Source organism: Mirounga angustirostris, unplaced genomic scaffold (genome assembly GCF_029215605.1).
Source record: "Mirounga angustirostris isolate CCGP_5_RB_7025 unplaced genomic scaffold, mMirAng1.0.hap1 SCAF_2, whole genome shotgun sequence".
In the NCBI taxonomy this organism is placed as follows: Eukaryota; Metazoa; Chordata; class Mammalia; order Carnivora; family Phocidae; genus Mirounga; species Mirounga angustirostris.
The window spans coordinates 131,139,164-131,283,342 of record NW_026991710.1 but is presented as its reverse complement, the minus strand read 5'-3'; the positions used below and the strand labels follow the sequence as shown (position 1 = coordinate 131,283,342).

Sequence of the window (144,179 nt, the reverse complement as noted above, 5' to 3'; positions counted from 1 at the left end):
AACTAAATAGATGTAAATAAATGAAAAGATTTGTGGATAAACTTTTAAATAGCTCCCAGAATATTCGGTAATCTAAAACAAAGTTCTGTTAAGTTAAATGATGAGTCAAGTTAAATTTGTTGACTATCTAGGTCATTTCCAAATAAGATAAAATAATGAAGCATTAAGTACTAAACCTGGGTTTATCTACTTTTGTCTTATTACAGAAAAACTAAAGATAAATTTGGGTCTTTTCGTAAATATGCTTTATGCTTTATTGAAAAATTATACTGTGAAAAAGTTTCTAAAATTATGAAATATATTAACAGCTTTGCCAATCTAAAGAACTCTTGTGGGGCAGCTGGGTGGCTCAGTCGGTTAAGCGTCTGCCATCTGCTCAGGTCATGATCCAGAGTCCTGGGATAGAGTCCCATGGTAGGCTCCCTGCTCAGGGGGAGTCTGCTTCTCTGCACCTCCCCGGGCTCCTGCGCATTCAATCTCTCTCTCTCTCAAATGAATAAATAAAATGTTTTTTTAAAAAAAGAACTGTTGTGTAACAGACAGTTTACAATTGCTCATTACTCAGCTTTCACAAGAAATTAAGGTTTCTAACCATTACAAAATCTAATCAATATAATGAAGACTACTGGAAATGATAAGGGAAACAACTTTCCATGCAAGGAAAGTAAGATTTGTGATTTCAGTAAGAAAAAGTATAAAGAATAAGAATATGGTTCTGTTTGGGGGAAAAGAAAGTGGTTTTGTCCTAAAGTGAGGCTGGTTATTTGGGGAGGGAAGACTGAGGACAAAGTCTGAATGTAAACAGGTTGCAGGTTTGTGGAGAGGGAATCTTTAGAGAGGAGTTACATGTGTGATCAATGTTTGCTACGATTAAGATAAATTTAAGTAAGCAAATGAGTTCTAATACCAAAAGCACACTAGTGCAGGGCCCCCTGGGTGGCAGAGTCAGTTAAGCATCTAACTCTTGGCTTCAGCTCAGGTCATGATCTCAGTTTCCTGAGATGGAGCCCCACATGGGGCTGTGCTCAGCCCTGTATCTACTTGGGTTTCTCTCTCCCTCTCCCTCTGCTCCCCCACCTCTAAAATAAACAAGTAAATCTTAAAAAAAAAAAAGTACACTAGTGCAAAATATTTGTGTTCTCTTTATTAAAAGGACAAAGATTTCTTGAATATTGGTTTGCTCTTAATAAGAAAATATAAACGAAAGTTTTTCTTTACCTTTTAAGTTATTACCTAAGAAAAAAGAATTCCATGTTTTGCCAAAATAATTTGCTATGTTCATTATATATAATTTATTGTTATATGTTTGCCCTTGATTACATAGGAAAACTGAGTGTTGACATTGAAAGAGCTAAGTTTTGCTCACAACTATATAACCTACTGTATTTGCCTTTGATATCTTTTATTGTCACTTTGATTAAATGTATACTTCAGTATTGTTTCATAATGATTTCTGTTCATATTTAATCAAATATTCAAACCTTTGATATTTTTTGACATACTTCCCAAAATCAAATTCTAAAATAAAACAATCTAACTGAAATTTTCCAGCAGGCCCTTGAAACATTTCCAAACAATAACATTGTGAGAAATTAAACTAATTAGGCTTATTTCATATGTTAAACTACATGGGAAGAATAAGTGATATTAAACGCTCTTAGATTCTATTTCTAGAGATATGTTATTAAAATAAGTTTTCTAAAAATTGTACAAAACTCCTAGAAACTAATCATAATAATCAGGTATGTTTTTATCTTGAGGTGGTGTGTGGTGTGTGTTCAAAATAATCAGATTTCCTTATCAACTGCATTGTAATTAATTTGAATCAGCTCGTTAAGCATGGCCATTTTTAAGTCTTTTCTCATTTACAGAGTTACACTGTTACTCAGATGCTCTTGTAAGAGCTTCCTGAAGATGTGTTTCAACTTCAGTGAGACTCATGGAAAGAACTCTGAGTACAGGTTTCTGATAGCCTTAAGATCATAAAACTGAACTAGGTAAAAATTTCTGGTTTGACTAGAAAAACTGAATTCAAGCAGAGCGAGAATTAATATCATGGGACTTGAATAAACTAAGGAAGATAATTATAAATTTTACAACTTATTGTTTGTAACATTGCTGACTTTTAAAAAATGCTTTGTTTTTCTTGATTTAAGAAAACTTTTTATTTTAAACAAACTGACAGTGATTTGATAAAATATACCTTTGTGAATAAATTGAAACATTTATGTTGCTCCCTGCCTGAACCCTCTAGAACTCAAAAACTTTCAGGTAGTATTCTTAAATTTTTATGGCAAAATATTTATTTGCATAAGTTCAATAAGAATCCATATTTCTTATGACAGGAACACCTGAACTTATTGGTTATATTACTAAAGCTTTGACTGGAACGTGTTATTTGAGAGAGACATGCAGATACGACCAGCTTTGAGGAACTCAGGTTGGCTTTATGGAGTCAATAAAGCCCCTTGGAAATAAGAGCCTGGTACCTTGCTTACAGACTTCCCAGAGCCTTGCCAGGTAAGTAAAGAAGGTCATTCCTAGCAGGTACAGGAGACAATACTTTGAGGACCTCGAGAAGAAAGGAATTCACCCAAATCTATAGGTATTGTAGGCATAGTCTGATGACAAGTATTTGGCTTGGGTTCTGGCCTTCAGAGGCTGTTAAAAGTTCAGTCTAGAGATTCCTAATGAAAATTCCAGTAAAGTAGTTTTTAAAGAATCTATATGGTTATTGCAAGACTTATGAAAATCATCAGGCCAAGTTTTGTTTTTGTTTTTTGAAACTAGACTTATTTTGCAAATAGTGTTAATTTGGCTATCTTTGGTAGAAATGAGAGCGATTATAGAGAGAAAATTTGTTTCAGTAGTGCATTTTTGTAGATATTTGATTTGGATACTATTCATTATAAACTGGACTAAATCCTGGTTTATTCTAGTCCTCCAATGCCTGGTTACAACTCTCTAAACTAACATTTGATTGTTTTCCCCCATCTTTTGACTTAGAATCATTTGAGAGCTAATACTACCCTTTTTTCTAAATCCCTTCAAACTGAATATAAACAACTTGATGTAAACTGCAGAGAAATTACCACAATAGTTGATGTATAGATGATCTTTGTGTCTATTGCTCTGTGGGCCACTCAAAAAGATCCCCAGACATTTAAACTACAAACCAGGACAATCGATCAGATTGTCACTGCTTGCCCTCACTCTATCTGCAGATGCTTGGAGCCTGACATCTAGAAATCTTGACTGGCTACCTTTGAGAACTCAGAAACAAGTTTATAATTTGATCCAATCATTAACTGTTGTTTTTCTTTTGTTTCCATAGAAATACTTTTCATTTAATACCTGACTACTGGAACCATAAGCCTAACTTTTAGAACACAACTGCATCACTGCCTCATGAAATGAACTTAACTGAACTAACCTATTGTTGGGAGTAAGGGACTAGTTCAAGGACATGAAACAGTATACCAGGTCACCTTCCCTGAAGTTTCAGAGGAGGGAACTGTAAGGGCCAAGGGCAGGCTGCCCCCAGATGAGCCACGTGGCATGCAGACTATTTGAGCTGAAGGCAGTTGAGACCCTACAGTTTCCTGAGAAATTTTTCTCCTCCCTTAACTGCATGGAAGAATCTAAATTGGGGATTTTTTCCAGATTAAGGATTAATAGCAGACATAAATATTATCTGAGTGACCCATCTGTATGGCAGGGCAAACATCTAATTATGAAACATCTGCTCTTCTTATTATCCTGTGAATTGTATTCCTTTCCTCTCAAGTTCCAGACCAATACCCGCCCCCTCTTCTTAGTTCAGGATGACAAATATTCCTCATTTTCCTGACTGTTTTTGGAATTCCTATGTCTGTGTAGATTTCCTGTACATACTATTAAATTTGAATATCTCCTGTTAATCTGTCTCATGTCAATTTGACTCTTGGTCCAGCTATAAGGATTCTTGAAGGGGAAAGGAATTCTTGCTCCCTGATACCCTTTTCTCTGTATTCCCCATGCTGAAAAGAATTGGTTATGTAGGAATAGGAGGGGCTTAAGGAATTGCTTAGCCAGCCCTAAAGTTAACACTATTTGAAGATCAGTTCAATTCATGAAAAATAAATAAATAAGAAGGCAGTATGTGACTTTCAGAACTATCAGCTGAAATGACTGACAATAAGTTTAGTAAGTTAAATATTAAATGTATTTTAACCACTGTTTTCAAGGCTTCCAAAGATGTGAAAATAATAAATCTTAGGTTGGTGATAAAAAGAAACACATTTTTGGAGGATGTTCTCAGGTCTGTGCATGTGTTTTTCAAGTTTTGGTGTTTAGCCAGTTTTTCCTACCATGGAATCAGGGTTTCTATTTTGGATCATTTCATGGAGCAGTATGTTCTTTAATTTCAACAATTCTGATTTGATTTATATTTGTATGCTTCTTAATCTGCATGGTTCAGAGCCCAATTAATATTTCTTCGTGGAGCCTCTGGTACTTGAGCTACATGTATCCATTCCAAAACAGTTCACTATTCTTAAAAGCCTCTAGATATTTCTAGTCTATGTTCAGTTACATGACTGCGTATTACTGATACAAAAGGAAATAGGAGAGAATGAGCTACTAATTCATTTGTTTGAATACTTCTCTTTTTATCTTTTCTTTTTTTATTTTTTTTTTATTCTTATGTTAATCCCCATACATTACATCATTAGTTTTAGATGAAGTGTTCCATGATTCATTGTTTGTGCATAACACCCAGTGCTCCATGCAGAACGTGCCCTCCTCAATACCCACCACCAGGCTAACCCATCCTCCCACCCCCCTCCCCTCTAGAACCCTGTTTGTTTTTCAGAGTCCATCGTCTCTCATGGTTCGTCTACCCCTCCGATTTCCCCTGCTTCATTCTTCCCCTCCCGCTACCTTCTTCTTCTTCTTTTTTTTTTCCTTAACATATATTGCATTATTTGTTTCAGAGGTACAGATCTGAGATTCAACAGTTATCTTTTCTTTATTAAAAAAAAACAACAACGATCAAAGTCAACTCTGAGGACAATATGGTAAAGTAGTTAATTGCATAGATTCTTCAGTCACACTGCTTTTCTCCCCATGATTTATTAGTGGTGTAAGCATTGGACAAGTCACTTGAGTTCTTTGAATACAGTTTCATCACTTATAAAATTGGACAAGTAGTAGGTCAATACACTCCAGTGTTGAGAAGATTAAAAATAGTACCTACCTCACAGGTTTATTGTGAATAGCAAATTGTTAATACAAATGTGATGCTTAAAACAAGAGTGGCACCCATTATGCACTGAGAAATTATCAGCTAATATTATTTTTGAGGTTGTTGCTGTTATTGCTCTTTTTTTTGTTTTGTTTTTTTAATAAATGCTTAAAATTTTTAATACTTCTGTCATTTCACAAAACATCTTTTGTTGACATTCTACAAATGATACCATCCAATAATGTTCCAATACTTTCTTCTTTTGAACATAGTTTATGTATCTTTTTGACTTCTGTAATATTTGTTATGTCAGGAAGGTTTTTTAGAGAAACTTGATGACCTTCAACCTGAGATATTAGGTCTTCTTGATTTCTTTGTTTTTCTCCCTCTTCAGTGTAAACAATAAGAATTGAAGAATCATTTGCTGAGATACCAAATTTTTTCAAAGCTGAAATATTGTTATTTGGGGAAAGGTTGAAAATAATTTCAGTTGATAGAGTTCTTGTCTTCATTTTTCCTAGTTTGTAGAGATGAACTTCTTTGCTACCACAAGTATCTGAAATGGATCGACAATCACCTTAAGGTTTATTAATGAACCATCAATAGCACCTTCCATGGCCTTTTTTCTCAAGACTCCAGCATTTTTTACATCTTTCAATAACAGAAGGGTCACCCTGCATTCGGAAATAGGTCCAGCTGATATGTTAACTGCATTTCATAGACAAGTAGGATTCAGGGCGCCCAGGGCCCCGGGTCCAGGTTCCTCTAAGACGCGCTCCTCGGCCCTTTCACTACTTCAGGGAGCAGGCGCCTGACCCTGCCGCGCTGCGTTCCGGGGCTGGCCTTCCAGGCCTCGGCTGTTATTGCTGTTTTTACAATCAACCATTAACCTGACTAAACCCCTTGAGTACCCCCTACAGAAAGGTAGGGGGAGCCAGCCCTAAAGTTACCTGGCAACCACTGGCAACGAATGCATAGCGTAAAGAGCAAAAACACAGCAATTGGAAGATCTGGATCAGACTTGTCAGTTACTGCTTGGCAAGTTAACCTGAGTCCCAAATTCCCCATTTTACAATGGTGATAACATTGCCTGGCCCACTTTCCTAAACTAAGGTACTAGGAGAATCAAATGAGACATGTTTGAAGGCTTCTCTTAAACCTTAAAGAGCTACCCCACTCTGTTACTAATTGTATGGAATTAACAATGGAATAAATCAAAGACTCATGTAAGAAGCATTGAGTGACAAGTGACAACTATCTCTTGGCTGTGTAGGGGCCAAGGGCAGGCTGCCCCAAGGTGGGCCCCTTTGGTGTAAACATTGTTTTGAGTTACAAGCAAACACAACCCAGCAGATTCAGAAAAAGCTTTCTAAGCTCCCTCTCAACTGCCTGCAGGTACCAGGATGAGAGCTATTAACAGAGATTCCTCTTTATCCAAGAGACTTATTTGTATAATAGTATGCAAACTATTTGTTTTGTCTTCCAAACATCTCCATTCACCCTCCTCCTAATGGTCTTTCTCCTCTATATCCTCAGATTCTTACCCCTTTCCTTAGCTCATATAAGCCTCATGTTGCTTCACTGTCTTTGGAATTTCATGTCTATGTGGATTCCCTATGTGTATGAAATTCAATTTGATTTCCTCCTGTTAATCTCTCTCATGTCAATTTGATTCTTAGTCCAGCTAGAAGGATCTTGAGGGTATAGGAAATTCTTTCTTCCCAACAGCTGCATCTACCTTTGACATTCATATCGCTGTTCTTTTCTTTTTTGTTGAAAATAAAATCCAAATATAACTAAATGATACACTAATGTTATGCATTTTCTAACACCAGTAAAAAAAAAAGAAAAGGAAGTAAATTGTCCATTGATCCATTTGCATAGAGCATGAGGTTCTTTTTTTCTGAATGGGAACTTTATCAGCAACATAAAAAATTAAAATTAGCCCATGCCAATATGATAAAATAATACTCATTTCCAATGACATTTACAGCAAAACAATTTCATTGAATGTAATCATGAGTATGTTTACAAAACATAAGTATTTAATAAAATGTCATTTAGAATGCATTTTGAAGGATCTTTATGATTTCTGCTGTCTCTATATTATGGCTCCCCACATGGCAAAAAACATCAAACTGGCATGCAGAAACAAAAAGTCCTAAACTGGTTTAACCAGATTCAAAGAGCTGAGAAGCTCTTCACTTGAGAAGCATCAATACCCTATTGAAAAGATTAGAGTGTGAAACAACATTTGCTCTACTAGAATGATTTTAATGCTGTTCAGTTAAAAAAAAAATCTTGCCTCTAAATTTACCAAGTACTTTCATACACGTCATCCCCTTGTTTATGAGGGAGAGGGTTTTGCTTATTTTAGATGTGGGGACCCAAGGCTCAGAGGAGTGAGGGACTCATACAATGATAAGGGTCATTGCTCTACTCATTCACCCAGGAGCCCATCATTAGATTCCAAACCTATAGCTCCTTCCTTAAGACATCATTCTTTTCCTTTATGTGTCTGGAGAAATCAACAGTTGGTGTTTGTTTATTATAATGCATGATAGAATAAAAAGAAATCAAAATAGAAGTTATCTGTAATGAGTTATGTAAATTGGAGGGAATTGACATAATCTTCACTTTTCTTGTCTTTAAACCAAGGACATTATAGATAGTAACTTTTATACCTTCTGTAGGGTTTTGGTAAGGATCAAGTGAGTAGATACATATAAATGTATTTTATGTACAGTACAACTTAATGTACATTGGATTTGCTATCTTTATTATATGGTTTTCTGTCTGAATTATATGAATTGTGAACGTTCTTGTGAGAAAATACCACAAAGGAGATATGAGAGTGAACTACATAAGACTTTTGACCTTTGGCCCTACTATGACAAGCTACTGAACTGTCTAAACCTGTGAAAGTAAGGCAACTGTAAAGAAGAAATATGATAATTTATGTAAATGACATAGTACAGTGTTTGACACACAGTAAACACTCATCAAATGTGAATTTACAATCTATTTAAGAAATGTATTCATAAAAATGTAAATAGTCCACTTTAACATGAAGTAAGATAACACTTGAATCTTAAATGACATTATAGAGAATAGAAGCCATGGTTTCCTGATCCCTTCCTCTATCACTCCAGCCCCACAGATAGGAGCTAAAGTCAGCAGAATAAAGCAGCTCTAGATTCATTCCATTTTATTATCCTAAGGGAATGAAAATCAAACCACCCAGGGCTATGTTTTTATTTATCTGCCAAAATAATGTGCATTCATTTTATTGAACTCATCTCCCTTCCTTCTTTTCTTCCCTCTTCCCTCCTTTCTTTCTTTCTTTCTTTCTTTCTTTCTTTCTTTCTTTCTTTCTTTCTTTCTTTCTTTCTTTCTTTCTTTCTTTCTTTCTTTCTTTCTTTCTTTCTTTCTTTCTTTCTTTCTTTCTTTCTTTCTTCTTTCTTCTTTCCTTTCATTTTCACCTCTGCCAAGAGACCCATTAAAAAAAGACCATAAATAAATGGCCATAATTTCCAAGATTACTCAGACCTACTTTCTTGGCCTTCTTTGGAAATCTGTGGTTTCTCCAGTGTAACTTGGGTAAAGGTGATTTTAGTGAAGCCAATAGTTGTCCCATATGAAAAAAAAGTGGTACAGTAGTGTAGTGAGAACTATGAACTTAATAGGGAGTCCTGAACTGTGATGTGGCTGTTCTCACATATGTAACATTTGATATGTTGTGGTGGACAGAATCATACCCTCCCCTCCCCATCCTCTTCCTCTCCTTGAGATGTTTATGTCCTAATCCCCAGAGCCTGTGAATATGGCAAAAGGGACTTTGTACACATGATCAAGTTAAGGATATTGGTATGTGGACAGTATCTTGGATTTTCTGAATAGGCCTGATATAATCACAGAGGTTCTTATAAGAGAGAGACAAGAGTATCAAAGTCAGAGAAGATGTGGTGATAGAGGCAGAGGTGGGAGTGATTCAAGGAAGGAGCCATGATCCAAGGAATGCATGTGGCCTCTAAATACTGAAATAGGCAAGAGAATGGATTCTTCTCTAGAACTGCTAGGAGGAATGCAGCCCTGCTGACACCTTGATTTTAGGACTTCTGACCTTCAGAACTGTAAGGCAATAACCTTTTGTTTTAAGCCACTAAATTTTTGGTAATTTGTTATAGCAGCAATAAGATACCAATACAGTTTTCTCAGTATCCTTTCTTTTTAAATTCTGAGGTCTCTTGAAGATCTTGTTAAGGACTGAATATTTATGTCCCCTAAAATCCATATGTTGAAGCCTTTTCCAATTTCCAATGTGACAGTATCAGGGCCCTTGGTAGGTGATTAGGTTTAGGTGAAGTCATAAGGGTGGGTCCCTAAGAGGGGGTTAGTGTCCTTATAAGAAGAGGAAGAGGCCAGCCATGTGAGGATACAGTGAGAAAACAGACATCTATAAGCCAAGAAGAGGGCCCTCTTCAGGAACTGAATCTGTCACCACCTTAATCTTAGACTTTCTAGCCTTTAGAGCTGTGAGAACTAAATGTCTGATATTTAAGCCACCAGTCTATGGCATTTTGTTATAATGGCCCAAGCTAAGACAGACCTATAAGTTATATTTCTTTTTTTTCTTTTTAAATTCTTATTTAAATTCTAGCTAGTTAACATACAGTGCAATATTGGTTTCAGCAGTAGAATTCAGTGATTCATCACCTACATACAACACCCAGTGCTCATCATAACAAGTACCCTCCTTAATACCCATCACCCATCTAGCCCATCCCCCACTCACCTCCCTCCATCAACCCTCAGTTTGTCCTCTATTGTTAAGTCTCTTATGAATTTGTTTCCCTCTCTCTCTCTCTTTTTTATAAGTTATATTTCTATGCTAATCTTTCAGAGATGTCAGTAATAGTAGCAAATCTCCCACTCTATTCCTTGCATATCCTATTACTATATGTATCGATCTCTTCTCCTGTTGGCTCTGTTATGTTTCACTGAGAAAAGGATCACACTGATATAGCTTATAATTAATTTAGGATCACGGGCCCCCCTCCCATGGTTAGCCACAGCCTTCTTTGAAAGAATGATCTTTCCCCAGAAGTAATTGACACAGAAATTTTTGGTCTGTCCATCAGTCAAAGTTCTGCATTGCAAGCAACAGAAACTAGCTGTGGCTGACTTAAACACAAAAAGGAAACATATGAATACTGAGTAATTCACAGAATCACAAAGAAGACAGGAAAAATAGTGGGAAAAACATCAATTACATGTAATTCTATTTATTTCCTGCATGAGAAGTGATCCAAAAGCTATTGATTTGAGTCAGTTGTAAATATTACATAAGTATGTAGATTTGGGGAGTTTTCCTTTTTACAAGAAGATAGATGGCATTATTTTACAGTTTTTGACTTGGGGAACTAAAAAATTATCTTTGCTTTTTGTGCTGGTAGGTGCCTTACAGGGTCTGCAGGTTTTTCCTGCCAGTCTTCTCAGAGCTAGAAATCTTCCTTCCACCATTACCAAAATATTTGGTCTGTTTCCCAACACTAATTAATTTTTCTATTTTTTAAATTGCATTTCAACATCAGGAATACATAGAGGGATGTAGTTCATCCTGAGAATTGAGAATGAGGCTTGAGAAAAAGCCAGCAGTGAAATTAGAAGGCTGGGAAAAGAAAAGGGGAGCAACATATGAAACTAATCATCTTGGGGTAGGGAAAAATTCTGGAGATGAGTCACATTTCAGTGATGAGTGTGTGAATAAAAATCAAAAGGTTATTTATCATGGATTACACTAAAGATACTGATTATACATTTGAGAATAAATGCAGTGAAACCCCTATAAACCAATTGATTGGCTTTTATAGGTCTGAATTCTACCATTTTATCTTCTGGTTCATGGTTTCCTTGGCACAGATCCTTAGTAACTGTCATTTAGTCTTTGTCACAGATGTAACCCTGTGTATGGTGTATGGTCTGGCATTTTGGGGTCTCTTTTACTCTAGACTCAGTGTACTAGACCGTGCATATCATCTCCCTAACCTACTGAACCTTGGAGAGCTAGGAATAAGCAAGATGGAAAGAATCCAAGGAAGCTGCATGCTCCTTGCCTCGGTAAATCACTATGGTACAGGAAGTAGGGGACCTGTGGGTTGAAATGCTTACCAAGCAATCCATGTGGTTAGAAAAATATTAGTTGTTAGCACATCTTGCCACCCAGGGGTAAACCTTAACAGTTACCCCAACCCTTTGGGAAGAACTATAGTAGATCACTGGGATTGAAAATGCTGATAAAAATTTCTTGAGAATTTTGTGCAAAATGCAGATCCCTGGGCCCCAATCCTGCTATTCTAATTGTTAGGTCTGTGATTGTTTCCCTGGGATTCTGCAATTTTAACAAGCATCCCATTCCTCCAATGATTCTTTTTTTTTTTTTTTTTTTTTTTTTTTTTTTTTTTTTTTTTTTTTTTAAAGATTTTATTTATTTATTTGAGAGAGAGAGAATGAGAGACAGAGAGCATGAGAGGGAGGAGGGTCAGAGGGAGAAGCAGACTCCCTGCCAAGCAGGGAGCCTGATGCGGGACTCGATCCCGGGACTCCAAGATCATGACCTGAGCCGAAGGCAGTCGCCTAACCAACTGAGCCACCCAGGCGCCCCCCTCCAATGATTCTAAAGCAAGCAGTACACATTTAGAGGTCCACTGTCTGGCTCCCAGGTGAAGTCTAATGCATGGTACTCTTGGTCTCCTCTCACTTGGTATCAGGGTTTAAAAAGGAATGACACCTAATGCTCAGGGAACACCCTGTAAATAACTACAAGAGATTCTTATGCAGGTTGCTTCAGCTGCAAGAAAATTCTGTACAGACTCTTTCCAGCTCTGGCGGTGATGAGCTCCTATTAACAGATGTTCTGCAAGATTTCTGCTCTTAGTGCAAAACTTGTCCTGGAAAAAAATTGCGCTCAGTGTGCAATTGGTTGGGTGGGAAGCAGCCAGCATGCAAGATATGATTGGCCAGGGCATCTGATTAAAGGAGAATGAACCCCTCCAGCATTCCTTCATAACCCATACTGTAGCCAAAGAGTGGTGAAGCCCACTATCCACATAAGAAATCTATGGATCAGAGACATTTCCTTGCCTTTGCTAGGTTATAATAGGACTTATTATTTGGGTTTCTTTTTTAAGGTTCCTTACCTCCCTCACCTGGGAACCCCCCGGTTTATAATAGGGAGGGTGTTTTTTGCTCTTCACTCAGATGCATTTCATCTTTCCCTGGAGATAAAAGGTTCTGGGCCTTGGTCCAGTAGGTTCAGCAGATGATGGACAAAATCCAGAGAGTGTAATCAACGTTGTCCTGTTCTGAGAGAGGGAAGAGGGTACATCATGCTCTTCCCCTGGAGGCTTACATGCGTTGCCACATTAAGATTCTACCTTCATTGCAAATGGCAAGATTTCATTTTTTTTGATGGCTGCTATGGTGAGCGCTGTGAATTGTGTAAGACTGTTGAATCATAGACCTGTACCTCTGAAACAAATAATACATTATATGTTTTAAAAAAAAAAGATAGCAGGAATGGAAAAATGAGAGGGGGGAAATCGGAGGGGGAGACCAACCATGAGAGACTATGGACTCTGAGAAACAAACTGAGGGTTTTAGAGGGGAGGAGGGAGGGGGCATGGGTTAGCCTGGTGATGGGTATTAAAGAGGGCATGTACTAAATGGAGCACTGGGTGTTATACGCAAACAATGAATCATGGAACACTACATCAAAAACTAATGATGTAATGTATGGTGATTAACATAGCATAATAAAATAAAATTAAAGAAAAAAAAGATTCTACCTTCATTGTCACCTACTCTCAGTGCCACATTGCTTCCAGACCTGAAGATGGGCCTGATGAGGCCAAAAACATTCAATCTCCTGACCATGTGGGACTGCCAAATAACTGGTGGCACAAAGCGCAGAACACTGCCCAGGACTAAGTATGTCCTCAATGAATCTTTATGCCGGGAACTGCGCTGGTCACTCATGTGATCAATTTCTTCCCCTTCCTTGCAGTGAGGCTAGCCATGTCACTTAGTTGAAGCTAACAAAGTGTGAACAGAAAGGACACATGTCATCTCCAAGCCCGAACATAACAACCTGCCGTACAAACATTCCCATTTTCTTTCCCCTTCTGCCCAATGGGTATCTATGCTTAGGGTGTTGCTGAAGATGAGAGTTTTGTCTGTCCCGGCCCTGAATGACTAATGAAAAGTCACCCCGCCTCCCACCCCCCATTTTGTAAAAGATAAACAGCTCACGTGGGCTACTAACACTTTGGGTTTTGTTTATTTGAGGGTTAGCCTACCTTAAATAACACAGTACGAGCTGAGGGTTTGCAGATTGCATTGTTCGCGTTAGTAATACTTTTGCCTCCGGTACCATGAACCACCTTCGCAGGACAGGAAGCTGAGGACATTATTTGCCCTATACTCTGTCCATCCAAATGGGTGTGGGACTCTGGCTTGCCCTTGTGTTAAGAATCCAGTTTTCCGGGGCGCCTGGGTGCCTCAGATGGTTAAGCGGCTGCCTTCGGCTCAGGTCATGATCCCGGGGTCCTGGGATCGAGCCCCACATCGGGCTCCCTGCTCCGCGGGAAGCCTGCTTCTCCCTCTCCCTCTGCCTCTCCCACTGCTCATGCTCTCTCTCTCTCTCTCTCTGTATCTATGTGTCTCAAATAAATAAATAAAATCTTTAAAAAAAAAAAAAAAAGAATCCAGTTTTCCAGTTAAGAGGATTACTGTTTCTGTAAACAGGAAGCAAAGGTGTAATCTGGGACTTTATCTGGTCTCAAAATCATCAGGCAGAAAGTTTGTCATGAGTCATAATGTTCGAGTTATTGACACAACCACTCACTCTCTGGGGACTGAACCCACAACTATTAATGTCTGTACTACTGGGCCAGCTCCAGGATGCAAACCTACCACCCTGTGCCATCTATAATTTAAATAATGACACACAGCTATCTCATATCAGAAGTATGAGAGCAACAGTACTAATCTCACTTTATAGAAACTGTATTCTTGACAACTACATAACAGTTCTGAAGATCATAAATAAGATCACTTTTAGATGTATCAAGGGTAGATATTTAATGAAATCCTAATATGAGCTATGAGTTATAAAGGAAAGACTCTTTTGATACAGTGAACATTCCATTTTATCATAATTTTCATAAAACAGGTTTGCTCTCCTAGAGAAATATGGAAGAGCCACAATCTCTAAAGCCCACTGGGTTGGGTAGGTAATAGAAGAGTGATGAAACAGATTAGGTACATTAAAGACAAAAGGGAGTGTTGGGGAATGCAGTGAGCCAGTGAATATTTTTCCAGCCCAAATGAATATTTTTCCAGCCTTTTATCGAACCTGAGTCTTTTATCCCGGACTGCAGGTATGCCTTCCTTTGCTCCAGAGGGAGATACTATCTGTATCTCCCAAGGTAGCTTGCTATACAAACATCCTTGAAAAAGATAGTGTGGGAAAAAGGCAGTCAGAGACTCTAGTCGTAAGACATGCATAAATATGAGGTGTCCATGGAAAATTATTTCCCAACAATATTCATCACTAATTTCTACACCATCTTGGCTTCTGGTGAATTTTACAAGTATAGCACCCTGATTAATCTGATTGAAAGAACTGAGTCCAAATCTGTTCAATTTGGCTCATACAGCATTTAATTATAGCTAGTATCAACAGCACTCTGGGCAGCAGAATGAAGCCATGCTGAATACTGACCTCAACCTTGCCCCGGAATCCCAGACCCAAACAGCTGAACAAGCCCCAGAAAACACCAGTTTTAATTTCGAAGGCCAGGTGGCTTTCTCCTCAAGTTTCTGTAGTGACTTCTGCCCTTGGTCAGATTAGAGATTGCATAGACTCCACCTTGACCTGCAAGGGGAAAGTCTAGGGCAATTTTATCATCATTCATAATCACCCAGACCAGCAAACTGAGGCTGGGTGTGAAGCCTTCGAGGGCTTACATGGTGACTTTGACTTCAGCTAAAGTTGGGGGAAATTTTATTGCACCTTAGTCTAACTGTATGACTCCCATCACCAGGACATCTGCTTGCAGTGTATGCATAAATAATTAGTCAGTTATCCCTCCAGGAAGCTTCCCTGGGTAATCAAAGATGATCCCACTCTGGAGACATCTCTGTACTCCTCTGCAGGCGTCTACGCTTGGCACTGCATTAGACATTTGAAGGTGTCATATTCCTTCCTTATTACTCCATACCCTTACAGTACAAGTCACTGAGTTTTCAGAATGAAGGAAAATTAATGCTGTGCTTCCACACAAGGAGTATAGTCCCAGGTGGCATGTGGTGCCCCAGAAAGAAAATCGTTTTGTTTACCATTCTTGGGATCTCTCAAGTAGAACCTGCTTTAGTCAGGGGAAACAGGTTGATAATGCCTCCTCTGTTGCTTCCCAGAAAGCTAGTAGACAGTGGGGTTCCCGGTTCAATTTGTATACATGAGTCTATTCTTTGTTTGTGGAAGCACTGAGTACAGTTAGCCCAACCTGTCCTAAAGATCCATGCCATCAGCCAATGGTACTTATCAGGTCCACGGAATGACTGAGCAACAGCTATAGGAATGGGGTGGGAAAGATAGTTTGTGTAGGATATGCATGTGCTGGAGCCATCCCGTGTCTGATGGATTCAATAATGTTAAGGGAATGGTAATTAATTCATGTTCAGAGTTGTCTCATTGGAAATGGCAGGCCAGTAGTCAGCAAAATTTAAGGCATTTAATACAGTTTGGAACCAAACTAAAGCATCTTCTTTTATGAGGAAGGATCCAGGGATGATAAAGATATTAATACTCTCCCCTCTGCCACATTTCCTGGCGGTCAATATGTTTGCTCTCCAGGGGCCAGGGTTGTTGCTTCTCCTTCATCACCATGAATCTGTTTTAGTAGCTGTAACTTCACTTCTTTGTAAATTTTCCCCTATTTTCACCCAGACCATTCACCTACAAAGGCTAGATGGTGAAAGACAAGGGCATTTTTATTTAATTAAAAAAATTTTTTTTTAAAAAGATTTTATTTATTTGAGAGGGAGAGTGAGCGAGCAGAGGGAGGAGCAGAGGGAGAGGGAGATGTATACTCCCCACTGAGCAGGGAGCTGGATGCGGGGCTCGATCCCAGGACTCTGGGATCATGACCTGAGCCAAAGGCAGATGCTTAACCGACTGAGCCACCCAGGTGCCCTGACAAGGGCATTTTTAATTAAAATTCAGAAAAATTGATTGAATTCCTCCCTTTGGCCTATGTGGGGACTTGGTAAAATTATACTCAATCAGGAGATCATCTGATGATTTAGGACCGTGTTAACCCAACAAGGGAATCCAAGCGGCAAATTAAGTCTGCATTTTCTAGGTCCCATGGTATCTGGGCTGCCAACCCAGAGACTGGAAAGCCATGCTGGCCTGGGATTTCTGTTATGAACAGAAAGAAGATCATGCCCAGGAAAAGTCAGAGCAAAGTCCTGAAGTTTTAAATTAGGTCTATTTGGCAGCTCCTTATCCCTTTCATTCTGTTCATTACTCAAGAAGCAGCCTAGAAGAGATTATTCCTTTCTTGAGACAACTGCATTCAGTAATCAAACTTCTTTATTAAGGTGTGTAAACCAAGAGGAGGTGATGGGAGTAGAGTCAAAAAAATTTTAGTCAACTTTTGAGAAGTTCATTCTAGTGGTCCATGATCCAAGTACTTGAGGATGGTAGGAAGCATGGAGTTGAATAATTTGAGTATCAGCACATTGTTGAGTAGCTTTTGCAATTAAACGTACACCATTGTTAGACTGTAAATGTTCCAAGAAAGCTAAAACAATACAGAGTTTATTTCCGAGGGCTACAATAATGTAACAGCAATGAGCTAATCCAGCTGGAATGCAACACTGTGATCCAAAAACAGTGTCAACATTGGTGATGTACCACTGATAGCTTCACGAAGGGGTCAAAGGTCTGAACCAGATTGTTGTGCCTGGCCTGTGATGGTGAGTGTGTTGCTATGTTCACTACAATGATGGATCCAGGGTAGTGGTGGTGGAAATGTGAATGGGGCAATTTCATTCAGTCTCTGCATTCCATTCCATAGCTTTAGAGAATAGGTCCTTATCGCAGGCGTTTACATGAATCAGTCAGCAATTGTGATTTGTTCTGACTGTTCATGGCCCCAGAGAGGGGTATCTTTAGTTTGCTAATATGTAATTGTTCAAAGAGCTAGGACATTAGCAACAACCCAGGAATAAGTAAAACTATACCAGGGCACCACTGGGTTTTAGTTTGGCTGAACTGTCAGTGAGCCAGGCTTGGACATGTAGGAAACCTCTGTGGACCAAGGCTCCGCAGAGCCGGGAGCTGTGCTGTAAGCAGCAAAGTAGGGGATGAAGTTTCTCCACAGTGATAGCTGCCACTTTCCCATGGAAAGCTGAGATGCCACTGGGGTTAGGCTAGCTGCAAGCTTGAACATCCTGTTTCTATTTACCAAGTGAGACTTGTGAGCCATTCCCACCTTGTTAATCACCGAGTCTGAGTCAACCTACTCTGAAGTGGGAATATCAGGCTGGACGGTCTCAAGACCGTCATGGGTAAGGCATTCAGTCTGACAAGAGCCTAGTGGCAGACTAATAAAGGTTTGATAGTAGGAGTTGTTTAGTAGCTCTTTCAGGGAGGCAATAAGTCTAAACCTCAAAGAGGACTTCTGGGGAAGCCTGACTTCTCTTACCAGAGGCTGTAATCACTAAAACTATCAGAGGAAAGACTTGTAGCTCAAAGATGTGGCTAACGTTGCAGGGCACCAAAGTTACTAGCATTTACCTACATGCTGCTCTTACTGATCAGGAGAATTCCTTCTGGCATTTAGGGTACAGGGGAATATGAGCATATAACACATCAATTCCTAATATACATTCAGATACTGATGTGACAACAATGCACTGAATTAGCCTAAAAGGCCCTAAACACAAGGCACATTTGCTTCCCTTCTCCACTATGATTTCTGCCTAAATTCTATTAATTGAATTCACTGCCCCATTCCAACAAGGCCAGGTAGGATGGTGACTTGTGTACAACATAGGTATTACATTCTGATTTCCTTCCTTACCCCTCCCCAAAGGTCCCCACACCTCAAACATTTAGATAGGTGCTTATGACCTTTGATTCTCCATGGGTGCAGGGAGACCTTGGTGTCACTCGTAATTGTCTTTCTCCTTAAAGCTGCTGAGGTCAGAGTAGAGAAGAAAGGATGGGTAAAGGGGTAAAGAGAGCAAGAATGGCTCTAATCCACTAAGCAAGGAGCATTTGCTTTTAGTTTGTTGCACATAGCGGCATCTCATGGTTTAACAAAATGAGCTTCCGAAGTCTGACCTGCACAGCACTCTAGCAGGTGGGGATACCTTGACTCAGCAGACATAGCAACACTGTATTCCAACTGGGGGCATGGGGTTTGCTCACTTTAGCTGACAAGCGATTGACGTGGACAGCAGCAACTTCTTTTTAAGGAGATCACTTTAATCTGGAGGCAATTGTTGCACCATTACTAAGAAAATATCCTTAAATTCTTCCCTAATTTAAGTGCAAAGTCCAGAGGAGTTTTCTGGGGCTGCACGTCTGACTTCAATAATTCCTCTATGTCAGCCTCTCATTTTCCAGTGAGCCACTTTGGTCAACAATGTAAATCTAATTCAGGGTATTAAAGGTCCAAATATAGGTTAATGCCTATATTAGTTGCTAGGATTGTTGAAACAAGTATCTAGGTGGCTTAAACAGCAGAAACTTATTGTCTCCCAGTATAGAAGACTAGAAGTCCAAGATCAAGGTGTCAGCAGGGTTAGTTCCTTATGAGACTGTGAGGAAGAATCTGTCCCATGACCCTCACTTAGTTTCTAGTTTTTCTTGTCAATAACTTGTATACCTTGACCTGTAAAAGCATCACCTCTATTTCTGCCTTCATCTTCATATGGCATTTTCCCTGTCTGTATCCAAATTTCCCCTTTTTATAAGGATATCAGTCATATTGGATTAGGGGTCTATCTGCTCCAATAGGACCTCATTTTAACTAAGTATATCTGCTCTGACCTTTTTCCCAAATAAGGTCACATTCTGATGTACTGGGACTAGGACTTCAACAGATGAATTTAGGGTAACACATTCAACCTGTAACACTGTTTTCCTATGGTTTCCCATGAGAGTTTGTCTGTTTCAGGGAAATCCCCCCCAAAAGAACCAAGCTCCCCTATGGCAGCCAAGACTATTGGAAAGAGCTTCAAGAACTTTAACCGTCATCTCTGAGAAGATCTCAGGTTAGCATGAAAGCCTGTAGGAAGGGCTAAGTCTTAAGACTTCCCAGCAGCTGCCATTCTACCTTAACAAGCATTGTGCATCTAGCACACTCATCTCCCAAGTGAACTAACTGAAATTTTAATGATTCACCTGATTCATGCGCATAGGGCATGCAGATTTCTTTCCTTTGCTTTGAATGTAAATGTACACCTCTGTAACTATTGTCTAAAGAGGGTTGTAAATTTCCTTTAACCAGGACTGACCTTTGCATCAGTTTGGATAATGAGGTGGACTTGAGGCTGGCAGCCTGATTGGGAAAGTCTTCTCACTTGGAGGAGTACAAGCAGCAACTAAGCCACTGTTCAGGCAACTGGCTTTGAGCCTCCTTTCTGATACTTGACATGAAAAATTCCTCCCTAATTCTTCCTCACTAGCAAACAACAAAATGGAGGACCATTCATCACCCTGCTGAACGTATGATTTGGTCACCATGCTTGTCACCGATTCCCACAGACTCTTCGCTCAAATCCTGTTAATCAGCCCACAAGACCTTCATAATCCTTCTTCCAGGAAGCCATGTCTCTGTCAGCATCCCATTCTCATTGCCAAAACTGTCAATAGCTATGAGGAGTGAGATTTTACTTCAGTTGCAAATTAACAAGTTAAACTGCCACAATTTCATGGATGCTGGTAGAAGACACAAAATTCCTGGGTCAGAGACTAAAGACTTCATTTCTCACAACTATGATAGCAGACAGAGAGTATCAGCTTGATCTTGTACTGGTTCCCTGGGCCCCAATTTCTTTTTTTTTTTTTTTTTAAGATTTTATTTGAGAGAGAGAGCTTGAGAGAGAGAGCACAGAGGGAGAGGGAGAAGCAGACTCCCCACTGAACAGGGAGCCCAATGCAGGGCTCCATCCCAGGACCCTGAGATCATGACCCATGCCAAAGGCAGACACTTAACTGACTGAGCCACCCAGGCACCGCTGGGCCCCAATTGCTGCACGACAATGTGAAGAGAACCAAGTGACCCCTGCACATAAAATGGGTCTCATTATAGGAAAGAAGCCCTGAGTTTAGGAACACAGATTTTTATAACGGTCACTAAATATGCTTGCCTTTTTGCTCAAAGGAAATGTCATCTTGATTTTCTAAAGTGGTTTCCTATACAAACATCCTGAAAAGATAGTGTAGACCAAAGGCAGTCCATACTCCTGTTTCTCTACGAACTACAAAGGCAGTGATGGGAAATTGCTTTTTTAGTGGAATGTAGCTGAGACAGATTGTCCCCAGAGCTTGTACTACTAACCATTACACTTGGATAGGCAGAATACAGTTTTATTCTTGTTTAGGTTATTTTTAAAAATTTTGACTTTATGCGTGATTTGAAAACCTTGGATATGAGTTTTATTGAAAATAGGAGCTTTACATATCTAAAGAAATGTATTTTGGTTATGTTGGTGCCATATTTGACAGTAATTTTTGAAGAGGGATAACAGTTGTTGGTCCTGTTTTTCCACACTGTTGTGTTGGAGGTTTCTTATATCGGTAACAGCAAGACCTACATCAGGAGAAATGTGTTTGCATGACTTGGAACAACATTGCTTTTACTTGACTCGACAGTTCATTTTTTTCTTTTTAAACAGCACTCATTTTAAATTTTAAAAAGATTTTTATTAACACTTTTATTACAATATTTATGTGGCAGCAATATCTAACAAGCTTAGACACAGGATAACTTTTTGATAGATTTTGCAACTCTGCCAGAAGCAGAACTCAAAATAAATGTGTTATTTAAAGCAACTGTGACAGTAATAATAAAAGGAGTGTTGTTAGTATCAAGCAAGTTTTCAATGCAAGGTCCAATAGCTGATTCTATTTTACATAGAAGAAAAATGAAAAGAAATATTTACATTAGAAAAAAAATGAGATACCTGTAGCAATGCACATTTACCAAAAACTGGAGAAAAATAGGTTATATGTTAAAAATTTGCTGAAAAGAAAACTTTAGTTGCCTGTATGTGAAGCCCCATGAATCATTCCACAGAGTAGGACCAAATAAACTAATTCCCCTTATTCCTCAAAAATCAAAAATGGTTACACCTAAAGCAAAAGTTACTGATTTTTCCCAGTTATACACTTTGCATTTCAAATAGTATTTACATTTTTTCCTCTCTTGATAATAAGTTCTTAAGTTTGAGGGTTATGCTACCGCACTGTGGTGTTCTAGCACTAGAATCCAGGGAGCCTCCGAAACTCTGGAAATACAGATAAGTCTTAGGGTATAAGGTCATATGCACATTTTAGGATGGGTGATGCTTTGTACTTTCATCTTTTATCCAGTTTTTATAGTGATATGTGAAGTGAAAATGAAGACCCACTAGCTTATTGTAGCAGTTTCCAAAGTAGAATATAAAGATGATTCACTGGGGCTAAGTGAAGAAAACACTAGAATTTTTATTTATATTCGTGCTCATTTAAAAAATAAAATAAGTTTTACCACTATATCATCGTATATCAGATTGAGGGCAGCACATTTTATTTATCATAAATCTTAATAATATTTACATTTATGCTTATGTATTTATAATAGAGTGTCAGTGCATTAAAATATTTTACTAATGGTGTGCAGGAATCCAAAGATTGAAGAACACTGCTCTAGATGAGTGAATATCAAGTTGTCATAAGATTTTGCAAGCCATCTGTAATTAACATGTGGGAGGAGGTGAAGGAATAGTACATTCTCAAATACTAATATATTTTTATTCACTTCAACTTTCCAAGACACTATTTATTTGGGGAAGAAGGCAGCTAATTGTGATTGAACAGTGCCTAGATGCTGCATATCCCTGCTTCACTGGGCATCACTATTACTGAATGCATAGAATTCCGTGACCACTATCACTATAACTTTCCAGAAGGCTTCAGTTTTGCCTCGTTTATTCTTGCTGTGTGATACATCGGATTGTCCAGCTGCTGTAGCAACATTTTTGTTTCGCTTTGTTTTAATTTTCTGTGAGACTACCTCAGAGTTCTTTCTTCGATACAAATGGATTTGGCAACATTTCAGACTAAACAACCATCTTAGCAGATACTTTAAGATTTGGACATTATGCAAAGTCATTTCTTGCCAAGCAAATTTCTTCACAATCTGTAAGGTTTATTTGCAAGGTAATATTTTGACATTAAATACTAAAAAATTGAAAGGCAGCACCACCTTGCCCAAAATCTTCACCAGAATATCTGGGAAGTCCTAGACCTGCCATCTAAATTTTGTCCTGATTTTTATCCCAGTGTTTAAATCCAAAATATTAAACTGATAAGAACAGATACTACCTACACTTGATCTTAGCCAAAAGGCCGAAAAGTGATATTAACCTTTTCCTGAAACAAAGTTCATTATAGTGGAAAAAGAGTCTGCTCTGATGATAAAAGGAGCCTGGCTTTTAGAATATCACCTTTTCTCTCCATTTGCTTAGTTTATTTTTATTATTTTTTGAAATGAGAATCTATGCATTTATGATCCTATACTATTTTAAAAAAATAGTATTATTTATTTATTTTTGCAGGCACTGAATAGAATTGGGCATAGGTAAGAGAATAGCTTTGGATGAAAAAGAGTATAGATTGTGTGAGATATAGTCACAACAGATGCAGGTGTGACAGGTTAAGAGCAAAGCTGCTTCACAGGAAATCTATAGCTGGCACCACAATGTAAAATGTTTGAAGTGGATGAAAGTAAGAATACCAAATGAGTGCATATCATCAACATAATAAAAGGAGCACTTAAAAGGAAGCTGCACTTTGTCTAAAATCTGGAAGCAAACATACTAAGAGCAAAAGGAATCTGAGTGCAACAAAGACGATGAAGGACTAATTACTTCCATAAGCTTATGCTCTTCAGGACAGGAGTGATTCTTCTCTGTCTCACTAGAGAATGCGAAGATTTCCCAAGCTTTATGAAGAATCCTAACCACAAATGTACATTTTAACACTGTAAACTTTGATTAAAGTACATTTTGGTGTTCTCAGCTTAATAAAGCGAGCTGGCCCTGCTTTTAGCTTGTATTTAGACAAGGGGATTGCACTTCTCTATGGTCTCTGCAGCATTGTGTTCTTGCTTTGCAGAGGATGGTAAGTCCGTCAACATAGGAATTGTAACACCTCTGGCCTAGCTCCTTCCAGTGACTGCCCTCCCATCTCATACACCCATCATATCCCCCAATCCTTCTACCTTTCAAATCTGCCTTTATTTAACTTTCCAGGTCCAGCATCTAAAGAGTGAAGTAGCACCAAATTGCGCAGTCAGGCAAAACACACTTTATGCTTTATTATTCAGTAAAGGTTCATGATCCATCAAGGCACCCCAGTGAGGATGTGTGAGAGATTCCTTTTCACTTTTTAATAATGATTTATCCAGGTAAAATCCCTGCACTTAAAACTACTACAATAATTCATTAACCCATTCTTTTTGGGACTATCAACTGTTGCTTTAACAGCAATTTGAAAGTTACTTTAAAGCATTATATAGCCCCAGACTTCACTGGGGCTCTGCATGTAAAGCTCCAGTTGGGCACTTTCCCATTTGGGGAGTCTCAGGGAGTCATGTCTAACCCCCAGACCCACTATGTGGAGTAAACAGTCCCCTTTGTTCACCTCATTCACTTGCTAGACCTGCCATAGAACACCCTTCCCCATTCTATGACTGCTTCTGACTTAACCATAGGACATGCTTCGAAGGGTCTGCCTGGGCATGACTGGCAATATGAAGTATTTGGAGGAAAGGTTAGTAAAATGTTAAAGCAACTTTTCCTTCCTTCCCACCAAAGGATCTGAAGGACTAATGGCCTTTAGATAATATGAAATTCCAATACCAGACACGCCACCTTTATGTTCATATCTGTGTGTTCAAACTCAGGAAATAGCACAAATCATTTTCTTTTGAGATATAGAAGGAACAAGAAGCCATGGATGGAAACAATAAGACCAGAACAGAAGGAACAGTTCCTGGAATTCCGGGGAATTAGGAAAAACAGGCTGATTGGGAAGCACTCTTGGGACCCACATTACTTTTTCAAAAAGTTAACCTGGCAACAATATTCAGAACCCTCAGCCCCCAACCCTGTCATACACCCTCTCTGTCCATTCTTTCCTCCATCCTCAATTTCACTCCTAACTTCAGAGCTACTGGTTTGCTTACTTTCCTTGAAAACTTACCCTCTAGGCTCTCTGTCCCTGGCTACCATCAGTGGTCTGGATCTGAAAATGTCTCCATAATTGCTACCCTCCAAAGTGGATAAGCTAGAGAGAAAAAAGGGTTTCCTTAATTTTTTTAGCATCCACACTGTCAATTTTGAATACATTCTATCATGGAAATGTATGTTCATTGTAAGATCCCTAAAGTATTCCATAATTAATGAGCCTTTGTAGGCTGGCCTAGAGTATCTATCACAGAAGATTTAATTTCTCTGTGAAATTACATTTTTGGTAACTTTTATTTAGGTAAGATTTCAAACTTATGGAATAGTTACAGTAATAATACAAGGAGTTCCTATATACCTTTTAGTCACGTTTACATTTTCTTCCATTGGTTCTGTAGGTGTGTATACAGAGAAAATATTTTTTGAATCTTAATTAACTTACAAACTTAGAAGACAAATTATCATCAAACAGGGTCTGTTTAAAAATTTGATAAAGAGACATTGTGTTTTATGCTTTTTTTATTTTTTAAAGATTTTATTTATTTGAGAGAGAGAATGAGATAGAGAGAGCATGAGAAGGGGGGCGGTCAGAGGGAGAAGCAGGCTCCCCGCCGAGCAGGGAGCCCGATGCGGGCGATCCCAGGACTCCAGGATCATGACCTGAGCCGAAGGCAGTGGCTTAACCAACTGAGCCACCCAGGTGCCCTGTTTTATGCTTTTTAATTTCCTTTAATTCATATCATTTTTGCTGTAATAAGGGTTCAGTTCCAGAAAGAAAAATGTATTTAAGTCTTTATTTTTCTTTAAAATGTTTTTATTAACTTCATATAATTGTGAGACTATAACTCTATTTTCCCAAGGCCTATGGTACTTTCCAATGAGAGGATTGGTATTTAATAAGATACAATCAGTGCTTCAAGAGGTTGGGATATCATTCACTAAATTGTTGTATCTGTCGTAGTAAACTTGGGATACTAGAGGACAATCAGGAATCACTTTTTATTCCTGAGGTCACCAGGCTAGTGTATCTATGACTCTGCTAATACGGATTTAAAAATTATAATGTTCATCTTTCTCCTCTTTTGAAATGGAGCTCTTTTTAAAATCAGATCCTTTTTTTTTTTAAAGATTTTATTTATTTAACAGAGAGAGACACAGTGAGAGAGGGAACACAAGCAGGGGGAGTGGGAGAGGGAGAAGCAGGCTTCCCGCCGAGCAGGGAGCCTGATGCGGGGCTCGATCCCAGGACCCTGGGATCATGACCTGAGCCGAAGGCAGACGCTTAACAACTGAGCCACCCAGGCGCCCCTAAAATCAGATCCTTATCCCAAACCAAACTCTGTAGGTTATTTAGTTCTTCAGAGAGCTTACACTAATATCATTAAAAATAGAAGTTCCAGCTCCAGAAAAATGTTTGAGAATTTTCTTAATGAAATCATAGCATCATTTTCTTCATCAATACTAACATTCTCTTTAAAAAATATCATTGAGATCATTCAACTAGAATAAAAACATTCACAAATGTGTACTTAGAGAAAAAAACTTGATGATTCTTAAGACATATATACACACCAAAGTGTCCAACACAAATATTTAAAAATAAGCTATTAGCAAGAAGAACAAGTCTCAATTCCCACTTCTGAACTTAGATTTTCTTATTGGAACTTTATATGGCTCAGCATGGCAATGCAGGATGTCTGCTGAAATAGATCTAAATTGTGTGTGTGTGTTTAAATGTTTTACTTCTGGACATTATGGTATATCCCCTGGATTCTTACTTTACTCTCATGTTGCTTCTCTAAATTAAATTAGAATGATATTATTGCATTTTAATATAGACTGTAACCCTCTTTTATGCTGAATGTTATGATACAAAAATGAATTAATAGGAATTAAATTGTTAATATGAATTAAAATAGCTTTTACCAAAGTGCAGAATAGAAAAATGTCAAACAAAAGGCAGTATTTATTGATATGACACATTACGTTATGGCAGATATTTTTATAAAACAATCTTTGATATTTATAGAAGAACTACTTTATATTCATATTGCATCTAACCCATAATTGCTTATTTTCTTAAAAAAGAAGAAAATGTGCAACAGAAAAAATATTCAACCTATTTTGTTATATACACCAACAGTGAAATGAAGAAATGTAATAAAATGCAGAGCTGAAAGGTTCAAAGAGCTTATGGTATCAAAGACTCTAATTTCTATCTGGAAAGCTTTTTGGAGGTCACACTATCACAAATGCACTTTTACAACCATGGCATTCCACCATGACACAAGACTGTGGGTCATTCCATCAGGCTGTGCAGGTCAGGACACTGCAATTACCTGATAGATTTACATGTGCTGAATTGTGAGTACAGATAATAAGTGTAGTGGGTATAGTAACAGAAATAAACCCCAAATGCCATTTTTGAGGTTTCTTTCCTTTTTTTTTTCCCTCTAAAGACTTGAGTATCGAAGTAAATACATTTTTGTCATGTTAAGTGGAAGAAAAAGTAGATCGTGACTTAGCTCCTGAAATTTTAATACTGTTCTTAGTCATCTGCAATCGTAAAGTGCTTTTAGAGATTCCACCCATGCTCACAGGAGTCAAAACCCAAGGACTAATAATCAGATATATATTTTGCTAATCTATTCCTGAGGCTTTGCCTAAGAAATTGGCATTGCCATCTTCAACATCTTTCTTCTGGAACCATGGTTTTGAATTTGTTACTGGTTGATAAGCTTCCAGGAAATGACAGATTCCAGGAATTTCACTGGGGAAGTTTGGTGGAAGTTCTTCCCTTGATCGAGGGGTAAACACAAAACCAGGGCAGTCTTTGAGTAATCTGAAAAGATTAAAATAAAAATATTAATAAAGATTAAAATAAAAATATTAATATTAAAATTTAATACTGATATAACTGTCTATGCAAGAAAAAACAACCAACTAAATCAATATTCCTGAGAATACAGATCTTCCTTGACTTATGATGGGGTTACATATTAATAAGTTGAAAATACCATAAGTTGAAAATGCATTTAACACACCTAACCATGTAACCTACGGATCATCATAGCTTGACCTGGCCTGTCTTAATGTGCTCAGAACACTTAAAGTAGCCTTCAGTTGGGCAAAATCCTCTAACACACAGACTACTTTATAATAAAATGTTTAATATCTCATATAATTTATTCAATATTTTATTGAAAGTGAAAAACAGAATGGTTGTAAGTGTATTGGTTGTTTATTCCCCGATTGCGAATAAGAGTGTCATGTGGCATATAGCTAGTTAGGGAAAAGATCAAAAATTAGAATTCAAACTATGGTTTCTACTGAATGTATAGTTTTCCCACCATTGTGAAGTTGAAAAATCATTAAGTTAATCATCAAAAGCTGGGGAATCTCTGTATTAATAAACCAATCATTTTCAGTGTGTTTGACAGAACGATCATAATGATTTTTAAAAAAATCTTTACAGAAGAACAATGAAGAATCAATTCACAATACCAAAAAAAATTCTACCAAATAATATATTTCACTCATATTAGGAAAAAAATTTATAAAATATTTTTGTAAAGATATAACCAATAATTCATATAACAGTAAATTCACAATAGTGGGGAAAAAACCAAAATAATCCCAAACTCTAATAATAGCAAAAGACCCCCAAGCCCATGCATAAACATAGTTTTATAGAATAAGGCTTCCTAAGTTGAAAGAGAAAAGACATTGTCCATTTATTGATTCATTTATTTCATAAATATTATAGAAAAGTAGTCAAGGGCAAGGAGTTGTAAAAGAGGGGTGCCTGGGTGGCTCAGATGGTTAAGCGTCTGCCTTCGGCTCAGGTCATGATCCCAGGGTCCTGGATCGAGCCCCACATCAGGCTCCCTGCTCAGCAGGGAGTCTGCTTCTCTCCCTCCCTCTGCTTCTCCCCCTGCTCCTGCTCTCTCTCTCTCTCTGCATCTCTGTGTCTCGAATGAATAAATTAAAAAATCTATAAAAAAAAAGAAGTTGTAAAAGAGAAGTTCTATATAAGATATATAGATATAGGTATATATCGATAAGATATATATATATAATCAAAGAATAACATTTGAATCTCTCAATAGAATTTTTAAGAATTCTAGGTTAGTACGACTAAAAGGAGATTTAATTGTACAAACTGACACTCTTCTTACTATCTGGTATTTGAAATATTTCTTCTTAAATGTATCTGTTTACCGCATTTTATTATCTGCTACCAACTACATATCCATTATAGTAAACTCATTTTATTGTATTTGTTTTTAGTTTATTTTTAAAGTTTTTATTTATATCCCAGTTAGTTAACATACAGTGTGATATTAGGTTCAACATTTCCATCGGTGCTCATCACAAGTGCCCTCCTTAATCCCCTCCACCTATTTCACCCGTCCTCCACCCTCCTCCCGTCTGGTGACCATCAGTTTGTTCTCTGCGGTTAAGGGTCTATGTCTTGGTTTGCCTGTCTCTCTCTCTTTTTCCCCCTTTGCTCGTTTGTTTTGTTTCTTAAATTCCACATATGAGTTAAATTCATTTTAAGTTCCAATCCTACTGATGAAGTTACTGGCTCTTCTTTCTATTTGCTTCCCTAGCTTTTTGTCAAATGCAAACTTAAGAAGCATTTCTCTAACCTATTATTCAGGCATATGTATTCAGGATGGAAAATGTTGACAGTTCTGGGCCCTAAACCAGCTTCCCCAGAAAACCACTTATATCTGCCCAACCAGACCATGGCCTCCGACTCATCTGTTTGTGATGTCATGCCTAAATGTAATAGCATGATGGTGCTGCATTATATTTGGTACCGAGACACCTCTCTATGTACTGGAGAAACCAACAGAATAGAAATCCAGGTTTCAAAAATGACAGACCTCAAGTAGAAAAGAACAGGTGAATATTCAATTAACTAATTTTTAAAAACTCATCAGTAAATATGTAATCTGCAAAATAATTAATGAAATGATGCTTTAGTTATGATCCATAAATATCTGAGTGTCTGTTATTTATAAGGCATAATATTGGGTAAAATATAATGAGAAGTTACAGAATTCCATAGTATTAAAATGATAAGCTTCAAAGTCTGGTAGATCTAGGCTGGAATAGCAGCAAAGATGTCAGTTTTCTAGCTTTTAAGATGGAGTAGTAATAGTGCAGGTCTCTTAGGACAGCTGTGAAGATGAAGTAAATAGATTAAACATGATTGGTTAAGCATCAATTAATTATCAGTTAACACTCATCATCTTGGTAACATTTAGGGAATAGAAACCTTCATATACTGTTGGTGGGGTATAAATCGATAAGACCAATTTGTACAGCTAATTGATGCTTAGTAAAGCTAAACTGGATATTGCCTGTGATCTGGGAATACCATTTGTAGGTATCATAGATATACATGGCTTATTCATACTCTAGAATACATTTTATATCACATGCACATATAGTGAATGCTAGACCTGGCTCATACTGGCTTATGAGAGCCAACAGCTAAACATTCAGGAATTTTATGAGCCAGTTAACTCCATCTGTAGCTGAAACCTGCTGTGGTGGGAGTACATACACCATAGAAATCAGTAAATGCAAAAAATCAAAGATTCTCCACTTTACTCCCAATGCTGGTTTACCTGCATGCCGCTGCATTAGGAATAGTTTAAATAAATGAACTAGGTTTCCAATTCATCAAAAAAAAAAAAAAATCTCAAAAACATAATATGCAGCAGATTTAAGGCAAGTCGGCAAAGGATATGGATAGGTTGAATGGACATCTATTTTTCTCTGGTGGAACCTAAATGAGAGTTACACTCTTGGCTTCTCTCTGCCCCCTTTCTTTCCTGGTAGCAAGTTTGGGAGAAGCTGCTGAGCATGCTCTTCTCAGTGCCTTCCTGCCTCTCCTTGGGAGCCTGCCTGTCTGCGGGAAATGTATGTTCTCAGCTGCTCCTACAAACCCTAAGGGGCATAGAGTCCAACATGTCAGACAGTTGGGGGGGCTAGAATATTTTTTTTTTAATAAAATAGGGATCTGAAACAAAAATGGTAACATACTGACATTTATTAAATATTAGTATTGGCCACATGGGTGTCACATTTTCTTTGATTTTTTTTCTGTAGGTTTAAAATGTTTAAAAATTAATTATAAAAATGCATAAAACTATAAAGGTTTGATAAACAACAATAATAAAATTATAGGTAATTAAGATCTTTCTTTTTTCTGTCCACATCAACCCAGCATCTTCTATTGAATACGGTAATTACAATATTTTTTTTTCGGTAATTACAATATTAACCTTACATTTGAGTTTATATAAAATATTCAGCACTTAGAAGTGGCCTTAAAGTATACCATTTGAATTGAGGTGCCTTGCTCACGAAGGCACATCTGGAGAGCTGTGTTTAGCTGTACAGCATATCTTCTGAATACAAATTCTATGCTTTAAGAAACTTACAGATAAACACAATTAGAGTATCATGAAGTTAGAAATGTTCATTAAATCATCTTCAAGAAAAAATCAGATTTTTTAAAAAGATTTATTTATTTATTTGAGAGACAGAGAGCGTGCAGGGAGGAAGGGCAGAGGGAGAAAAGAATCTTAGGCAGACTCTTTGCTGAGTGGGAGCCCGACACGGGGCTCAATCTGACGACTCTGAGATCACCACCCTGAGATCACAACCCGAGCTGAAACTAAGAGTCGGATGCTTAACCGACTGTGCCACCCAGGTGTCCCAAAAAGATCAGAATTTTTAAGGAAAACAGGTTGGAAAAATAATACCATTTAGATGAAAGCCTGATGGAGGTCAGACCCAAGAAAAGCAACAGTCTCAGGGCAGATGTCCGCATACGGTGGGAGTTTTTCTTTACTCTCTCTCAATCCAATACCATTTTCCCCAAATTGTTGCATTAACTCTCCTTTTTTTCTGTCATCTCTCCAAATTCTCTTTCTTCTCTCTGTTCCTTCCCCTTATAGAATCCAAGTCCTGTTTCTCTGTTACTAGGTTCTCAGATGTTTCTTGCAAATAGGAGTTCCTGGGTCCACTTCCCCACCCACCCTGGGCAGTATCCATTTATATCCCCCACGAGCCATTTTTGTCTTTAATGATCCCTGGATCACCACATAAACCTGTCTTATTAATCCACTGACCTGGAACTTGGACAATACTTAGTCTCGTCTCCGTTTTCTGCACTGCAGTAAGATCAAACAAGAAGGCAGAACATTGTCCCCGAAAATAAAATTTCTCATGACATTTAGAATAAAGGAATGTATAACTGTCATGACACAGCAACATTCTAAATTACTGATTAGAATTGGAAGTGAAAGGCAAGGTTTGAAGTTAAGGATTTTTTGTGTGCGTGGGGTATGTATTCTGTGTCCTAAATTTACAAGTGTTTTGTAAGTATATCAGGGATGTTACGTTTGATATACTTTTATTTTTTGAGAAGTGTCACCCTAGGTTTCAATGTATTACTAGTAAAGTTCTCCAAAGAAATAATTAGGTTTTATACTTGTACAATTTCCAATAGAGTCTACTGTTTGTCCCAAACTTTGACAGAACTGGAATTGTGTCTCTATTTTACAATCCAGTTGTTAAATTTCATAAAGCATGGACTTTTGATTCAATTTAAATTATCTATTCTCTTTTAAATTTTCCTATTATTTGGAAAAAAAATAGTTTTTAAAAGAAAGCCTTTTAAAATGTGGTTAGACGTATTTCACATTAAATACTTATTTCTTGCCTAAATAAAGCATTTTAACTACCACTTGCCCTTTAGAGAAGACATAAGTATTTCCTATATGAGAGTAAGAGGTAAGTAAATTGAAAAAGGAAAAAACAAATAAACCATACCATATTTGTTTACAAAAGATAGAAATGAATTTAGCAAATGCATTGATGTTCAGCATCGATTAAATTTTCATTATCATTTACATATGTGCATAAAAACACATACTAAGAAATAATGAATAAAACACAAAAATGTGAATAGTTACTGTCTCTGGATCATGAGATTGAGTTATTTTTATTTCCTTCATAACTTTCGGATATTGTAAATTTTCTAAAATAAGCATATATTACTATTATAATCAAAAATAATTGATTAAAAAAAGGTGACATTATGTATGGTGTAAAATCCTGTACGTGCATGCTTAGTAACATTGTCTATATGTCATCATATTAATAAATCCTTAGAGGATATTATTTGTGGTGTCATAAAAAATAATAATAAATCTAAGGATTTGAGCTATGAGCCTTCTCCGGTTGCTGAAAATGTATATCAAAGTGTCATGATCCTCTGTTGGAAGACACGAGATCCTAAATAACATTTGGGGAGTAAAATGAGTAGCTGATATCAATGTCTCCTATCAAGATTTAAGACAACCAGACTTTGAGATATGAAACAAAGGAAAAATTTGGAAAAGTTTTGTCTTATACTGTCTGAAAACAATTAAAATAGAAGAAACAGAAAATACACTTTTTTTTATGCAAAGGTTTGGTTTTAAGGATAGATACGCAGCCAAGGACTCCTCATGGTGCTCATGCATATATATTATGTTATTGAACACGCAACAGCAATGAATGGATTAGCAAATACTCTTATTAATTATTACTCTCACATCCTCCAGATTATTACTCTCACATCCTCCAGAGAGCAGAGTCATATCCTCTAAGGATTTGAGTTCTTATCCCTGCCTGGCATATGTGGGAAGACTCCAGGGCTATTACCATTACAACAATCTCCAAGGACTTTTCCAATTCTCTTGCTGTCGTGACTCATTTTCAGATCAAAGAGTGGACTGTCAATCAATCAATCCTTATTGCTTTCCTACTGTGTTCCAGGCATTGATCCGGGAAGTGGGGCTATAAAACGTATATGCAGGAGGCTGACACTGTACAAGGGGAGGCAGGCAGCAAACACATAAAGAAAACACCGTTTCAGACACAGGTGTGAGCTAGGAAGATGAAAAAATAAAAATAACGTGAGGTGTGTGGGACAAAAGTTGTTCCTCTAGCTACGGCTGTTAACTGACTAGTGTGTCTTTGAAGAGGTGACATTTGACTTAAGGTCTAATTCTGAGAAAGAGGAAGACACAGGATGATCCAGGGACGAAGTGGAAAGCAGAGGAACAGCCAGTATCCTTGATTCGAGAGCGGGTTTAGCAAGTCTGACGAAAAAAAGGAAGGCCAGGGTGGCAGGGTATCAGCGAGCGAAGGAGAAAGTGGAAGAAAATAAAGTGACACAGGTTGTTGGCAGGACACTGATCAAAGAGGACATTTTAGTCTGTGGTGACATACTTAAATTTTATTCTGGCTGCAGTGGGAAGCCGTTGGAGGGATTTTAACGCAGGAGTGACGAGATCGGATCTATACTTTCGAGAGACAATCTGGCTACTGTGTGGGCGGATGGACGGTGGGGAGGAGGTGTACAAGAAAGCAAGCAGAAGGGTGAGGAGGATCCTGGGTTGGCTCCGGTGGGACAGAGGAGGGAGCCTTGCCTTGGGGTGCAGTCCTGAAGGAAGTGAAAAAAGATGTATTCAGGATATAATTTGTAGGTGGATGTGGTAAATTGTGGGGGGGGGAGAAAGCAATGATCACTCTGAGATTTAGAGTCGAAGGAACGCGGTAGATGGTGGTGCCATTTTAAGGAGATTGATAAAGCTAGTCTGGATGGGGGGAGTGGATATTTCATCAGGCTCTGGTATATGGGAAATCATTTGTTCTAAGATGATCATGTTAATTTTAATTTGTCACTTAGTCATCCGAATAGAAATATAGAATAAAATACACAAGTCTGTAGCTCAGTGGAGAATTGTGGGATGGGCTAGAGATTAAAAAAAAAAAAAAAAAGTGAGTGAATAAAGTCCAGACATAGAAGACAATGGGGACAGAGCTCTGGGCACTTTGAAGGTTTGGTAGGGAAAGAGTAACAACACAAAACACTGAGACGGTGAAGTCACGGGGTAATGAGAAAACCAGGTGAGGGTGGTGTCACAAAAGCCTAAGAAGAAAACATTCAACAGAGAGAGTGGTCAAGCTATTCAGTTACCATTGAGATGTTGAGGAAGATAAGGGGAGAGAACTGACCATGATTTTCGCAAGGGACACCGATGACCCTGATAAGAACCATTTCAATGGAGTGCAAGGGACACATGCCGATCGGTGTGAGTCAGAGAGCCAATGGGAGGTAAAAAAAAAAAAATAGAGACGGTGAGCATGAACTACTCTTGCAATGAGTTTTGCTGGAAAAAGGAATAGAAATATAGGGGGGTAGCTAAGATACACTTGGAAACAAGGAATATACTATTTTAAGAGGTCTGATAGTAAGATATGTCTGTATTCTGATGGGAATAATCGTTTCACCAGAGAAATTAATCGTAGAGGGAGAGCAGGTATTTTCAGGAGACAAGTTTTTGAGAAAGCGAGTGATGTGGCAGCACTAAGAGCAAACCTGGGTGGATCATCTGGAAAAGGAGCAGCACGGAGGGCGGCACTGTCACCCCAACAAGAGCCTAAGACCAGGGCCCCGGGGGAGCTAGGTTAATGGGGTCTGCCCTGGAGAAGGTGGTGATGTGCTTATCTGATGCATTTTTGTCTTCTCCTGTGAAATATGAAGTGAAGTTATCGACTTAGAGCCAGGGGTGGAAAGGAAAGGCTGGGGAGTTTTTTTTTTTTTCCCCAAAGATTTTTATTTATTTATTTGAGAGAGAGAGAGAGCATGAGAGGGGGGAGGGTCAGAGAGAGAAGCAGACCACCTGCTGAGCAGGGAGCCCGATGTGGGACTTGATCCCGGGACTCCAGGATCATGACCTGAGCTGAAGGCAGTTGTTTAACTAACTGAGCCACCCAGGCGCCCAAGGCTGTGGAGTTTTTTTTTTTTTTTTTTAAAGATTTTATTTATTTATTTGAGAGAGAATGAGAGACAGAGAGCACGAGAGGGAAGAGGGCAGAGGGAGAAGCAGACCCCCCGCTGAGCAGGGAGCCCGATGCGGGACTTGATCCCGGGACTCCAGGATCATGACCTGAGCCGAAGGCAGTCGCTTAACCAACTGAGCCACCCAGGCGCCCAAGGCTGTGGAGTTTTAAGAAGAAAGAAGATGCTATAAAATAGCTGTCTCTGAGAACAAGAACGATAACTTGCTTGGTACAGTTTGGTACGTTAGCTACCACACGTATCTTGAATAACGTTTTGTTATTCAAGCATTTCCGTTGTAACTGGATTCTTATCTTTTTTTAAAGATTTTATTTATTTATTTGACACAGAGAGACACAGCGAGAGAGAGAACACAAGCAGGGGGAGCGGGAGAGGGAAAAGCAAGCTTCCCGCTGAGCAGGGAGCCCGACCAAGGCTCAATGCCAGGACCCTGGGATCATGACCTGAGCCAAAGGCAGACGCTTAACGACTGAGCCACCCAGGCGCCCTATAACTGGATTCTTAAAATGAGATGAAATGTCTCCCTGTCTGGCACTTGAGCTAAGGGCATGTTGAGGACCATGCCCTATAACTTGTGGGGACTGGGTGGCTAGTGCCAGGATGGTTCTGCTGTCAGAATAACCATCAAAGTATGGAGAGCATTAATACGTGCTTTGAAAAGAATATTAGTGGGGGAAAATAGGATGTGTGTTAAGGGTTACACCTGGGCTACAAATATCTCAGAGTCGTTCTCATGATGCTGAGTAATTTTTAAAAAGGTGAGGATGATAAAATTATTGCTTTTCTCTTTCTTGTCAGATTATCTAAGCAAGAAAATGTTATGGACGATAATATAAACAGTGACAACTGTGTATAAATGAAAAGAAGAACGTACCTGTACGTTGTTGGGCTGACGTTGATTTTCCGTGGTACACTGCAGGACTCAAATTTGTTCGCCAAGGTGACATTGTTTCCAAAAAGACAGTAGCGAGGCATTTTAACGCCAACGACTCCAGCAAAAACTGACCCAGAGTGCAGTCCAATTCGCATCTGAAAGCCAAAAGTAACACAATGTCCTCGTCACTGGCAAAATACTTCGCGCTCGCTCGTCAGTACTGTATGAATGCCCTTTACAAGATTTTACCCTTCACTGTCACTACACCATTCCACCCTTCCACAAGACCTCCTGCCAACTTTCCTCTACTCGCATCCAATTAAAAATTACTAGTACAAAATCAGTCACACCTCTTAACTCTTCTCCACTATGCACTGAGGTCTGTTCCACAAAGCACCTTTGTTTCAGCTGCCTTCAGTGTCTGAAACACATTTCCATGCATCCCTATCATAGTCACCAGAGTGACAAGGCGAAGCGTCTGTGGGTTGTTTATACGTGAACCTGCTCTGTCCATCAAGGGAGACAGAATTCCTGGCCCCCAGGTTGCTTCCCAACGCACTGTCAGAGAAGGGCAGGAGAAGCCGGCTTTTAGAATATAAAGGATAAAAAGAACTTTATGACAGACACTTCCCCGCTCTTCAATGATGAATGTGAAAGGAGAAAGGAACTGTGATGTTCAAGTAGAACACATCACAGACAGAGGAAGCAGAGCTGGGGTTGCTTAGACCTACATCGCAATGACCACATAGACACTTTTGTTAAACCCACCCGAATGCAGGGAAAACCAGAGCGGTGCCATTATCTAGATATAAGGTGTGGTCTGGGATATGCTGGGGTAAAAGTTTAGGAATTCTGAAGGTTACCAGTGATTTGAAGAACAAAACAATATTTTAAACTGGCATCTTCTATAAGATCTGAATTCTTGATGATCTCAGGAGATGTACAAATTCTGAAATTGCTGCTAAGATACAGTAAGTTAAAGATACAGTAAGTTAAATTTAAAGTCACATATTTTATATGACAATCGGGCACTATGTTCATTCTTTTCAAGTCCTCTGTTCAGTTGACCATTTAAAAAAAGTTTCATTAGATATATGCATTTTAAACAAAGGCTAAGTACTCAATGATTTAATGTTGTTCAGAATTCAGAAGACTCCAGTTTAGCTTAGTTTTACAACTGATTTTAGGTATCTGCTAACAATGTTGCAGAATCATTTGCCTATAAGACGTCAAATCATGAATTTTGCACAATTTTCAAACAAAAGCACTATAGTATGATCAGGAGACCTGCCTTCGCAACCAAACTCTGTTAACAATGGATAGTCTGACTTTCTGTGAGTCTCTTTATGTCCCGTTCATTATTTCCTCATCTATAAAATACAGGATTGAATTAGTTTTAGAGTCCCTTCTTTGTCACATTTTCATTTTAATCAGCAAAGCTTAGTTATCCGTTATATCTGGCATTTTTTTCTTTAGGAAAATGTGGTTTTGCACATATTCCATCTGATCAATATGAGCAAAAGGCTATCTTCTCTGTATAAATATCAAACACAATTTTAGCACGTAAGTTAGATCAGGCTGCTCTCTTTGGGCACTCCCCTGGTTAAACCCGTTTCTCTCTCTGTACTTAGTTATTCTAGCTTTGTCTCTGATAAATTTATGATAAAATTTTTTCTATTTCATAATCAATCAATCAATCAATCCAAACAAGGCAGATAAAGTAAATGCCTCTTGGTTCCTCCCATGCTGCTCTCCCTCCCTCTCTTCTCTTTTCCAGTTCTGAATTTCGCTCTCAACTCCACAGCTTTCTAATCAGGGAACTTTTCAAATTCACCAGCAAATTCACAAATTTCGTTTCGAATTCATAAGAAAATGATCCAAAGTTTAAGATGCGCAGCACGCTCTGAATGGAAACCTGCTGGGGAAGTCTTCCATTTGGGGACCACGTCTGCCACAGCACGTGTCTCATCATAGACGCCTTGGGAATTTCAGGAAGGAGGGTAACAGAAGTCTGTTTCCGAGTTCAGTTTGCACTTACTGACTTTCCCTGCCACATTCAGCCCTCTGGTTTCTATCAACACTCCACCTGCAGCTTTTTAAGTCGGAGTGGGTGGATGCTAGCAAGGAAATCAGCAGTGATAGATGATTTATACATATGGCATGTTGGAGAAACACATAGAGCTTGAAAAAAGAGGAAATATTTCCTATTCTTTCACTTTGATGCTATTCCACTGGGTAGCAGGGTAAGAAGGAGAAAAAGGCTGGGCTCAACATATGGCTTCTATTATGAAGAGAGCCAAGGCTACGCTTCTAAGTATTATAGTTTTGTATTTTACATTTTTTTCTCTCATTTCTCTATTATTTTATAGCATGCCAGATAGGATTCTATATGACTTCAAAGTCCCATTTCTTTTTTTTTTTTTTTTTTAAGATTTTATTTATTTGAGAGAGAGTGAGAGAGAGAGCATGAGCAGGGGGGAGAGGAAGAAGTAGGCTTCCTGCTGAGCAAGGAGCCTGATGCGGGGCTCGATCCCAGGACCCTGGGAGCATGACCTGACCTGAAGGCAGACGTCCAACCGACTGAGCCACCCAGGTGCCCCTCAAAGTCCCATTTCTGAAGCTCATCAACTGAGAACTGTTCTATAAAAATTAAGTAGCAGATTCACTCAATTAGGACAAATAAAGGTAATCTTCTTGTATTCTATTAAACTATAATGCCTAGTAATTTTATCTTCTCATCTGTAATAAGACGTTATTCTTAGATAATCTAGAAATTTTAGAGTATTATGTGCTTTGGAAAATATTGGGGTGGATCAGCAGTCAATTTTCATTATAGTGTAATGTCCTCCCCTGCAGGGATTGGAAGACTAAAAATGACGTGTTCCAACTCCCTTGCATCTTCTAGGTGCATTTCGGTTTGGTGAATCAGATACACTTGCAAGAGGTTTGGAAGCCAGGCTTTCGGCTATGACTGCACCTCTGCGGCTTCCAAGAGCAAGCAGCACGGTGGCAGCCTCTGGGTTTTCTACGGCATGCTTAGCGGAGAGCCCCGTTTCCCGTCCCTCATCTTGTGAAGGTCACGATGAGGGATTTCCATGTTACTGATTCAAATTATAAGTGTGGTTTTGTTCAATAATAGAGGCAGCCAATAACAGAGGCAGCAGCTTTCTGAACATAGCAGTTTCCTGACTACAGCTGAGGTGGTAGAGTTCTGGAGCCAACTGCTTGATCTTGGAAAAAAACAAGGGCTCTGAAGAGCAGCTTTGGGAGCCATTTTTTGAAGGTTTCATTTATAGATGGCTTCGTTTGTCCTCTTGGTGATTCTGTGAGCCACTGGAGACCCAATCGTAAATGTTTCCCGGCTTCCACCACTTAAGAGATTTTGCTCTCTGCAACCAGACCCCGACTGATGCACTATTCGTTGGATAACTAATTAATAAGCGTGTACTCTCCATGACATTTGCTGGGCAGTATATGATCTGTCTTACCTTGATAGGTTCTCCGTGGGGAGACATAACTTCATCAGAGAGCTCCATCATCTTCAGGGCCATCAGTGCTATTTGAACAGCATGGGTGTCACTTTCTTTGTGTAATCCCCCAGCCACACAGTACGCGTCGCCAATGGTCTCCACCTGCACATAACAGATTCTCCGTATTACAAATACAAGTTCGGAAAGAAGGAGAGTGAAGGTCAGGCCTTCTGGAAAATCAGAGTAAATCAGACACTCTCAGAAATGGCTTTCTCTTTCATGAAATTCATCAAGTTTAGACGCCTTTACATCAGGCGCTGCTCTGGAGGACAGTGTGGTCCTGTGAGCAAACGTCAGGAGGTGGCTTCTACTCCCAGACTAGCTGCTGACTCAACACAGCATTTCACCTTTTTTGTTCCCCCCACCACGTAAAGTGGCTCTGTAGAGGCCAATGATGTAGTGTAAATGATATCTTGTGTTTATAACAAATTGCTTAAAGCTATCGGAATCACTTGCTGATTTTATATCCTCTTCGTGTGCAGTGTTTTAAATGGTCCCTGCTCAATCAATGTCATATGAAGTTAGCAAGAATGTGTGATATGAAACTAAGACATTATAGTTTTTCAAAAGGATTTGGGGATTCTCAGAGCAACTATAAGTAGGTCTCCATGAATATCAATCACGAAGTATAGAAATCAAGATGTCAAACAAGGGTGCTTGGAAGGCTATTGAAAATCAAGCTGTTCTACAAATTCCAAGTGTTATCATTGTCACTACATTGTTGTAACGGGATTTTTATCTATCCGTGATGCTGATGACAAAGCTGCTGGTTAATTTAAATCCACAAATAATCCACCAAATCTTCATCATTGCATTTTTCTTCTCCTCTAAATATTTATTTTAACTTATTAGATCATATCACTCTTCTTATCCAAACCTTCTAGTATGGAGGGAGATGAGAAAGGAAAAAAGAAAGGGAGACAAACCTTCAGTGATTCTCCATTTCACTCAGAATCAATGCTGAAACTCTTAAAATGCCCCCAAAGTTCTTCTGACCTTTCTGCTAATCTCTGATTTTATTTCTTCATCCTCTCTCTTGCTCACTTTGTCCCAGTGCCATTGGCCTCCTGTTATCCCTCAAACGTACCAAACATGTTCCCATTTGCTATTCCTTTGGCTGGAACAATCTCCTGCAGAGAGCTACTTGGCGTGTCCCTCATTTCTTCCAGTGCCTGCTAAAACATCCCCACGTGAGAAACGCCTCTCGCAACTGCCCTCTATAAAACAGCAATCACCCTTACCTTCTGCACTTCTCCTCCTCAGCTTTATCCAGAATAGCACACCAGTTGGAATGCTATAAATTTACTCATTGGTTCATGTTCCTTCTTTTCCCCAGTAGAATGTTAGCTCTCTCAGTTTGCCTGTTTTACTAAACTCCTCAATTACCAGTGCCCAGTATATTTGCTACCAAGTGAACCAGGTGGCAGTGCCTCTTATAAGATTTTCCTCAGCAACGAATACATAAGAAGTGCCTAAAATAATGGCTAACATATCTCATGTGCCCAATAAGTGTTACTTAATTAGAAGAAGTGGCGCCCTCACTCCTACTTGGTGTTAGATGCCCATTCTCTACGCTATCACAGAAGCCTGTGTTCTCAATCAGGCTTTCACCTTGTGGTATGGAAATCTGGCAGTGGTCAGCCCCTCCCTCCTCTACCCCCACATATGAGATCTTTCCATTCATGCTGGCCAACCCTGGCTGACAGTAAAAATGCGCCAAAACAATCAATAAATGAATACTGAATAAATTGAAAAATGAACAAAAGACCAAAAGACAACAAGAAAATGAAATTAAATAAAGTCCTGGTACAAACAGGTCCTGGGAGGAAAAAGAAGCTAGACTGTTCCTTGGAAGTCACCACACTCACAGGCGAGCAAATGATTACACATTCTGTGCATCTTACATTTATCTCCTGGTGAAGACCCTTCCTGATTTATTCATAGCTGTCTCCAGGTATTTTCATGCAAAATCAGAAGTGAAGAGAAGGTGGGAATAAGGACAGAGCAGATGATTCACTATCTAGCTTGGGTTGTGGACGGATTAACCACGGAACTGTGGCTACTATCCATGTGGTAAGGAGCACAGATTCTGAATACTTGTTGGAATAACTGAATTGTTTTAGTTTCAACAAGTAGAAATTTGTAGAAGAAGCCTACCGCCTCTGCTAGTAAGCACAGCAGCTGCAAGCGAGAGCGAGACTTTCTTCTTACAATTCCCAGAAGAGACAATGTCAAGATAGAAACTATCTACAAACAAATATAGTAAATTCCACAAGAGGCCATCAAGTTTAACCTAACGAAAGCCAATTATTTTATCAGTAATTATACAGGGACCTCTTTTTTTTTTTTTCCCCCAGGGGGATCATGGCTCTGTCTGGAATTTCCTGCTGGAAATTCTTAAAAGGAAGGTTTTATTTCGAGCAGCTAGATTGGAACAAAGCAGAGGCTTATGTATTCCCATAAATAATATTTGTCTTTTCCTCAATAATGTATTTATTTCATGTTGGGTGAATCTCTGAAACGCCAGATTGTATGCGACAAACTAAAAGGTGATTCAAGCCACACGAATGAGAAGGGTGCTTTATTCTTAATGCCAGTGGCGAGAATAATGTGAAAGACTTTAAATTAGTAAAAAATAGGCTTTAATTCTAGGAACACAGAACACAAAATCACTTCATTAGTTCTCTTATGGCTAATTGAGTTACATTTAAAAAAAAAAAAGGGCTAGTACTCGTTAGAGACAATTACTGAGCCTCCCTGTGCCTAGAATGATGCCCAGTACGTGGTAGACACTCAGTAAACCCTGCCACATCATGAATAACAGATATTATTTACCATCATCTTGGTAATAGGCCTGTTCATGAAACATAATGTATGTTATTCATGCATCTAAACTGTGTAGGTGGATATTACTTTCTGTTTCAGAAATGAGAAAGGCTATTCCACTTTCTCACCTTACAAAGCAAGTAGAGAACAAGATTTGAAGACAGGCCTCTCTGTCTCTGTCTCTGCCCTTGGCCTCTCTTCAATAATGCCTTAAGTCAGTGTTTTCTCCCTCTTAATCAGCCATACTAAGTATCACGTTAACTCCATATTGAGTTAACCTATTTGAAGATAGTTTGTATACTCCTCTATGAAAAGATAGTTTGTATAGTCCTACTATGAAAAGTAGTATTACTCCTCATGTTTCTTCTGTACTTTCACAGAGGATAACTTTTCCCCATGCAAGTCATACCTGGAATTATCTCATGCTTGATAATTCAACTCAGTTGCCACAGTCCAGTGTCACGTTCACTGACTTTTAAACTGTACCCGTTCACGGATCCTACACCCCATCCTCCACTCAGCCTATCACCCCTCCATTCTATGCTTATTCTTTGAGAAGACAATGGGGCAGTTCTTTCATGGAATAATTATCTCTGTTTCTGAGCAGATTCGGAGCTATTTCTGGCTAGAGCACACCCACATGGTTAACACACAATGCCTGCTCCCAGGACGTTGCTTTGCAGAGAAAGCCTTTCATCTGCACGGTAGCTCGGTAACTTGGGGGTCCTGGCTGCCGTGCTTTTCCTCAGTGTCTTCTGCCTGTCAAACGGGCCTTGCCCTCCTCCACCCCTACCTTGTAGACATCCAGCTCGCCGCACTGCTGGTCAAAGCGAGTGTAGAGTGCATTGAGCATGGTGATGACCTGCAGCGGGGAGCACTGGGAGCAGATGGCCGTGAACCCCACGATGTCTGAGAAAAGCATGGTGACGTCACTGAACCTCTTGGCTTGCACAACTTGCCCTTGCCACAGCTGCTGAGCAACCTCGCAGGGAAATATGGAGCACAGGAGATCCACCGTCTTCTTCTTCTCCTCCTCCAGGGCTTGGTGGGCTTGCTCAAGGGTGGCCTTCAACTTGCCCAACCTCTTCTTCAGGCCATCTTGCGCTCTGGCTTGCTCTCCTATCAAGACTACATCCCTCAGCGCATTGTGAATTGGGATGTCTGAGAGGTAGAGCCCTCGTCCCGTAAAATCTTCTAATCTGTCCACACAGGGTGACCCCAAGAACAAGATGGCACTGGATTCAACAATGTAGATCATTTGGCCTTTGAGGTCCATAACCTGGGAAGCAAAGGCAAACCAATTGTCATGGCTTATTTCAGTTTCCAACACCTTTTTGAGACAAAAGGAAAGGCAGAAGATACAGTTGTGATTCCTTTGTGTCTAAATGGTTTTTTTCTACCCGCTGAAAAGGAACAATATGCTTTCTTATAGTTCCAATGTACTGTGCATTCTAAAATGCACGTGGGCATTTGAAGAACGGACAGATTGGAAAAACTCTACATAGAGATCATGATTTTCAATAAACAATGCAAAAAATTTTTGCCTCAAGGCTTTCTCACTAGGGGGAATGCTGATGCTTCTGCTATTATATTCTTTTCATAGTAGCAGATAGCATAAAGGATTGTACCTAGGAAGCCTTGAGAGACGTGAGGCTGTAGGTGATCATCCTGGTTTAGTGTATGAGTGAGAACAAATACGTATAAGTGTGTTCCCTGCAGCAAAGAGTCAAAATCAACCCCAATGTCCTCAGGTAGGAGAGAAGCATACAATGGGATTCTAGACAGTCTTTGGAAAAAGGAAATAGGCCTATACCTCACGACAGGGAAGAATGCCCGAAATGTGTTGTTTAGTGAGAAAAAGGAAGTTGCAAGTAGTATTTTGTTTTGTTTCACACACACAAAAATGTATCTAACTAATGTCTTTGATTTTTTGGCTGCAGTGAACATCTTTAAGTATTACCTATTTTGAGCATTTAGCTACATTGCTTTTATGATAAAAAGTAGTAAAACTGTTTTCATTTTGGGAACAAACTGCACATCTCCTGGAATTATGCACGTTTAAAAGTTATATGCATATAAGCCTGAATATTAGCTTTGCTTGTACCATCAACTATGAGTTTGCAAACTCTTTCCTTGGACTAAATAATTACCCAAATTCTCTACCATAAGAACAACCCCCCACAACGTTCTCTAACAATTAAAAAAGTTATTGATTTTCCATGTCTGTTAAATATTGATTAAAAAGTCCATTTAGTTGTCTCCTCTAAGAAACAAGTAGTTTTTGTTTGTTTGTTGCAGAATAATGCCTCTTGTTACTCCAAACTGCCAGCTATTTGATGATGATCGAAAACATATTTTTATATAAATATTTATCTACTTCGGCTTATAAAATACTCTGAGAGGATTTTAAAAGGTAGACCGCATCCAATAAATATTTGTGAAGTAACGAATCAAGTAAGCAAGCAAATGAATGAAGAAAGGATTTTGTTGTAAATTATGTCAGCCTTAAAATTATATTAGAATTGTCTCAAACATACCGGTGTTTCATCAAAACATTTGAAGTGATGCCGATCTTCCTACCTTTTTGTTTCTAGTCCTTAAACAAGAAATGAAATCATTTCTCATATTCCAACTACTATGACATTTTCCTTACCCTTGAAGATTTCTTCACAGAGTTGTCCCACCTCCTCACTCGGATGACAAACTGCATGTTCAACATAGCCATGATTCCACTAAACGTTTGGTTGATTCTGGGAGTCAGAATCTCAAAGTACTCTTCAAAATTCGGCTTTCCTTGAAAGTCTCTCCTGTTCATCAGCCTTCGAATGCCATGGCCAAACTGCAGAATCGTCAAGTCCTTGTCAAACATGAAATGGAAAGGAAAGGTCTTACAGAAGAGGGAAGCGGGGATCACCAGCGAGGACTGGGGTTTGCCCGGGGACAGGGATGGTTTGGTGCTTTTGACATGAAGGGAATACAACAGATAGGGCTGATTGACGAACTCGCTGCAATCATTTCGGAAGCAGGGAGGCAGGAGAGACACTTCAACTTCGGTTTCGTACAACACGCGCGCAGCAGCCTTAATGATGCCAGGAAGAATCAGGGACGTGATTTTCTTAGGGAAAAAATAGTATACATTTAAGAAATCCTGATCTTTATCCAGGCACAGAATGGAAGCGTCCTCAAACCCGCCTCTCTTTTCTGCTCCTTGGTAGTGGCCGCTCTGTTTCAGAAGGGTGCTGAAGCTATTTAAAAAATCTTTGAGGGTTCCTCCAACCACACCCAGGATGTGTTCATCTTCCTCGTAACATATTTTGAAAAGCTCTTCCCCGAGAGATTCTTTGACGATTTCCACTGGAACTCCTGAAAGCAAAGAATACCTTTTCTGCCATATCAACTCTATCGTTCCTGGAAGAGCTGTAGTACAGTTAACTACTATTTTTAACACCATTTGATGGGATGATCTGGTCCCCTTTATGTCTGGTAACAAGAGTTTCCACCAAAATTAGCCATCTATATTCAGATTATCTATGTAGGTGAGTTTCTACAATTCTGGAAACGCCAAATAAAAATTCCCCATCAGTTAATTACAAAAGAATGATAAATTAAGTATACTATATGACTTTTAATCTCCCTGAAGAGACTGTTCTTACAAAAGAACAATCAGTATTACAGAATCAGGTTCATTTCAGAAAAAGCTCTCCCGTCATTCTGTTAATGACAAACACAGTACATCTTGGTGAAGGGGCACTGTCCCCACTTGGAGGGCCTCCAGCAGTAGGAATGTCAAACAGGAATGAATTTAAAGTCACCAGTTATGAAACTCAATTTTGTCATTTTTTTCTTTAGAGATGATATAAAGTCATTTTTAATTTTTTTTTTAAGCAAAACAGCATTCTTGTTGTTTAATGTTACCTGAATATTTGTTTGGAATTTACTTCCTGTAACTTCTCCTTCCCTAATCTCCTTTATTCTTTAAATTTTGTGTATCATTTTTTCTCTCATCTGTAATTTGGAAGAACAATAGTGCCCTTTCCATTGCACTGTTGTGATGTGGAGAGACTATGTTTAAAATAGTGCCCAGCTCCCAGGGAGGGCTCAGTATGTCAGCCATCACCATCATCATTAAATTCTTAGTATCTTGTATCTTCAGAAAGATTTAACCCATTGGTCCGTGTCCTCCAACTTTGAAAAGGACAGTACGACAAAGTTACTCATGTACTTGCTTCCCTCAAACTAATCATTAATATGAGAACCCTGCTAATCCTTTTTCCCAGGATTGCTTCCAACCTTCAAAAACATTCTTTATTTTACTTTGTTGAATAAAATTTTTCATGAATAAATGAAGAATACTTAGTTAAGTTCAAGGCCAAAGCATGTAAATGTCTATGAGTCAGCTTCCCATGCAGCCTTATCTATGTCTTAGCAAATAAACATTATAAAGAAGAGGAAATGTTTTTGGTCAAACAGAAATACACAGCATGAAAAAGAATTACTCTTTATGTTAACACAATACATAATACTGAATACTTCACACTGGAAGTCACCAAAAAATAAATATGAATATTTTAGGAGAAAATTTTAGTTCTACAGGTAAATATTTCTACTAATAGCAAATATTAGTTTATAGGTAAAATATTAGTTCTGTAAGAATAATTACTCCCTAATTACATATACTTAAACAATTCTATTACCTGCTGCAATTGCATGGTCTGTAATTATTTTTTCCAAGTCTTCTCTTTCCAAAGATATCCTGAAAATATGTCAACATCTTAAATTATAAACTGACAAATGAATGCTACAACTTCTGATTATAACATACAGACATGACGACAGAAAATAGTTTGAGCTGCCTTTTCTGTAGAGGCAAATCGTGACTATCAAGTTTACCAGAAAGGAGCAACGACATGTGCAACCCCAAAATATACCTGATTTGGAGTGTTTCCTCATTTTTTTGAAGCATATATACCTTGTAAGTTAACTTTACCTAGGCTAATACTAGAGAGGTTTACACTGGCAGGGAACCAGCGTATGAAATGGGCAAGTAAGGATGGTAATAAAGCCGCCCAGGGTTTTTCTGATAACACAACCAAGAAGAAAAATTTACATACTGATGGATTTCACTTTTTAAGTTCCACTATCTTTTTTCTTTTCTTTTTTTTTTTTTTAATTTTATTTATTTATTTGACAGAGAGAGTGAGAGAGAGAGAGAGAGAGGGCACAAGCAGGGAGAGCAGCAGGCAGAGGGAGAAGGAGACTCCCTGCTGAACAGAGAGTCCGACTCGGGGTTCCATTCCAGGACCCTGGGATCATGACCTGAGCTGAAGGCAGTCACTTAAGGGACTGAGCCACCCAGGTGCCCCCACTATCTTTTTTCAAAAACAAATACACATATTTGCGGGCACATATGCAGGTTTAGTCTCTTTTTTTAAAGGTCAAGACAGAGAACTTATTTTTATTTGCATTATGTGCTGTTTGCACTCAGTTTTGCTCACATCTCATATCATGGGTGCAGGGAATTGACAGAATTAGGGTTCTCTGAGCAGAAATGCTCTCATTCTTTAGGAAAACAAAGGTTTTCCTAAACCTGAGTTTAAGGTTCTATATATTTAACTCTCCAGCATTATTACATTGAGCTATGTGTATAAAAATTAGTAACTAAAGAAATCTATTCTTTATTCAATTACTGCATTGGTTTTTACAGCACAGAAGTTGATAATATAATAGCATACATTTTGATTGATAAAAAGTTTTGGTAATTTTGAGTAGATGACTTATTGATTCATGTTTGCCTATTTGTTTTTTGATGATTTCTGATAGTGATGACTTGTTATGACCAAATTACTAACACATGTTAAAAGACACCTAAGGTTCTATTTGTAGTTCAATTTACCATTAGATAAGCCAAGTTTACAAACAGGCAAAAATCTAAATTTTAAACAGGTTTCAATAAAACACAATACATGTAGAGAAGTTTCAAAACGAAATATTTTCAAGAAGGAAAACTACTCAGTCCACTACTTTATCACATAAAAGGTACATTGCTTATAACTGTTTAAAATGCTAGGTAGAGGGGCACCTGGGTGGCTCAGTCGTTAAGTGTCTGCCTTCAGCTCAGGTCATGATCCCAGTGTCCTGGGATCGAGCCCCGCTTCGGGCTCCCTGCTCTGCGGGAAGCCTGCTTCTCCCTCTCCCACTCCCCCTGCTTGTGTTCCCTCTCTCGCTGTGTCTCTCTCTGTCAAATAAATCTTAAAAAAAAAAAAAAAAATAAAAAAATAAATAAATAAAATAAATAAAATGCTAGGTAGAAATACTTCCTTATCTAAATTGGTTGCGGTTCACTATCTAATTTTATATTTAGTTTGAGTCTAGATATCCCCAAACTTCTTGTTATATATTATTTTATGTTAATCTTCTTCAGATTTGCTTATTTTTCTCATTTAAGCAATTCCTGTTTTGTTTTCCTAAAGAATGAGAGCATTTCTGCTCAGAGAACCCTAATTCTGTCAATTCCCTGCACCCATGATATGAGATGTGAGCAAAACTGAGTGCAAACAGCACATAATGCAAATAAAAATAAGTTCTCTGTCTTGACCTTTAAAAAAAGAGACTAAACCTGCATATGTGCCCGCAAATATGTGTGTGCTTGTACATACACACACATACACACACGTACACACACACTCACACACACATACCAGCCATGCACAGATATGCTGATGTGATCAGAAGATCCCAGGAAGGGGCGCCTGGGTGGCTCAGATGGTTAAGCGTCCGCCTTCAGTTTAGGTCATGATCCCAGGGTCCTGGAATCCAGCCCCGCATCCGGCTCCTGGCTCAGCGGGGAGCCTGCTTCTCCCTCTGCCTCTGCCTCTCCCCTCTCATGCTCTCTCTCTCTATCTCTGTGTCTCAAATGAATAAATAAAATCTTTAAAAAAAAAAAAAAAGAAGATTCCCAAGAAAAGAAACAAAGCAAAAGCTCTCTGTGAAACCAACCCAGAGAGATATCACAATGACTGTATTAAAATTCATTCACTTAAAAGGTGGGGGGCAGAGGGCTCCAGTCTTCATTTAGGGACAGTTTATTGTTTAATATATTGATTTTTTCTTTTCAAATCATATAAGATAATAAATAGTCCAAAAAAAGAGTTATGTTCAGTGGTTGGCAGGCTGAGAGCAGTAGAAATGGCAGCTGACTTTCCAAAATGAAGATGGGGGGAGAAAGGAAACAAAAAATATATCCAAGAACTAAAAAAAAGCAAAACAGAAGAAGCCATTTAGCCTATCAGCAGGCAGTCATGAGAGAAAAGGTTTGTCATCTTATTTCAACAACTGAATAATTATCATTAGCACAATTTAAAAGTATGATCAGCTCTTTAAGAAATCAAGGAAACGGTAAAAAAAAAGCTTTTCAGATTTCCAAATAAAATGATTTCTTTTTTTTAAGTTTTGAGGTATTTTTAAAGAGATACACCACTGGGAATACATCCTAACTGAACCCCTGCAGCCTCTGGCTTGGAACATTTCAGAACACAAAGCCCTGAGAATCAATTTTGAGGCAACTGGCTGCCAAGGACTTAAGCAGACAGACACAGTAGCTAGCTACAATGACTGGTGGCTATTTTCTCAGCTTGACTGAGAATTGAGGTCAGAGGCATTCTGGAATGCTTTTCCTATCACTTGTGTAAACAAAGCTTCTGTCAGACACAGAGATTCACACTCTCTCCTTCTGGACCCCTCCTGACCCATTCCTGGCTTGCCCGCTGTCTGCAGTCTGGGACCAGTTAGTCAACAGGGAAAATGAAGGACAGATAACCCACTCATGAGAAATAGGCAGATGAATGAATGTATAACATATTCCCGACAACGGTGTTGGTTTGCAAAGCTGCAATGTTCAATTCTGCAAATTTGAACCCAAGTATTTATTCTATTATTTACAAATGAAATAATCCTTGAGATTCCAAGGAATCAAAAACAAGGCCAATCAAATTCCCCACCAGCAGTAAATGTGCCAAGATGTATTTGAAAAAATTAACTCTAGAAAACGGCTTAAAAAAAAACAAAAACAAAAACAAAAAACAAACCATCTTATATATTAATCCTTTAAACCCTTTCTTTAAACAAATTTCAAAGACAGAGTTCAAGAAAAAAGTATAGATGGAATTGATACTCAGCCAGTGCCTACAAATATAACCAAAGGGGTTACAAAAATGTGGAAACACTTCCCTTAGGACTGATAAACAGCTGTTGCCTCAAGCCCCCTGAGTCAACCTCTCCCTTTCATTTATTTATTTTTAAAGATTTTATTTATTTATTTGACAGAGAGAGACACAGCGAGAGAGGAAACACAAGCAGGGGGAGTGGCAGAGGGAGAAGCAGGCTTCCCGCAGAGCAGGAAGCAGGGAGCCCGATGTGGGGCTCGATGCGGGGCTCGATGCGGGGCTCGATCCCAGGACCCTGGGACCATGACCTGAGCCGAAGGCAGACGCTTAACGACTGAGCCACCCAGGCGCCCCAACCTCTCCCTTTCAACCACTCTCCCAACTTTGATTCTTTTTCAATCTCCTCCTGCTGCAGCAGCTGAAAGTTTGACGTGTGCGGGAGGTGCCCCCCTGCCCCACTCCCCTGCACTGGGACCCTGCTCCACCTTTTGACAGGAGTCTGTACTGATCATCTGGGATCCCTGCCTTACCTGTGAAGTACTGACATTACCTCTAGTAGGAAAGAATAGGCTTTATAGCTTGTTAAAAGCAGCAGTATATGGCAACATAGTTAAAATCATGGGCTCCCGAAAAACTCAGGCTTGAAACTCAGTTCTACCTTTTCCTGAACAGCTGTAAAATCCTAAACATTTTATATAAATCTGAGCTCAGGGATGTATTCAATGTGAAAAATAAATGCACTTACTTTCAGATTAGTGGCAGTTAAAACACTTAGTCCAGTTTCTCGAATACCACAGTGATTCAAAAAATGTCGACGCATTCACTAAGTGGTGTCTATTTGCAGTGATTATCAGTTAAGTGTAATGGGAGGTTCACACAACCTAAAGTGGTTCAATTTACCTGCTTTCTTTTAGTTTGTGTTTCGCGAGTGTCCTCTGAAGTGCAAGGTTCAGCCGCTCCAACTAAAAATTGAGAAGAAAAGTTTTAAACGTTCCCTTCAATAATTTACTTGAAGATAGCTATTTTAAACATTTGTCCTGGAAGTTTTTCTATCAAGCAGAGACATGATTACTTTACTGATGAGTGCGGTGAATTTACGATTTGTAAACGGAGACTGATTTTCTATAAATTTCTCAACTCTGGGAAGAAACAACGAGCTTTGACTAACTTGAGTTTGGATGATGTGGGCTGTGGCTCCCAGGCTTCGCACTTTGTGGGTGGTCTCACGGACAGCCACAAAACAAGGTCAGCCTGAATCGGAATCCAAATAGAAGACTCCAGTTGGTAATGCCAGGTCTTCCACGAAGGAATTGTGAGCACCACTTCCGCTGGGTCAGGAAATCCTCTTGGATGTGCTGCCAACACTTCAATCTCAGCGTGGCTCGAGCCAAGCAAATTCCTGTTCTCTTCACAAACCCTACACCCGGCCCCCCTGCTGATTTTCTCAACTACAAATGCGAATTTATGTTTCATATTTCATTTACATGTTCTGGCCTAGAAAACTCTGGAGCTATCTCTGTCTTTCCCCTTTCTCTAATACCTTAAATCCAAGCTTTCACCAAGGTCAGTTGATCCCTGATTTGAAACAAATCTTGCATTTACCCAAACTTGTACTAATCTCCTTACTTTGAACTAATTATTTTCATCAAATACTGACACTTTTACTCTCTTTTATTGATTTCTGAGTATTTCATGAGTTTTTCCACATTTTAACTTATTTGTATATATTGCTTATATTTGTATATAAGCCTCCAAACTTCATAAATACTTGACGATCTATTAATCTCTGTTAACAGCTTATTTTCTCTAACTAGTTGGTAAGTAGGACTTAGAGCGTTGGTTAGCAGGGCTGCCAATGTTTTGCATTCCATATAAAAACCATATGTATCTATAAGTGTATATATAACTGTTGATTCTTTCTGTGGTTTGCCCAGAGGAAAGTAAAGAATTTTCTGGTTATGTTCCAAGTTGGGAAATTCCTTTTTCCCTAAGAACTATTTATATCCCTCTTACAGTTCCCACTGGTCAAATGAGGCAGTGGAGTTAAGCAAAATAGAGCAAGCTTCTGTTTTAATAAAATGAGTTATGGAAAGAATTTTTAGTTTTAAAGTGCATATAGAGCTTAGGGAAAAAATCTGGAATTTATTGGAAAAAACAGAAATGAAAAGTTTGCATTGGATGAGCAATAACACCTTTTCAGGCCCTTTTATTCCACTACTCTGGAATGACATCTCCCCACTCTAAATCTTCTAAGGATACTTGCCCCCTCCCCTGCCAAAAAAACCCCAAACAAACCCAAAACACCATGACTGCAGAGTTAAATCTAATTATCTAAAACAAGAACTATAATGCTGTCAAATGCCGTTCTGAGTCTCTCCTTTACGTTGCTGATAGAATTGAAACTAAACAGTAGGCTAAGCATTAAATCTGTCCACATAAAAAAGAATCAGTGAAAAAAAAAGTTGTATTTGATCAAAGACATGCTGATGTTTGGACAGTTGATGAAGTGATCTACACTCATCACTACATAGTCCAAACGCATCCGGCAAGTACTGTTATAAGGCAAATGGTCTCAGTTGTCAGAGTTCTAGTCATTAATGCCAAATGTACCCCTTTTACCCCCTAGAGTTCCTACAGCTTTGCCTTCCCTGCTACATGACGCTCTAGTCAAATTTTGATGTTTATTCCTATGAGTTCATGAACAATACAGATTATTCCAAATGAAGAAAAAGTAAAAAAGGTAAAATATCATTTAGAGTTGGTATTCAGAATGTTTTTAATATTTTTTTTAATTTTTTGAAGACTTTATTTATTTATTTGAGAGAGAGCACGCACAAGCAGGGGGAGCAGCAGGCAGAGGGAGAAGCAGGTTTCCCACTGAGCAGGGAGCCCGATGCGGGGCTCGATCCTGAGATCACGACCCGAGCCAAAGGCAGACGCCCAACTGACTGAGCCACCCAGGCGCCCCCAGAATGTTTTTAAAAGAGATTCTGACGTGTGTCTGACTTCAATGGCAGGAATTCAAAATTTATCCAACACAATAATGAAGCCAACATGGTAATGACAGGACCCAGGGAAGAGGCATGGGAGCCCTCCAGCTTTCCCATCCTCACCATCTGTTCATCTCTGTGTGTCTCACTCTGTTCTTGGAAATGAGAGTCCCAACCACTTCCCAGACGATGATGCCAACCAACTCCCTATGAAGTATGACGTCACCCATCCCAGCCAAAGCTGGCTGCCCAGTAACTGGGGTGGGGTGAGAATAATGAAATATTTCCATGTCAAAGGCCATTAACCAAAGTCCTATTGTGTTAAAACTGTATTTGAAGTAAGTTCCCTCAACTCTCTGTTGATTCTAATGTCTCCATCTTCAAGCTTCAGTGCTAGTCCCTTCTTTCTCAGTCACCCTAGCCATGCTGTTGACAGGAGTAATGCTCTGCCCTTCGGAAGATGTGTGACTTTAGTCAAGTTGTTTAACCTCCCTAAGTCCTTCCTGGAAATGAAACAAGATTACCTTTGAAGTTCCTTTAAGTTTTAAAAATCAGCAGTCTGTGGTTCTTCAGTGCTCCACACAAAGCAAAGGGTGGGTGTTGGGTGAATCAAAAATGTTCAGTGGATTATTATAGCTGGAGTCAGATTAGATCAATGTCCAATCTCTCAGATTAAGTGAGTTTATATAAAACTGTGAACACTGCCAGAGGGAAGAAGACATCATGAAGACTTGTCAGCTGCTCTTCCTGTTAGCCCTGCAGGGGGAGAGGAGCTCTCCACATATCCCTCTATTCCTAAGATATGTGACTTCATTAGGTACGTGCCCTGTCCCCAGGATTCTCTTATAGGTGGATTAACAGAAGGTGCTCCAGATCTCAAAGGGGCATGAGGCTACACAGCTCACAGAGCTAGATCAAGAAGTGTCCGAGCTAATGTGCAAGCATGGGGCCATGACTCTGACTCAAGGAAACAGGTCAAGCCTGGCTTGTGCAGAGACTTCAGACGCAGAGCCGGAGGAGGAAAAGGGAGATTTTCCCACCTCAACAAATGGCAGGGAACATACGATGCTCTTTGGAATTAGAAGAAAATGGGTAGAAGATAAGTTATTCTTCAAGGAATTTAATTTTAAGATAATAGCTAACAACTAACAGGCACTTACGGTATGGCAAGAGCCATGGATTAAATCCCTTCGTGCTCATTAAAACTCTAGGGAGTAGGTACTGTTATTACCACCATTTCACAGATAAGGAAGTTGAGGATAAGAGGGGCTAAGCGGTTGCTCAAAGTCAGAAAGCTCATCAGAGTGCAGGATCCTGTTGAAAAGAATTCACGATCTTAAACACTGATTAAGATTAAACATAATTTAAGAACATGATTGCTTTCAAGAAATGGTTTTATACGTTTCCAGGAAATAGTCCACATTTCTTAGAGCCTTGCAAGTGAGAAAGCAAGGGTTAACATTTTCCTTAAAAAATATTCTTTTACAATTTTCAAAATATCAGTAAAATCTCAAAAGGGCAAGCACTCACCTCGGGAAAAATCAGTTTACAAATACTCTCCGCCAACGTATGAAGATAAACTCGGCTCCTACTGGTCTTTCTTTGAGGAAGACTTCTTTGTACATTCTTTTCAGGGACATCCTGACAGACGGGCAGAGTTGCTTTGCCACTCTCTGAGCTTCCTGCTATCTCTTCCCCTGGCTCCTTGGGAACCTGCCCAGGTGCCAGTAAGGACAAAGGGCATTCCCCTGTGATCTTGAGATCCTTCAGCTTTGTGCAGAACATGGTGTTCGTAGCCTCTCACCCTGCTGTAGAGCACCTCTGGGTGAGCCGTTCTTCTTATGTGGGACTGACAGTCGAAGCCACTAGCAGATCAAGGATACTGGTGACTGGGGTGTCTATGGGTAGTAGAAAGTCAGAACAGAAAGACACGTGATTTTGTATACTTACAAAACCAGAAAAAGGCAGGTGTAAAAAAGCAAAGACCATACATTCATATGTCATTTTCAAGTAAGAAGAAAATTCTGGTGGACATGTCAGTTCCAAATTGGATGAACCATTTGGTAAAGGTCTTTATTTGCTATGTGTGCATTTTAGTATCCTAGTAAAATACTTGGTTTTAATATTTTTCGAATGGAGCATAATTTTCTCCCAAATGTCCCTACCACAAATGACTGATTTCCATTTTTATAGCCCATTCGGGCTAGTTTGATTCCACAAGAGTGGAACTTAATGGTTTTATGACAAAAGCCAACTATAAATCTATGTCTTAGGGCTAAGTACTACATTCTCATTATGCTCTCCCTTCTGAAAAATCAGAATAGCAGAAACCAGTGTCTCCCAATATTTAAAGGAAAAAAAAAGAAATATATATATATATATATGTGTGTGTGTGTAGTGATGCTCAAGTACATGTTTTTGGATCTGAAATACTGAGTTTCAGATGAAAAAAGATTAATTGAAATGATTACTGCAAAAGAAGATACTTGTTTCTATAAATAGCAAAATAATTTTAAAATATCATCAAAGTGAAAAACAAATAATTTTTTTTTTCGAAGAACTCCTCTAAGATCATGCCACTGGATTTGCAGGGGCCTCTGGATCTGAATCTAGATGACACTGGAGTAAACCAAGAAATTGCTGCTACTCTCTACTTAAAGTCCTCCCCCAAATCTGTGATCACATGTAATTTATGAATCTTCAAGAAGATACAAGGACGATCCTATCTATTCACGAGCAGAAGACATTTTCTGCCAGAATAGAATAGGGAGTTCTCTCAGCAGGCTACTGAGTGACCCAAAGGTAATTTGGTGATAGAAGGAATGGTTACTTGGAGTCCTAGAAATCCCAGGCTCTCAACCACATTTATTTTATGATTCAATTCTGAGAAAATAGATGTTACTCAGTCTTTAATGCATCTGAATGTAACTATTACTACTCACTAACTTCCATTCTCATACATGCTTTAGATCAGTGGACAGTAGACCTTTCTGTAAAAGGCCAGAGAGTAGATAATTTCAGCTTTGTGGGTTTCTATCAGTGACTTAACTCCTGCCATTGCAGCATGAATGCAACCACAGCTGGTATACAAAGGAATGGAATGGATGTGTTCCAATAAAACTTTATTTGCAAAAACAATTTGCTGTGGATTTGGCCCTCAGATTCACCCTATCGATTTGGATCAAGCCATAGCTTGCTGACCCCTGGTTATAGAAAGCTGAGCAGGTTAACCGAAGCATTTTAATCCAAACAGAATTCTGCCTGTAGGATCAGAGTTACTTCCTCATCTCCTCTACCCACCCCACCTCCAAAATATAGCAGCCTATGTGGATCCAGTTTTGTACAACTTGAAAGTAAAAAAAGGCAGCATAGTAGATAATATTAAATAACTATAAAAATTATAATAGCATTATTTTATATTAATCTTCAGGAAAAAGAGCTATATTAACTGAATGCCATGATTTCAGTTATATCAAAAGATAATTATAATAACTAGAAGAAGAGAGTACTCAAAAAAAAAAAAGGAAAGCAACAAAAAAAATAAATTTTAGATTGGATCTGATGAAGGTATAGAACTTTTCCTTAAAATAAGTTATTCTGGTAGTACATATTAGAATTTTAGTTTGGGACTTAGGGGTTCGACATAATACAGTTTATGATAAAGTCTCCCACTAAGTTTAACCTTCTCATTAATGTTGGATATCAACCCTTGTTCCCAAACCCAATATTTTGATTCTCAGCCTCCTATTCAATCTCGCTGCAAAAGAATAAAACCGACCAGTCAACCTTGAAATTCTTTCTTCTCCTATATTGCACAGCACTATAATTTCCAGAAAATGTGTCTAACACTGCTTTTTATTAAGTAAAAACAGCAACAGGAAACAAGTTGTGCTTACTTTAAGATCAGTTAAGTGTTTAGTATCATTAAATCACATATGTATAAACAAGCTAATTAGCATTCTTCATCTGCTCAACTGATGAAATTACATTATGAAACAGATGTACTCAGTGCTGATACCTTGGAAACCTATGTTTGTCTTGTGTTTGCCTGCTAGGAATACAGAATACGTTCTTCAACCAAACAAGTGATGATTTTCATGTGTAACATTAGCAGTGACTTTGGAAATGGTTTGGTCAGTGGCTGAACTCAGTACATAGATGGTTGTAGAAATGAGAGTAACCTGGTAGGGAAAAACAAATTAATTAAAGTAATAAACTTGGTGACAAGGCCCTGGCGAGCAGTGGGATATATGTTCTCAGAAACTCGGAGAAGTATTTGCCATCCCCAAGGTTGATGATTAAACAGCCTTCAAATGTATTGAATGCTCTCTCCCTTTTACTAGTAAGTGATTAACTCTGCTATGGTGAGAATAATGACCCAGCTATTGGCCTCATATTAATAACCAGGATGCGTGATTGTTCAGGTAAGGGGGCTGTCCATCATTTCAACTCTAGAGTAACACACAAAATCTTGTTTTCTACTTATACCAAGATCTGAGAGAAAATACCCCATAAGGACTTTGACACAGAAAACCTCTTTTACGACAGCAGGTCTTAAAGAGCAGATTTCAAATTAGAAATTGGGATGGTGGGAGGAGCCTAAGAACTAAGTCTCTATAGTAAAAGCAAATAGTTATAGCCAATGTCGAATTTCAGGCCTAGCACCTAGCCATGCCAAAATCTGTGGTTAAAGAGACGTGTTTTAAGATCAAATTCCAAAGTCGAAATTTTTAAGAGTAGCTGAAAGGAGACGAGAACTTAGAAATAAAAAGTGCCTTAGTGAGGATAAAGTTTGCATACAGCAGCACAGACTCATCACCATTTTCATAAATCGGTGTCAAGCTTAATTTTCAGGTAGACCAGAAATCTAAAAAGTCTTTCTTCTTCAAAAATAAAAAAAAGTAAATAAAACTCCATAAATCAGCCTTTCATAATGTGTTTCTTTTCATTTTTCAGTGGGAAATATTTGTAGAACTTTCCCCTGTGATCTATCAGGAAACCAGGACAAAGTACTAGAAAAACTGGTAAGAATGTCCAAGTCACTCCAGTACTAAGTTTAAAAAAAAAAAAAAAAAGGCAAGCCAATGTCAGACTGTTTCATCTCATCCCTGTTCCCCCTTATGGTCACACTTCTTGAAAGATAAGGCTTTAGGTGCTGTGTTCACTTCCTTAAAAAATAATTTATTCCTAAGTCTACAATTCCCTGGCTTTTGCTTCCACTGAGTTACTGACACCCTGACACGATAACCTCTGAAAAGTTAAAGCTCATGAACCTTTTGGCTTTTAACATAGTTGACGAATTCTCAAGTGCCATTTGTCTTTTCTTTTTCATAATCTCCACTCCCACAGATTCTTTGATACTTCTACGTCATTCACTTTTCATTCTGTTCAACAGGTATTTGCGGTGGCCTATACTATGTGTCAGGCCTTCTTCCAGGCACAGGGACAAAGAAGTGAAAAAAGGACATTGCCTGCCCTCTTGGAGTTCACAATCTGGCAGGAGAACTATTTCTGACACATCAGTTCCACGTGTGATCCATGCTACATAAAGGAGAAGGGCAAGTGAGTGCTCTCAGAGTGCAAATCAGGGATCCAAACCCAGTCCCAGGAGGAAGAGACATCTGAGCGGAGCTGTGACCCTGAACCAGGTCAAGAGAGTTCCAAACAGAACAGCATGCTTGGGGGCCAAGACAGACCTAGCTATGTTCTAGGAACTGAAATAATTCCAGCATGGCTAGAGCATGGGCTCAGGGAGAGCAAGGTGATGGTGGAGGTAGCTGAGACAGGCAGAGGGCAAGATTGTGGAGGGCTCTCTAAACCTTGTTAAACAAAGAAAAACTATTCTATGAGCAACCACCTGAAAGACTAAGATGTAAGAATGTGAATAGGTTAGATTGTACTTTTAAAGGATTATTTGGAATGGAGAATGAGAAATGTGTCAGAGTTGGACAGGTGGCTGATCTGGGCTGGACTAAAATAATGACCTTAGCATGAAAGAGTGGATCAATTCCAGATATTTCAAGTAGAGATCTACAGCCCTTAGCTATTGACTGGAGATGGGGGCTGAAGGACCGTGAAGACATATTCCTCTGAGTTTACTTCTCAATACTACAGTGAAGAAAAGACTCTAGGGCCCTTGGAGAGCAATCAAGAGTCCATGATCCATTTCCCAGGACTTTGGTTATTCAATCACAACTGAGCCCAGATTTTGGGCTTTCACTATTTCATAACACCTTGTGGGAGTCGGTGTGCTCCAATTCTCTTGCTAAAATCTCCTTTTGGAAAGTAATTTCTCCTTCTTCAAAAGCCCAGATGTGGGAAAGCTGACTCCAGTGTATGTTACAGAACAGAGCACTCACCTTCCAAGACTGCATCCGCGTGCAAGTGTAAGGTGTTTCCAGCTATCTTTAAGAAGAGTGTAGGGTAGTTACTTTGAATTTTTGTAACCGGAGAGCCCATACAGTCAACCTTCCCAAAACAAAGAAGTCAACTCTAAGGGCAATGGCAACCTCAGTTCTAGGGACCAAAATGCCCGAAATCCCCCCTCTCCTGATGGCAACTGCCTCACCTGATGGCAACTGCCTCCATACAGCTTATGTTTAATAATAATTATGGCGATAATTTTATTTAATACTGATAATTCTAGTTTAACAAACGGTATTTTCTTTTTTTTATGATTTATTTATTTATTTGAGAGAGAGCGAGAAAGTGTGAGGGGACGGGTGGAGAGAGGGAGAGAAGCGGACTCCCCTGAGCACAGAGACCCACATGGGGCTCAATCTCAGGACCCCGCGATCACGACCCGAGCCAATTTCTAAGTTCTCTTCTCCTTTCAGCTACTCTTAAAAATTTCGACTTTGGAATTTGATCTTAAAACACTTACATCTCTTTAACCACAGATTTTGGCATGGCTAGGTGCTAGGCCTGAAATTTGACATTGGCTATAACTATTTGCTTTTAAAATTAAGAGTCAGATGCTCAACGGCTGAGCCACCCAGGTGCCCCAAACTGTATTAATTCTCTATTAAAAATAAGGTGGGTATGATTCACAATCTTTTTTCATTAGAATTGGGAGCAATTCTCTAACATCTTTGAAGTAATAGCAGAGTTTAGTATAGTCTATAGTAGGGAGATTTTAACTCTGAGATTCTCAGTTTTTATATCAAAATGTTTACAGAATGTTTTATGTGATTCTCAGCTTTTATATCAAAATGTTTACAGAATGTTTTATAACTAAAGAACTATACCTTTGGGACTATAAATCCTAAATCTCTATGTTTAAGACTTTCTAGTGTGACTATCACTGAAATTCGAATACATGCAGTTAGTATGTCTTCAAATTAAATATCATTACCACTTACAGTAAGTCATGTAGGTCATAAGGAAATCAGATAAATATTTCAATATTTTGCTCCTGAAATATATAAAACAATTTCCTGTAGCCATTTCTGTGATTCCCATCATTGTTTTATTACTAAAATAGTTCCTTAGAGACTTAGTCATTTAAAAATATATTTACTAACATATAACAATTAGCATGAAAGGAGTTACATGCGAAATGGAATTCCTTTTTACACCATAAAAAGCCATTTTGTTTTTATCTATTTTCAGATAAATCCTGTGTATTTCTGTGATGTAAACTGGCTCATATGCAGTCATTAAGAGGGGAATAATGTTTGTATAAAGTAGCAGTTATGCTGGATCTCCAACCACTCCACCTTCTTCCTCCCAGCTCAGCTGACCTCTCGTCGTCTCTTGGAAGTACTTACCACCATTTTCCTCTATTTTCTTCCTGAGCTCCATAGCTCAGCAGGCTCAGAACTTCCTTATAGTTACTTCCCATCAAACTACTTTCACCTTTTCCCCTAATGTGAGGCCCATCGTTAATTGCAGTAGTGCAGTATTCCTTAGAATTCCTTAGAGTGCAACCAGTCTTTTTACCTAAGCTGGTATAGCTTTTATGACTGTTACTGCTTTTGTTGGTGCTCATCGTGCCAACTGGTTTCACCCTAACACATTTTCTTCCCACAAGTCCTTTTATTTTTAGTGCAGTTTTGCAGCATATGAGGTTTTTCAGGAACGCTTACATGGTGTTGTTTTAGAAATGCCTGTACTCTCAACAATGTTTGGTTTAAATTTGCAAGTAAGGCAAAAAGCTGACTTAACTACCTAGAAAAGACACTCAGTAAGGTCACATTCTTGAAGAGTCTACAGAGTCCATTATGATATAGGTAATACAGCCTGATGAACCTTTTAAAATGAAAACAAGTCCATGATGATTAAACAATTGGGCTGATTGAAACATTTCAGTTAAGTGGCAAGATAAAACTAATGACCATCTAACATCAGAACTTCTCCATTTTCTTTTCTTTTTAATTTCGGCCAATCAGGAAGACCTGGGAACACATCTTGGATTTCATATACATGCGTACATACACATACACACTTATTTGCCCTCTTGTGCAATGATGACTTTTTTAAGTGTCTGAGATTATATACTTATATCTATATCTCTGAAGATGATTAGTATGAGAGAGACTTCATGCTTGGAGAGATCAGTTCACACAAATGTTGGGGCCATGCAGAGTCGTGCCCTGAGGTAGTACAGTTAGTATAGAATGACTGAGCTCAGGCTCTGGGACCAGAGAGTCTGTGTCTGCTCCTTGCCTCTACCATCTACCAGCTCTGTGACCTTGGTTAAGTTCTTAACTTCCACCTCCGCTTTCTCCATCTGGAAAACAGGGATGCTAAAAGCAACTGTCTCATAAATATGTTATGAAAGTAAACAAATTGATAAATGTAAAGCACTTAGAAAAGTACCTGCTGCCAACATGTAATGATTAATGTTGACTATCACAATTCCTACTTAGCAGTAGTGAAACACTGGACAGGTTTCTTAATTTCACTGAGTTTCTGTTACCTCAACTCTAAAATGGTAAAATGGTGATGAAACAGGGATGTATGAAGGATTAGAAAAAAATCTATGCAAAGACATTGTACAAGAGAATCATGCTAAAAGAAGTCACTAAATAAAAGATTGACAAATTTATTCTAATTCCTCAGAAAGATCAAGTCATGTCTTATACCCATGACACCTTTCCTATTTCCTTTCAAAGCCAGTTTAAGGGAACTCTAATATATAGCAGGTGCTTGGTACTCTACAAATTTGGAAAACATTCTCCACTTGAAGAACATTAATGCATACCAAGAAAATAATATCTATGTCAGTAATTAGGGTTTCTTTTTTTGGATAACAAAATAAAAGAGTTTACAGCATAGCCCAGAAGAGTAAGATTCTAATTTGGTTTTATCTTATATAATTCCATTAGCTAGTAAGTTGCATGCCAAATTTCTTTAATAAAATATTAGAATAAATTGATGGACTATGCTAGATTTTAAATGTTTTTCCACTCATGAAACCAAGCCTGTGATATAAATCAAGCAAGCCTTACATCACTGAAGTACATATTATTTTCTGTAAATCCACATTATTCCTAATGTGGAAAAATTTTTAAACAAAATAAACCTGTAACTGAAATAGAAATTCTGTGGTATCTGATTTTCTTTTCCTAGAATGCTAGGTTGACAAATGATTCGTATTGTTATACAAACAATCTTGCCTTCAATCACTGCTTTCATAAGCTAACTGTTCTCAATATTGATTCAGTGTTAACCCTTTTATGTACTTAACTTCTCAGTGTGTACTTATTTGGTAGAAAGGTTTAAGAGATGGGTAGGGAGAGATTAATTAGCATGTTAATTTTAGGATATTTGTGAAATCAAATTAAGTCACCCAGAGTCTGATTAAAATAGGAGATGCCGAAGTTTCTAACAAGAATAAAGTGGATTCCGGTTTTGACTGTCACATCTGTGGAGCATTTGAATTAACATTTTAACAATGAGGAGATATCAAAGTGGCCTCATCTTTGATGGGAAGAAAGGGGTGACTGGACTAGCACAGAATTCACCCTCTGGTAGAGGAAAATAGAATTATCTAGGCTTTAACCTGTCATATTTGGAAAGGAGACTCTGGAAGACACAATAATGACCCTCATGAGTCTTCTAACCCAGCCTTTGACACTTTTCTCAAGATCCTTGAGAAAAAGGGCTCCAAACAATAAAGCCATGAAAACTTAAGACTTGTAAGCACCTTCTCTCAACAAAGAGAAAAAACAAGAACAGGAACAAATATATCAATAGTAGAGGCACAAGCAGTGAAGGCGATGCCTACACTGGGCCAGGACTAGGAAGGTCAGATAAAGCTAAACCCCACACTCAGGAAAGCACTAGACTTTCAGGAAACCCCCCCCACCCGCTTTTTAAGAGAAAGAAAGTGTGTGAGAGTGGGCGGGGGGGGTGCAGGGTGGGCAGAGAGAATCTCAAACCGACAAGACTCCATGCCAGCGTGGAGCCCGATGGGGGAGGAGGGGCTCAATCTCACGACCCTGAGGTCATGACCTGAGCTGAAATCAAGAGTCAGATGCTCAACTGACTGAGCTGCCCAGGCGCCCTTCTTGGGGCCTTTTAAAGCAGGGGTTGGCAAACAATGGTGAAATCCAACCTGCTGCCTATTCTTGTTCTGCCCTAGAGCTAAGGTGGTCTTTATGTTACTAAGTGGTTGAATAAATCCAAAGAATACTTCATGATACATGTACACTATATGAGATTCAAATTGCAGGGTCCATAAATAAAGTTTCATTGGAACATAGCCACGCTATGACAGAATAAGAAATATATATTTGGCTTCTGCCTGCTGTTTCCTGGCACACAACTGCTGAAACCCAAGGAATCTCCAAAGTGATAAGGCTCCTGGATAGCTTCGGGATGGGGCCTGGTTGCCGGGGGAACCAACCATGTGATTAGAGGGTTGGAATTCTCTCTCCCTTCCTGGGCTCTGGAAAGCAGAGAGAGTCTGAAGGTAGAGTTAATCACTGATGGTCAATGATCTCATCAATCATGCCTAGCTCATGAAGCCTCCATAAAAAATCCTAACCAGAGGGGTTTTGGAGAGCTTCTGGGATGGTGAACATGTGAAGGTGCTAGGTGGGTAATACGCCCGGAGAAGGTATGTAAAGGTTGTGTTTTGAAAAAGACCTTCTTCTTCTACAATTTACAATTCACCCAAAAATCCCACCCTGGAGACCTCAGGAAAGATGTTTCTCTGGAAGCTCCTGGGGACATCATGGGTAGTAAGGGGCCTTCCTGGGTTCTCAGTTCAACAGCAGAGCTCTTCTGATTCATGACACAGAAAATGACCTTCCGTCACCAACAGTGGGATACAGATCCTTGATGCTCACGCGGGAACCAGGCCAGCAAAAGAAATGCAGCAGGGTCCAACACAAATTCCATTCTTTCTGAACTTTTACATAATGATTAAATTAAAAGAAATCATTACCAGACGTAAATTTTGGCTTCTGGATGTGTCTTTTGCAGGTATATATTTGGATACTCACAAAGTAACATGTTGAGAAAGGCCCAGTTCTTTCCCATTAAATCCAAAACCACAACTATATTATTTTAATGCCTTTTTACATCTAATTGATTCAAAATGGGAAAAGTTAAAAGAAGCCTTCCTGTTCATAGTAAACCCCAAGCAATTTTTCTTCTCCATTTCAGTATCTCCTACGTAAAAGTGAACATAAAGACATAGGCATTTGCATGACAGAAGTTTTGAACTAGAAAAGATGTTAGAGACTATGTATTGTAACCCTTCCTACTTGCAGATGGCAGAACAGAAGTCAGATTTCAATGACTTGGCCCAAATCCCAAAGTTACTGAGGTGTATGAGTCAGTTGGGAACTCAGGCAGATGGACTATAAGAAGCCCAGAATTTACTCTAATATACAGCTGAACTTTGAAAAACATGAATTTGAACTGCACTGGTCCACTTATACACAGATTTGTTTTTCAATAAATATGGTACGGTACTGTCCATGTATTTTCCTTATGATTTTCTTAATAACATTTTCTTTCTTCTAACTTAGTTATTGTAAAAATACAGTATATAATACATGTGACACACGAACTATGTGTTAACTGACTGTTTATTCTATTGCTAAGGCTTCAGGTCAACAGTATGCTCTTAGTAGCTAAGTTTTAGGGGTCAAAAGTCATGTGGATTTTCAACTGTGCAAGGGTCAGTGTCCCTAACCCCCACATTGTTCAAGGATCAACTATACTCTGATCACCCCTTCACCCGAAATGCAGAAAAGCTCTCCTCCTTTTGTGGACGTCCAACAATTGCAGGGACGGCTTTGAGAAAAATTTAACACTTAGTAATTTTATTTTTCATTTATTTTTATTTATTTTTAACAGTATTTTTTAAAAGATTTTATTTATTTATCTGAGAAAGAGAGTACAAGCAGGGGGAACAGCAGAGGGAGAGAGATAAGCAGGCTCCCCGCTGATCAGGAAGCCCGATTCCGGACTCGATTCCAGGACCCTGGGATCATGACCTGAGCCAAAGGTAGCCGCTTAACCAACTGAGCCACCCAGGAGCCCCTTTTTAACAATAATTTTAGTTCAAGTTCCACCCTTAATAATTTTTTTTTAAAGATTTTATTTATTTATTTGACATAGAGAGAGAGACAGCTAGAGAGGGAACACAAGAAGGGGGCAGCGGGAGAGGGAGAAGCATGCTCCCGGCTGAGCAGGGAGCCTGATGCAGGGCTCGATCCCAGGACCCTGGGATCATGACCTGAGCCGAAGGCAGGCACTTAATGACTGAGCCACCCAGGCGCCCCCCACCCTTAATAATTTGAGAGTTAAAAATACTTCAGCTTAAAAAAAAATACTTTAGCTTAGTCTAATCAGAGGCTTACATTTCATCCATACATCATTATTAATAATATTAATGAATTAATATTAATACATGCCATCAGATTGCTCTGGCTGTCTGTAGTTTCTACAATATTTCGACAGACTCTTTTTCATGATTTTCTCATCATCTTTTGCACTTTCTCAAGAAGTTATCTTTAGTCCTTCTTTAATTCTCTAAAAATATTTTCTAAATAACCTTACTCATGATCCAATCTTTGCCACTTAATTGAAAGTAGGTACGGGGGCGTCTGGGTGGCTCAGTCGGTTGAGTATCCAACTCTTATTTTCAGGTCAGGTTGTGATCTCAGGGTTATCATATCGAGCCCCACCTCGGCTCAGCGTTCAGCATGGAGTCTGCTTGAGATTCTCCTCCCATCCACTGCTCTCTCTCTCTCTAAAATAAATAAAAAAATAAAATCTTTTTTTAAAGATTTTATTTATTTATTTGAGATAGAGAGCAAAAGAGAGAGAGCATGAGCACAAGTGGGGGATGGGGCTGGGGGAGGGGCAGAGGGAGAGGGAGAAGCAGGCTTTTGGCTGAGCATGAAGCCTGATGTGGGGCTCAATCCCAGGACCCTGGGATCATGACCTGAGCCGAAGGCAGACGCTTAACTGACTGAGCCACCCAGGCACCCCAAAATCTTTAAAAAAAAAATAAAAAGTAAGTAGGTATGTTTTCAGACTTAATCTAACCAGCCAATGTAGATCACAATTTATTCAATTTTGGACTTCCAATGAGGTTTTTTTTAAAATTATTTTTTAAAATATTTTATTTATTTGTCAGAGAGAGAGAGCACAAGCTGGGCGGGGAGCATGGGGAATGGCAGGCAGAGGGAGAAGTAGTCTCCCCGCTGAGCAAGGAGCTCCATGTGTGACTTGATCCCAGGATCCGGGGATCATGACCTGAGCAGAAGGCAGACGCTTAACCGACTAAGCCACCCAGATGTCCCTCCAATGAGTTATTTTATGCTGTAATTAAATGACAGAACGACTGGCTTGAACTCATCTGTTATAAACATGGAAGGGGTTAGGGTAGCTTAAATCCTTATTATCAAATTCACTCAATCTTTTCATTTTATTTTCACTGGATCTTGTGTATGTGCAGACACAAATACATATATATATATGTGTGTGTGTGTGTATATATATATATATATAAATGGCATACAGTTTGAGAAGAAAAGTGTTTCAAAATGTTTTCCTATATATTTTCCTTTTCCATTTTATTATTCTGTATTTACCATGTTATTTATTTTTTATTATTTCTTCCCTTTTCTCTTTTTTTATTTATTGTTTACCTTTTTTGGAAAGGAGAAATCTTGTTATAGATAAAAATTTATGAAGTTTACTAAAGTGTGACAAAGAAGCCAACAAGGCTTAGGTAGTCACCTATCCTCTTTTTCCACTTCCTGTGAAATTAGCTAAGTGAAAAACCATACATGTTTCCTACAGTTCACTGCTTTGTCAGAAGCACTAAGCACAGCATCTTATATTATTTGGTATTCAATAAATATGAGCTAATGTCAATAAAATATACTAATATTAGGCTATTATTATAACCAATATAAAAGACAAAACAGTCAAAAAGGTATAAAATAGAAGTAAAATGAGGCTAAATTGGAGCCTATAAAATGTGTTGCTTCTTGAAAACAAGTTTTATAATGAGTTATTAATAAATGAACTTATAATTCAATCAATATTTATACTGAGTTTCTGAAAAAGATAAAATGATTCCTTTAATTTTCTTCAAAGTCTAGAATGGGTGATATATATTTTTGTAAATGGCTATAATAAAAAGTGGAGGATAGGTAGAGACAGAAAGTTAATGATGTTTATAAGAAACATTGCTTTAAGGTAGTGGTAGCAGAAATGTGATCAGGGATACCTTCTTGGAATGCATGGAATTTGAGCTTAGTTTTGAAAATCACTAAGGTTTGGCCATAAAGTCATCAGCAAAAACTCATGCCAAAGAGGGAGAACAGTGTAAGTGAATGGGGGGAGTGAAGGAAGCTGTGGGAAGGGGCAGGAAAGGATGGGTGCTAGAGATATTGCAAAATTAAAGTTGACATCACGTGGCAAATGACTAGATCTGAGGAACAAGATGACTTTGAGGTTTGTCTGGAAAGATAATGGTACCATTTATAGAAAGAGCTAACACAAGTAGGCTTGAGAGAAGGGATACTGAATTCCGTTTTGTACACATGGATATTGAACTATTAGCAGGACATCTAGGTAGAGATATATTTGAAAATTGGAATTTTTAATTAAGCATTAGAGACATGAGTGTGTGGTCCTCCACACTGAGGAAGCTCTTAAAGTTGACTTTAATTCAAACTGATGTCAAAGGGATGCAAGTAGAGAAAACAGCCAAATTCTTTACTCTGGGGAATATTCATATTTCAAAGTTGGAAAAGGATTGTTATAACTAAGATGGAGAAGCAGAAATCAGAAAACTATGATGAGAATAGAAACAGAAGAGGACACATGTTCAAAAAGAAGTGTATTTTGCACATCTGAAGAGGGTAAGGGTGTCTATTAGTCAGCTCAGTCCGATGTTAACAAAATACCATAGACTGGGTGGCTTAAACAGTCAACATTCATTTTCCACAGTTCTAGAAGCTGAAAGTTCCAGATCAGGTGCCAACATGGTTGGATTTGGTAAAAGCTCTCTTCCTGGCTTGTGGATGGCTACTTTCTCACTGTATCCTAACATGGTGCAAGCAGAGAGAGAAAGACCAAGTTCTCTGCTGTCTCTTCTTATAAGGGCACGAATCCCATCATGAGGGTCTCACCTTCATGACCTCATCTTATACCCAATTATCTCCCAAAGGCCCCTGCCTCCAAATGCATTGGGAATTTTTAGAGCTTCAACATATGAATTTGGGTGGGGACACAATTCAGTCCATAGCAGGAGCACTGAGAAAATATCATCGATTTTTACATTAGAAAGACATTTATAGCTTTTATGAGACAAATTTCAATAAGAATAGTAGAGTAAAAGTGAAAGGAAACAAGGAGTTATAATGAGGAAATATTATAGTGTGATTGATTACAGATTACATTGAGAAACAGCAAGTTTGAAGGAAGGATTTTGAGAATGGGAAATCTCTTGTTCTTTATTTATGAATACTGGTAGTTTTCTATAAATAGAAATACTTAACCACATCTGTATCAAGTTAGCTTAAAGTCAAAGTACAGTCTTCACTTCTGATGAGATTATAGAAAATCACAAGAGACTCCTATTCCAGTCCCAAGAATGAGAACTAGCTAGATAAACCACATAATCATAGTTTTAAAAAATCTATCAGAGGACGTCTATATAAACTACGGTAAAAGTCATACCCAAAATTAAAGACTTACTGCTTTCTACTATGATCAGAAATAAGGCAAAGATGCCACCACACCTAATCAACTGCATTGAAGTTAGATCCTAATCATTGCAATAAGAAAGAGAAATAAAAGACACAAAGATTAGAAAAAGAGAAGTGAAACTATCCCTGTTTGTTGTATGTATATATAATTATTTATGTAGGAATTCCCGAGGGATCTACCAAATATAAGCATATCTCAGAGATATTGCAAGTTTAGTTCCAAACAATGGCAATAAAGCAAAATTGCAATAAAGTGAGTCAAGTGAATTTTAGGTGCAAATAAAAGTTATGTTTATACCATACTATAATCTATTAAATGTATAATAGCATTATGTCTAAAAAAATGTACATACCTTAATTGAAAAGTACTTTATTTTTTTAAAAAAATTTATTTATTTATTTTAGAGAGAGCGAGCGAGCGAGAGGGTGGGGGCGGGGGCAAGGAGGGGTGGAAGGAGAGGGAGAGAGAGAATCCCAAGCAGACTCCCTGCTGAGCGCAGAGCCTCCAGACACAGGGTCTGATCCCACCACCCCAAGTTCATGACTAGAGCCGAAATCAAGAGTTGGCGGCCTAACCGATTCAGCTATCGAGGCGCCCCTGAAAAGTACTTTATTGCTAAAAAATGCTAACCAACATCTGAGCTTTCAGTGAGTTGTAATCATTGATCACAGATCACCATAACAAATGAAAAACTTTGGAATACCGTGATCATTCCAAAATGTGACATCGAGACAAAGTGAGCAAATGCTGTTGGAAAAATGGCCCTAGGAGACTTGCTGGATTCGGGGTTCCAACGAACTTTCAATTTGGAAAAACACAGTATCTGTGAAGCACAATAAAGTGAAACCTGCCTGTGACAGTTAGAACTAAGATGTGAATTTAGCAAGGTTGCAAATACAACTATGTATGTATGTGTGCTAATCTACAAAAATCTGTTGTAATTTTTGTACTAATAGTAAACAGCTGGGTAATAATATTTTTAAAAATCCATATATAATAATATCAATGAATATGAAATACTTAGGAATAAATCTAACCAAAGGTTTGCAAGACCTCTATACTGAAAACTACAAATAGCGGTAAGATAAAATAAGGAAGGCCAAAGAAATGCAGAAGTATATCATGCTTAATATTGTTAATGTACCAATTTTTCCCAAATAGTCTATAAATTCAAAGCAATCCCAATTAAAATCCCAGTTATCATTTTAGGAGATATTGAAAAAATGATACTAAGATTTAATAGAAGACATAGAATGGCTAAGTCAATACTAAAGAAGAAAAATAACACTGAAAGATATATATACCTTATTTAAAAATTATTATAAAACTATAGTAATCAAAAGAGTTTGATATTGGTTTGAAAGGAGTAACATAGAGATCAATGGACTAACGAGCCCCAAAACAGATCCAGATCTGTGTGTTCAATTATACAACCAACATATCAAGGCAATTCAATGAGGAAAAAAAAAAGTTTTTTCAATAAATGATGTTGGAACAACTGGATATGCATATGGAAAAAATGAACATTGATCCATATTTCATACCACATACAAAAATTAATTCTATATGGATCACAGCCATAAATGTAGATGTTAAAATAATACTTATAGAAGAAAACAGGAGAAAATCTTTATGACCTTGCATGAAGCAAAGATGTTCAAAGAGAAAAAACAAATCATGAAACATCAAAGAAAATAATAAATTAGACTTCATCAAAATTTTAAATCTTTTACTCTTCAAAAGACGTCATTAAATAAACAGAAAGCTAAGTCACACACTGGGAGAAAACATTTGCCACACATAAGTCAGCAAAGTAATTAAATCCAGAATATATAAATTTTACTGCTAAATAAGAAAGCAAACAATTCAATTAAAAGTGGGCAAGAGACCTGAATAGATATTTCATTAAAAAAATACATGACTAGCCCATAAATATCTCTTCCTATGTTCAGTAATGCTAATTATGAGGCAAAAACCCATTGGAATGTCTACAACTTAAAAGTTTGACAATGCCAAGACTTAGTGATGATGTGGGATAACTGGAATTTTTTTTTTTTAAAGATTTTATTTATTTATTTGAGAGAGAGAATGAGAGAGAGAGAGAGCATGAGAGGGGGGAGGGTCAGAGGGAGAAGCAGACTCCCTGCCGAGCAGGGAGCCCGATGCGGGACTTGATCCCGGGACTCCAGGATCATGACCCAAGCCGAAGGCAGTGGCTCAACCAACTGAGCCACCCAGGCACCCAGATAACTGGAATTTTTTATATGCTGTTGGTGGGAATGTAAAAAGGAACTACCACTTTGTAAAACAGTTGGTGGTTTCTTAAAACGTTAAACATGCCTTCTCATACCACCCAGTTATTCCATTTCTAAGTATTTACCCCAAAAGAAAGGTAAACATATTTTCAAACAAAGACTTGAATGCAAACGTTCACAGCAGGTTTTTTTGTTTTTTTGTTTTTTGGGGATTTTTGGTAGTAGTCAACACCTGGAAATAATTTAAATGTCTCTGATCATGGAAACAAATAAAAAGAGATGTTGTATAGCCACACACGTAAAGGACTATTACTCAGCTCATACAGGCAACAAGGAAGATAAATCTCAAACTGTGTGAATGAGACCACACATACAAGAATACATTACTTTTCCATAAGATCTAGATACTGCAAACAAATCTGTAAGTACAGAAAGCAGATCAATGATTGCCTGGGGGACAAAGGATTGGGCAATTGATCGGAAAAAGACACAAGAAAACTTTTAAGGGGTGATGGGGATCTTTTTTATGTTGATGATGGTGGTGGTTTCACAGGTGTATACATCCGTCAAATCATATCCAACTGTGTATTTTATATATGTGAGATTTTACGTAAGTTACACATTGGCTAAGTTGTTTAAAAAAAACTCAGTGGAGAACTCAAAGAAATCTAAATGAAATAGATTTCAAAATAAATAAATAAATAAAAATAACAGGCATTGGGAGAGCTGAGACTCATGGCTATTTTCATCCCAGATGAAGTGGTGGAAGGTGACAGAATCTCCCCCAGGCAGGGGTCAAGAAAAGCTGGTTAAATGTTTATAAACCTTTTAACTGCTGCAAGATAGATTAGAACCCAGTGATGCCCCACAATTTATATTGACTCAGTCTTCCACACTTGTAGCTTAATATATATGTGTGCATGTGTAAATAGAAAGCATCCATTGAGAAATGGCAAGCAAAGAAAATGAAATAATTGGAAATGCTAAAAATGAAAACTACAATACCATCAATAAAGAATTCCATTTAATTGGCTTAACATCAGAGGAAGGGATCAGTGAACTTGAAGTCAGGTTAATAGAAACAACCCCAACAGAATCACAAAGAGAATAAACAGCAAAAAACAAACAAACAAACAAACAAAACCAAAAGAGCACCTGAAATCTATAGAACAATATCAAAAGGTCTAACATACATGTATTTAGAGTCCCAGGGTGGGGGGGAAGGTGAGGGGATGCAGGAAGAAGAAATATTTGAAATGGCTGGGAATAGTCCATATTTGATAATAGCTTTAACTCACAGATCCAAGAAGTTCAGCAAATCCCCATGCATGATAAATACAAAGAAAATCACACCTAAGCATTTAGTTACCAACTTCTAAAATTCAAAGATAAAAAGAAAAAAAAAAAAAAAAAGCCAGAGAATCATGGAAACTAGCAAATAATGAAACAAAAAATTAAGGACTGAAGAAAGGAAACAAACCAACCTGTTTCCCTTAAATTATATATCCAACAAAATATTCTTTAAGGAGTTAACACATATGAAGAATAGAGTTGCCTAAACACTGCAATCATAACAACTTTAGACTGGTGGAAAATTTAAAGATATTTTATTTTAATTTAACTGAATTTCTTTTTTGTTTTGTTTTGTTTTGTTTTGAAGATTTATTTTTTGGGGTGCCTGGGTGGCTCAGTCGTTAAGCGTCTGCCTTCGGCTCAGGTCATGATCCCATGGTCCTGGGATCGAGCCCTGCATCGTGCTCCCTGCTCAGCGGGAAGCCTGCTTCTCCCTCTCCCACTCCCCCTGCTTGTGTTCCCTCTCTTGCTGTGTCTCTCTCTGTCAAATTAATAAATAAAAATCTAAAAAAAAAAAAAAATTATTTATTTTTAGAGAGTGAGTGGGGTGGGATGGGCAGAGGGAGAAGGAGAGAGTCTTTTTTTTTTTATTTATTTATTTGTCAGAGACAGAGCCAGGCAGAGGGAGATGCGGGCTCACAGCCCCATGCGGGACTCAATCCCAGGGCCCCTGGGATCATAACCTGATCAGAAGGCAGACGCTTAACCAACTGAGCCACCCAGGCATTCCTAATTTAACTGAATTTCTATCAAAATTCTTTCAAATGAATTAATTATCTCTTGTTTCATGCATTTTATTTGGAAGTTCACAGGTCTTTGAAAACTAACTCTAGAGTTTAAGTTGACTAATATATAAGCAAATATGTTATTGATCATTTGGAAAATAATTTACAAACCACCAGAAACCTTTTCTATAGCCAGGAAAGGTGGTAAAACATAGTATTTAAGAGGATGGACGCTGCCTAACTACAAACACTGGTTCCACCACTAACAGAAGTTATGACAGTAAGGCAAATTACTTTTCTGCTCTTGACTCCGTTTCCTCATCTGTACATTTAAGTGATAAGGTGGAACATTTCTCAAGGGGTTCAATAATGCTTTAATTTTAATTCAGTTTTAACAATGCTTGGAGTATAATATGTGCTTAATAAATGTTGACTCCTAGTTTCTGAAATTAGGTATAAAATTATTCTAACGCCTGTAAGTTACATTGCTCGAGGCTTGGTTGACCTAAAGCAGTAGTTCTCAACGTGTCATCTGCAAGTTCTTGGGGATGCCCTGAGGCCCTTTAAAGGATATGCAACATCACAACTATTTTCATAACAGTACTGAGATACCAAGTGCCCTTTTCATTCTCATTCTCTAAAGGTATTGAGTGCAGCTTTCCAGAAGCTATACGACATCTAATCATCTAACAATGTCCTAATTTTATTAGCCAATGGAATCTGTGCTTGCGTAGAACTTTCTAAGGTAGTAGATTTCATGTATAAATGTATGTATGCTAGGGACTAACTCAGTTTGTTCTCAGAACTTATGTTGTGCTCTTCCCATAAATCACTGGATATACTTCTTATTATCTCTGTAACCTCATCATTGCTCAATAAAGCATCATTTTGAAATTCCCGAGTTTTTCTTACACCTCCATGTAAATACAAAAAATAACTACACTTTGCTATTTTGTTTTGCAGTAATATTAAATTATGTTAAGTTTTCTAAATTGCAAATTTTTCACTTAAGCTGCTATGTTAGAATTTAATAATATTTATTCCAATTGAAAGGAAAATTTATTTGTATTTTTCATATATTTATGGATGGGTTATTGGCTTGAAAAGATGAGACTGGGAGACTTTCTCAGCCATCACACCACACCACTGCTGGACCTTCTACATCTGCCATGGTGAACTCGACAGCTTCCCAATACTTAAAAATGTTTCCGGAGGAGATCCAAGGTGATACTGATGAATGCGATTTTTTGATACTACATGATAAAATGTAGAGTGCATCCACCTTTGTTAGACCTGGCAAAGCTCAGTGAACCAGTATTTTCCAATGACCATGATGTTACAAAATCGTGCATTAATAAAGATCCATTCACAGAACACAGATTTTAATGGTTTCTCATCCCATACTGCAAGTAACCTTTAAGTTATGATCATATTTCAAATTTTGAAATTTTTATACCAGAAAAATCTATAATTATCTGAATATACTATTAAATCACTCCTCCCTTTTCAACTGTGTATCAGAGTAAGGCTGGGATATTTTTCATAGACTTCAACCAAAACAACCTGAATTTGTTAAATGTTAAAAAAATATATATTACTTTTGGGGCGCCTGGGTGGCTCAGTTGGTTAAGCGTCGACTCTTGATTTCCACTCAGGTCACGATCTCAGGGTCCTGGGATCGAGCCCTGAGTCAGTCTCATGCTCAGGGAGAAGCCTGCTTAAGATTCTCTCTTTCCTTCTCCTTCTGACCCACCTCCCGCTCACATTCTTTCTCTCTCTCTAAAATAAATAAATAAATAAAATATTTTAAAAAAGAAAAAAATATTACTTTTTACTTCAAACAAGTATATAATGATTGTGGGTTCTTTTATCAAATGCATAGTTAGTGCTTTCAATTAATATACTTTAGGTTTATATCTCACAAATCATTTGGGTAATGCCACTGCTCTCTTCCACAGCATTTACCTTAACGTCACAGTAATTCTGTATCCACCAATGTATCCTTCTTTCTGATATTGGACAAGACAATGTATTTCCTCTTCAAAGTCTATATACTGCTCTGGACTCCATCACAACATGCTTTCTCCAGGACCTTTCTTTATAATTACTCTACCTAATCTTCCCTTAAAATATTCCCCTTTCTTCTACCCGAATTCCTCAATTTATCCATCCATCCATCCATCCATTCATTTGTTCATATATCCTAGAAATATTAAGCATCTATGACTACTTTCTAAGAGATGAGGTTTCAGAAAACAAAACCAAAAAGAAATAAAAACAAAGCAGCACTAGACCCTTAAGGAATGTTTCATGTAGGAAATGGGGTGTGGACAGACTAAAAGCACACACATTCAGTTAAAGTGTGACCTCTCATGACATGTGATGGGAAGAGAGAAAATCTGCATCTAAACCTGACTTGGTACACTGGTAAATGCTTCCTCGAAAAAAGACTCAAGTTGAAGCTTCTAGAATAAGTAAGAAATAACAAGGCATAGAAACAAGAAAGGTATTCTAAGGAGCAGAAAAAGATGTGCAAAAGACAATGACAGAAACAAACAAGCAAAAAGAGCTTGGTGACCAAGTACAGTAAAGACAATATATCCATAACACAGAATCAAGTAAGAGAATAACCAAGACATTGGCCAGCAGAGTTAGACAGTAAAGTAAGGCTGGTAGACTACTTGAAATTATGAACACTGCATGATCTCTACAACACTGAAAATCATTTTTAACACATGGCATGCAGCAAATTCTTGCTACTCATACAATGACCAGTGATATTTATCAAGGACAGTTAATGTAAAGAAACGTAGCCAGGGCGCCTGGGTGGCTCAGCTGGTTGGGCGACTGCCTTCGGCTCAGGTCGTGATCCTGGAGTCCCGGGATCGAGTCCCGCATCGGGCTCCCTGCTCAGCGGGGGGTCTGCTTCTCCCTCTGACCCTCTTCCCTCCCGTGCTCTCTGTCTCTCATTCTCTCTCTCAAATAAATAAATAAAATCTTAAAAAAAAAAAAAAAGAAACGTAGCCAAACACCATTTTACCGTGTGTAAAACAGACTACGACAACCTACAGCTACCAATTCCCACTATGTACTGAAACAGATCCAATATTAAGATAAATATAACTAAATTGATGTTACTCTGGTTTGATTTAGATAAATAATCAAGACCACAACATGCTGGTGAGGAAAATGTTCTAACCATCTCCAGTTAGGATAGGGAATAAAAATGTGAAGGAACAACTCTTTTCAGGACCTTAAACTTTTTTTAACCTTCCTCTTTTTGTCTGAACACCATACTGTCACCCAAATATACCCTACTTGTATCTACCTTTCTCAATTATGTCCTACATGCTAGGTCTTTCAGTTTTCTTTTTCTCTTACTTCCTTTCTCTCTCTACGGTCCAAGAAATCATACTCTTGCTTGAAGGTATAAGGCAACATAATAAATGTGACTTTTGCTATTGGGCAAAAAAGGTTATGCTGTTCTTCTGAGTAAAACAGTTATTCCAGGGCCTCCTAGAGATAAAATCCAAAGGACTACATCAATCCGAAGTTGTCCCTAGGAGAGGACCAGTGGAAGAAAAACTTTTGTGGTAGATGGCCTTATGAAACTCCTCAAATACAACCTTCTTGCCCTTGGCCAAGCCATGAGATGAGTTACAGGTGGTAATCCAGTTTAAATCAGGATAAATTCTTATAGCTTCAAAGGGTGGCAAAGAAAGAGCGGATGGGGAAAGCTAGCAAATTCAGTTCGGATAATTTGCTATCTACCCAAGGAACAGACTTTCTCAAGAAAGATTACAGCTCTCCTATATACCACTGCTGATTTTTTTAAGCATAAGACAACACAACACAAATGTAAGAATTACTGTAAGCCAGTCACTAGAGAAAAGAACCAGAACTAGATGCATGGGGTATTAAATTGTTATTTGGGGTAGAGGTGGACAAAGAGGAATGTTACTTACAATTAATGACTGCGAATATTTTAAAACACTTAAAAAATGGAATTTTACCCAAAGAGTCTTCACTGGGAAAAGTGTGTTTTCCTAATCACATTTACAAATGAATACTAATCCACTGTAAGAATATCTTGTTTTAAATATTGGACATATCAAGTACTGACAATGTTAATGTGCTTATCCAAATCTCTTCCATAATAGAGTTGTAATCCCCTAAATACTCCACGTATTGTGCTATCTTTGTTAAACTTTATGCTCACAAATATATGACTTAAAAGTTTATATTATACCAATGGAACATTGAAATTCCTTGCCCTGTGTGTTATTAACTTAATAATATAAACCACATAACATTTAAATATTTATAATAGCATCGGAAGCTGCAAAATGAAAATTGAGAACAATCAGCAGCTAATAACTTCAATATCCTACAAATAAAATTAGACTAGTAAAATAACAAAACTTCTTTAACAAAACGAATGGCATTAAAAGTTATGGGGGCTTCTCAACCTCACAGATGGAAACACCTGATGCAAGGTAAGGAGCCAAATAATTTCCTCATTAAATCTAGAAAAGCATATCAAATTTTGAATAGTTTGAATTGATTTACAAAGGTCTAATTAAAAGTCATGCATGTGCCGTATTCTGTCCCTAAACTAAAAAAACAAGATAGTTCTACATTACCTAATAAAGCAAAAACTCAGCCTGGCATCCTGGTCTTTTGTAATCTAACCTCTCTTTACCTTAAATCTTTTTATAAATATGCCCCAACATAACCTCATCACTCCAAGCACGCCTGTATCATATCACACATTTTTACTGAGTGCTTAGGATCCATGGGACACTTCTATTAGGTGTCTATGAATAGAATGAGAACTAGACAGAAATGGTACCTCCTGCCACTGAATAGGAGTGTACTGGTGAAAACAGACAATTCAGCAAGCAATTACAGGGTAGTATAATAATATGATGGGGGAAGCACAGGGCATTGAAGAAAAACATAACAGAGCACTTAACACAGGCTGGAAAGGTCAGGGAAAGTTTCTGAGAAGTAGAGCCTAATTTGAGACTAAAAGGTTGAGTAGGTATGGGCCTCTCGAAAACTGAGCAAAGGGAAAAGAAATCTAGAAATGGGGGGCGGGTAGTAGTATTTCACACAAAGAAATACTTCAAAGGTATTCTTGAGGAGACTTGCTGTTGCCCCTTCTCCCTCCATACCCTGGTTCCTCATAGACATGCACGCACGTGGATGCACACACGCACACCCCACTCACCCGCTTCCTGTTCGGCGCCTTTCCTATTCTCTGCCCAGAACACCCTTCCCACTCTTCTCTATATTTAAATCCTGCAGGTCCTGCAAAGTCCCACATCAGTCCTCTTTTAAAATCTCAACTAAGAGCCAGATCTTCCCTAGAGAGCCTTCAGTATTTCCACCCTGCAAAGCTCTCTCCTTTAAGTTCTTCAGACCAGCACTAATATTAAGTTCATTGATAAGTGCTGATGTGTGTAATTCTGAGACTACTTCTGGGTTCTGTTATCTCTACATGCAGACTTTAAATTCCCTCAAGTCAGGGACTGTGTCATAAACTGTGTTGTATGTCACTCAGTGACGAACATAATCCTTAATAAACCTTATTGCGTGAAGTACATAAAAGTGACTGAGCCTCTGAGAAGAGTGTCAAAATATAAAATAAGCTGAAGCTTTCAAAAATTACAAATTCAAAAAAAGTTCTTTTAATTCTTTTCATTTATCTTTCAGATAAAGTGGAGATAATGGCATTTATATTGGTATAGGAAGAGTTCAAGGACTTGAGGGGGATGTGAGGAAATTCAAATGATGGCACAGGACTGGTCAAGCAGAATTACTCTATTTTTGTTTTGTTTCATCTCCATTCCTCAAGAAAATAATAATCATACTGGCAAAAGTAAGACCGAAATCAAAATAACAAATTTAAGGCCCAAGGTATAGAATGATATTAAATATTCTAAATGAGTTTAAATCCATTCATGTGAAGAAACTACATGACGAAGTACTGAAAGCATTTGTGGATGAAATAAGTGAATAGTTAAAATCATCTTTAAAAATATTACAATGAAGAGAAGGGTTGATAGAGAAGGAAGCATCCAGTCATTGTCTCAATTTTCAAAATAGAGAAGGTGATTCCATCAACTCCAGCCTAGAGAGCTTGACATTCATTCCACGCATGATTCCGAAGAGATCTGTAACACTATGGTATGTGAGTATTCAAAATGTGATGTGGTGTTACCTACAAGCTAGTGAAGGTCGCAGGGAGCATATCATTATATAAAAATAATAACTTGGTATCTATTCTGCAGAAAGTAGAAATGCATTTTCCCAAGGAATTTGACCAAGTCTGTCACAGTATATTCCTGGGCTACACAAAGGAATGTAAACTCCAAAGAAAGAGATATTGATGATATATTTGGCTGGACATCCTCATAAAGAGGACTACTAATTCATAGACTAATGTAAAGCAAGAAGAAGGTGTCTAGGATCTAGGATTGTGCCAGATGTCCTTCCAGTTCAGCATTTTGCAGTTACTTGGATGAAGATCTTAATTGTACCCTAATCAAATCTATTAATGTTGCTAAATTGGGAAGAATAGCTAATCTTTATCAAGGAATCAGAATCCAAAAATACCTTGACCTTCTGGAACAATAGACTAACTAAAGGTAAAGATTATATTTAATTGCAGTAAGTATTTTTAAAAGTCCCAACTCAAGTGGCCAAATGTACAACTGAGGAGAAATAATCTGCAGAAGAGTACGGACAAAAGGATCCATAATAAACAATGTAGTGTGGATGCAAAAAAAAAAAAAAATGGGGGAAAAACAGATTAGATTTTAGGATGATTTACTATACGATATCCAGAGGACTTAGCCAGATATATCTAATGATAGCAGTCCGCTCATCTATGTTCAGCTCTAGGGCCCACACTTTAAGAAAAACAGGAGTGCATCCAAAAGAGAAGTTCCCTGATGATAATGAGACTTTCAAGTCATGTCAAATAAGGATGAGTTGAAGGAACTGGATAGTACCAATAGAGACACAAGAGTTGTCATATATAAAAGCATTTTGTGTGAGTACTCTAAGAGGTAATAATCAGGATATGAATATTACAGAGATAAATAGTATTGTTCTATATAAGAAAAGAGTTCTTATGCTCAAGATGGGTCAAATAAAGAAATGCCTCCTAAGTTCCAGATGAATCTTGATAAATGATTTGCCTAAATTGGTCTTAATATTCTCTGTGAATAGGGAAATAAGGTCATCTGCCAAGAATGAAAAGAGTAAGGCTAATGTGGGCAGACGGAAAACCTAGAAAAATCTGGAACAAGTATTATGAGGAGACTTGCTCATACTATGAGAGAATTTGATATGGAATTATCCAAGAGAGGATACACTAACTTCTTAGCACTGTTAACCATCTCTTAAGCTGAAGTTAGAGTGAATCAGATTCCGGTAGCTCTCGTGGCAAGAGATCTGAAGTCTGAAGCAGAGTTGACGTTGCTGTTCAAGACGAGTGTGGTAAGTAAGGAGGAAAACATGAGAAAATTGGGGGCGGCCAACGAACAGTAATGGGAGAGAAGGGTGTTGGGTGGTGATGAGTGAGTGGAATTAGGGGAGGGATAAGAGGTTGTTGGTAAGAAAGACTATGAAATGCTTAGGTTTTCGTTCAGCCAGCGCAATCCTGAGTGATGAGAAGGCCCAAGTGGGCGAATACCAGCGGACTCCCAGAGAGAGGTCGAGCAGGTTATGGTCCTGTGAAAGCCAAATCCGTAGAGTGAATCCGTTGAATGAAGCCCTGAACAATGACAGCTGATGAAAAACCTCCATTATTTTAGATTCCCAAGGAAAGTCGAATGTTCAGGAGGTCAAAAAGCACTGGTAATGGGGGCAGGGTAACACAAGTGAAAGATGTAAATTTAAAAAAACAAAGGGTAATTGGACGATGGTGAAAGAAGTAACAGTTTACAAGCAGTTCTGAACAGGCTGAAAGCCATACGAGAGAAGAGCACAGCAATGTCTCTGGATGATCAAGACCATAATATTCCATTGAGCATCAGTGCAAAACAAGTATTTCTTTAAAAAATCGTATTCTTGAACAGAATAATTTATAGTATCAAGTCATAAAAAAACCCTTAATTCAGTAATTACAAAGACAACACAATTAATCTTATTAGACACCTACTATGTGCCAGGTACTGTGGATCCAGTGATGAGTATCCTGAAAGAGATCTGAGTTCGGTAGGCAATATAGACATATTTACAGGTATTTTTAATGTAATGCCACATAGAGAAAGGAGACATGTAGATAGGTCAGACCTGGAAAAAATATTCAGGATTAAGAAGTTTTTTTTGGTCTGCTCAACTTCCTTTCCCCCCCGGGTGTTTACTCCCAAAGCCATTGTCTTCTGTTGGTTTCTTGCTAATTCCTACCGTGGTGAGTAGGAGGTGGTGGTATGTGGTGAGTTAATTAAATTGAGTTGCCTTTGATTTTCTGAAAGGGAGGGTTCATATTATAAAACAAGTATTAATTGCCAGAAAGCATTTCCGGTTAGTGATATGAGTAACTACAAGCAGTGAAAATCACATTTTTGTGGGAAGGGGTAATCATGCCCCAGAGACCCTCAAGTTTTATAAGGTAATCATTCTTTCCTACTGTAGGCTGAGGAGGGAGCTTACCTAAAGCTCTTCACTCCTTGCAAATAATTCTATTCATACTCTATAACCCTCATGACTATAGGAAGATAAAATCTGTTGGCCTGAACCCAGGAGAGAGAAAAAAATATGAAATAGGTCAGACACTTCTAAACGGTTTGAGAGAAATAAAACAAGCAAATGTGATTCAGGATAGCCAAACATTATTCCAACCCCAAATAAGTCGAGTAGTCCATGGACAGCCAAATTTGTTCATATAAAAACCTAAAAATTGTCAAAAACCCTTCTTGTATCAGGTCAAGGTAGAAATACTCAAAACTATTGCATAGGCACCTAACAAATACCTACTGAGTAAATCCAGATGGTCTAGAGACTAAAAACTAAATTTATTGATATTTTATGAAGAAAAATATCTCTTTCTACAAATATACAGAAAAGTAATTAGTAGTATTTAAGAAAAGTAGCTTGGGTGAATATCTATAATTAAATGGTATAAAAATCAGTGCCATAAAAGTTATTTATCCCAGCAAAAAAAAGAGAAGCTAAGGAGCTTGCTGGCAAATCTGACATATGGAAAATATTCTCAATAACTAATTTCCTCCAAAAAATTTTCCCATCAGTAACATATTTTTTGATTTCCCCAAATACTGTTTTAGCTTTCTACTTCTCCTTACATGGAGAAATTAATTCTTAAGGCTAATTTGATTTTTAACTAGAGATTTTTTGGGTACTGATACTATTAAAAAAATAAATATTCTCCCCCCTACAGTCATTATTAATTGTTAGCAAATGTGATCTACAAATGTAAATACAGGATTTAATTTCCCTGATATGAATTCTGACAAAATTCAAGGTTATCCAATCTTAATTTATAGAAAACAAACCAACCTGGTATTAACTAAAAATTTAAGTCTTTTTGTTTGAAAAATATCTATGACATAACAGTTGACATTTAGGCACAAAAATATTTTATTGATGTATTCATAATAGAAATAATTTCATTTCAGTTATCATTTCTTTAGTTTTCAGTGCAATATTAAAACAGTTTTTCAAAATAATGCCTTAAAATAAGATTGTTTCATAAACCATAGTTGTAAGAAATATAAGGACTAAGACTTACGAAGTTTCCCACATTTCTTTTTCCTTTGGTGTTGCCAGATATAAGTCAAATACCTTTACATTTTCTTCCACATTCTCTAAATGACAGAAAACTATCTTAGATATTCTATACCTGGACATCTAAAAACATGGCCTTTAAGGGATAATTTATATTCACACACTTTGAAACACCATACCAAATATAAGTACTTTATATTTCTGTTGGGTTTCAAATAGTGAAAAATATAATTTTTATTTTCTGTGTCATACTAGAAAGAGATCTTACAGCAGAAGAAACAGAATGTACCTATGTATTCATCACAAATTTCTACTAAATAAAGTTCCCCTACCTAAGTTTCCTGATACATTTAAAAACATACAAGTGGGCCTATCTTATATGAAATGTTTAATTATTATAACATGAGTTATTCTAGAATTTTTCCTACCATTTTATGTCTGCAGGCTTTATGTAGAAAGCCTATTGTTTTGACAAGAAAAAGTAAAGCTCATATATTTTAACTTTGTGGTTATTTTTCTGTTGGGTCAAAGATCCCTTTGGATATCTGAGAACTCTGGACCATCGCCCTAAAAATGCAGCGATTCAAATGTTTAAATACAGTATCAGGGGCTTCATGACTCCTTGAAGAAGATCTACCGACCCAGTTGTTTAATAACTTAGCAGAACACAGACTACACAGACAATCTCACTCAAAGAGTAATAAAGCTTATACAGCTTTTTGACAAATTAAAGTTTGCTTTGGAATCTTAGATTTTCATATTGTTGTTATATTTTTATTGTTACTGATTTTTTACCACTCTTCATAGTATAGCACCTGACATGACCACTCCTGAAGAGACATATAGCCATTTTAGGAAAAGCAACAGATTACTTCCACATTATGAACTAAGATTTAAAAGCCTCTATCATTAAGCGCTTCGACGTTTATGTATGTAACCAGGGGGTTAATGATGTTCCCACAAGACCAGTTCAAGTAAGTAGGTAGACATTTAATGATATCACCATCAGAAGACTGACCCTGAAAAATCACTACTGATACAAAATAAATGCACGCACGCACACACACGCACACACACACAATATGGCCTGTTGTATTTAAAACTCGGACGAGTTTTCCGTATGTTGGAAACAAGGTGACTCTGACCGGTTACCATTAAGGGAGAGGTTCAACCTGGATTACTTCAGAAGATACAAACTTCATCCAGTGCAAAATGAAGAACCGTAGGAAGTAAGTGAGCGAAAGAAAGACGCACGAAATCCACAGCCTGAAATCACATGACTACGATGCACGGCAGCCCCTCACACAAGTGCCACTGAGGCTGCTCAGCTCAGCAAGCTCAGGCTGCAGGCACAGACGCGACGCGCAGAGACGCTTGTGATCCCCTGCTCACCATCTCCCCAAGTGCTGCAGTCATAATGAGAACAGAAAAATGGTCTGCCAAATTAGACCACGCGCGTACACACACACACACACACACACACACACACGCACGCACGCACACACTTACTCTTGGGTCCAGCCCCGAGCAGCCCTGCTGGAAGTTTGCTGCATGCTTTCTCTAAGCAATCGAGCGATCGCAGCTGTTTGCTCTCTACAAGGGCGAAGGGTTCGCCCACGCAGCAGCCGGCGGGGTGAAGTTGCGGTGGAGCCGGGGCGCGGCCTCGAGCCCCGGCCGGCTCTCAGGTCCCGGCGGCCCTTTGCTGCCGCAGCTGGCCCTCGCGTGCGCCCGAGGCCCCGGCGCCCCGGCCGTGGGAGAGCAGCGGCCCCCGCGCGCCCCGCGCGTTCTCACGCCCCGGCTCTCCGAGCGCCGCCGCGGGCGCTGCGCGGCCCGGCGCCCACCCCCGTCAGTCGTCTTCCCTCGGGCCCCGCAGCTCCCCCGGGCCCTGAGCCGGGCCCCCCGGGCGCCGTCCCCTTGGCTCCCTCGCTCCTCCCCGCCGTGGGAACCGGGCCCCGGCCCCCAGGGGCTGAGCAGCTGGGAGCGCGCGGAAGTCTTCCCAGGGAGGGGGACGGGGATGAGCCGAGGCCAGGGGCCCGGGGAGAAGGACTGCCTCTCTGGGGAGCCCCGAGCCGCGTGGGCACTCGGAGACCGACCACTTACTCGCTGGCTTCGCAGACCTCGCGGCTGCGTTTCCGGATCTCCGGCAGCTCCAGGGTGCGCCTGGCAAATCCCCACTGCGAACGCAGAGAGAGTGGGCGTCAGGGACAGGAGGGTGAGCGGGAGAGGGACCCTGCAGCCGCACCTGTCAGTCGGGGCGCGAGTGCAGCCTCCAAACACGCGACCGCGGTATTCACACTTGGGCTCACTCCGGTCTACCTGCTCAACAGGCTGGGCGGGACGCGACGAGCCTCGCAAGCCGGATTCCCCGCTCTGCTCCCAAACACTCAATCAGCTCTGGCCGTGGTCCCTCCCTGTCTCCGTATCTCTCTCTCTTCTGATGACTGCAAAGGATCCCTTACAATCCCTTTCCCTACGGCATTCAAGTTCTTTTCAGAATCCTTCCCCTTCCCAGCACCGAAAGACTGAAAAAGAAAGTAGCGACTAAAACGCACCATGGTGAGGTCACTCAGGGTCTGGGTCCCGCCGATGCTCGTGACGCTCCCCGCCCCCTCTCCTTCCGCAGGTGTCGGTCGCCTGGGGCGGCTCCCCGGCTGCTCTTTGCCTTTTGCCTCGGGTTTAGCGCAGCCAAAGTGTTGGAAAACTGCAAAGAAACCTGCTTTGGAAAATCAGCTCTCTGTGTTGGAGTCCCACCCACAACGCCCAGACTAGGGCAGGGGAACTGAGTCCTGGCCTCTCCAGCTGCCCAATCGCCATCCCAGCAGTTACTGTGTGGAGACAGGGAGCAGGGACAGGGACAAAGGAAGAGAAACACACAAACAAACAAAAAGGGGAGGGAACTCAAGGAAAATTTGGCTCACTTAGAAAAAAGAAAAAAAATCTCCACTACGTACTGGTCCAGAAAAACTGTCGTTTACAGTAGTTAAAACCCCCAACATTTCTGCTCAGAAGTTAATACCGCACGGACGGTTTTCTTGTCCTGGTTTACGGGTTTAAAACCAATCTACGCCTTTGCAAGTGCAATTCTGCGATTGCAAAACTTACCCATCTTTCCAGTAAAGTCCTGATTCTGCTTGGTTCAGTGCATTCATTTCTATTGCTTGTGTGTGTGTGTGTGTGTGTGTGTGAGAGAGAGAGAGAGAGAGAGAGAGAATTCTAGCACAGAAAAATAAGTTCTGACACTGATTTTGAGTCAGTTTCCTGACTTAAAAAAATCTCATTATGCTGTTTCATTGTGAATTCGTAATTAATCCTGATTATTATGTGATCCTTTTTCAAACCCAGGAACTCTGAAACAAATCGTTCATGGTTATCTGCAATTCTTGTATTTCTCCCAACATCCAGCACATGATCTAGTCCCATGTTAGACTCACCACATTTGCAAAATTTTCTCCCAGCCTTGTGCACTATGTTCTCCTCATGGCAAACATGAGTGAGAATAAGCAAAGAAGGGGGAAAAAAGAAATTTAAATTAAAAAAAAAAAAGCATTTAAGGGGATGCCTGGGTGGCCCAGTCGGTTAAGCGACTGTCTTTGGCTCAGGGAGTCCTTCATTGGGCTCCCTGCTCTTTGGGGAGCCTGCTTCTCCTTCTGCCTGCCACTCCATGAACAGGCTGCCCTGTTCATGCTCTTTCTCTCTTTCTCTGACAAATAAATAAATAAATCTTAAAAAAAAAAAGCATTTAAGTAAACTTTGCCTTAGTATCAGGCAAAAGTTCAGGGCTATAAATTGGCATTTTTTGGTTCTGCCATCTCTGAAACATTCTCCTCCTCTACACCCAACCCATGTTAATATCTTAAGTCAGTAGGACGTTTGTCCTCACAGCTCTTAGAATTTAAGACCTAGAATAAAAAGTAAAAATAAATACCCAGTGATGCACTGTGCACTAAAACTGCAGTAGGTGACTATGTCAGCCTTGTGTGATTGTCTCAGGTGATCGCAAGGAGAAATCAAGAATAGGAAGAACTGGAAAATCAGTTAAGTAGAGGCATGCATACAATATTTTTAAACAATCAGATATAATAGAAACATAATGTATTAAGATGACCTAAGGGTCTTTCTTGTGTCTGTTTAGAAAGCAGAAAAACCATTATTTTTAACACTGTATTATATTTACAACTGTATTACATTTTACAACTGTATATATATTTTTACAACTGAATTATACCTTGTGATGTGCAAGTATTTGGAGAACAAAGGGTATGTACCCTTTCCCTTTTGTATCTATAGTCCGCTGTAGCTCACAAGCTTTGAAGCAGTTCTTCAGAGCAATCTGAAACACTGTCCCAGGCTATAGTCCTCAGGGAGACAATGAATAAGGCATTGACTAACCTACCATGAGGCTGGCTTTCTTTCAGTGGACAGCATAATTGAAAGAGGATCTCTTACTATTTTTTAAAAATAAATTCAGTGATGTGAAAGCTCAGAAGAAGAAGGATATCTTCTGATAGGAGAAATACTTTATAATGGAGCAGCATTAGAGTTAGTTCTTAAAAATTTGGTCATTACAAAAAGATGAAATAGAGGAGATTTTTCTGTTTTTTTTTAAAAAAAAATTTAAATTAAATTCAATTAATTAACATATGATGTATTATTGGTTTCAAAGGTCGAGATCAGTGATTCATCAGTCTCATATAATACCCAGTGCTCATTACATTGCGTGCCTTCCTTATTGTCTTTCATCCAGTTACCCCATCCCCCCACCTCTCTCCCCTCCAGCAACCCTCAGTTTGTTCCCTATGATTAAAAGTCTCTTATGGTTTGTCTCCCACTCTGATTTCATCTTGTTTTATTTTTTCCTGTCTTCCCCTATGATCCTCTGTTTTGTTTCTTAAATTCCACACATGAGTGAGATTATATGATAATTGTCTTTCTCTAATTGACTTATTTCACTTAGCATAATTCCCTCTAGTTCCATCCACATCGTTGTAAATGGCAGGATTTCATTTTTTTGATGGCTGAGTAGTATTCCATTGTGTGTGTGTGTGTGTGTGTGTGTGTATGTACCACCACCATATAAATATATGCCACCTCTTCCTTATCCATTCATCTGTCAATGGATATTTGGGCTCTTTCCATAGTTTTGCTATTGTGGACATTGCTGCTGTAAACATTGGGGTATAGGTGCCCCTTTGGATCACTATATTTGTATCTCTGGGGTAAATACCCAGTAGTGCAATTGCTGGGTCATAGGGTAGCTCTATTTTCAGCTTTTTGAGGAACCTCCAAACTGTTTTCCAGAGTGGCTGCACCAACTTGAATTCCCACCAACAGTATAAGAGGGTTCCCTTTTCTCGTTTCCTGACTTGTTAATTTTAGCCATTCTGACTGGTGTGAGGTGGTATTTCATTGTGCTTTTGATTTGGATTTCCCTGATGCCGAAGGATGTTGAGCACTTTTTCATGTGTCTGTTGGCCATTTGGATGCCTTCTCTGGAGAAATGTCTGTTCATGTCTTCTGCCCATTTCTTGATTGGATTATTTGTTCTTTCGGTGTTGAGTTTGATAAGTTCCTTACAGATTTTGGATACTAGCCCTTTATCTGAGAAGACATTTGCAAATATCTTCTCCCATTCTGTTGATGGTCTTTTGGTTTTGTTGACTGTTTCCTTTGCTGTGCAAAAGCTTTTTATCTTGATGAACTCCCAATAGTTCCTTTTTGCCTTTGTTTCCCTTGCCTTTGGAGATGTGTCTAGGAAGAAGTTGTTGTGGCTGAAGTCACAGCGGTTGCTACCTGTGTTCTCCTCTAGGATTTTGATGGATTCCTGTCTCACATTTAGATCTTTCATCCATTTTGAGTTTATTTTTGTGTATGGTATAAGAAAACGGTCCAGTTTCATTCTTCTGCATGTGGCTGTCCAATTTTCCCAACATCATTTGTTGAAGAGACTGTCTTTTTTCGATTGGACATTCTTTCCTGCTTTGTTAAAGAGTAGTTGACCATAGAGTTGAGGGTCCATTTCTGGGCTCTCTATTCTGTTCCATTGATCTATGTGTCTGTTTTTGGGCCAGTACCATACTGTCTTGATGATGACAGCTTTGTAATAGAGCTTGAAGTCCGGAATTGTGATGTCACCAGCTTTGCTTTTCTTTTTCAACATTCCTCTGGCTATTCGGGGTCTTTTCTGGTTCCATACAAATTTTAGGATTGTTTGTTCCAGTTCTGTGAAAAAAAGTGGATGGTATTTTGATAGGGATTGCACTGAATGTGTAGATTGCTCTAGGTAGCATAGACATTTTAACAATATTTGTTCTTCCGATCTATGAGAATGGAAGGTTTTTCCATTTCTTTGTGTCTTCCTCAATTTCTTTCATGAGTGTTCTATAGTTTTCTGAATACAGATTCTTTGCCTCTTTGGTTAGGTATATCCCTAGGTATCTTATGGTTTTGGGTGCAATTGTAAATGGGATTGACTCCTTAATCAGAGGAGATTTTTCTTTGTTTTGTTTTGTTTTCAGGCAGAGGGAAACTTGTGAACAAGGGCATGGAGGTGGGAAGGCATGAAGACCAATATTCAAAAAACAGAGGGTGATGCCAGTAGATAGAAATATGAAGTAAATGAAAAACAAAAAAAGTCTAGGAAGATAAAGTGGAAAGATCAGTTGGGGCCAAATCCCCATTGGACTGTCCTCCAGTTACATGCCATGCAGGCTTGTATAAAATCTGTGTTTTTGTTTTTGTGTTCCTTTACTCTTGTCAATATTCCTTTCATCCTGGAACATGACTTGCTTAACTCATTCATTTCTGCCTTCACCATCTTCATATCCCATAACACACCGAAGTTCTTCACAAGTACTACATTTAACTTCAGTAATCTCTGTCCCAGGCTACTCAGTTTTACCAAGGGTAGATTCTCAGCTAGAGAGCACTTGTATTCTCCTTTTCCCATCCTTTGTGACTGTCAGGCAATATGGTATGTGGGAAAAGTAGCCAATCGAGGGTGTCGGGTGATCATGAAGCACATGTTCTAATCCGGATGTTTGATATGCCCTGAAAAAGTGCTGAGAGTTCCTTGATGTTAGAGAAGTAATCTTTGCAGCCTAAGTGCCTAGCAATGAACATAGTTCATAAGAGAAATTCGGTAAAATAACTATCGAGTGGATGAATGAATATGTGAGTATTTCATCGTCTTCCAGGTCCATTCTTCCATCTTATAGATAATGTGTGGGTTAAAACCCACTACTTCCACTTTACTGAGCATAGGAAATTTGTCATGACAACTTAATAAAAATATTAACAAGGACAAGTATTGAGTTTGAAGCAATCCTTGATAGTCCTGTCAGCTTTGTCAGAAAAGCTCAAGTTTTTCTTCTCAAATGCTTTGTTTTTTCCTGTGCCCACAATTGACAATGGCACAAGAAACATTCAAATGTGTATTCTTTCCACACTTGCAAATGACAATGGCAACCAGCGATGTGATCTCACTCCTTGCTACTCAGAGTGTGGTCTGCATATCAGCAGCATTGGCGTGACCTTCCTCCTGCTGGAAATATAGAGTTATGAACCTCATTCCAAATTTATGGAATCAGAATATTTATTTAACAAAATCTTCAGTTGATTCCTATGCATATTAAAGTTTCAGAAACACGGATCTAATATCAATGCATTAAGTATGCTAGACTTGGAAACAGGTTGTATGAATGTGTTTAAACCTAGAGATTTTTAGGACCAGCTTCTTTTTTGTTTTTCTGTGACGTTAATACCAAATCAGTTTACATAAAGTAATGGGACTAATAGATTCATCTCTACTGGCTTCTTGGTCTAATTCATAAACCAAACACAAATTCATAAACCAAAGGGAATTGTGAGAGAAATGAGGTTGGGAGCAATGAAGCAGGAGGGGAAATATGATAAACATTGAACATTATTGTATACTTTTTTAATATGTCAGGGACAGAACTCCACTTTATTTTTTTAGCATACAGACAAACCACTTGACTGTACTGTTTATCAAATCGGGATAACTTGTCAAACACAAGAAAGATAACTTCATTATCTTTTTCCTCTTTATGACTCTTTTTTCCTCCTTTTCTTCTTAAGATGATTTCCTTTCAGTTGTTTTAAACACAATTAGTTAGATAAACTTTACATTGGTAACCTGTCATTACTGAGATCGTATTAGTACTCCAAAATGTCTCTTTTAGAATGTGAAGTTTTGGGATGCCTGGGTGGCTCAGTGGGTTAAGCATCTGGCTTCTGCTCAGGTCATGATCTCAAGGTCCTGGGATCAAGCCCCGTATCAGGCTCCTTGCTCAGCAGGGAACCTGCTTCTCTCTCTGCCTTCTGCTCCCCCTGCTTGTGGGCTCTCTCTCTCTGACAAATAAATAAATAAAATCTTAAAAAAAAAAAAAAGAATGTGAAGTTTCAATTAGGAAAAGCAGACCATGTAGGGTTGGGGTCCCTAAATTTCTCATCCTGGTATCCTGGTATCAATATTTATGAAGCAGTTTGAACTCTATAGTCCATTATATATACTATATACTATAGTACATTAGAAGAGATTCTAATGATGACAGAAATGTTCACTATGTTTTCTCAAACTGATGGTGTTTGTTATCAGTAAATAGAATAATGTGCCCTCCCTGCCCCAAGGTGCCCATTCTACCCCTGAAAACTACGACCATGTTATGTTACGAGGCACATGGCAAGGGGAAGTTAAGGTTGCACATAGAATTAGGATTGCTAATCAACTGACCTTGAGATGGGGAAGATTACCCCAATTATCCTATGGGCACATTATAATCACAAGAGTCGTTATAAACGAGAAATGGAGGCAAGAGATTCAGGGTCAGAGTCAGAGTCACGCGACGTGAGAAAGACTTGACCAGGAATCACTGGCTTGGAGGATGCAAAGGTATTACCAAAGCATGTGTGCAGCCTCTAGAAACTGGATAAGGCTGGAAAACCTATTCTCCCTGAGAACCTCCAGAAAAGAAGCAGCCCTGCCAACACTTTGATTTTAATCTCGTGAGACTCATTTCAGAGTCTCAGTTTGTGTTGCTTTAAGCAACTAGGTTTGCAGTTGTTTGTTACAGCAGCAATGGGAAATGAATACAGATTTTGGTACTGGAGCGTGAGGTGCTATTGTAACAAATACCTAGAAATGTGAAGGTAGCTTTAAATGGGGCAATGGCAAAGCCTGGAAGAATTTTGTGGAGCACGGTTTTTAAAAAGCCTAGGTTGCTTTGAATGCACTGTCAGTGAACATATGTATGTTAACTCTGTTAGCGAGGACTCCAAAACGTGGTAGAGAAGTGGACGCATGGTAGAGAGAGCCTGTATCATTCTAGAGAATACTTAATATGTCATGATCTGACTGCTGGTTGAATTATGATGTTAAAAGTGCTGCCAGGGATGACGTAGCTGGAAATGAGGAATCTGTTACTGGAAACTGGAGGAAAAGCAATATGGCAGGAAACTTAGCTGAATTATAGTCTGCAGGTACCAGAAAGGAGGAATCTGGATATTGAAGTAAGCACTATTACTATATAAACAAAGTGTTGGAAGGCGTGGCTTGGGTTTTTCTTGCCGCTTACTATAAAATGTGAGAAGAAAGAGAAATTGAAAGGAAGAACCATTAAACAAAAACAGAATCAGGATTGGTGATTTAGGAAATCTTCAGTTTATCCAGACTGCGAAAGATGCCATGCCAACCTTTTCCAGGTAAATGTAATGTCCTTATACTTGGGTGAAAACAGAGAGGCTTTATCGATTCTTGTGTTTGAAAAATCTGGAGAACATACTGATATGGCAGATCCCCATATTTTAATTTTATGTCCTAAAGTACTGTAGTCATATTGACTCTTTTAGCCACAATATCATTACACAGCACCAGTAGTATTCCAAGAATTGTGCTTTGAAAGGAGGCCAAAGTGGTAGTCTATAGACCTCGATATATTTACTGCTGTTGACTTCAGGAAATCGAAAAGAAAATGTAGAATGGAGACATTGACATGGAAGTCCTTAAGATGAATGGGTTAAGATACTGCAAAAGAAAGACTTGAAAAACTTACTAAAGGTATCTATTGAGTGTAACTCCATCCAGTAAAAAATATTTCCCATGAGTAAAAATTGACACATTTAAAAGGAACAGTTCAGCCCTACAAAGATATGTCTATAAAAACAAAACAAAAAGTCCATAGCTATGGTTAATCTCTCATTGTAACTTAGTTCAAAACACACTTAGTTTTCACTATTGCTGTTTCTTCTCTAGCTTAGTCCCGTCCCCCTCCCCTGCTTTTACAAGATTTCTAGGCTTTCCAAAATAATTAACCATATAGAGACAGATTCTGTTTTCTGGGTCTTTTACTTTCCTATTTTTTTAAATAGGAAAACTAATGCCAGCTTCCAAAAAGGTTATTTGGACTATTTGTAATAGCCCCAAACTGGGAACAACTCAAATATCCAGCAGCAGGTGAATGGATGAGCAAATTATGGTATATTCATATAATGGAATACCACTCAGCAGTAGAAAAGAAGAAACTGCTAATACGTGGAATCACAAGGATGAACCTCAAAAACATTGTGCTGGGGGGAAAAAAGACATAAAAGTATACATACTGCATGATTCCATTTATATGCAATTCGAGAAAGGGCAAAACTAATCTGTAATGACTGAGGGAAGAATAGCAGTTGCTGGGAGCCAGGATAGGAAGACGCCAGCAAAGGGGTACATTTTTGGGTGATAAAAATGTTCTATTTCATGATTGTGGTAGTGGTTATGAGGGTATATACATGTATTAAAACTCATTGAACTACACACTTAAAATGAGTGTATTTTATTGTATGTAAGTTTATCTCAGTGAAGTTGATTTCAAAAAACATCCACAATCAAAGGCATTAAAAGAAGGATGAATGACTTCTTTTCTGGAATTCTAATATTTTAATGGTCAAGAAAAATCATAATAGTTGGGATGGTAGGATGTTAAAGTTAAATATGTGCCAAACAATTCTAAGTACTATGTGCATTAGGTCATTCGTTTCTTCCAGTAATCCTTTGAAGTAAGCACTATTATTATATTTCCTTAACACATGAAAAAAATTGAGGTATAGGAAGATTAAGTAACTTTCCCAAAAGCATACAGCTAGCAAGTGGCAAAAACAAGACTCAAACTCAGGCCATCTGGCTCGTAATCCTGAGGTATGAATCACTCTGGTTATCCTGCAAAGAGCTTCTTAATTTTGTAAAGTAAAGAACCCTAGTGCTAACATATTAAATAAAACTCTTTGGGTACTGGTACATCCCAGGAACCTGCATTTTGACAAGCACCTGTAGATCATTCTGATGGTTGAGTATGAGAAACAGATATTTCAAGGTAGTAAAATTCTCTTATTGAGAATTCCTTGGAGGGGTACCTATTCCTGACACAGTTATGTAATAGGTTTGGGTTTTCAACACTTGCACTTCAAACTGTTTATATATTCTCTTAAATTCTTTGCTTGACATGAGTTTAAGCTGCCAAGTAAGGAGCAGAGAACATGAGTTTCAATAGCTTTAGTTTTTAATAGAATGGTTAACTAAATAGGGGTAGTATGTTTCCATTTGATTATGTATTTATAGAAAGTAAAAGAAAGACACAAAGAAAAGGAAGGAAGGAAGGGAAGGACAAAGCTAGGCAGATTACTGAAGATGTAGGCAAAGCATTGGAATTATATTCAACAAAGCACCTTACAGAAGAAACTATTAAGGAAAATACACTCAGGTAATTTTCTACCAGTTCTTCAAATGTCATAAAGGTTGAGTTGTTCCTACTTCCTTTCACGGCAGGGCATGTTAAAAAGTAATCATTGATTAAACGAATGCCTTATACAAAGAATTGGAAATTCTTTAACACTTTTTATGTCTAGGCATTGGACGCAGAAACGACCCCAGAGCTCCTGTGGTTGAAACTCCCAAGAATCTTCCTCGACAGGATGACAATACTATTTCAGTGGGTTCCTGTAGAGCTGAGTTAAAATAGAGTTTAAAAATATCCACCGTCTTAATAGAATATAATTTGTAAAGGAAAACATTTAATCAAAATGAGAATTTTTATATGCAAATATAAATATGTGAACATCTAGCCGCCCTTAAATCTTAAAAGAAATATTCCAAGGCAGCATTACCTACTGACCTATAGAAAAGAGAGCTCTCTGTATGAAAAGCCATGTTTGTAATTTTTCTTTTATTTTTTAAAATTTATTTATTTGACAAAGAAAGAGTGAGCACAAGTAGGGGGAACAACAGGCAGAGGAAGAGGGAGAAGCAGGCTGATGTAGGACTCGATCCCAGGATCCCGGATCATGACCTGAGCCGAAGGCAGACGCTTAACGACTGAACCACCAAGACACATCCATGTTTGTAATTTTTCAAATAATGGCAAATGAAATGAAAAGTCAGTAAAGCTCCCTCTCTCCTTTTAAATATCGTAACACATAAAACCTTGTCTTGCTTCCTCTGTTACTCTTTTATAACTTAAACCTGCAAAATATGATGTGAGAAAAATAATACGCCTCTCACTAAGCAGCCCAGTGAGAGCATGGCCTGGTAGTTTTCCTAAGTCTAACACAGGACACTCACCAACTGGGGATTTGTTATGCTAATGAGCTATGAGTGTGTGTGTCAGAAACATCTAATGAATGGGTATCAATTTTGCTTTTGGTTTTCGATTTACTTCCGAAGCCAAGATGTTTTCTTCGAGCTTTGCTTATAGGAGTGTTTCATGTATCCTTCTCCTTCTGGGAAAAGTGAAGCACATAGATCTCACAACTAGAAAAAGCAGCCAGAGAGCCCGAGATGTTCTTAAAAGATAGTCCCACCAGACAGGGCCAAAAGGTACGTCCTGTGCCATGGATTAAAAAAAAAGAAACTGATTCCAGATTCAAAGTAAAGAGAACTCTGTTTTGGCATTAAAAAAAAAAATAGGCAAATTATGCACAGGCAGACTAGTTAAAATCTCATTTGATGAAAATGACAGTTATGGCTGTGCTTTTATATTTATAAAATAATTTCTTTAAATAGTTGGCAATATTACCTAAGGGAAATGATGTCTTACCAAATCCCTTTCTTCTTACTTTTTAAAGTATTCTATTTTGGTCAGATTATAAAAGTAATGCAAGTAATAAGAAGAGGCCTTCCCCTTCCAACACCATAGCAGATGTGCCTAGAAACCCTTCCCATAACAGAACACTGGACGATGCTAGAGAAAAAATTAAACATGATTTTCGCGCTTAACCAGGCTGGATGTCCAGAAAGGGTAACAAGCTGAAACCAGATGCAGTGAGAAAGAAAGATTTCCCTGGTAGGCAAGCACAGTAGTTGGCAATTGTTTTGAGGTCATGAGCCTATTCATGGTAGGTCAGAACCTGGGTTATGGAGCAACATGTGCAGGGCACCGAGAAGCCAAAACCAAACACAAGTAGGAAGTGGTAACACATGTAATAGGAATCTTGGAGGTGGTGTTTTCACAGGGAACTCTTTCTCTCATTAGATATTGACTCAGAATGGAGCAGGGGGTAGAAAACAGATCTCTCCTAAGGATTCCTGTTCCCAAGCCTGAACTTCCACAGTTTGGGATTGGAAATGAATACAGATTTGGTGGTTTGAACATCTGCAGGCAGAACCTTTAGTTTAAAGTGATGGTGCATACTGAGTATTTACCCCAAAGATACAAATGTAGGGATCCAAAGGGGCAAGTGCAGCCCAATGTTTATAGCAGCAGTGTCCACAATAGCCAAACTATGGAAAGAGCCTAGATGTCCATCAACAGATGAATGGATAAAGAAGAAGTGGTGTGTATATATATATATATATATATATAAATATATACACAATGGAATATTATGCAGCCATCAAAAAATGAAATCTTGCCATTTGCAATGACGTGGACAGAACTAGAGAGTATTATGCTAAGCAAAATAAGTCAATCAGAGAAAGACAATTATCATATGATCTCACTGATAGGAGGAATTTGAGAAACAAGACAGAGGATCATAGGCAAAGGGAGGGAAAAATGAAAAAAGACAAAACCAGAGAGGGAGACAAACCATAAGAGACTCTTAATCCCAAGAAACAAACTGAGGGTTGCTGGAGTGGAGTGGGGTGGGAGGGATGGGGTGGCTGGGTGATGGACATTGGGGAGGGTATGTACTATGGTGAGTGCTGTGAATTGTGTAAGACTGATGAATCACAGACCTGTACCCCTAAAAAAAATAATACATTGTATGTTAATAAAAAAATAAAAAAATAAAATGGTAGTGCATTGGGAAGGCTGCAGGAACCTGGCAGAAGCAAGCTCAAATCCTCAGTGGGGGGAATCCACTTTGAAGAAAATCTTCAAATAATTTCTACAGGTAAAGTCCCAGGAAAAATGAGCCTATAATAAGGAAGTCACCAAATACATGAGGGAAAATGCAACCATAAGTGATAGAACTCAATAAATGAGAAGTCAGACTACAAAAAGACTTCAAAAGTAGAAATTATTCAAAGAAGAATATAAAATAAGTATGTTTAATATATATATATATATTTAGATTTTATTTATTTATTTCAGAAAGGGAGAGAGCACAAGGAGGGGGACAGGCAGAGGGAGAGGGAGAGGGAGAGGGAGAGGGAGAAGCAGACTCCCCGCTGAGCAGGGAGCCCAATGCGGGACTCGATCCCAGGACCCCAAGATCAGGACCCAAGCCAAAGACAGACGCTTAATCGACGGAGCCACCCAGGTTCCCCTGTTTAATATATTTTGTACATTAAAATATAGTCATTGTGTAAGAAAGGAACCAGAATATGAAACTTGACCCGTTTGAAACTAGAACCAAAAGGAACTTCCAGAAATACAAATATAATGATTGAAAATAACCCTTCTGTTGGAAGAGTTGAATAGCAGATTAGATAAAAGTGAAGAGAATATTAATAAACTAAAAAAATAGATCTAAAGAAAGAACCACATTTTTGGAAATGAGTTGGATGAAAATATGAGATAGTGAAGATTTATGAAGGATACTACCAAGAAGGAGCAGAGAGTTAGTAGAAGGTGATATTAAAAGGGACAACTGCTAAGGTTTTCCAGAATTTAATTCAGTCACCCATCTTCTTCTTAGTCTAACAATTCAAAAAGGATAAATACAATTTTAAAAAATCTGTTCATAAAGCATTTGATAAAACAACTAAACCAAAGATAAAGAGATCTTCAAAGTGACCAGAAAAACATCTGGATCATCCACAATGGAATGACAATTAGGTTGACTGCCAATTTTGCTAGTTTCTTCACAGAAACAATTGAGGGTAGCATAAAATAGGTTATTACCTTCAAGGTGCTAGAAAGTGCTGAGAGAAAAAGAGCTGCCAATTTAGAATTGTATATTCAACAAAATCATCTTGCGAGAACTGGCAATAGGGTGAGAAGAGGAAGATTTTACAGCCGTCATCTTATCGATCAAAGAATTTCTAAAGGTGTATTCCATTTTTAAAATATATTTATTAATTTGTTTGTTTGGGCGTGGAGCCCCACAGGATGCTTGAACTTACAACCCTCATATCAAGACCTGACCTGAGCTCTAGAGTATAACCAACTGAGTCACCGAGGCACCCCGGGTATACTCCATTTTTAATAGAAAACATTTTGGAAAACACAGTATTTCCAGTCAGATGATCTGAAAGCAAGACAGAAGAGTGAGCAAAAGAAAAATAGTAAACATGTAATATGTTTAAGGCAAATGTGAACAAAGGAATTGATAGCTAAGCTTTATTTTAATTTAAGAACTTCCTTTCATCAGAGACACTATAGAGTAAAGAGACAAGACATAAACAAACTGAAGTTATTTGCAACACAATTAAAAATGGATGAATGACTTTGTAAATAAAAATCGTTTGTTCACAGGCCTTATATTTTTCTCTATTCATTCCCAGGAATTTGGGTCCTAGAAAATGAGTCATTTTATGCTTATTAATGTCACTTGCCAGATCATTTCATAAGTTTTAATCAATTTATAATGTGAATTTTATATAAAGGATATTCCACCTGCTTGCTATTAATTTAAATAGATTTAGGGCGCCTGGGTGGCTCAGTCGTTAAGTGTCTGCCTTCGGCTCAGGTCATGATCCCAGGTTCCTGGATCGAGCCCCGCATCGGGCTCTCCGCTCCGCCGGAAGCCTGCTTCTCCCTCTCTGACTTCCCCTGCTTGTGTTCCCTCTCTCGCTGTGTCTCTCTGTCAAATAAATAAAATAAAATCTTTAAAAAAAAACAAAACATTTTCATGGAAAGCGAATCTCAGATTATATTAGTTTCATAAATGATTTTAAATATCTTATGTACTTATTTGGTCATTATTACTACCACTATCCCTTATTTTTTGAAATGTCAGTTTATGCCCTTTGCCTTTGGTTAAGGTATTAATGCTTTTTTCCTAATTCATTTGAAGGAACTGCTTATGTATTTAGAATATTCAGCTGAAATATCAAAATCATCAACCCCCAAATTGAATTCTTCTTGATTAAAATTACAAGCAACTATAGATCACAATGGAATTTAATGATAAATCATGGGAGAGAATACTATTCAGTGCTGGGCTGATTTTTACCCTTTTCAAGTTAGTTAAGACTTATGGTGACCACAGTAGGACAATGAAGGAAGAACACAGCTGGAGGACTAGTCAAATAGAACAAAGACTTATTTAAAATTAAATATGCATGCTCCGTTTCTTCTTACCGTAATTAGAGCCTGACCTTTTTTTCTGCTTACTGACATTCAGGAAAAACGAAAAAATATTTTCTCAGGTTCATTCATTCATTAAAATATTTTTATTGAGTAACAATCATACAAAAGGCACTGCTCTAGAAACTGGGGACTTGGCAGTATGATAAACAAGGATCCTTGTTGTCATGGCACTTTTACTATGATTGGCAGTTAAAAAGATTAACAAGGGCGCCTGGTTGGCTCAGTTGGTTAAGCACCTAACTCATGATTTCAGCTCAGGTCATGATTCAGGGATGTGGGATGGAGCCGGCTCTGTGCTGGGTGTGGAGCCTGCTTAACATACTCTCTCCCTCTCCTTCTGCCCCTCCCCCAACCCAAAGAGAGAGAGAAAAAGAAAAAAAAGATTAACAAATTAAATATATAGGGTGTCAGACAGTGATTTGTGATGTAGGGAAAAATAGAGAAGGATGATGGAGGTGAGGTGGTAAGGAGGAGTTTCAACTCTTCAAATTCAACCAATACGCTGTTTTGTTTTTTTTTTTTTTCCATATCTCAGCTATTGAATATTTAGGTTTTATTATAACCACTATATCAGAATTTTTTTCTTCAGGAAAACGGAAATCACTTCATGCATTTCAAACAGAAAGAGTGCTAAGAGAACTATTGGAAGGCCTTGAGGAGGAATGTATGATCAGAGGAAGTATGATCCCACTGATGATGTTAGCTGCCTTCAGGGGGCACCTGGCTGATACAAATCTTATGAGTTCCTTCGTCAGTGCAGGCGCCTGCGGCTGCCAGAGGGAAGTAACGCTTTTCTTTTTCTCTGCTATCTGAAGATCACACATTCAAACTAAATCCTGCTGGTGAGAGATTCTGGGAACTGTAGTTTCCATGCTCCGGCTTGCATTCCAAGAATATAGGAAGGGGCTGGGCTGAGGCTCAGTGGACAAGACTATCTAGTCTAACAACAGAGTTTGAAATAAATTTTATTATTGCAAACACTGCGTAAGTGTGTGTGTGTGTTTTTTTAAAGATTTTATTTATTTATTTATTTGACAGAGAGAATGAGATAGAGAGAGCATGAGAGGGGGGAGGGTCAGAGGGAGAAGCAGACTCCCCGCTGAGCGGGGAGCCCGATGCGGGACTCGATCCCGGGACTCCAGGATCATGACCTGAGCCGAAGGCAGTCGCTTAACCGACTGAGCCACCCAGGCGCCCCCTCAAGTGTGTTTTTGATCAATTAGCCCATATAATATATTTGCTATAGGATATTGAATTTACTCATCTAAGGTATAAATAAACCCACCAGTTTTGAGTTAATTAGCCAGAAGTTCAGAGCACAGAGATGGTATTAGAAAAAGAGCACGTCACTCGTGTCTCAGAGGAAGGGCTTCCTGGAGCACAGAGGAAATACAAATCATGCGAGGATGGCTTTCAGAGGAGACTGTCCTTGAAGCTGTCCCTGAATTGACAGGTGAGAGAACATGGCAGCCCAGAAAACCAGGCATGGAGATTGATCCTGTGGGAGAAAGGGGTTCCTCATGGCAGATGACCTAAATCAACTTCTGTATAAAATATTACCAAGTGTTGAAGGGCTCCATGATATTGTTGTGTCAGATAGAGGTGGAGTGCCTATTATTTTTTTTATTATTATTTTTTAAAGATTTTATTTATTTATTTGAGAGAGAATGAGAGAGAGCACATGAGGGGGGGAGGGGCAGAGGGAGAAGCAGACTCCCCGCCGAGCAGAGAGCCCGACGTGGGACTCGATCCAGGGACTCCAGGATCATGACCTGAGCCGAAGGCAGTCGCTTAACCGACTGAGCCACCCAGGCGCCCCGAGTGCCTATTATTAAAGTGGCCAATGCTAATGCTCCAGAGCACGCCTTGGGATTTGATTGCTTATCCTCCTTTGCCTTTGCAACAGACCAGGGGAGCAAATTTGGACTTCCAAAAAAACAAAAGTGTCATCTGTTCCTATAACACCTACCACGTTGTTCATTTCGATTGTTTACCTTGGATGGTGAGTTTCAAAGCCAGCAGCAATGCCAGTACTGGACTCCTTGTCAGTCTAGGAAAGGAACTTGCTCCATTATTTGAAGAATTGGAACAAGTTGTGCAAATTCCTTAATCTGACAGTGCTTTTGATGTACTCCTTATTTTCATTATAACAGACACAGTATCAAGCCAACAATCTTTAGACTACAACAATATTTGTATCCATGTAGGGCCCCCTTTTCCCCCTTACACTAAAGGAAGAACCTATAGATATAATTTATGGACAGATTGATTATTATCTTTTCCTGTGTAGGGTCTTTTCTTATGTAGAGAGATCTCGGGATGCCACAGAAATGGTTCAGTATATCACAGCTCCCATGAAGTTAGCCCAGTCACCAAATATGCATGAGATTCTGTTCAGTGGATCAGAATCAAAATGGTGCTTGAGCCAGTATGTATTCCTTAATATATAATATGCCCAGGACTGCAGAATGGAAGCAGACACTTTTTATTGCAAATAATAAGGACATATTTTTTTTATATTGCTTTGTTTCTTTGCATTGAATGTAAGGAAGATAAAATGGCGTGGTAAAAGTAATAAAATCAGTACAACCACAAAAAAAAAAAAGCAAGGAAAAGAGCAGGTCAGAGGAGAACATTGTGGAAAGGTGGAGTTGAGGCTAAGAGGAAAGACAGTTCTATTGCCACGCCCATATGAGCTGTTTGGGATATCAAGAAAGCTTAAAGCATCAAGAGCAATAGGAACATTACTTCAATCAATTATATTTCAGATTTATTCATTAGGTTCACATATTGAAACACTCCACCATTTCAGGAGATAAACTAATGCCCTTAATGATAATGCTTCAATTAATTGATTGAGTCTTTCACTTGGTTCAATAATATGTCATTAGTTGTCTATTGACCTAACTGTTGGGAATTACCAAAAAAAAAAAAAAAAAGTGATCTAATTATGGTCCTCTAGGAATTCACAGTTTAAAAATGGAAAGGAAAATTGAAAAATAATTGCAATACAGGAATGCAAATGCTAGGATAGAAATGCTCACAGGGTGTTTTAATAACCCATGAAGAGTCATGAACAATTTCAGAGAGTCGATGATGTTTGAATCTGAGAATTCGGGGCTGTCTAGTAATTTTCTAAGTGGAAGTGCAAATTATTATTCCAATTTTACAAAGTAGGAATTGAAGCTCAGAGAGCTTAGGTAACTTTGTGAAGTCATACAGTGTCTAGCATAGTGCCTGACACAGAATAGGGACTACTAATATCAATATTTATTGAATGGATGGAAGGATGAAGGGTGATTTAGTATCCAGCGAAATGGGGATGCAGATATTATTTTATTTACTGAAGTTTTCTAAGGTTTACATTTTCAAATTTCAGAAAATGCTTCATGCTTGATTCAGATTCTTTTTTAAAGATTCATGATGTATTTTTTTAAAAAAAGACAAAATTCTTGATGTGATAATAACCTACCAAACAATACCAATAATAAAAGAAAGAACAAAGAAATTAAACCTGCTTAAAAGACATACATAATTATGTTAGATGATCATAACAAAGGGAACCAAGAAGGCAAGGGAAAACCTTTAAGAAAATTCGCAACTATATTCATACATTTTAATTATGGTTTTATATAATTCAACAAATACTATTAAGAATTCCCAAATATTTTCTATCTGCTTTCCCCATAAATTTGTGATCTAAGATAGAAATCAAATATATAAAAACCAGGGGCACCTGGGTGGCTCAGTTGGTTGAGCATCTGCCTTCAGCTCAGGTCATGATCCCAGGGTCCTGGGGTCGCGTCCCACATCGGGCTCCTTGCTCAGTGAGGAGCCTGCTTCTCCCTCCCCCCCTCGCTCTCCCTGTCAAATAAATAAATAAAACCTTTAAAAAAATAAAAATAAATAAATAAAAGGAAAATAAACAAATATACAAAAACCAACTGAGACTGTTGCTTTTACGGAATATTTTATCCTAGAGGCCATGGAAAGTAAATAGCTAGTGTCCAGGCAGTTTTGATGAGTTATCATGTAAAATTAATTATTTTAATCATAGTGGAGCAGCAAGAGCATTTTTATCCTATTCACTTACATGCTTTTCTTATACAAATAATGACTCTTTTCTTTTGGGTGTTAAAATGGGTAAATCAAAGTAACTAGAAATTTGGTATGTTAAAGAACAATTGTTTGCTAGATAGAAAAACATAATACTAGTAGTAAAATTGCTATGTCTTAATTTTTCCCTTCTAGAATTAGAATGGTCTTTAAAACCATCAGCTGAAATATGGAAATAATTTATAATGCAAAATAATTTAATATATTTGGTCCTAAACTTTAACTGGCATTTCTGTATGGAAAATGAGTAAAACAGGCAGTTACAATTAACAAGTAAAAAATCTTGGTTATATTAAATTATTAAAAAATCAGAACTGATGACAGGTCCTAGGCTGGCAGGATGACTTGTCTAAACTGAGTCATTTATGAAAATGAAGAGGTAACTAACAATTATTATGTTGTGATAGTAGACATAAAACAAGAATTTCCCTGGGCCAGTTGTCCCTATCTCTTTCCTCCATCAACACTCCTGAGCCCCCCACTTCCCACCCCACAGAATGTGGTAGGATTGTCAGAGGATACATTTTACTGAACACAAACCCTCTGCTCATGTCACCTATATGTTCTTCTAGACTGTCAGATGTTGCAGATTTGGAATCCTTTCTTAATTTGCCATCTCTCCAGTCTTATCACGGAGGGTTCTCTCACTTCCCATCCCACTCAGGACGTCTTCCCCCGTCTCTACAATGTCAAAATCATCATGTACCAGTTAGCCATTTTATTCTTGTCTACGGTTTTTGCTGTCAGATGAAGTAAGGAGATTAGCAGTAGCTCCATGTACTACATAAATGTGGCTCATAGAGATTTGGGCCCTTGTGGTCAATGGATCTGAGGAAAGGGAAGATGGAAGAACAGGGAACAATGGTCTCTGGAGAATGGGATTTTCTGTATTTGAAGTCACAGTCGTGGGTCAGGGAGAGAGAGAAAAACTGAAATGAGAGTGGGCTTTTTTTGTAATATTAAGGAAAGGTAACAATATGAGATAATTTTATAGAAACCAGAAAAACAATAAAAGAGAAAGTGAAAACCTAATATGACTTTGTGGTTAAGTTTTGGTAAATCATAATGCAGTAGATCAACTCTTAGCATATTATTAATATTATTATTTTACTTATTTTATTTGATTGTAATTTTTATCTTCTGTTGCTTCAATAAAGACTACTGTAATTTGGAATGCTGCCACTATTAACCTTTCTTAGGTATTTATTAATTTCCAGTCAATTATTTGTGTTTTACATTGAGCTGTGTGGTTATTTTTCAAAAATTTTAAATTATTCTTGTGAGCTCTTATCTATAACTATATCATGGTTAACAACTTGACAAAGGGCAGGCGCACCATTTTTTTTTTTTTTAAGTTACAAGCCTTGATCACTACAACAGTGGTTTTATTTCTGATATACAAAGTAGGATATGTAGGGTATTTATTTATTTATTTATTTACGTTACATTACGTTAGTCACCATACAGTACATCATCAGTTTTTGATGTAGGCATACCAATTTTTTAATGAGACTATTAACAAAGTTAAGCTTTTCAACATGTAGTGTTTTTCATTGCCTTTGGGGTGGGGTGAGGATGTGGTTGAATCATCTCCATAGCTTCTCCATGTTACAAGTTTTTTATCATATGGGTATTGTGAAGACATTTAAGGAGTTGGGATAAGAACCAGAAAAAGTATATTCTTTTTCATTTCTCTCATATGTGTTGGAAATAGGCATGCATAAACCTAAAGAAGAAATCTTCCATTAAGTAGAAAATAAACATTGTAACTTCAGATGTCTGTAATTTAACCTTGGTTAAAATTAAGTTGGCAAGAGAGGGTAAAGCTTCGAAAGCAGACACCTTTAACAGAAGTAAAATAGTTACTGATGCTAATTCTTTGAGAACACGTAAAGCAAAGTTGTTGGATAAACATTGCCTTTTTTTTTTAGGCGAGAAAATATTTGTATACCTGTGTTCGCATAACAAGTATAATTTATATCTGTTCTGAATTTTATGTCTAAAAGCTGTTTCATTTTAATTATATTCCCTAAAAGAGGCAAAGAATGGTCCTATCATATGAAGTATTTGTTTCAATACTTTCAAGAAAATTGAGATATAATCTTGAGAATATGAATTTTGATGTAGAAAACTTTACTTATTCACTTAGTTATAAACCATGTTTGTCTTAAGGACATTTTACACACCAACTTTATGACAATTAATATACTGATTATTTTTTTTTAAGATTTTATTTATTTTTTTGACAGAGAGAGACACAGTGAGAGAGGGAACACAAGCAGGGGGAGCGGGAGAGGGAGAAGCAGGCTTCCCGCTGAGCAAGGAGCCCGAGGCAGGGCTCGATCCCAGGACCCTGGGATCATGACCTGAGCCAAAGGCAGATGCTTAACGACTGAGCCACCCAGGCGCCCTAATATACTGATTATTATTAACTCATCAATCTCCTTTTGATTAACTCAACCAACATATAAAAGACTGTGTAGTGTCCTTTAAAAATAGGAAATACTTAACAGTAATTCTCCTTGCCGAAAGGGAGTTTTGTAAGAAAATAAATGTGACTCTATTAGATGAATATTATAACAGAGTATGGGATCTCCAGTTCCCATGACAGTTTGGAAGCATGATTTGGGGACAGTTAAGGGTGATGGAATAAAACTTGCTCTAAAATTCAGTATTTTTTCAGGTGTAAGTAATTCTTACTCCATCAGATTTTCTCTCAACAGGGCAGGATAACACTTTATACACCTTCTCTAATGCTTCTCTTTCAGAGAGGAAAGAGCCATTCAAGTAACAGTGATTATTATAACCATTAAATAATTCAAGAAGAGGTATGTCTTAAACTTTCTATAACAGTGCAAAACTGCAGTAACTGTTGCCCTGAATTAGCAAAACATTAACATCGGATTCTTAATTTAGTCTAAATTTTCTCTTCCGTCTTCCAGTATAAACTTTATTTTTAGAACTTGCTTAATCTAATCTTGATTTTATTCCATAACTAAGAGGAATGAAACTTTCTAAAGCAGTATAACTTCTTATACTTGGATTCTCTTAAGAGTTATTTAAATATCCTGGCAAACTGAATAATTATATGAAGCACTAGTTACACAAAGATCATCTTCTACTTATATCTTAACTGTTGTAAGGAAAGAAAGAAGTTTTTCTGTTCTTTTCAGGAAAGAACATAGCTTAGCTTTTCTAGTGTTTTCTTTGTTCATTGCAGGTGCCCCCCCTTCCCCCTCTTATTGGCAGAAATTCATAGTGAAAATGCAAAAGTATTTGTATAAATGTCTATTTTTATCGTGGATGTTTGGGGTGAGTACTTAGCACAGAGCATATTTTTGTGGTGATTAAACAATTATCAGAATGCTTTAACTCTTTCTTTAGGTCACAGGACATGAATTTCACCATATTGAGAAGCAAAGTTTACTCATAACATGAGAAGGAAGATAACACAATTATCCAAAAGCTTAGACTGTCCAGAGAACAAAACTAATTCACTCAAATTCCCGACATTCATCTTAGTCAACTAAATTTAATCAGTGTTGAATCATCGATTGTACACCTGAAACTAATATAACACTGTATACTAACTATAGTGGAATGAAAACTTAAATTTTTTAAAAAAGTTAAAATAAATACTTTTAATCAAATGAACATTAGCCTTAAGATAATTTGAGATCTCCTTTAGAACTTATCCTTGTTTTAGGTATTTAAAAAGAGAACAAGCTGGGACATAGCTCAGTCAGTTAAGCGTCTGCCTTCGGCTCAGGTCATGATCCCAGGGTCCTGGGATCGAGTCCCGCATCGGGCTCCCTGCTCCTTGGGGAGCCTGCTTCTCCCTCTCCCACTCCCCCTGCTTGTGTTCCCTCTCTCGCTGTGTCTCTCTCTGTCAAATAAATAAATAAAATCTTAAAAAAAAAAGAGAGAGAGAACAAGCTAAATGTTACTGATGCTAGTTCTTTTATTATTCATTTTATTATTATTCAACTACACTCATATCCCTGCAACCTAAAGATGGGGCTCTAGAATCCTAAATCTGTAGACCATTTTTTCCTTCAACCATCTCCTGAGAATTACCACATGAATTAGTTTCATAGAGCTACCATAGCACATTATCACAAACCTGGCAGCTTGTGACAACAGAGATTTCTTCTCCCACAGTTCAAGAGGCCAAGAGTCTGAAGTCAAGGTGTTGGCAGGGAGGCTCTGAGGGAGAGCCCATTCCATGCCTCTCTCAGAGCTTCTCCTTGCTGAGAAGGAGCAATGCTTGGCCTTCCTTGGCTTGTTGCTGCTTGGCTTCAATCACTGTCTCCATCTTCATGACATCCCCCACTGTTTCACCATGTCTTCAGTTTTTCTATCGCTGATAAAGATACTTGTCATTGGATTTAGGGCCTATCCTACTCCAGGAAGATCTCATCTTGAGATCCATATCTTAATTACATCTGCAAAGACCCTTATTCGAAATAAGGTCACATTTTGAGGTTGCAAGTAGACCTATCCTTGGGGGGCTACAATTCAACCCGCAATGCCAGAGTTATTAACAATTGGAAAGTTTTCAGATAAACTCTAGTTTGCATGAAGGTTTAGTGAAGGATTTCAGAACTATCTTGTCATAAACACAAGAAACCAGGAATTTAGGAAAGGTGACATCTAACTGTATCCCATGCATTGCTAAGATTCTGTAGTTGTGATAATATGATAATAGTTACATTATGCATTTGCAGTATTGATGGTCTTATCAAATTATCACTTCATTTTGTGCTGTATACAAACAATAGAAATAAAACCTATTCTTTATCTTTTCCTTTTCAATGGATTTAGTTTATTATTCTACTGGAAAGATCAATGTCATACTCTCACAGAGTGTCATAATTTTAAAGAAATTAATCAGCTTTGAATAAACAAGGGTTACAAAATTAAAAATGAGGAAAAGACCAAATTTTACTTAAAATGAATATATTAATTATTAAAATTTATTTATTATTAAAATATATATTCAAGGTGAAAAATGGACAATAACTTCAGTTTTATTAAAATGTAAAAAAATACTATGACAATGTCAAATCTCAGGCCTGAGCCTTATTTTGCAGCATATTTTGGCTTTTGTATTGTTTAAAAATAAACAATTTTCTTATATATTTATTTTAGGAATAAAGTTCTTACTTTAATAATCCCTAAAATTCTAATTAACCAGATTGAACCAGGGAAATCTTGGCAAAGGAATTTGTCTGCAACAAATTCTTAGGTGTCCACTTACACTGATGTGTTTCTTTGTGAGTCAGGATAGGTCTACATCTATTTATGTATCTACATCTATATCTATATATTTATAATATCTATATTTTGCAACATTAGCTGATCTTTAAATAGTATAAACAAATCAACTAGTGATACTATGTTCATCATAGACTTAACGGTATTTCTTTTTCAAACCACTTGTTATAAATCTCCTTTTGGACTCACAGCTCACTCTGTGTGTGTGTCTCTGCTTGTCTGTCTGTCTTTCTCTTTCTACCTCTATTTCTCTCTCTCTCTCCACATACTATATATAAAACATATTACATGTAATTATGTAATTCAGTATATGTCCATATATATAAATTTCTATGTTACTATGTATATAACTCCATTATCCATAACATATATGTAGATTTATATATATATGTTTGTCTATTTAATTAACATTTTCTCCAATAAAACATTAAACTTCACTAAAGCTTTGCCAGAATGGTTTTTAGCTGCTTATTTCTTAAAGGTATTTCTGCAATTATCTTTGAAGTAAGCTTTTAATTTTTTTCCTGGTTACAATGGTTTTCTTAATAGTTCTTGTTTAAAAGCATATTCCCTTAATGTATTACCAGAGTGCCAGATTAATGATTTATCTCTTTCACATTATTTTCTTTTAGGCTGCTAGCATTTTTCTCTGCAATTTTAACAGCAGTCATGTTCAAACAGTTGATTTTATAATCTGAGTTGAGGTAAATTGGTCACTTCTGTTAAAAGTGAATTTTTGAAACTCCTCTTATTCAACTTTTAAGTACTTATATTAACCCTTTTAAATATCGGGCAACTTTATATGCCAACGAAAGATTAAGTGTGGGGGCGCCTGGGTGGCTCAGTCGTTAAGCGTCTGCCTTTGGCTCAGGTCATGATCTCAGAGTCCTGGGATCGAGCCCTGCATCGGGCTCCTTGCTCTGCGGGAGGCCTGCTTCTCCCTCTCCCACTCCCCCTGCTTGTGTTCCCTCTCTCGCTGTGTCTATCTCTGTCAAATGAATAAATAAAAAAAAAAAAAAAAAAAAAAGAAAGATTAAGTGTGATGGAAAAGCCAAAAGCTAGTTACTTAAATTGCTTTTGATCATTTTAATATCTTTTGTTATATACAAAAGCATTCCAACTTAAATTCTAATTATTTTTATTGGGATAATTAATTTTCAAGAGCCTCTCTAGACAAAGTGGTTCCTACTAATGTGAAAAATCTCTCATATAGTAAATCATAATCCAAAATCATAATCCAAGAGCACAAAGCCTGTGAAGTTTTTCACTGGGAGTAATACCAACAGATGCTGGCTCGCCCTCCGTCAGGGGTGCTGGTTGTGCTGGGAAGGTACTTAGGAAAGGTGAAATCTAACTGTACCCCATCCATCTCTGAGATTCTGTAACTGTGATAATATATTTTGGCTATGTCAGCATGTCAACATCACCTTGAATTTCAATGTAACATTCATTTATTTATTATTTAATAATAATGCTACACAAATTTATTGGAGAAAAAAATGATCAATATAGAGAAACTTAAAAATAAAAATTAAAATCTCATGCAACATTCACCATTCAGAACAAACCTGTGTCATATTTTGGCAGATATATCCTTACTATTTTATTCACTCACATGTCTACTATAAAATTTCAAGTAATGCAGAAATCAAACCATATTTCCCTTCTTAAAATGAGATTACATTTTCCTTACTACTAATCACTCTAAATATTTCTCAACACTCATGAGTAATTACTGCGGATAAATTCCCCAGGAATATAACTGCTGGGTCAATGATGGTTATTGTTTTTAAGCCACGGTTGTTTTTTAAACAACTTACATGTTTCGAAAGAACTATTTCTTCTAGCATTAGCAAGAGTCCTTATGGGAAAATGGGAGCACAATTATCAGGTATAATAATGTTGCCATTATAAATATATAATTAATTATTTAGACAATTTTTTGGAATAAAACCAAAGCAAGAAGTCTGTGGACAACAGTTGTTCAGAACTGATGCTGTGTAAAGTGCCACATTATGTTTCTACACATGCCATCAGAGGGCATAGAGAATGGAACAAGTTCAAGGCTTATGGGGGTTTCACTATTCTTGGAACAAAACATAGTCTATGCAATGCTTTTGGAACACATAAAATAAGATGTGATATGATATGATATGATAACTAAAAAGGAAATAAAACAGATTTGTAAAACTCTCTGGACAATATTCATTTCCTTCACATGAACCTTGCCATTTCAAAATCATGTCTAGTTTTCTAAAAATTTGTAATTTTTTTTTCGCCTATCTTGACATATAAAAATAAAAAAAAAAGAAAAGATAAGCCCAGAGTTGTCTAGACACCACTTTGCCTAAAGAACAGAAAAATCTACACTGGCTCTTCTCAGTTGGAGCTAGGACAGAACTAAGCTGTAAGGCCCAAATTATCCATTGTATGTAATGAATGATCTCTCCTAGGCACCGAGAATGATACTAACTATATAACATTCATTGAAGAATAGGGCTTGCATGGAATACTGGTGGAGAAAGGCTATCCTATGAGATTTCTGTGCCTATGTGATCCAAGCATAGGACTAAGGCATGAGAATAGGATGGGCACATGGAAACGATGAGGTCACCATGTTAGCCCTACAGACGTCCACACACTGGGTGGTGAGTGAAGGAGCAAGCATGCTCTGACAGTCTGGCCTGATTATCACCAAAGTAACTGTTATTATTCTGACTTGCACAATGGCCTGCCCCTGCTTACCCCAGCCCCCGCATAAAGAATATCCTTAATTGTGGGATGGAGAGACATGGATTGTGAAAGGGTCAAGTAGCAAGTCTTGATTACCCCTAGAGCTGGGACACAGCAAAGGTACACCACTGGAACTCAGGAAATGCACTGCAGAGGACAATAAAATATCAGACACCTTAATTCTGCAGTTTCCACGAACTGGTCACCATTTGAGCCTCTGTTTCTCTGTGTATAAAGTGGAGAACATGATAACATCTACTTCAAAAGATTGCCTCAAGGATAAAATTAAACCATGCCAGTAAAGATATTTTTGTTACCTTTAGAATTCTAAATAAGGGATTTATTAGAAAACAGCTTCCATGGGGGCCACTTCTCAAAAAGAGAGTAAGTTAACATTTTGTTGTCTGGCTAAATTACAGTACACATTTCCTCCCTGACATGCTGTTGCGTAATCAAGTACACGTAATCTGTACCATTAAAATATAATTATCCCCGTAAGAGTCAAAAATATGATTTTAATTTTAAATGGAAAAAAAATGAATCCCATAAAAAACTTATTTTCCAAGAATAAATTTTGTTCCAAATAGGTTGTCTTTAGGGGTACTGGGTGGCTCAGTTGGTTAGGTGTCTGCCTTTGGCTCAGGTCATGATCTCAGGGTCCTGGGATTGAGTCCCGCATCTGGCTCCTTACTCAGCAGGGAGTCTGCTTCTCCCTCTCCCTCTGCCTCTCCCCCCCAACTCATGTTCTCATTCACTCTGCTCTTTCTCTCTCTTAAATAAATACATAATCTTAAAAAAAAAAAAAGAACCTTCACATAGGTTGCCTTCAGTTGGTTTAAACCATCTAAAGTTGACTGGTTTTATGCTATTGGAAGAATTTTATTTTGTCTTATTTTTATTGTTATGTTAATCACCATACATTACATCTTTAGTTTTTGATGTAGTGTTCCATGATTCATTGTTTGTGTATAACACCCAGTGCTCCATGCAGAACGTGCCCTCTTTAATACCCATCACCAGGCTAACCCATCCTCCCACCCCCTTCCCCTCTAGAACCCTCAGTTTGTTTTTCAGAGTCCATAGTCTCTCATGGTTCGTCTCCCCCTCCGATTCCCCCCTTTCATTCTTCTCCTCCTGCTATCTTCTTCTTTTTTTTTTTTTTAGCATATATTGTATTATTTGTTTCAGAGGTACAGATCTGGGATTCAACAGTCTTACACAATTCACAGTGCTCACCATAGCACATACCCTCCCCAATGTCTATCACCTAGCCACCCCATCCCTCCCATCCCCCACCACTCCAGCAACCCTCAGTTTGTTTCCTGAGATTAAGAATTCCTCATATCAGTGAGGTCATAAGATACATGTCTTTCTCTGATTGACTTATTTCACTCAGCATAACACCCTCCAGTTCCATCCATGTCGTTGCAAATGGCAAGATCTCATTCTTTTTGATGGCTGCATAATATTCCATTGTATATATATACCACATCTTCTTTATCCATTCATCTGTCGATGGACACCTTGGCTCTTTCCATAGTTTGGCTATTGTGGACATTGCTAGGGTAGCTCTATTTTTAACTGAAGGTTTTAGAGGGGAAGGGGGTGGGGAAATGGGTTAGCCCTGTGATGGGTATTAAGGAAGGCATGTATTGCATGGAGCACTGGGTGTTATATGCAAACAATGAATCATGAAACACTACGTCAAAAACTAATGATGTACTGTATGGTGACTAACATAACATAATAAAAAAAAAAAGAGGAGTAGACCCTCTTGTAGGAAAAAAAGTTCACTTTTTGCTGTACATTTCTAAATACACAGTGAAAATTTGAAATGCAAATTTGAAAATGCAGGGTGTCATGTATTTACCATTACAATATCATACAGAATAACTCTAAAAAATCCCCCTGTGCTTTACCTATTCAACTCTCCCCCCAGAAGCTATTGTCGTTTTTATTGTTTCTAGAGTTTTCCCTTGTATAGAATGTCATGTAATTGGAATCATACAATATGTAGCCTTTTCAGGCTGACTTGTTTCATTTCACTTAAGATTCATCCATTCCTTTTTTAGCTTGATGGCTCATTAATTTTATTTCTGAACAATGTTCCATTATGTGAAAGCACTGCAGTTTGTCCATTTTGGTTGTTTCCAGTTTTTAGTGATTATGAATAAAGTAACCATAAGCATTCATATGAAGTTCTTTGGGTGAGCCTAAGTTTTCATTTTAGTTGAGTAAATACCTGGGAAAACAATTACTAGAGTCTATGGTAAGACTGCTTAGCTTTGTAACTGCCCAACTGCCTTCTAAAGTGGTGGTACCATTATGAATTCCAACCAGCAGTAAATAAAAGTTCATGTTGCTCTTCATTCTCGTCAGCAACTGGTATTATCAGATTTTTGGATTTTAGCCATCGTAATGTGTGTCGTAGTATCTTGCTGTTTTAACTAGCAATTCCTTCATAGCAAATAATGCTTAGAACTTTTCTCATGTGGTTATTTGCCATTGCATATCTTCTTTGGTAAGGTGTCTATTCAGATATTTTGCCCATTCTAAAATTTTGTTATTTTGTTTTTTTTTTTTTTTCTGTACTGTTGAGATTTAAGTTCTTGTATATTTTATCAGACATATGATTTGCAAAAATTTTCTTCCTGTTTATGACTCATCTCATTCTTTTATTTTTTTTTTTTTAAGATTTTATTTATTTATTTGACAGAGAAAGACACAGTGAGAGAGGGAACACAAACGGGGAGTGGGAGAGTGGGAGCAGGGAGCCCGATGCGGGACTCGATCCCGGGACTTCAGGATCATGACCTGAGCCAAAGGCAGTCGCTTAACCAACTGAGCCACCCAGGCACCCACATCTCATTCTTTTCATAGTGTCTTTCATAGAGCAAAACATTTTCTTAAATGAACTTATTTTAAAAAATAGTTTTATATCTCTAGAAAACTTCAGAAGTTATTACAGAGAGTTCCCATATACCTCACATTCAGTGTCCCTTATTATTAACATCTCACATTAGTATGGTATGTTTGCTACAATTAGTAAACCAATAATGATAAATTATTATTAACTAAATTCCATATTGTAATCATATTCCCTCAATTTTTATGTGATAACCTGCTTTTTTGCCCAGAATCCCTTCCAGCATGCTCCCTTTGCACACTATACACTTTTTTGACATTTTCTTTCTTGTAATGTTTATCTGGCTTTGATATTAGGGTAACACTGGCTTCATGGAATGAGGAGATATTTCCTCTGCTTCTATTTTCCAAAAGAGAATTGTTGAAATCGTTATCATTTATTCCTTTCAAGTTTGGTCAAATTCATCAGTGAAACCACCTGGGCCTGGTGATTTCTTTTCTGGAAGGTTATTAATTTTTTACTAGATTTCTTTAGTAGCTATAGTACTGTTCATTTTTCCTTGTGTGAGTTTTGGTAACTTGTGTCTTTCAAGGAATGGATCTATTTCATTTAAGTTATCAGATTTGTGGGCAGAGAGTTGTTCATAATATTCCTTTTTCATTTTTTAATGTCCATGTTGATAACCCTCCTCTCATTTCTGGTATTAGTCATTTGTATCTTCTCTATTTTTTTCTTCATTTGCCTGGCTGAGAGATTTATCAATTTTGTTTATCTTTTTAAATGGTCAGCTTTTGGGTTGACTTTCTCGATTGTCTCCTGTTTTCAAATTCATTGCTCTCTGCACTAATTTTTGTTATTTTTTCAATATGCTTTCACTGCTTCTACAAATTTTAATAGTTGAATTTTCATTTTACTTAGCTCAAAGTATTTTTAAATTTCACTTGAGACTTCTTTGACCCATCATGTTCAGAAAAGTGTTGTTTAATTTCCAAATATTTGGGGAATTTCCAGCTATCCGTCTGTTAATGACTTCTAGTTTAATTTTTTTGTGATCTGAGAAAATATGGCCTATGATTTGTATTCTTTTAAATTTGTTAATGTGTGTTCTGTGGCCAAGAATGTGGTTTATCTTGGCGAATGGTCCACATGGGCTTAAGAAGAATGTGTAATCTGTTATTGTTGGATGAATTATTCTACAAATGTCAATAAGATCAAATTAGTTAGTGGTGCTATTCAGGTCAATCTTATCCTTATTGATTTTCTGCCTGCAGAATCTATTGATTAATAAATGAGAGATGTTGAAGTCTTTAACAACAGTAGTGGATTTGTATATTTATCCTTTCGGTTCAATCGGTTTTGCCTATTTTGATGCTCTGTTGTTTTGTACATTCACCTTTAGGATTGTTATGCTTTCTTGGAGAATTGACCCTATTATTGTCAAAAGCCTTTCTAGATCCCTGATAATTTTCTTTATGCTGAAGTCCACCTGGTCTGAGATTCACATAGCTACTAAAGTTTCCTTTTGATTAGTGTTAGCATTGTATATTTTTCTCCATTGCTTTACTTTTAGCCTCTCTGTTTATATTATTGTAGATAACATATAATTGATTCTTTTAAAAATCCATTCATATAATTATTGTATTTTAATTAGTGTACTTATACAATTTAAGGTATTTATTTATTGATATAGTTGAGTTAGCATCCACCATGTCTGCAACTGTTTTCTATTTATTACATTTGTTCATTGTTTCTTTTCCCTTCCTGCTTTCTGCTTTCTCTATGTTTAAAGAGCATTTTACATGGTTCTGTTTTATCTCCTATCTTAGCATATCAATTATACTTATGTTAAGAAACATTTTAGGGGTTGCCCTTGACTTGCCAATATATATTTTTAAGCTTTTTAAGTTATCTTTCAACTAATACTAGATTGTTTCACATGTAGTGTAGGTAACTTAGAATATTCCCAATGCCTCCTCCCATCCCTATGACATTGATGTCATTTATCCATAAGCTATAAAGATATAATATATCTTTTAGATAAATTAAACTAAGAAAAAAATACCTTTATTCTTTTTCAACACTTTATTTATGTGGATCCAAGTTTCTCTTCCTCTCTGAAGAACAGTTGCACATTTCTTTTTTTTTTTTTTTTTTCATTTTCACATTTCTTATACAGGTTTGTTGCCAATGAATCGCTTCAGTTTTGCCTGTCTGAGAAAGTATTTCCCTTTCACTGATAAAGATTAATTTTGCTGGATATATAATTCCAGGTGGGTGTATTTTTTTCACATAATACTGTAAGTATTTGACTCTACTTTTGTCTTGTGTGTTTCTGATGAGAAGTCCAGTATAATTCTTACCCTTATTCTTCTAGTTAATATTCCCTCCCTCCCAACCTCTCTCCAGTTTTTTTAAAGATTTTCTTGTCTTTGTCTTTGTGGTTTTGCAGCTTGAATACTGTATGCCCAGGTGTCAATTTTTTGGTATTTATCCTGTTTGGTGTTCCCTAAAATTCCTTTATCCATGGTTTGCCATCCTTAATTTTGGAAAATTCTCAACCATTATTATTTCAAATGTTTCTTCTGTTCTCTCTTTCTTCTCCTTCTAGTATTCCAATTATGTTATATCTTTTGAAATTTTCGCATTGTTCTTGAATGGTCTGTTCTATATTTTCGTTCTTACTTGTTTTTGCATTTTGGTTTGTAAAGATTCCATTAACCTATCTTCAAGTTCCCTGATTCTTTCTTGGCTGAGTCCTATTCTATCAATTAGTCCAAGTCATTCTTCATTTCTGTTATCCTAATTTTTAATTTCTACTCTTTTCTTTTAATTCTTTTTTAAGAGTTTCCATCTCTCTCCTATATTACCTATCTGTTCTTGCATGTTGTCCACTTTTTCTGTTAGACCACTTAACATACTAATTTTAATTATTTTAAATTCCTGGTCTAATGATTCCAACATCAGTGTCATATTTGAGTCTCCTTCTGATGCTTGATTTGTTCTTATAGACTGTGGGGTTTTTTGTTTGTTTGCTTTTATTGTTGTCGTCTTCTTTTGCCTTTTGTCATGACTTGTAACTTTTGGAAAAAGCTGTACGTATTATACTGAGTAATAGAAATTGAAGAAAATAGGCATTCAGTGTGAAAATTTATGTTATGATAAACACTGAACTGTGCTTGATATTTGCTTTAGCCCTGGGTGCCAGGGGCTTCAAATTCCTTTAGTTTCTTGTTTTTATCTTCCCTCTTGACTCTGGGCTTCCTTAAGTACACCTCCTTAGGGAGAGTTTGCATCTTGTGGCAATTTCAGCTGTGATCCACTCTTGTTGTTTAAGAGCTCTGTTGGTCTGGTGGTGAGATGTGAAAGATGGAAAATATTCTATAATCTTGTGATTGAATCTGTCTTTAGTATGTGACATTGATAGTGTTTTTCCGGTGGTTGTATGTGTTCCTCCTTTAGGTAATGCAGAAGTTTGGAGTGGGAGGAATACCCTTCCCCCAGATAAGATATGGTTTTGGTAAAACCTTTTCCTTAGAGAATAGGTTTGTGTTATGGAAAAGGCAGTGGGCATATTTAGTAATGATTTCTGTCTTTCCCCCTACCGTTTTTTGTGGATCTTCACTCTGAGAACCTGGAGAGATGCCTGGAGGTAAAACCCACAATTATGGGAACTCTTCTAGACTGTGGCGTTCAGGACTTTCTCTCTCATCCCAGACCATTCTCAACATCTCATAATTAATCAAAATAATCATTTAAATGTTCCTACCAGTTATATCTCTAGTGGTTTCTGCTGTTTGGCAAGCAGATCCACGCTGTGGTCCTCTTGATTCTCCTATCTCTTTGGATTTTGGGATTATGGTTTTCCATGACACCTCAGTTCTCTGGTGGGTATAAGAAAGTAATTGATGTTCAGTTTATTCAACCTATTTTTTTTTTTTTTGAATGAGAGTGACAACTTCCTAGTTGTACATGTCAGAGCTGAAATTGACAGTTTGGCTTATATTATATTCAAAGTAGTCAATATAAAAAAGACTAAAATATCATTTTGATTTAATTTACATAAATATGTTACTTTTAAGAAGAAAACACTTTTGAGAATAAACAAATTTAAAATTATGTATATAAATCCACAATATACTAAAACTCCCCTAAAATTAAAGAAAAAATTAAACATTTCAGAAGTTATATAATTTTAATTACTTTTAGTATCTTCTTGCACTCTCAAAAATGTTTGATTTGGAGTATAAATTACGTGGGAAGACTCAAGCACCTAAAGTTATAAAGTCCTGTGCAAGTGTTCAACTATAATGCCTTTTGTTTTGTCTATGAAGACTCACTGTATAGTTATCATTACAAATATTTGATAAACATAAAATCACCTACATTAGCAGAAAATGGTGTAGACTTGTCAATAACTAAAATATACTTATCTAAATTATGTACTAACAGCAAATATTCCCATCAAGTTGATAAGAATGTTGTTTAACATCTATTTCTCTAGATGGAGCAAATAAATTTCTGTGATGAGGGATTTTCTTGGATTTGTTATTAAGTTTCTTTTAATCCTAGGTGGGAATAGATGTTAGCAATAATAACTTTCTTAGAAGTTATGGAAAAGGAAACATCCGACTTCCTCTGTTTATAACAGAAATTTCCTATGCCTCACATTAGAAGGTCCTGTGGCTCAGAGGTCTTTTCTTTCTCAGAAGAAAATTTTTATAACTGCCAAGTTAGATGCATCAAAAGAACAGCAAAGATGAAAAAGTGGACATTAAAGATTTTTCCCTTAAGTCTTACTCTTGAAAAAGTAGAGATATTTTTCCTTTGGGTATTTGAGATTATACACTAGAAAGTTCAATAGAAAATAACTAAAGCATCTGATTTGAGTAGTCTATGTTGAGATTCAGAAGTGAAGGATACCACTGAAGTAGCCACAACAAAGGAGTGTATCAAAGATAACATTTTCAAATTGGTTTAAGCATATATTCTTATTTATTAAATAAAGTCTAGACTAAATACACATTAACAAAATACAGTGGTGAGCAAGATACTTTAATATTTGCCCACTGCTCCATAGTTAGTGAGATGGGAAACAATAGCCAAATATATCATTAAAAAAACCTAAGTGTTATGAAAAGAAGAACAGGGAAGTATGAGAACTTATAAATGGGGAATCTGGTTTTTCTCAGATGGGAGGTAGAGATATTGTCAGGGAACCTCCCAGGGGGAGTGAAGTTGAAGCTGAGATATGAAGTGTGCTTGGGAATTTAGTGGAGTGTTGGGGAAGGAAGAGTGTTCCTGGCAGAAGGAATAGGATACGCAAAAGCCCTGAGGATAGGAAACAGAACATGTTGGAAGAGTGAAAGGGAGAGGAGTATAGCTGGTATGGAAACAGCAGAGAGAAACACATGGCCTTGGCTGTGTGTAAGAACAACTTCTGATTTTTATATGTGTTTAAAAGCACAGTGGTCCATGGGCACCTGGATGGCTCAGTCGGTTAAGCGTACTCTTGGTTTTGGCTCAGGTCTTGATCTCAGGGTCCTGAGATGGAGCCCCACCTCAGACTCTGCACTCAGCAGGGAGTCTGCTGGAGATTCTCCCTCTCCCTCCCCCTCTGCCCCTCTCCTTCCCTCTATCTCTCTCTCAAATAAATAAATAATTCTTAAAAAAAAATAAAAAATAAATAAAAACACAGTGGTCCAGGGAGAATCCAGAGATCACATTCTCTCATCTCCATATCCACTTTGGACCCATGTTGCTCTCTAGTCTCTTATAAATTTGTATTTCTTCCTAGAAAGTATCGCCACCTGCAGGATGCAGGTAAACTTGGCTCTGTTGTGAGGAAGCCCCAACCTCAGCCCCTTGTAGACCATTCCACGGAGATTTCTTCTTATATTCCAGAGAGTAGAGAAGCCAAGAGTGGTATTGACATTCATATGGGTCTTTACTCCCTCCCCTTCCTGCTTGAACTTCCTCTAATGTGTGAAGTCTCTCTTTCTATGCCCAAACTGTAAATAAGAGTTGAGCATTCTTCTTTTCTGTTTTGCTCGTATTTAGGATTTAGGATACTATAGTGCAGTATTTTGTTTACATCTGTCTGCATTACTTGACTATGAGCTGTTTGGGAAAGGACTATGTCGTATTCATTAGAAATTAATATATATATATATAATTTTTTTAAAGATTTTATTTATTTTTTAACAGGGAGAGAGACAGCAAGAGAGGGAACACAAGCAAGGAGAGTGGGAGAGGGAGAAGCAGACTTCCCGCAGAGCAGGGAGCCCTATGTGGGACTCGATCCCAGGACCCTGGGATCATGACCTGAGCCGAAGGCAGACGCTTAACGACTGAGCCATCCAGGCTCCCCAATATATTTATTGAACGGTTGAGTAAATAAAGCTTATGTAGTTACTAAAGAATTAGAACATTGACACTGAATTCATTCCCTTTAAGGCTTTACCTAAGATGAGTGGCCTAGTTAGCAGAGGGGTCTTCCCTTACGATAATCATGGAAAGGTGGCCAAAGGGGGCATTGAGTCGGATCAGAAACAGCTGACTTTTGTTTTTTGTTGTTGTTGTTGTTGTTTTTCTTTTTTATTCTCAAACAAAAGTCTGAACTTCTTTTGACTAGTCTGTATTTGTGAGTCTAATTCATCTTTCAGAGCAGACTTCCTGTTTTTTAGTCTCCCCAACACAAAAAAATGATGCGGACCATGCCCCCCATTCCTGTAGGTCCACCTCTATTAAGGACTGTGGTACAGACAGGAGGGCGCACTGGTTAGGTGGAGACCAGGGGTGCTTACTATGATGTCATTCCTCACCTGCTACTCAAGAAAACACTTTGAGATGCAAATGACAGTGCCACTGTTGTAGGGATAACCTTGAATCTACTTTATTTTTCGAGCAAATCTTGCACATACTTGAGGATTTTGCTAAAATTGGCCAAATTTTGAATGCACAACCAATCTTAACAAACTATAATGTAGAACTTCTTACTCATTTGATACAGTCACTCTGAATGGAACCTAGTAAATTTTCCCTTAGCAAACTCAGGGCTAATCTTGACATAAAGGTGAGAATCATATTAATCATCAAAACCATTAATCAAGACATTGACATCAAGCCATTTGCAAGCTCTTGGGCTGCTGAAGGTTGTGTAAGTTGCAGACTGCACAGCTCCGGGAGTACCAGCCACATGCACCATTCAAGTGTGCAGCTTAACTCAGAGCTATACACAGTCTCTGTGGGCCTTCCCAGGGTATGATGTGATAATGTCATTCCCAAGTTACTGATCACTGAGTAACCAATATTGGATTTCAGACAGTTCCAAGTCCATTCATTAGATTAGTTTCCTACAATTTATTGATGAGAATATCATTTGAGAAGAATTCAAATTATTGACTACGATCTACTTAAATATATCTGTGAATATATTAAACTACTTAAATTTCAAGTAGTTTTTTGTTTAAATGATTGCCATATACTGACATTTCACTAGTTCTATTGTTATCTAATAAAATCTTTATAGCATGTTATGGAGTTAATTGAGAATACCTCAAATTATTGATTTCTGGTTCTGAGAGAGGGAACATACATCTTCCCTGACCAGTATGTTTGAATCATGGAAATTGGACCTGTTAAGTGTTCTGGGGCTTATCAATGCCACACAAATTGTAGCATATGTCCTTTTAATTCTCATTTGAGATATGTGGTTATTCAAGAGACATTGAAAATGCTAATGATCCAGCCCAGGAATTGTGAGTTTTCTGGGGTGGCAGAATATTTTCTATAATAGGAGCTATACAGTTCTTTCTACTCAATTGCTTTACAGCAGGTGACTTGTTCAATTAATTTTGTCAACAAACAAGTTAAGTAGATGAACCAATCTTGCTCAAGTTTTTTTGAACAGACTCATTATTTGACTTGAAGTTCCACCAAACTATAAACTCCTTGAAAATAGGAACTGTGTCTTACTATCTTTGTATCTCTAAATCTGGTGGAAGAAGAGGTATGTGGTCAGTGGGTGAAGTTTTGGGTATATGTGAGAATAGACATGTATATTTTCAAGAAATATTGCAAATAAAAATCACTTAACATTGAGTGAATTAATTAATATATCAGTCTATTTATTCAAGATGTTTAAGTAGTGATTTGTATAAGTAATCTAAATGTATTTTAATGATTATACTACAATGATACCACATGCATGACAAAAAAATCAACAAGCATCGATTTATGATAATTATAATTATTATTCTTTTTACATAAAGATCCTTTGATAAGTAGCCATAAAATATTCTCATAGTAAGGATTTATTAAGTTGATTCAAAGTGAGTTTTAAATGGGGACTTTCTAAAAAGATAGATATTAAGTGTTGGTACAAAGCCAATATACTAAGATGTGCTTTTAAGGAACCACATTTCTAAGATTTCACATCATAATGCTGTAGACAATGAGACATTATTGCATTTTTTCATAGCAGTTGGAAATCTATTTGATGCTGTCAACAAAGAACTGTGCATTATCATAAAGTTTCCAAAACCTCGGCCAAGAGGTGCAATGTAACACCAAACAGCTTATTACCTATGTGAAAATTACAAATATCAGACATGTATTGTTAAACAAATAATAGCTAAAAGATGAATCTCTTGAAGATCTGAATTGAAGAGGGGACAAATATAAAATGTGGTCCAACAGGTGGAATATTTAAAATAGAAACAGCTGCTTACCTCCAGTCAACCTGTTTTCTTTAACAAATGTTTCCCAGTCGCTAAAACACATTTTTCGAGGCAATGTACAAAGTCTGAAATAGCTATTTTGTCAACACACATCTGCATGATCTCAAAATCTAACTGGTGTGACTTTGCAATGCAATTAGTGGAGTTTCATTTGGAAGAGTCCAAAAGGATGTAAAAAAGAGGGAAACGCCTTTCAGTAAGAGGCAAAAGGATATATTCCAGAAAAATAATGATAACTTTCCACATTAGTGTATAATAAATGTCCATTTTGTTATTGCTTTACAAATAGTAATGAAAAGATTAGTTGAAATATGAAAAAAGTAAGTTGTAGTCATGGAAGTGATAAAGAGAAGTTTGCATAAGATTTTCCTAAATTAACAGTTTATTTGAAATGAGTGTAGTGATAATTTCTAAATGAGCATTTAGTGATTAACAATTAGCAAACACTTTATTATTTTTGGATGGTATGAAGGGTGACAGAGTGGGTATTGGTAAAAGAGGAATAGTCTATTATACCATAAGTAGTGTTAATACCTGTAACAATAGTTGTATAAAAATTTCATGTTTATAGTATAATTTAAGTTATAAGAAGATTTTTTTTACATTCAAAGATCATAGCTATATACCAGATATATCTACTACAAAATAGGAAAAAATACATTTGTGTATTGGCATGTATCACTGAGACTGTTGGTCTCAGAGTGGCAAATCAGTTTCATCTTCTTTGCCAATCCTAAGTGACTGGAAGTGGCTGCCTGGAGGATTGTGTTGAGAAAAATTCTGAGGACTCACTGAGAAAATATAGAATGACAGGTTAGTGATTTTGGGGGTAGTTGTGGTGAGTGATGGCCTGTATACCTAATATATTTTATCTCTAGAGCTAATACAAGCTTAGAAATTAACTGCAAAGATCAAAGTTTCTATCGATATATCCCTGAATATATAGTTAACATTTTGTTCCACAAAACTCAAATTTACTGAAATGTATAGTGAAGTTTTATTTCCATTTTTCTCTAAATCACAGTACTTTCTCTGGTATATACTAACTTCGTATTGCTTTCATGTTTGGGGCAATTTTTGGTTGTGAAAATAAAACAGAGTATAGTAAACTAAAAGTGTAAGTCCTACTCTTGACAGAGTATTTAAAATAACACTTAAAAAAAATAACACTGAGGTGCCTGGGTGACTCAGTCGTTAAGGGTCTGCCTTTGGCTCAGGTCATGATCCCAGGGTCCTGGGATCAAGCCACATCCTGGCTCCCTGCTCTGAGGGAAGCCTGCGTCTCCCTGTCCCACTCCCCCTGCTTGTGTTTCCTCTCTCGCTGTCTCTATCTCTGTCAAATAAATAAATAAAATCTTAAAAAAAAAAAAATAACACTAGACATACAACCAAGAGTCCAAACTTTCTTATAAACTGCTTGGATGGTGAGTACTAAAGAGTTTTTACACTGGAGTTTACAGGAACAAAACACATAGACAAAGACAGTAAAGGTTAGCTCTAATCTAAATAAACAAAAATTGTTGAAAAAGAAGTTGTAATTACCATTTGAAAATGTAAGTTATAGAAAACACATTCACTGGGCCATTGGCAGTGCAAACACTCAACTGGTTTCTCATTTCTAGACAAGTCTTCCGGAATTAATTTTTTTTTTTTTAAGTATAATGATGTTCAAAGTTTTTGGTTAATATGGAGAGCTTCACAAGGAAGATTGCTGATTTGGTAACATAAGTGGAAAATTTAACTATTTTATTACCGTTCAAATGTATCTGCCTGAGGGGAAAAAAAGACAAAGATTAGGGTTAGGCTTAGGGCCAGAGGTCAACTCATATATATAAGTAATAGACACCTCCAAAATGAGCAACGTGAAAAACGACAGCCCTCACACGAAAAAGACTTCTTAAAAGTTTTGTTTTCCTTAAGTTTCTATTTAAAAGGAGTTGACCCTTATCTGATCGTTGGTTTTCAAAGGAAGAATGAGTCATGTCAGAAATGTTGTCAATTTTTCTTTTATGAGGTTTGGCAAAGAACTTTCTATTTTCTCCATATTTTATGAGACCTCGAAATAGATTTAGGAATTTCCCCTCCGAGAGTGCACATTATAATACCAACTTGCATTTCGAAGATAGTTTTTGGCTTCCAAAGAGCTTTCGTCTATAGTATTCAGCTTTGCCAGTCCTGATAGCCTCGCTCCGTGTGGAATAGAGGGGTTAGCATCCCTGTGTTGCACATGAGGGAATTAAGACAGAGTTGATTAAGGGGTTTTCCAAGGGCACATGGCTGCTATGAGCAAAGCAGGGAACTGAAACCCAAACTGTGGGACTCACTGCTGAATTGCTCTTCTGACCACTATACGCTGGGTGCTGTGGGCCGTCCTGAGGAAGCACTTAGGGCCCTTCTTCAAGAGCGAAGGCCCTTCCTCTACCCGTAGACTCATAAAGGTATGGGGAGCATGCTTTTAATAAAGGCCACAGAAAAATCTCTCCACAAGAGAAAATGTTTGTGTTGTGCTGCATTAACTTTTAATCCTTTCTCCTTTCATACCATCACCCTGGATGACATTAGTCATTCCTTAGCTGAGTTTACAAACAATATCCTGACAACTCCTGTATTTATCTCTCTGGCTTGGATTTTCCTTCCTCCATAACTTTAGATCTAAGTGTGTACCTGTCTACTGGATACTTCCAGTGGAATGCCTTCTAGGAGCACTACACTTAAAATGTCCCGAACAGATTTTCCCATCTTGTTCCCAAACCTGATCCCTTTCTGTGCTTTCTATGTTGGGATTGATACTACCCTACCAAACGGAACAAAACTTGGGCTGCATCTTATTTCCTTCCCTGATCACCTCTCCTATCCAAGCATTCTCCAACCACTGCTGAGTCAGTTTTCCAAACACCATAAATCTTAGTGGCTTTTTCCGTTTCTTCTGTTTTTATTCAGGTCTCATGATTTTTCACATGGATTAAGGCCCACACTTTCTATTTTTTTTTAATCTTTTTTTTTTTTTAGTTTGTGTTATGTTAATCACCATACATCATTAGTTTTTTGGGTTTTTTTGTTTTTTAAAGATTTTATTTATTTATTTGACAGAGAGAGACACAGTGAGAGAGGGAACACAACCAGGGGGAGTGGGAGAGAGAGAAGCAGGCTTCCCACAGAGCAGGGAGCTCGATGGGGGCCCAATCCCAGGACCCTGGGACCATGACCCGAGCTGAAGACAGACGCTTAACGACTGAGCCACCCAGGTGCCCCTACATCATTAGTTTTTGATGTCGTGTTCCATGATTCATTGTTTGCATATAACACCCAGTGCTCCATTCAGTATGTGCCCTCTTTAATACCCGTCACCAGGCTAACCCATCCCCCCACACCCCTCCCCTCTAGAACCCTCAGTTTGTTTCTCAGAGGATTAAGGCCCACACTTTCTAACTGACCCCTCTTACTGCAGTCTGGCCCTTTTCCAATCTAGTTTCCATATTCCAGTCAGCCATCAAAGGCTACCCAAAACATTTATGATAAATTTCTCACTTTTTAATTGGCCTTTAGAGCTTGCCTAATCTGGCTCATGCTTGCTGACCAGCATTATGCCTGATCACTTTCTGCTTCATCATCTAAGCTCAAGCTAACTGAAATCGATTTAAGTCTTAAGATACAGAAAATTCTGTATTGGGTCTATCCCTTTGTTTGTACCTTTGACAGATGATTTAATTCTTTTGGCATTAAGTCCAGTTCTCAATATGATTCCCCTCCCTGCCCATTGGGAGATTATACATTGTTGCCCTATGGATTTGGCCACACAATTTGCTTTGTCCAGTGAAATGTAAGCAGAAGTGGCACGTGTCACTTTTGGATGATAACTCTAAGAGCCATCTGTCTTCTGCCACAGACATGCAGTGTCTTAGCTGGGGGATGATTCATCAACTTGTGTCCTGGAGAAAAGAAGACGTGGAGCAAAGCTGCAATCAAGCTATGATGGACACATAAAATGAAAGCAAAACAAGCCTTCGTAGTTGTAAACCATTGACAGTTGGAGATCTTTCTTGTTATCTCAGCATAATTAGACTACTTTTATTGATACATCTGCCTGGAAGAGACTTCTCCCTCTTTGTCTATCTAACTCCTCTTGTTTCAGCTGAAATTTTATTCTTTTCATAATCCATTTCTAAATTCTTGAGTGAGTGCAAACTCCTGTGTTTCTGTAGCACTCTGTACTTCCCATAATAATAATGCTTATTGAATTGCATTGCAATTATTTGGTTATTGTTCATGTCCCCTACTAGATGGTCAACTCTGTGAGGACATGGCATTCTTTCTTCTTCATCATTTCATTCCTCTCTCTTAGTACCTAGTGCATAAATGGTATGCAATAGTCATGTCATATGAATGAATGATAAATAAATCAATGAAGGAAAAGTAGTCCAAGCAGTTCTTGCATCCCTAAGTAGTGTGGAAGTTTGTGTGAGTGCCAACGATACATGGACATTTTCTTTCCTGTGGTGACAGATGGAATTCTAAAAGGAAAATGTGTCATCACTGACCTCTAACACACACCAGTCTCATTTTCTGTTTATCACACATTTTCAAACTATAGAACTCTGTGAAAAGTTTTAGTCATAAATTGTAGCCTGGAGTACATTATTGTCTGATGAGTCCCCTGAGTATATTCAGTTTCATTGTGGTAGTCAAGTCATGAAGGACAGTTCATCCTTGGGTCACAAATGTGAGATAGCAAGGCCATTCTATTTCAGACAGACCTATAGAAGTTTTATAAGAAGATTTGACAAATCACCATCTTCCTTAATCTGCTTTCTTCTTTATGATGTGTGTTTTCATAAAAAATGTTTGGCAGTCTAATTTTGGTCTAGAACTATGATAATTTTAGTTTTACATTAAAATCACAGTGCAGTTTTAGGTTCCTGTTTGTGATATGTGTTGCTGACTCTCTAGACTAGTGCCATACATGCAATAGGTTTTTTTTTTTTTTTTTTAAAGATTTTATTTATTTATTTGAGACAGAGAGCATGAGAGGGAAGAGGGTCAGAGGGAGAAGCAGACTCCCTGCCGAGCAGGGAGCCCGATGCGGGACTCGATCCCGGGACTCCAGGATCATGACCTGAGCCGAAGGCAGTCGCTTAACCGACTGAGCCACCCAGGCACCCGCAATAGGTTTTTAATAAGTACTTTTTTCCAATCTACCTCTTGCTACTACTTATATTTTTTTCCTTTCACTATCAAATGTCTTAAAAAGATTAAAAGAATAATTTATGTATTTTTACCTTCATTTTCTAACATTTCATTCACATTTTAGCCCATTGTTTTTTAGTTTATACCTTTAGTAGTCTACCCAAACTAGCGTGCACACACACACACACACCCCTCCAAATACACACACAGAGCAGCCAGGTCAAAGATTTTAGCCTGAGATCATGAAGATCCTATGACAAAATTCTCCTAAGAGAGATTTCCTAGAATCTTTCTCCAGCTCCTATGTATTTTTCTCCCTCTGCCTAACTCTTTTAGATTGGTTTGCATAGTCTAATTGGCTTCTGATTCAGATTCTTCCTAAGATGATGTCTTAGATTATCCTTCTGTGGCTACACATGGCCGAGATGGGCAAGAGATGCCTATCCTATAATTGACCCAGACTCCCAGACACTGTACCCCAACTGGCTCAGCATTTCAGATCCAGATTTCTTAGGAAGGGAAAATTGGAGAATGACAGGCTCTTTCACTCCCTTTCAGCAATCTTGAGCACCACTTGGGGGGCTTGTTGAGAACTCTACTTAGATCTAGGGGCATCTGATAATTTAGCTTTAATACCATCATCTGAAAAACAGGGTCATCTGAAGAAAAGTCATAAAGTGTTAGGACTAGGAAAGATCCTATGCCACACAGCCTAATGACTCATCTCATAGATGCAGTCATTGAAAGCCAGGGGATGTTTAATGGTTTACTAGAGCTAATTAGTGGGAAGTATGGAAGTAGAACCTGGATCTCCTGAAGTTCGTTCGTTCTTTCTTTCTTTCTTTCTTTCTTTCTTTCTTTCTTTCTTTCTTTCTTTCTTTCTTTCTCTTTCTTTCTTTTTCTTTCTTTCTCTTTCTTTCTTTCTTTCTTTCTTTCTTTCTTTCTTTCTTTCTTCTTTCTTTCTTTCTTTCTTTCTTTCTTTCTTTCTTCTTTTTCTTTCTTTCTTTCTTCTTTCTCCTTCCTTCCTTCCTTCCTTTCCTTCCTTTCTTCTTCTTCTTTTCTTTCTGAACAATTTTCTTATACCAAACACAAAAATTAATTCAAAATGAATTACAGACCTAAATGTGAGACTTGAAACCATAAAAATCCTAGAAGAGAATACAGGCTGTAACTTCTTTGACATCAGACATAGCAACTTTTTTCTAGATACGTCTCCTGAGGCAAGGGAAACAAAAGCAAAAATAAACTACTGGGACTTCATTAAAATAAAAGGCTTCTGCACAGTGGAAGAAACAATCAACAAAACTAAAAGGCAACCTATAGAATGTGAGAAGATATTGCAAATGACATTTCTGATAAAGGGCTAGTATCCAAAATATATAAAGAAGTTATACAGGCACCTGGGTGGTTCAGTCAGTTAAGAGGCTGAGTTTTGATTATGGCTCAGGTCATGTTCTCAGGGTCCTGGGATTGAGTCCTGCATTGGACTCTCTGCTCAGCGGGGAGTATGCTTGAGGATTCTCTCTCTCCTTCTCCCTCTGCCCCTCTCCCTGCTCTCTCTTTCTCTAAAACAAATAAATAAATCTTTTTTTAAAGAACTTATAAAACTCAACACCGCAAAAATGAATAATCAAATTAAAAATAGGCAGAAGACATGAACAGACATTTCTCTAAAGAAGACAAACAGTTGGCCAACAGACACATGAAAAGATGCTCAACATCATTGATCATAAGGGAAATTCAAATCAAAACTACAATGAGCTATCACTTCACACCTGTCAGAATGGCTAAAATCAACACAAGAAACAAGTGTTGGCAAGGATATGGAGAACGAGAAAAACCCTCTTGCACAGTGATTTGGCCGGTGGGAATGCAAAATGGTGCAGTCACTGTGGAAGATAGTATGGAGGTTCCTTGAAAAATTAAAAATAGAACTACCCTATGATCCAGTAATCTCGCTACTGAGTATTTACCCCATGAATATGAGAACACTAATTTGAAAGGATATAAGCACCCCTATGTTTATTGCACCATTGTTACAGTATCCAAACTATCGAAGCAGCCAGGTGTCCATTGGTAGATGAATGGAGAAAGAAGATGTGGTGCATATATATATAATGGAATATTACTCAGCCATTAAAAAAGAATGAAATCTTGCTATTTGCAATGACACGGATGGAACTAGAGGGTATAATGTTAAGTGAAATAAATCAGTCAGAAAAGACAAATACCATATGATTTAACTCATATGTGGAATTTAAGAAACAAAACAAATTAGCAAAGGGGGAAAAAGGAGGGGGGGGCAAACCAAGAAACAGACTCCTAACTATAGAGAACAAACTGATGGTTACCAGAGGGGAGGTGGGTGGAGGCATGGGTGAAATAGGTGATGGGGATTAAGGAGAACACTTGTGATGAGCACCAGGTGTTACACGGAAGTGTTGAATCACTATACTGTCCACCTGAAACTAATATTACACTGTGTGTTAACTAGCTGGAATTTAAATAAAACTTAAAAACAGTGCCCATTTCTCAAAGTTTCTGAACCTCATTGGACTTACTGTTGACATTTCAAACAAAGCCCTTCAGAGGACCTGTTGCAGAGCCCAGGCATTCTGCACATGGGGTGACTAATGGATAATAAATTAAATAAACTCATATCTCAGATGAACAAGTTGGAAGAGAACATAGGAACTAAAGCAGTGGTTTATTAAGAATTAAGAATAACTCAAGGTAGAAGGCTGACATTAAGTATATGCTTGGGATAATGTGGTATTAAGGTTTTTTAGGAGGAAGGAGAGGGAAGATTATAAGTTTAGGGTTAAATATATTGAATTTGAAATGACTGTGATTTATGCAAGTAGAAATATATAGCAGGCTGTGGAGACTAAAAAGAAGAAGAAAAGTCAAGGCTGATGAAAGATGTAGGCCAGGAGAGGTACTCTTTAAGTATTGAGTGTGACTCTGAAGAGAAAATTTAGAGACAGGCAAGAGAGGGGAAGCTATGCCTACAATTAGCACTTCTAGCAAAGGAAGCAGAGAAGACACAGCCAGAGGCATTCTCCTTCTCTAAATAATAGTGAAATAGTTTCCTGGAAATCAAAAGTGGAAAGATTCTGTGGAAACAGTCAAGACTGCAGGTAGGAGGAAGCACAGTAATGTGTTTGGCTTGTCCCTCAGATACTCTCTCTAGGACTTTTGACTCTTGAAGAGTGACACTTTGACTCCTACACAAAGAAGCTTGGAAATCCAAATAAGCAAGGTGTCTGGAGTGTGAGAATAACAGACTGCTTTAGCAACGGGAACCGGGCAGGCAGTGAATCCTGCTGCCAAGACCTCTTTGTTCTTGCCAGGTTTCTGGGGCAGGTCTGCAGCTTCCCATTGATCATGAGGTCCCTGACTCTGTTAAAAATTCTCTTTCTTATTTCAGATGGCCAGCACCAGATTCTGTTTCTTGCTACAAAGCACTATGTCTGACACACAGGGTGATTTCATATTATTTCTGGGAACCTAGAGAAGTATTGATTTCTGCAAGTCGTCCTGGTGGTAGCAAGGAGGAAGAAGGGACTATATTTAAAGTCAAAGAAGTCATTGGTGATCTTAAAGGGGTCAAGTTTTTTTTCTTATTTTTTTTATTATGTTATGTATGATCACCATATTATGTTATGATCACCATGCATCACATCATTAGTTTTTGATGTAGTGTTCCATGATTCATTGCTTGCGTATAACACCCAGTGCTCCATTCAGTATGTGCCCTCTTTAATACCCATCACCAGGCTAACCCATCCCCCCACTCCCCTCCCCTCTAGAACCCTCAGTTTGTTTCTCAGAGTCCATAGTCTCTCATGGTTCGTTCCCACTCTGATTTTTTCTTTTTTTTTAAATTTTTTGTTGTTATATTAATCACCATACATTACATCATTAGTTTTTGATGTAGTGTTCCATGATTCATTGTTTGTGCATAACACCCAGTGCTCCATGCAGAACGTGCCCTCTTTAATACCCATCAACAGGCTAACCCATCCCCCCACACCCCTCCCCTCTAGAACCCTCAGTTTGTTTTTCAGAGTCCATCATCTCTCATGGTTCGTCTAAGGGGTCAAGTTTAATAGCCTGTGGAAGGTTAGATGTTACCCTGTATGGGATCAGGGAATGAGTAACTGGTGAATTAAAGGAGGCCCTAAGTACAGACAAGTTTGGGCAATTTAAAATTATTATGAATCTTCAAATTTATTTATGGGTAGGATGTACAAGTATGACAGGTGGGGTACAAATGTCATGAGGAGAAATGTGAGAAAATCAAACTTGGCACACTTAGGGTAAATCAACCAAACATGTAACCAAGTGTGTTGGTGGGGGTGGGATGACAGGGTGAAAAAGGAAAGCATTATAACCACAGAAGTGAATAGAATTATTTCCACATATTAAACGGTAATGTGATGGGATTTTACAATTATTGTCCTCATTTATACCAATAGCACAATTGAAATAAATTATGTTACCCTAGGGAAGAACAGTCAATAAATTGCTATAATTAACCTATTTGATCATCCCTATTGTTGACATAAACCCAAACATCAAGGAAAGGAGGCCCATGATTATTGCTCAGGAAGGCATTTTTTCCCCAGTTTTTTCAGATATCTTAAATTGTGAAACACTTTTGACATCTGAGAACCTTTTACCTGGGATTAGGAAAATATGCCCAACTAGTGTATGAAAATCATTTTTGATGTACTGATTAGTTTCCTTAACATATTTTAGTTGGTCTCATTTATTTTTCCATTGGAAATCATGTTTTGGTCATACAGAGCTTTAGAGGAAATATGACTAAATATAGAATAGTTTTATTTTTTTTCCTTTTGCCATTACTACAGATAGGTTAGCCATATTGTGTGTGTGTGGGGGGGAATGATTAGCAAATTTCACAGTTGTCAACAAGTTTATAAAACATTGCTTTTAGTAACTTCATAAAAAGATTTGTTTCTTTTATGTTTTAAATATATTTTGAATTAATTTGAAGTAAAGAAATTCTAAAGTCCAAAGAAGATTTTTTTAAATGTTATTAAATTATAGAATCTAAACAAACAAACACTGGAAGGACACATTGATTCTTTCGGTTAATTTCTTGACAGAAAACATCAACATATGTGGCTATGTCCATAGAGTAGACTCCATAGACCCCCTAGTGTCTGTTCACCATTCTACTCCTAGCACCTGGCCCTGAGTTCGGCACATGGTAAGCACTCAATAAACACTGGTGAGTTAGTGAATGAATGGGTGGATGAATGATATAGATGGAAAACGCCTTGATCATATGACTTATATGTAACTAGTTTCTATAATTTCAACTCACTACACAAAAATGCCAGGGACAGAACAAGTAGTAATCTCTGTATCTCCACAAAATTGTGAAGTTTGAAGTATACCAAACAGGCTAATACTAAGAATCCTTGCATCTGGCATGGAATGCTAACCTTTCATTGGGAGGTTTTTGGCATTGAATTAGTTTAAATTAATAGATCTATATCTGTATATATCTATATTTATTTCTATATCTATTACATCCACATGTATATCTATATTTATAAAATATATATTATACTTAATATATAGATAATATATATACAGTCTCACACAATTTAAAAAATATATGAAGCTAAAAAAACTCGTTGAAGGATCTTGTAGATGCTCTGGACATGATAAGTTAATAAAAATAAACATGCTCTTTTTGATAGCTTAGGAATAGCCTAATTTTTGTAATAGTAAATTTTTTGTGTCTATGACATTATTTCATGACCCAGGACACTACACATATAAGAAAAGTCTGAAGACTTTTGAGACTGGACAAGTTCTTTATTTTTTTTAAAAAACGTTTGCTCTTCTGTGAACTGAATATTCTTGAAATCATGCTATTATTTGATCAAACTGAGTCAAGGAGATATAATGAAGAGGAAAAGAAAAAATGCCATTTGGTATTGTTCTAAATTTGTTGAAAAGCTACGATTTGATACTGTCTTAAAGAAACACAGCAACTTGTATTTTTCAAAATGTGGTTCGTCATGATGAAATTTCCACAAAACCACATGTCATAAGATTAAAGATATTATCTCTGGTCTAGAAAAAAATACAAGACTACATGTCTACTACATATATACCTGTTATATGCACTTTATTTTCTTGTTTTCTTATATACATCTAATTTTTATTCCATGTAGCCTCCTCCCACCTCTAGCAGTGGCAGTGAGGACTCTGCTGCCTTTGACATGAATACAATTTTAACAGCATCATTAAATGACTGCCATATCCAGTTCATGATGGTAAATGTAGAAAGACATATAAATATGGTTCTCCTGCCCTCCCCCAACAGCAACAAAAAATGGATGGTTTTGTCACTAATATTGAAATTGCTCATTTCCCAGCCACATTGTGGGATCTTTAGAGTATACGGATAACACAGAAAACTAAATAACCACAAACAATGGCGTACAATTTTTTATAACTTTTTTTGGAACTTATAGGATTGGGCGATAAAATACTTCAATTCCAAGACAGAGGAGTCCTTTAAAGGATTTCATGGGTTACATTCTTTCTGACATCATAATACCTTCAATATCCTCAATATCCTTCCAATTCTGCATTCTCCAAACATTTATCCCATCTATAGTATATAGGAAGAGGCAAGGCTAACCAAATAAATTTTTCTAAGGACCGGCTTTCATTTTTATATACTATATTAAACAGAACTTACATATCAATTGCATTTAAGAATATTCATGACTGAACTAAGGGTCAGGCTACACTATTATGATTCTATCTAAATTGGGAAAATTAGTTTTCTATGGAAAAGAAGAGGCATTATAGTTTTAGAAAATATTTAATTACCTACAGGAGATTTTTAAAGTCAATTAACTAGATGAAGAAAGAGAGAAGAGGAGCAAGATGGTGGAGGAGTAGGAGACTTAAATTTCCTGGGTTCCAAGAATTCAGCTAGATAGGGATCAAACCATTCTGAACACCTACGAACTCAACAGGAGATCAAAGAAAAGAATAGCAGCAACTCTCTGAACAGAAAAGCAACCACTTTCTGGAAGGTAGGAAGTGCAGAGAAGTGAATCCAAGGTGATATTCGGGAGGAGAGACAGCGGGGGAGGGGGCCTCCATCAGCCGCTTCTGGCAAGTGATAGAGCAGCGGAGCACAAAATCAGAACTTTTAGAAGTTGGCTCCGCTGAGGGACGTCGTTCCAGTGGCTAAGTGGGGGGTGGAACCCTCGTGAGACAATGTGGTCTCAGGACCCTCGGGGTCACAGAAAGACCAGGGGTGCCTGAGTGCGGCAGAGCTCCCAGGTATCAGAGCGGGGAAGTGGCTGCAGAGACAGAGCCGAGGCATGGGCTCTCAGCTGGGGGTTGCCATAAACCATGATCCGCAGCACAGTTGGGCCACTGCTCCTCCAGCAGGGACCCAACAAGTGGCAGATCCGGGGAGACTCCCCTTCCTACCCCGGGAGGAGCAGCATGGGAGCATACTGCAGTGATCTGCTGGATTTGGAGACTCCACACGGGGTCAGGTGCCAGAGATAGAAATGCTCGGTCACAGGCTGGGTGAGCATGGAGTGCGGCTGGAGACCGGGGGGATGGGAGGGAGTGACTGCTTTTCTCTGGGGGCTCACTGAGGAGTGGGGCCCCAAGTTCTCAGCTCCTCCGGGGCGGAGATTGGGAGGCCGCCATTTTCACTCTTGTCCTCCAAAGCTGCACGGAAAACTTGCAGGGAACAAAAGCTCCCGAGAGCAAACCGGAACAGGTTACTTAGCCCGGACCGGGCAAGGGCGGGGCAGTTCCGCCTCCGGCAAAGACATTTGGGAACCACGGCAACAGGCCCCTCCCCCAGAAGTTCGGCAAGAACAACCAGCCAAGACCAAGTTTACTGATCAATGAGAACGGCAGAACTCCAGCGCTAGGGGAATATTGCACATAGAATTCATGGCTTTTTCCCATGATTCTTTAGTCTTTCAAAGTTAATTTTTTTTAACTTTTTTTAAAATTTTTCTTTTTCCCTTTTTCAACCAACATCTTATCAATCCCTTTTTCAAAAATCTTTTTTATTTTTCATTTTTAGAATCCTATTCTATCGCGTCATAGTAGTTAACCTTATTTTTGGCATATATATAAGTTCTTCTCTCTTTAAAATTTTGGGATACTGTTTCTTCTAACAGACCAAAATGTACCCTAAATCTCTAGTGTAAGGCTTTGTTCTACTCTCCTGCCTACCACATTCTCTCCCTTTTTTTTTGTCTTCTTTCTTTTTTCAACCAACTTCTTGTCTTATCAATTCCTTTTATAAAATCTTTTATAATTTTCATCTTTACAGTCATATTCCATCCCTTGATCATATTAACCCTTATTTTTGTACATATATAAGTTTTTCTTTCTTTAAAATTTTGGGAGGTACTTTCTTCTAACAGACCAAAATACACCCAAAATCTAGTGTGTGGCACTGATCTATGCACCAGCCTGATCATATTTGATCATATTCTGTTTTTGTTTTGTTTTGTTTTGTTTTTGTTTGTTTTTATCTTTTTCTTTTTCTTTTTTCTTTCTTTCCCTTTCTTTTCCCCTGGTTTCAGGTCTTTTCTGATTTGTTTAGTGTATATTTTCTGGGGACATTGTTACCCTGTTAGCATTTTGTTCTCTCATTCATCTTTTCTCCTCTGGACAAAATGACAAGACGGAAAAAATCACCTCAACAAAAAGAACAAGAGGCAGTACTGAATGCCAGGGACCTAATTAATATGGACATTAGTAAGATGTCAGAACTAGAGTTCAGAATGATGATTTTAAAGATACTAGCTGGACTTGAAAAAAGCATGGAAGTTATTAGAGAAACCCTTTCTGGAGAAATAAAAGAACTAAAATCTAACCAAGTCAGAATCAAAAAGGCTATTAATGAGGTGCAATAAAAAATGGAGGCTCTAACTGCTAGGATAAATGAGGCAGAAGAGAGATTTAGGGACGCCTGGGTGGCTCAGTTGGTTAAGCAACTGCCTTCGGCTCAGGTCATGATCCTGGAGTCCCGGGATCGAGTCCCACATTGGGCTCCCTGCTTGGCGGGGAGTCTGCTTCTCCCTCTGATCCTCCCCCTCTCATGCTTTCTGTCTCCCATTCTCTCTCAGATAAATAAATAAAATCTTTAAAAAAAAAAAAAAAAAGAAGAGAGATTTAGTGATATAGAAGACCAAATGATGGAAAATAAAGAAGCTGAGAAAAAGAGAGATAAACAACTACTGGATCATGAGGGCAGAATTCGAGAGATAAGTGATACCATAAGATGAAACAATATTAGAATAATTGGGATCCAGAAGAAGAAGAAAGAGAGAGATGGGCAGAAGATATATTGGAGCAAAGTATAGCAGAGAACTTCCTTAATTTGGGGAAGGAAACAGGCATCAAAATCCAGGAGGCACAGAGAATCCCCCTCAAAATCAATAAAAATAGGTCAACACCCCGACATCTAATAGTAAAACTTACGAGTCTCAGAGACAAAGAGAAAATCCTGAAAGCAGCTCGGGACAAGAGATCTGTAACCTACAATGGTGGAAACACTAGATTGGCAACAGACCTATCCACAGACATCTGGCAGGCCAGAAAGGACTGGCATGATATATTCAGAGCACTAAATGAGAGAAATATGCAGCCAAGAATACTACATCCAGCTAGGCTGTCATTGAAAATAGAATGAAAGAAAAAAAGCTTCCAGGACAAACAAAAACTAAAGGAATTTGCAAACACGAAACCAGCCCTACAAGAAATATTAAAAGGGGTCCTCTAAGCAAAGAGAGAGCCTAAGAGTAACATAGACCGGAAAGGAACACAGACAATATACAGTATCGGTCACCTTACAGGCAATACAATTCATATCTTTCAATAGTTACCCTGAAGGTAAATGGGCTGAATGCCCCAATCAAAAGACACAGTGTATCTGATTGGATAAAAAAACAAGACCCATCAATATGCTGTCTGCAAGAGACTCATTTTAGACCCAAAGACACCCCCAGATTGAAAGTGAGGGGTTGGAAAACCATTTACCATGCTAATGGACACCAAAAGAAAGATGGGTGGCAATCCTTATATCAGACAAATTAGATTTTAAACCAAAGACTCTAATAAGAGATGAGGAAGGACACTATATCCTACTTAAGGGTCTATCCAACAAGAAGATCTAATAATTGTAAATATCTATGCCCCTAACATGGGAGTGGCCAATTATATAAGGCAATTAATAACAAAAGCAAAGAAACACATTGACAACAGTAATAATAGTTGGGGACTTTAAAACCCCCCTCACTGAAATGGACAGATCATCTAAGCAAAAGATCAACAAGGAAATAAAGACTTTAAATGACACACTGGACCAAATGGACTTCACAGATATATTCAGAACATTCCATCCCAAAGAAACAGAATACACATTCTTCTCTAGTGCCCTTGGAACATTCTCCAGAATAGATCACACCCTAGGTCACAAATCAAGTCTCAACCTGTACCAAAAGACTGGGATCATTCCCTGCGTATTTTCACACCACAGTGCTTTGAAAGTAGAACTCAATCACAAGAGAAAAGTCGGAAAGAACTCAAATATATGGAGGCTAAAGAGCATCCTACTAAAGAATGAATGGGTCAACCAGGAATTAAAGAAGAATTAAAAAAATTCATGGAAACCAATGAAAATGAAAACACAACTGTTCAAAATCTTTGGGATGCAGCAAAGGCAGTCCTAAGAGGAAAGTATATAGCAATACAAGCCTTTCTCAAGAAACAAGAAAGGTCTCAAATACACAATCTAACCCTACACCTAAAGGAGCTGGAGAAAGAACAGCAAACAAAGCCTAAACCCAGCAGGAGAAGAGAAATAATAAAGATCAGAGCAGAAATCAATGAAATAGAAACCAAAAGAACAGTAGAACAGATCAATGAAACTAAGAGCTGGTTCTTTGAAAGAATTAATAGAATTGATAAACCCCTGGCCAGACTTATCAAAAAGAAAAGAGAAAGGGCCCAAATAAATACAATCATGAATGAAAGAGGAGAGATCACAACCAACACCAAAGAAATACAAACAATTGTAAGAACACATTATGAGCAACTATATGCCAGCAAATTAGATAACCTGGAAGAGATGGATGCATTCCTAGAGATGTATCAACTACCAAAACTGAACCAGGAAGAAATAGAAAACCTGAACAAACCTATAAGCACTAAGGGAATCGAAGCAGTAATCAACAATCTCCCAACAAACAAAAGCCCAGGGCCAGATGGCTTCCCAGGGGAATTCTACCAAACATTTCAAGAAGAATTAATACCTATTCTTCTGAAACTGTTCCAAAAATTAGAAATGGAAGGAAAACTTCCAAAATCGTTTTATGAGGCCAGCATTACCTTGATCCCAAAACCAGACAAAGACCCCATCAAAAAGGAGAATTACAGACCAAAATCCCTGATGAACATGGATGCCAAAATTCTCACCAAAATACTAGCCAATAGGATCCAACAGTACATTAAAAGGATTATTCACCATGACCAAGTGGGATTTATTCCTGGGCTGCAAGGTTGGTTTAACATCCGTAAATCAATCAGTGTGACACAATACATTGAAAAAGAAAGGACAAGAACCATATGATCCTCTCAATAGATGCAGAAAAAGCATTTGACAAAGTACAGCATCCTTTCTTGATTAAAACTCTTCAGAGTATAGAGATAGAGAGTACATACCTCAATATCATAAAAGCCATCTACGAAAAACCCACAGCGAATATCATTCTCAATGGGGAAGAACTGAGACCTTTCCCCCTAAGGTCAGGAACACGGCAGGGATGTCCACTATCACCACTGCTATTCAACATAGTACTAGAAGTCCTACCACAGCAATCAGAAAACAAAAAGAAATAAACGGCATCCGAATCAGCAAAGAAGAAGTCAAACTCTCACTCTTTGCAGATGATATCATACTTTATGTGGAAAACCCAAAAGACGCCACCCAAAACTGCTAGAACTCATACAGGAATTCAGTTAAGTGGCAGGATATAAAATCAAAGCACAGAAATCAGTGGCATTCCTATACACCAATACCAAGACAGAAGAAAGAGAAATTAAGGAGTTAATCCCATTTACAATTGCACCCAAAACCATAGGATATCTAGAAATAAATCTAACCAAAGAGGCAAAGAATCTGTACTCAGAAAACTATAAAATACTCATAAAAGAAATTGAGGAAGATACAAAGAAATGGAAAACTGTTCCATGCTCATGGATTGGAAGAACAAATATTGTGAAGATGTCAATGCTACCTAGAGCAATCTACACATTTAATGCAATCCCTATCAAAACACCATCCACTTTTTTCAAAGAAATGGGACAAATAATCCTAAATATTGTATGGAACCAGAAAAGACCCCGAATAGCCAGAGGAATGTTGAAAAAGAACAGCAAAGCTGGTGGCATCACAATTCTAGACTTCAAGCTCTATTACAAAGCTGTCATCATCAAGACCGTATGGTACTGGCACAAAAACAGACACATAGATCAATGGAACAGAATAGAGAGCCCAGAAATGGACGCTCAACTCTATGGTCAACTAATCTTTGACAAAGCAGGAAAGAATGTCCAATCGAAAAAAGACAGTCTCTTCAACAAATTGTGTTGGGAAAATTGGACAGCCACATGCAAAAGAATGAAACTGGACCATTTCCTTACACCACACACAAAAATAGACTCAAAATGGTTGAAAGACCTCAATGTGAGACAGGAGTCCATCAAAATCCTAAAGGAGAACACAGGCAGCAACCTCTTCGACCTCAGCCACAGCAACTTCTTCTTAGAAACATTGCCAAAGGCAAGGGAAGCAAGGGCAACAATGAACGATTGGGACTTCATCAAGATCAAAAGCTTTTGCACAGCAAAAGAAACAGTCAACAAAACCAAAATACAACTGACAGAATGGGAGAAGATATTTGCAAGTGACATATCAGATAAAGAGCTAGTATCCAAAATCTATAAAGGACTTATCAAACTCAACACCCAAACAACAAATGATCCAGTCAAGAAATGGGCAGAACACATGAACAGACATTTTTCCAAAGAAGGCATCCAAATGGCCAACAGACACATGAAAAAGTGCTCAACATCGCTCGGCATCAGGGAAATCCAAATCAAAACTTCAATGAGATACCACCTCACACCAGTCAGTATGGCTAAAATTAACAAGTCAGGAAATGACAGATGTTGGTGGGGATGCGGAGAAAGTGGAACCTTTCTACACTGTTGGTGGGAATGCAAGCTGGTGCAGCCACTCTGGAAAACAGTATGGAGATTCCTCAAAAAGTTGAAAATAGAGCTACCATACGACCCAGCAATTGCACTACTGGGTATTTACCCCAAAGATACAAATGTAGTGATCCGAAGGGGTACTTGCACCCTGATGTTTATAGTAGCAATGTCCACAGTAGCCAAACTATGGAAAGAGCCAAGATGTCCATGGACAGATGAATGGATAAAGAAGATGTGGTTATGCATATACATACACACACACACACACACACACACACACACACACAATGGACTATTATGCAGCCATCAAAAGGAATGAAATCTTGCCATTTGCAACGATGTGGATGGAATTGGAGGGTATTATGCTGAGCGAAATAAGTCAATCAGAGAAAGACATGTATCATATGATCTCACTGATATGAGGAATTCTTAATCTCAGGAAACACACTGAGGGTTGCTGGAGTGGTGGGGGGTAGAAGGGATGGAGTGGCGGGGTGATAGACATTGGGGAGGGTGTGTGCTATCGTGAGCACTATGAATTGTGTAAGACTGTTGAATCGTAGACCTGTACCTCTGAAACAAATAATACAGTATATGTTAAAAAAAGAAGAAGATAATAGGAAGGGTAAAATGAAGGGGGGAAAATTGGAAGGGGAGATGAACCATGAGAGACTATGGACTCTGAGAAACAAACTGAGGGTTCTAGAGGGGAGGGGTGTGGGGGGATGGGTTAGCCTGGTGATGGGTATTAAGAGGGCACGTATTGAATGGAGCACTGGGTGTTATATGCAAACAATGAATCATGGAACACTACATCAAAAACTAATGATGTA

General features: G+C 38.0%; 1 protein-coding gene, 1 non-coding gene and 2 pseudogenes across 8 annotated transcripts; 1 reads left to right on the top strand and 3 right to left on the bottom strand.

The window, feature by feature from the left end:
* Positions 1-5,011: 5,011 nt before the first annotated feature.
* Positions 5,012-5,955, bottom strand: LOC123847500 (EKC/KEOPS complex subunit TPRKB-like; annotated as a pseudogene).
* A 16,775-nt stretch (positions 5,956-22,730) lies between these two features.
* LOC123849197 (U2 spliceosomal RNA) lies at positions 22,731-22,928 on the bottom strand. Its single transcript, XR_006792014.1, has one exon. It is a non-coding gene; the product is annotated as a U2 spliceosomal RNA (small nuclear RNA).
* Positions 22,929-23,131: 203 nt separating this feature from the next.
* On the bottom strand, positions 23,132-87,535 carry GUCY1A1 (guanylate cyclase 1 soluble subunit alpha 1). 7 transcript variants are annotated; one of them, XM_045880246.3, is made up of 11 exons: positions 87,464-87,535; positions 86,914-87,062; positions 86,462-86,535; positions 55,609-55,976; positions 51,989-52,050; positions 47,621-47,679; positions 45,580-46,289; positions 43,720-44,205; positions 40,059-40,202; positions 36,571-36,725; positions 23,132-27,599 (listed from the first exon to the last, which is right to left on the bottom strand). In XM_045880246.3, the coding sequence occupies exons 4-11, from the start codon at positions 55,861-55,863 to the stop codon at positions 27,398-27,400; spliced, it is 2,073 nt and encodes a 690-aa protein (XP_045736202.1). In that variant the 5' UTR covers positions 55,864-55,976; positions 86,462-86,535; positions 86,914-87,062; positions 87,464-87,535; the 3' UTR covers positions 23,132-27,397. The 7 variants fall into 7 exon arrangements, with proteins under 7 accessions (XP_045736202.1, XP_045736201.1, XP_045736204.1 ...); XM_045880245.3 differs by lacking the exon at positions 87,464-87,535 and having other exon boundaries at positions 86,914-87,196; XM_045880248.3 differs by lacking the exons at positions 86,914-87,062; positions 87,464-87,535 and adding an exon at positions 86,678-86,904.
* Positions 87,536-102,632: 15,097 nt separating this feature from the next.
* LOC123848829 (ragulator complex protein LAMTOR3-like) lies at positions 102,633-103,222 on the top strand (annotated as a pseudogene).
* Positions 103,223-144,179: the final 40,957 nt, after the last annotated feature.

Excerpts from the sequence above, each read along its gene's own strand:
- GUCY1A1 (XM_045880246.3), bottom strand. The coding sequence starts at position 55,863 with ATGTTCTGCACAAAGCTGAAGGATCTCAAGATCACAGGGGAATGCCCT. Across the intron at positions 47,680-51,988 it reads CACAAACTAAAAGAAAGCAG|GATATCTTTGGAAAGAGAAG; the intron begins GTAAATTGAACC and ends ACATATTTTCAG. Across the intron at positions 40,203-43,719 it reads GCGAGCTGGATGTCTACAAG|GTGGAGACCATTGGCGACGC; the intron begins GTAGGGGTGGAG and ends TGTTATGTGCAG.